The following is a 144,179-nucleotide window of genomic DNA, read 5'->3' as shown; positions in this document are numbered from 1 at the left end:
GGGATGGGGGGTGATATGGTTTCTGAGGGTGGTAGTGCTATTTCTGTAAGTGCTTTCTATGCATGGGCTGAGGCTTTCATTGTAGGAGAAAGAGCATTCGGTATAGTGATGCCTAAAGGGATCCCTAAAATCAAAGTTTGTAGGTCTAATCTGATGAGTGAAGAGGATTCTATTTGTCCCCGGTGGGTGTTAGGGGGAAGATTAAAGCATTCTCGTATTTGGGTTAGTATGGTGGCTTGGTAGTAATCTGCAAAATCTATATAGTCTGATCCTCCTCATAATCTATGTTTGATAAGTTTTGAGGGCAAATCTGGGTTTATTACCTTGCCAGATTAATTTGTTTAGGATGGTTTGTAGGGACTTAAAATAGGATTGAGGTATCGGGATGAGTATTGTTCTAAAAAGATAGAGAAATTGTGGGAGGTGGTTCACTTTGAATAATGCTAGCCTCCCTAACCATGATTGTTTGTGTTGCGCTAGTTTTTGTAGGTCACCCTGCAGCTTTATAGTGAATGATATATAGTTAGACGCAAAAAGATTTTTTACTGATTTGGTGCGTTGAATGCCTAAATATGAGATACTTTTTTCTGCCCAGGTGTAAGGGAACTGAGATTGTAGTAGGTGTCTAGTCATAGCATCTATATCTAAGTTCAGGAGGAATGATTTTGTTTCATTTTTGTTGTAGTATGATACCTTGCTGAACCATATGAGAGTGTCTTGAATTTTGAATTGCTACCAGGGAAGGGGATGGGTTGGGGACCATTAGGATGACATCATCAGCAAATAGGTTAATTTTATGTGGGGTCCTGTTGATTGTGAAGCTGGAAATGAGGGGGTTGGTTCTGATGTGTTCTGCTAAAGGTCCCATAAGTAGATTAAAGATCAGTGGGGATAATGGGCATCCTTGTTGTGTGCCGTTAGTTATTTGGAATAATTGGGATAGCATTTCTGAAGAGTATACGTTCGCAGAGGGTGTTGTGTACAGGGCTAGAATAGCTTGCAGAATGTTTCACTTGAAGCCAAATTTGAGAAGGACTCTGTGGAGATAAGTCCAGTGTATCCTGTCTAATGCCTTCTCTGCCTCCAGAGACAGAAGCAGAAAAAGCGCTCCGCTGGACTCAGCGTGGTGAATAATATCTATAAGTCTTCTGGTAGCGTCGGGCACTTGGCGACCCATGGTGAAGCCTGATTAAGTGTGGTGAACTAGGGTGGGCAATATATTATATAGTCGTGAGGCAATAGCTTTTGCGTATATTTTTAAGTCAAGATTTTGTAAAGAGTTTGGTCTAAAATTTTGGGGGGGGGGGGGGTAGTCGGTTCCTTCCCTGGCTTTGGGAGGGTGATTATCATTGCTTGTAACATTACATGAAAGAATGAAGAAGAGGAGGCAGTGGCACTGTAAAGGGTAGTCGTATGGTAAGTGAGTAGGGGAGAGAATTGTTTGTTTTCACTAGTCAGTCCGCCGGGACCCGGGGCTTTCCCTGTTGGGAGAGATTTGATGATAGATTGTTGCTCTGAGGTTGTGAAAGGTGCATTCAAGGATTCTAGTTGTGCTTCATTTAGGGTTGGATGGTTTACATGGTTTAGAAAGGCATCAATATCTTCAATAGAAGGTTGGTGAGTCAAAGTGTCTAGTTTAATGCTGAATAGGTCACTGCAATATGTACTGAAGGCATCAGCAATGTCTTGGGGATTTAGAAATGTTTCTTTCGTGTGAGTGTGAATTAGGTAGGCTATTTTGGTTTTTGCTTGATATTCCTTTAGGCATCTAGCTAGAGCTTCCTCGCTTTATTTGCTATAGCCTTCAATTCACATTGTGTTTTTTAAAAGGAGTTTAAGAGGAGGGTTCTGAGCTCTTGCCTTAGGCTGGATTCACACCTATGCATTTTTAGTGCTTTTTGCATTTTGCAGATTTGCACTACAGAAAGTGTTCCATAGGAAACCATGGTAAATGGACTGTAGTCCAAATCTGCAAAATGCAAAAAGCACTAAAACTGCACAGGTGTGAATCCAGCTTTAGAGATAGAAGCTTAGCAGAATGTATGGCCTGTGGATTGGCTTTGTTGATTTTTTCTAATTCTGTTATGTCAGTCTTAGGCTGGATTCACACCTATGCATTTTTTGTGCTTTTTGCATTTTGCAGATTTGCACTACAGTGCATTTAACATGGCTTCCTATGGAACACGTTCTGTAGTGTAAATCTGCAAAATGCAAAAAGCACAAAAAATGCAGAGGTGTGAATCAAGCCTTAAGGGAGTCTAGACACTGCGTTCTTTCTTTTTTCATACAAGAATTCATTTGCATTAATACACCTCTGATAAATACCTTGTGTGTATTCCATACCATGCTGTAGTCGGGTACCGAGCCCACATTGTTAATGAAGAATTCAGAGATTAGGGTGGTGATTTCTGCAGTATATGCTGGCTGTTGTAGTAGAAAGTTATTAGATCGCCAGAGATTGGTTGAATACGTTTTATGAAATGGAGAAAAATATGCGTAGTCTTTTTTAGACCCATCGTGGCATCGCCAAATGTCAAACATGTCTTGGTCAAGTAGAATTTTTTTTTTAGAGGGGATTCACGTCTTTTGGACATCGTAGATGAGTCCAGGTGAATATCTAGTACCAGGTTGAAGTCACCACACATAATCACATGGCCTCTTTGGATGGGTTTGAGGAAGTGCATTTGGTGGACATTGGGTGCGTTTATCGAGGTATAGGTGACATTGTTAATAGTGCATTGTAGTAAAATGTACTGATCATTGGGGTCTACAGTCACCTGATGGGGCTGGAAGGTTACTGTGTCTTTGGCTGTAATTAGGATTTCTCTTTTTTTGGAGGAAAAGGTGGCCTGGAAGATGTGTGGGAAGTGTTTTTTGGAGCATTTAGGTGTTGCGGATGATGAGAAGTAAGTCTCTTGGACACAGAATGTCGCAGTTGGTGTCTTGGGCAGTTTTCCATAGGGAGTAGCGCTTGGCAGGATGATTGAGCTTGTTTGCGTTTACAGATAGGATGTTGAGTGGCATAATTTTCTGGAAACATTTAGTGTTAGGTATGCAGGCACTTCAGTTAGTTGGATCTGGTGGAGGTGTTCCGGTTGATACTCCTAGTTATCTTGCTGTGGTAAGGGGGATCAAGATGAGAGATATCTGTGGAGCTTCACGGTGGTGCTGGAAAGCTAAACTGTGTACTGTACAAGTACAACAAAAATAGAAAGAAAAAAAAAGGAAAAGTCAGCGTAAAAGAGCAGGGTATCAATCGATGGTGGATTTATTGCGGTCTAACCTATGGCAGATCGAATAAGCTGAGGTTAGAGAATCTGCAATGTGGGGAGAACAGTCAGTTTCAACAATTGTTTAACAAATCTATAAGAGAGCTATAAGCCATGAACTGAAGAGAGAAAGGTGTACATGTGGAAGGCCCATCCACGGGTTAGAGGTCACAGGTGTCATTCATGTTGCTTCTGCTGGTTGCGACGTTTGTATGGAGATTTGCGTTGGTGGTAAAGGAAGGCTGGTTTCCTGTGGTTGCTCTAGAATGATGCCCCAAGTTTATAGGAGTTTCATTCCTCCTGTAAGGGTGGTTATAGCATGATCTGCCCCATTTTTTGTGATTAGCAGGGTAGCTGGGTATCGCCATTTGTATTGGATTCTATGATTGTGCAGCATCTTGGTGACAGAACTTAGTAGTCTGCGTTGTTGTAAGGTGAATTTAGAGAGATGTGGATAGATCTGTATTTCAGCGAAAGGTGCAGGAAGGGTTTAAGCTGATCTGGCAGTCGCCAGGAGCATTTTTTTAGCGCAAAAAAATGCACTCTCGTAAACATATCTCTGGGTACCGAAGTAGCTAGTTGAGGCTGTTGGAAAGTGGTGTTGGGAAGTATAGCATGCATGAGGTCACTTATATATATTTTTGAAAATCAGCACTCAGTATTGATTCTGGTATACCGCATATTTTCATATTATTGAGGCAAGAGCGATCTTCCAAATCTTCCAATTAAGCCTTAATCCAGGACTGCTCATCTTTCACTTCATCATATGCGTCCACAAGATTGTTCACAGTTGTGGTGCATTCCTCCATTTTATCTTCTATGTATGACCCTATCCCCCAAACTGTTAATGTCAGAGGAGAATGTGGTTATAAGGGAGGACAGATTTGACACCAATGATGTCTGCAGTGAGAGTAGCAGTGAGAGTAGCATGTCCTTTAACCACTTAAGAACCGCCTCATGTAAATATACATCATTTTTTTGAAGAGGGATATCTCGGTAACGGCAGCAGCTGCTGCCACAACCAAGGTATCCCTCTTTACAGGAGGCGGTCCTGTGTACGATAACGGTGGTCTCCGCGGCGGGTTCGCTGCAAGATCACCGTTATCGGCGGCGGGAGAGGTGCCACCGCCGCTCTCCTGTGCCCTCCGTTGCTTACTGGAGCCGTCGGTAGCGGCGGAGGCGATCGGGCCCTACCGATGGCTGGGTATGGAGACGAGTAAGGCTAAGATGGCCCCCACTCGTCTCTATACCATAGGAGGGTGGAAGTGATGTCAAAACGTCACTTCCGCCCATACCTCTTAAAGGTATATTTTTTTCAACGTATTTTTTTAAAATTACATTTTTTTTTTTTTAATTGCATTTAAGTCCAAATATGAGATTTGAGGACTTTTTGACCCCAGATCTCATATATAAGAGGACCTGTCATGCTTTTTTCTATGCCTTCCCTGTAATAGGAATAACAGTGATCCATTATTTATTTATTTTTTTTAAGTGTAAAAATAAATAAAATCAAGTAAAATAAATAAGAAAAAAAAAATAAAAATTTAAAAACCCCCCCGTCCCGACGAGCTCGCACACAGAAGCGAACGCATACGTGAGTAGCGCCCGCATATGAAAACGGGGGGCAAACCACAGATGTGAGGTATCGCCGGGATTGGTAGAGCGAGAGCAATAATTCTAGCTCTAGCTCCTCTATAACGCAAAACATGCATCCTGTAGAATTTTTTAAATGTCACTTATGGAGATTTTTGAGGGTAAAAGTTTGCCGCCATTCCACGAGCGGGTTCAATTTTGACGCGTGACATGTTGGGTATCAATTTACTCGGCGTAACATTATCTTTCACAATATAAAAAAATTGGGCTAATTTTACTGTTGTCTTATTTTTTTATTCAAAAAAGTGAATTAAAAAAAAAAAAAAAAGTGTGCTTGTAAGATCGCTGCGCAAATATGGTGTGAAAAAAAGCATTGCAACGACCGCCATTTTATTCTCTAGGGTGTTAGAAAAAAAATAAAAAAAATAAAAAAATTAAATATAATGTTTGGAGGTTCTAAGTAATTTTCTAGCAAAAAAAAACTGTTTTAAACATGTAAACGCCAAATCTGAAAAAGAGGCCTGATCCTTAAGTGGTTAAAGTTGTGTCTAGTACATGTTGTCCTGTAGTAGGAAAGGCAGCCACAGAGGGTTGAAGGGACTGGTTTGACTGGAAAGGGTTAAATGGGTAGGCCACATTGTGCTCTAGGGATGAGGGTTCATCAAGCCTCATACGGACTTAAGCAGGGCTCCCTGAATGTGGGCTTCCTCCAGAGTGAACGGGAAATAGGGACAGCAGTTGTGATTCTTGTAATTCATCAGGGAGATATGTGTATGATGATCATGCTGCAGGCGTGGTTGGGGCCACACCGGCGTAATTTTTGGCTGCACTAATCTTCGGCGATGCCTTGAGGAAAAAGGCCGTCAGCTTTTTCGGCTGATTATCTTCCTTCCTCTTTTGGGACATGCTGCAGGAGCGTGTCAGGGGTGTGAGGAAGCTGGATGGCTATAGATTTCCAGTGGATACGGGTCAGTAACACTCCGGAGCTTTCCCCAATGTACGGAGTTCTGTGTCTAAGCGGCCATCACGCTCGCTGGCAGTTCACAAACCCTTTTTTCACAGATTTTTACGTATATTGACGAGGTCCGACAATACATTACAGCCCCGTGCAGTTGTAAATTACATTTTTTCCTTTAGAAATGTAATTTTGCTGCTCTCATTTATTACAATATGTATGACCGCTATTTAGCAGCCTTACATAGTGTGGGATGTGGACTTAGCCCCCTGAGCCATGATTGGCCAAAGGCATCCTTCCTTTGGCCAATTATGGCTCTCATAGCAGTGCAAGCTGTGACTGGCCAAAGCATGCAGGTCAAGTGCATGCTTTGGCTGATCAGCAGCCTTCAATGTATTGCCCATTCCGCAGGCGCTCAAATTTTCCGTGAATGTCCCATAATGTTCTAAATTCGGCAAACATCGGGCTCATCCCTAGTAACAAGTGCAAGGACTCCAGGATGGGGGTAATATGACCACTTGTACCAGACCTACTCAGGATTCTGGCAGCAGAATTTTGAACACATTGAAATTGATTAATAGTTGATTTAGATACATCAGAGAGCATTGTAGTAGTCAAGTTTGGAGAACACAAATGTATGGATCAACTTTTCAGCTACAGTGTATGATAGCATAGGACGTAACCGAGCAATGTTTCTCAAGTGGAAAAAGATGTTCTGACACATGTTGTACATGTGGATCAAAGGTTGACCTAGCATCAAATATTACCCCTAGATTTTTTAGTTTGGACTGAAGCTTGAGTATAGTGCCATCTATAGATAAGCTTTTAGGACTAGCCTTACAAAATTGATGGGGGTGCCAATAAGCGTGACTTGAATCTTGTCACAGTTTAATTGAAGTAAATTGTGAGCCATCCAAGTTTTATATCACAAATACAGTTAGATAGGGGAGATGCAGCCAAAGAAGAATCTTGTTTAGTATGGATGTATATCTGTGTGTCATCAGCATTGTAGTGATAATTGAGCCCATGTGATTTAAGCAGTTGGCCAAGTGGAAACATGTAAATGCTAAAAAGTAAGTGACCCAAGATTGAGCCCTGAGGAACACAAATACACTTGGAGATAATGAAAAATGTGAGACTGTGATACCCATCCAAGAAATATTAATGCCTTCTATAGGGAGGGGCCGAACACCCCCCAGTTCGGTTTGCATCAGAACATGCGAACAGGCAAAAAACATTGTGCAAACATTCCTATTAAAAAGCCCTATTAAAAGCCTATGAGACACGAAAATTAAAAAATCAAAAGTGCTAATTTTAAAGGCTTATTTGCAAGTTGTTGCCATAAAAAATGTATGTATCAATGCAAAAAAAAAAAAAAAAAAGTTTTTAACCACTTGGGATCCGCGCTATTGCAAAATGACGGCAACAGCGTGGACCCACATTTCCGGGACTACGTCTATTGACGTCGTCCCGGATACGAGCGGCCTGCGCGCCCCCTGAGGGGCGCGCGCGGCGCGCTCTGTGATCGGCGAGTCCGTGAGACTCGCCTGATCACCGATCCGTGTAAGGGGTCGATCCCGACCCCTTATCACGTGATCAGCTGTCAGCCAATGACAGCTGATCATGTGATAAAACGGAGCCGGTAATCGGCTAGTATTCCTCCTCGCGCTGACAGCGCGAGGAGAAAAAAAAAAAGCAGATCGCCGGCGGCCGTGTTCGGGACATCAGTCCCGATCACGGCCAGCAATTTAAGCGGACACCTGCCCCCTGCCAGTGCCCACCTGCCACCCGCAGTGCCATCCTGAAATAAAGTAAGTGCCCCCCCTGTCAGTGCCACCCAGCAGTGCCCATAGTGCCCACAGTGCCACCCAGCAGTGCCCACAGTGCCACCCAGCAGTGCCCACAGTGCCACCCAGAGTGCCACCCAGCAGTGCCACCCACAGTGCCACCCAAAATCTGCCTCAAAGGTGCTGCACCCCAGTGCCGCCCATCAGTGCCCAGCAGTGCCGCCCATCAGTGCCCAGCAGTGCCGCCCATCAGTGCCCAGCAGTGCCACCTATCAGAGCCACCTATCAGTGCCACCTATCAGTGCCCATCAGTCCCATCTATCTGTGGTACCTATCAGTGCCCATCCGTGCCACCCATCCGTGCCACTTATCCGTGCCACCCATCCGTGCCATCTTATCTGTGCCCATCTTTGCCCATCAGTGCCGCCTTATCTGTGCCCATCGGTGCCGCCTTATCTGTGCCTATTAGTGCCGCCTTAACTATGCCTATCAGTGCCCACCAGTGCAGCCTATCAGTGCCCACCAATGCAGCCCATCAGTGCCCACCAATGCAGCCCATCAGTGCCCACCAATGCAGCCTATCAGTGCCGCCTAATCAGCGCACTTCAATGAAGGAGAAAAATGACCCGTTTGCAAAATTTTATAACAAACTATTAAAACATGATTTTTTTTTTGCATCTTTTTTTGTTTGTTTAGCAAAAAATAAAACTCCGAGCTGTAACTAAATACCACCAAAAGAAAGCTCTATTTGTGGGAAAAAAATGATAAAAATTTCATTTGGGTACAGTGTTGTATGACCGCGTAATTGTCACTCAAAGTGCATCAGCGCTGAAAGCTGAAAATTGGTCTGGGACTGAGGGGGGTTTAAGTGCCCAGTAAGCAAGTGGTTAAAACAACACTTTTTTTCAGGAGCAGTGATTTTAATAATGCTTAATGAAAGTTAAACAATAAAAATATAATATTATTTTAAATATCGTGCCTGGGGGATCCCCTTAGTCTGCCTGTGAAGTGGTGTACATGTGTGATATGTAGAACAGTGTTGCAGCAAAGTTACATTTCTAAAGGAAAAAACATAATCAAACTTGCTTGCTTGCTGTAATGTATTTCTGGCTCCCAGCAATATAGATAAAAAATCAAGGAAAAAAGAGGCATAGCCCCCCCCCCCCCCAGTCCATGTCAGGCCCTTCAGGTCTTATATGGATTTTAAGGGGAACTCAATGACAAAAAAAAACATGGGGTACTCCCCAAAATCCATATCAGGCCCCTTGGGGCTGGCATAGATTTTAAAGGGAACTCCATGCCAAAATGTAAAAAAAAAAATTGCCACCCCCCCAAAATCCATACCAGACCCTTATCCATGTTGAGGGCAAGCAGCCTGGTAGGCCAGGAAAGGGGGGATGAGTGAGTGCCTCCCCTTCTGAACCATACCAGGCTGCTTGCCCTCAACAACATGGGGACAAAGCACCTTGTCCCCATGTTGATGGGGACAAGGGCCTCATCCCCATAATCTTGGCCCGGTGGTTGTGAGGGGTCAGTGGGTGGAGTGCTTATTGCATCTGGAGGCCCCCCTTAACAAGAGGCCCCCTAGATCCTGGCCCTCCTCTATGTGAATGGGTATGGGGTACATTGTACTCCTTTCCATTAACCACAAAAAGGGTCCAAAAGTAAAAACAACAATAGACAGTTTTTGACAATTCCTTTATTAAAAATTTTAAAAATAATAAAAAGTGCCTGCAATGTACATCCATTAGCAATCACGCCGCCCGATGGACCCAAAAAATAGAAAAAATAAATAAAAAACTCCACCTCCATGGGAGGCCTCCCCAACGGCTGCTGTCTTTTTTCTGTGATAGCTATTATTTAGGCAAGGGTAGGGCCACCCGCTGACATAATCGGATGATCCCACTCCTTCTGACATCACATGATGTCACATGATGTCACTTGATGTCAGAAGGGGCAGGGTCACACTGTTGTGTCAATGAGTGGCCCCACCCTTGCCTATATAACAGCTGTCACAGGCAAGAAATACATATATAGATGTCACAAATTGATCCTAATATATAAATGTGTAATGACAAAAGTTTTCCACCACCTTTGGGAGGAGTTTGATTTACCATACGGTGGAGGAAAACTTTTGTCATTACACATTTGTATATTAGGATCAATTTGTGACATTTATATATTTATTATTTGGAGCACTGTGCAATATTAGGTTGATTTTAGCGCATTATTAATTTTATAATTAGCACTTTTTGTAATATCAGTACACATTTTAAAGATTGCAGCAATTATCATTTATTTATCTTTTAATATCTCACATTTTCTATTTTTATATTCACATCTTTAGTAACAACTTCACTATATGTCACAGGCAAGAGACAGCAGTCACCGGGAGGCCTCCCATGGAGGCGGAGCTATTTTTTCAATTTTTCTGGTCCGTCAGATGGCTTGATTGAGATGGATGGACACTTTTTTTTTCTTTTTTAATAAAGGAATTGTCACAAACTGTCTATTGTGGTTTATACTTTGACACTTTTTTTTGGTAAATGGGTAGGGGTACAATGTACCTAATACCCATTCACATGGAGGGGGGGGGTATCCAGGATCTGGGGGCCTTTTGTTAAAGGGGGCTTCCAGATTCTGATAAGACCCGGATCCACAGACCCCCACAACCACTGGGACAGGGTTGTGGGGATGAGGCCCTTTTTCCCATTAGGGGCCCCCCGAAGCACCTTTTCCCCCTGTTGAGAGCAAGCAGCCTGGTATTGTAAAGGAGGGGGGCGCTCGCTCATCCCCCCTTTCCTTACCTGCCAGGCTGCTTGCTCAGATAAGGGTCTGGTATGGTTTTTTTTTGGGGGGGGGGCATGCCATTTTTCTTTTTAATTCTGTCATAGGGTTCCTCGAAACCACTTTAATGCACTATTATATACTATGCATATATACATACATACATACATACATACATACATACATACATACATACAATGTAAATATTTTATTACATCTTTTCACGTGACAACACTGAAGAAATGACACATTGCTACAATGTAAAGTAGTGAGTGTACAGCTTGTATAACAGTGTAAATGTGCTGTCCCCTCAACTCAACACACAGCCATTAATGTCTAAACCGCTGGCATCAAAAGTGAATACACCCTCAGTGAAAATGTCCACATTGGGCTCAAACTATCAATATTTTGTGCGGCTGCCATTATTTTCCAGCACTGCCTTAACCCTCCTTGGCACGGAGTTCACCAGAGCTTCACAGGTTTCCACTGGAGTCCTCTTCCACTCCTCCATTACAACATCACGGAGCTGGTGGATGTTAGAGACCTTGCGCTCCTCCACCTTCCATTTGAGGATGCGCCACAGATGTTCAATAGGGTTTAGGTCTGGAAACATGCTTGGCCAGTCCATTACCTTTACCTTCATCTTCTTTAGCATGGCAGTGGTCATCTTGGAGGTGTTTTTGAGGTTGTTATCATAGTGTAAAACTGCCCTGTGACCCAGTCTCCAAAGGGAGGGGATCATGCTCTGCTTCAGTATGTCACAGTACATGTTGGCATTCATGGTTCCCTCAATGAACTGTAGCTCCCCAGTACCGGCAGCACTCACCCCAGACCATAACACTCCCATTGCCATGCTTGACTGTAGGCAAGACACACTTGTCTTTGTACTCCTCACCTGGTTGCCACCACACATGCTTGTCACCATCTAAACCAAATAAGTTTATCTTGATCTCATCAAACCACAGGACATGGTTCTAGTTTTACATGTCCTTAGTCTGCTTGTCTTCAGAAAACTGTTTGTGGGCTATCTTGTGCATCATCTTTAGAAGAGGCTTCTTTCTGAAACAACAACCATGCAGACCAATTTGATGCAGTGTGTGGCGTATGATCTGATCACTGACAGGCTGGCCCCCCACCCCTTCAACCTCTTCAGTAATGCTGGCAGCACTCATACATACATTTCCCAACCTGTCCTGTTAAACCGCTGTATGGTCTTGGCCACTGTGGTGCAGCTCAGTTTCAGGGTCTTGGCAATCTTCTTATAGCCTAGGCCACCTTTATGTAGAGCAGAAATTCTTTTTTCAGAAACTCAGAGAGTTCTTTGCCATGAGGTGCCATGTTGAACGTCCAGTGACCAGTATGAGAGAGTGAGAGCAATAACACCAAATTTAGCAAACCTGCTCCCCATTCCCACCTGAGCCCTTGTAACACTAATGAGTCACATGACACCGGGGAAGGAAAATGGCTAATTGGGCCCAATTTGGACATTTTCACTTAGGGGTGTATTCACTTTTGTTGCCAGTGGTTTAGACATTAATGGCTGTGTGTTGAGTTATTTTGAGGAGACAGAACATTTACACTGTTATACAAACTGTACACTCACTACTTTACATTGCAGAAAAGTGTTGTTTCTTCAGTGTTGTCACATGAAAAGATATAATAAAATATTTACAAAAATGTGAGGGGTGTACTCACTTTTGTGAGATACTGTATATACATATATATTAGACTGCCTGCGCTGTTCATATAGTCTACACTTATTATACAAGTATCACATAAAAGTGAGTATACACCTCACATTTTTTTAAATATTTTATTATATTTTTTTATGTGACAACACTGAAGAAATAACAGTGTAAATTCGCTGTCCCCTCAAAATAACTCAACACAGCCATTAATGTGGAAACCACTGGCAACAAAAGTGAATACACACCTAAGTGAAAATTAGGCCCGATTATGCCCCATACACACGGTCGGAAATTCCTATGGAAAAAAGTCAGATCGGATTATGTTGTCGGAAAATCCGATTGTGTGTGGGCTCTGAGTTTTTCCGTCGGAATTTCCAATCGTGTGTAGAAAATTCCGATGCAAGTGCCACGCATGCTCAGAAAAAATTTGGAGATGAAAGGCTACTGGCCTCTACGTAGTCCCTTCGTACGTTTTGATCAGATTTTCCGACAACTTTGTGTGACCGTGTGTATGCAACACAAGTTTTGGCCAAAATCCATCGGAAAAAATCTGATGGATTTTGTGGTCGGAATGTCTGACCGTGTGTATGGGGCATTAGACATTGGAAAATTGGAAGTGCAGTCACTCTAAATCTAGGGGTAGATCTGAAATGAGCATTAGCTCTGCTGATTTTATCATCCAATCATGTGCAAACTAAAATGCTGTTTTTTATTTTCCTTGCGTGTCTCCCTTGGATCTACAGCAACTTTACTTCCAAGTGCACTTTCAGTGCACTTTCAAGTGCACTTGCAGTGCAAAGTGGATTTTCCGTTAGAAAATAACTCCCATTGTTACAAAGTCCCAGGTGTGAATGGGCAGCAGGTGTGTTAAATTTAGTGTTACCACTCTCACTCTCTCATACTGGTCACTGGAACTTCAACATGGCACCTCATGGCAAAGAACTCCCTGAGGATCTGAAAGAAAAAGAATTGTTGCTCTACATGAAGATGGCCTAGGTTATAAATAGATTGCCAAGATCCTGAAACTTAGCTGCCGCACGCTAGCCATGACCATACAGCGGTTTATAAGGACAGGTTCTACTCAGAACAGGCCTCGCCATGGCTGACCAAAGAAGTTGAGTGCACATGCTCAGCGTCATGTCCAGAGGTTGTCTTTTGGAAATAGATGTATGAGTGCTTCCAGCATTACTGCAGAGGTTGAAGGGGTGGCGGTCAGCCTGTCAGTGGTCAGACCATACACTGCATCAAATTGGTCTGCGTGGCGGTCGGCCCAGAAGGAAGCCTCTTCCAAAGATGATGCACAAGAAAGCAAACAGTTTGCTGAAGACAAGCAGACTAAGGATATGGATTACTGGAACCATGTCCTGTGGTCTGATGAGACCAGGATAAACTTATTTGGTTCAGATGGTGTCAAGTGTGTGTGGCAGCAACCAGGTGAGGAGTGCCTAGAATCAAGCATGGTGGTGGGAGTGTCATGGTCTGGGGCTGCATGAGTGCTTCTGGCACTGGGGAGCTACAGTTCATTGAGAGAACCATGAATGCCTACATTTACCGTGACATACTGAAGCAGAGCATGATCCTATCCCTTTGGAAACTGGGCTGCAGGGCAGTATTCCAACATGATAACGTCCACAAACACACCTCCAAGATGACCACTGCCTTGCTAAAGAAGCTGAGGGTAAAGGTGATGGACTGGCCAAGCATGTCTCCAGACCTAAACGTTGTTATTGTATAATACTTATATTTATATACTTTTATATCCGTAAAACCAGGAAAACAGTTCCTAATTCCAAAGTTTCACTCTAGAAAGGTCACGTAAACTCACATGATAATTATCCAAGCATACATTCCTGCAGCCAATTTGGAAGTTTATCCACATTATGCTCAATCAGTATGAAGCCACACCAAAGACTCTTAAATAATTCAAGAGCATCATGGAGAAATGCTTTTTTTCCTCATAGAAGGTAATAATATTTCCTTGGATCCATATCACAGTCTCATATTCCTCATTCTCTCCAAGTGTATTTGTGTCAAATAAATGTATTTCTTTCTCATCACCCTCCCACCACTCTCAGCCCATCTCTTCACTTTCATAAGACAGGCTTTCTGGATGCAGCAAAACCGCAATGTGTGAGATTTTAGTCAGCTCACTGTAGTAATCCTGACAAGGACAATACAATCAGCTATGTTGACATTTATTAGATGCTCAATTGGTCAGAACTTTGAAGGTTCACCAACTCAGATCATGGATTGCAAGGGAAAAGGGAGCACTATATGGATTTCCTCCTTGTTTCATCTTATTTGTTTGGAAAATTTAAAAAAAAAATAGATTTTTATTCTCATTTTCTTGTCTTATGTAGTTATAAATGAGCCTTTTAAAGCTGAGTAGATAAAAAGATTGAGTAGATAAAAGTGTATATCCTGGCATTACTCAAATTGACCTCAAGCTTCCCTTTCCTTCTCTAGAGAATGTGGCCACTTTTTTAAAAATTGTATATTGCCCCTGTAATGAAAAACAGCTCTTAATGCTCTCTGTAAAATCATCACCAGGCTTGAAAGATTCTTGCAGGGCAGCTGCTGGGAGCTCAGTTATTACTGATGTAGGCACACTTCAAGAACTACATCTCCTAAGAACCCTTTACATATTCATGAATTGGAAAGATAAACTGGATATATTTATTTTTTTACCCCCTTTATGACAAGGCAATTTTTTTTGCTATTCAGCACTGAATAACCACCTCAATATAGGGCCTGGGCGAGAAGGGGGTATAAGTACACCCCCTTCCCGCCCAGTACATTTTTTAGCTTTCAGCGCTGTCACACTTTGAATGATAAATGCTCGGTCATGCTACACTGTAACCATGTGAAATTGTTATTTTCTTCACACAAATAGAGCTTTCTTTTTATGGTATTTAATCACTCTTGGGCCCCCTCCCCCAAAAAAGACCAAAAATGTTGAAAAAAAAAGGTTTTCTTAGTTTCTGTCAGTAAATTTTGTAAAAAAGTAATGTTTCTCCTTCACTGATGGGCACTGATGAGGCGGCTCTGATGGGCTCTGATAGGCTGTACTGATGAGGTGGCATTTATGGACACTGATTAAGTGGCATTGATGAGAAGGCACGAATATGCTGCACTTATGGGCACTGATAGGTGGCACTGATATGTGGCACTGATGAGCACTGATAGGCGGCACTGATGGGTGGCACTAGGCACAGATAGGTGACCCTGGTGGTTACAGATATGTGACACTGGTGGGCACAGATAGGCAGCACTGATGGGCTTCACTGATGGGCATTGATGGGTGGCATTGATGGGCAGCAGTGATGAGTATTGATGGCCACTGATTGCTGGCACTTGTAGGCACTGTTTGCTGGCACTTGTGGCCATTGATTGGTGGACTTGTGGGCACAGTTTGGTGGCAATTGTGGGCACTGATTGGCACCAATTGCTGGCACTGGTGGGCACTTAATTGTAATCAGGGCACTGATGATCAGTGCCCTAATTACATACCTAGAGGTCCCCTGTGAGGAGATGCCACTGATTGGCTGTCCTCTCCTCACGCTCTGTCAGTGTGAGGCGAGGAGCGCCGATTACTGGCATCTACGTGTTTACATGTGACTGACTGTGATATGGATCTGAGTATGCATCTGGCATAGAGCTCAGAAGGTAAGAGAGGAGGTGCCTGTGGAAGAATCTGCAATGGGGTTGAGGGGGACATTTAAGTCACCCCCTAAATTCAGGATCCCAGATTGAAAGGAAGATAGAAGAGAGACGATCTTACAGAAGAAGGGTACTTGTTTCACATTCGGGGCATAAATGTTGGCCAAGGTGACTGGGCTGTTCCCTAGATGTCCTTTGAGAAAGAGATAACGGCCTCAGGGATCCACCTGGGAGTCCATTATATCCAGGGGACAGTGTTTCACTATTAGAATAGAGACGGAAGGCTTTAGAGTAGTGTGCATTGCCAAGCTTAGGTATACAATTGGTTCTAAAGTGAGTTTCTTGGAAGTATATTACATCTGCTTTATGATTTTTCAGTGTAGGGAGTACCTGTGAATGTTTTTCATGGATGTTAAGTCCTTTAACATTTAGGTAAAGAAGTTTAACCATGAACGGAGCTTCAGTTGCTTTGGAAGGCATTGTGTTGTGTTGGATTCAATGCAAATTAATATTGCCTGGTGCGGGAGGCTTTGTGGCATGGCTGTAGGCTCTGTAAAGTGGCTATAGAGTTAGTAATGGATCTGGATCATAGGAAAGGAGCGGGGGGGGGGGGGTGAGTGGAGGAAAGTATATAAGGGGGAGGATGGAGAAGGGAACAGATAGTGTTGTGCATGTGGGTGAGATGTTGGGGAGGGGGAATCAGACCGAAGATGGAGATAGACCAGCTACCTTACCTGGAGAAACAAAAAACAGTCTGGATATAGTCAGCAGAAATTCAACAAATCTGCTGAATGGAGGATTAAGAGGACTTGACAAAAGTGACATAGTCCCGTTGTGGAGGACCAAGAGTCTTCTGTTAATTTTCTGAGAAGAACAATTATGGAGACAAAGCGCCATTTATTGTTACCACCATCCCAAACATAGCTTGTATATAAAGGCAAGTACTCCCCAGTACAAAAGGGACTTTGAGGACAAACTTTTTAGAAGACACCAAAGTCCAATTATCTTTCGGTATTGGCAGGGGGCAGGCCTAACATATAAGCTGGGGTCACATGCTGCCAGATAGGAGTCTGGAGTAAAAGAAAGACTGCATGGAGTAGTGAGGTGCTGTTCCAGGCGTCCCCCACGTGGGGAGGCGTTAAGCATGGAGGATGGATGGAGGAACCATAGAGAGATAGTTTCAGATAAAGATCTTAGTCTTTAAGAATATATCAAGCTGCTGTGACCGGGGAACACAGGATTTGGATGCTGGACAAGATCAAGATAGAAGTAGCAGTAAAGCGGAAGAGAGTAGAGCAGCGTTCTGAGACTGGGGACACAGATTGGTCCAGTAACCAAAAGGTCAGTGTAACAGAACAAGAGAAGTTATCAAGAGCAGTGTAGAATTCTGTGGCCGGGGAACACAGCATTGACAGCAAAGGACTGGCTGGGAGCAGTAGTTCACTCATTACCATGTGTCAGGCCAAGAGATACCGTGCTATCTCTGGTCTGGTTAGCACATTGGTAATATCTTCCAAAGACTTGGTGGCCATTTAACTCATCGATCCATTGGGGAGAGGCTGTGTTAGGCCTCTGGATCATCAACATGGGGACATGGTGCTTTGAGGGGTCACAGACCCTCAAAGCATCCTCCCAATGTTGAGGGCAAGGGGCCTGGTACGCTTCAGGGCACTCTCTCGTCCCCCCTCTTTTCCTGCGGCCTGCCAGGTTGCATGCTCGAATAAAGGGACTGGTATGGATTTTTGGGGGGAACACCACGCCATTTTTTTTTTAATTTGGCGTGGAGTTCCCCTTAAAATCCATACCAGACCTGAAGGGCCTGGTAATTGAATTTGGGGGGAACCCCATGCTTTTTTTTGTTTTATCCATGACTTTCAATGACTGTTCTCTGTATTATGAGGAGCCGACAATTCATTATAGCCGCGAGTGCTTTTAAATGACTTTTTTTCCTGCAGAAATGACACTTTGTGCAGGGACAGTTCTAAGCATGGGAAACATGCGCCCATTAAGATCAGTGCTCCCGAAAAAAATTCAGTTTTTAAAAGTTTTTTTGCATTGATACATGTCCCCTGGGGCAGGACCCAGGTCCCCAAAGACTTTTTATGACAACTTGCATATAAGCCTTTCAAATTAGCACTTTAGATTTCTCCCATAGACTTTTATAGGGTGTTCCGCAGCTTTTCGAATTTGACGCAAACACCCCAAATTGTTCGCTGTTCGGTGAACAGGCGAACAGGCAATTGTTCGAGAAGTCCATATAATACACAATTTGGTCTAGGACTCCCAGACATGAACAGCAGCAGTTGACATATGTCCCCAGGCTGTGGTACCACAACAGCCTGCGTCTTCTGTCAGACCAGGCTGAACCCAGGCCATCACTTTCTTGTCTTCCTTGCAGCCTTCCCTGCAGCCTTCCTTGCAGTGTTCCTTGGAGGCTGTGGCTCTGGAGGTGGACTTGTGGCAGTAGGAGAAAGAGGATGGGCGAGCATACATAAGTGCATGTTATCCACTCAACCCCTTCTGAATGGCCTTAAAAAAAAATCTCATACCTGAGGCATTGGCCCTCCTCCATTTGCTGCAATTTAGCAGCTACATAGCAGCCATAGGCCTCTTCGGCATTGGGGGGGGCTTTTCAGGGTCACATTAGCAACCTTAATGAGGCCCAGTGCTGCCTCCTCAACATTACCCCCCTTCCTGGCCCCTTTTGTTGGAAGGCGGAGGGGAGGCAGCTGGGATTGAGTGAGTATACAGGGCCCTGCCACCTCCTGACTGCCATTTACCCCCGCTTCCTCGTGGCTGACACATTCCAGAGCCTCGTCCTGGCCGAGGTCTTCCTGTGTATGAAAAAGGGACATACTTTTAGCTTTTGGTTCATAAATCACACCCAAATTTCAGCTCATGACTGTTGCAAATTAAATGTTAATAAATAGAAAAAACTATCATTCTGAGCCCAGCATTTTACATTCTTGTCACACTCATTTTTGGCCCCTACCGTCAATTGATATGTCGAACACTTTTTGTTAAATCATTAATTTGTTAGCAAGAATAACATCTAGTTAACAACAATCATTTTCAGACAATAAATATGTTAAAAAATACTATACGTAGCTCCAGCTGGGCTCCTCAACTTCTTCCAGGATGGAAGGCCCAGGTTGGTCCTCGGAAGACTCAGCTGTGGTTGAGGGAAGGGTGGATGGAAGTGTAGAAAGCAATTCCCTGGCTTCCATCTGGTCTTTCAGAAACTGCATCCTGCTGTAATACCACAGACTGGGTACATAGACATCCTCTGCTGCAACTCCTGATCTCATAGAAGCCTGGACCTTATTAAGTTCCTTCCTATATGTGCTTCTCAAGCTACCAATTTTCCTCTCCACATACTCAATGTCTGCATTGGGGACCTGTGTCATTCCAGCAGTTTCTCCAGCGATGCCTTCCTAGCTGGTTTATTTCAATATAAGGGGTTTTTACACCCCCATCAAATTTTGCATATCCCTGTATTTGTCTATGAAGTGGCCCATGAATTCAGGGTCTTTGAATTGTTTCCTATTTGCTGCAAGACAAAAACACTAAGTATCAGGCTAAATTCTCCTAATCTTATCCTAATATAGGCCTCAATCTAGAATCAGTATAGGCCACTGATGTACCAAAGTTACGATGTTACCTTCCTTAGAACGTTTGTCCTCCTTCCTCAGCACACCAAACGTGCGTACAACACACACACGTCTTAACTTTATGTAAACCGCCCGTGTCGCCCACCCCTTAAGTTCTTTCTCGAAGATTCCCCACCCCTTTTGTTGCAGTGGGAGAGAAACATGGCGGAGACACAGCATGTGATTACTACTAGTAGTAACGAGGAGGAAAGCCCGGAAGCCGAAACGCCCCGATCCAGGAGGAGGTTTAAGGCCTCCAATATGTCCTTTAAGGAGATGGTGGAGATGGTCCACATATTGAAGATGATCGACTATAATGGAAAGAATGGGCCTTACCCAAACCCCAATCTGTGAAAGGCCAAAATCATGCTGAAATTAGTGAAGAGTCTGCGGCAGAAATTTGGGATACAACGATCAAAGGAGCAATTAAGGAAACGCTGGTCAGACCTAAAATTAAGGGAGCAGGATCAGTACAGAAGGATAAAGAAAGTGCTTCAAAAAAGTAAGTACTTGTGTGTTTCTATTATGATTATTAACTTACTTTACTGTTGTACAGTTTTAAATGGCTACTTTCATGTTCGTGGGCACAGTAATCGTTCGTAGGAAACATTGTTCGTTTGCCAACTAAATATGGCAATGCTAATTTGTATTAAAATAAGTTTAGGACATTGCTGTCAAGATGTCTTTGAAACTAGAATGAATTGCAAACTTGATGTTTACTAGACATGTGCACACTGAAATATTTTGTTTCAGAATTTAGTTTTCGTCTGAAAAATACTTTTATTTAGTTACTCGCGAAATTCTTTTTTATTTATTTTGTTTCGTTAAAAAATGCATTCGTCGGAAAATCCCAAATGATTAAGGTTGAATCTGTCATTGAAGGTTTATGGTATTTGTCGAATGTTCTAAGAAGATTTGACGGAATAGCTTGTAGGCAGAGCAGCCAAACTGTATGACGCTGCAATCGTACATTTCCAGTCGAATGTTCCGCCTACAAGCTACAGTAGAATTCTAATGTTGTATGACACTATTAATAATTATATTTATTAATCAGTCAACCAACATTAGAATTCTTCTATAGCCTATGGGCGGAGCATTTGACCATAAATGTCCACTCGCAGCGACTGCTTAGTCGAATCTTCATGTCGGATCTTCATGTTGAATCTTTTCTCTCTATGTCGAATAATCTTGGACTAAGAGTTAGGTTAGGCACATTCAACCTTTTTTGCTATTGTCTCTATTATGTTGAATCTTTTCTCTCTATGTCAAATCTTTTCTCTCTATGTAGAATAATCTTGGATTAATACAGCTAAGGTTAGGCACATTCGACCACAGGTTTGATGGACACAGATTGCTATTGTCAGCGTCATGTCGAATCTCCTATCTATATCGAACTGTTGTCACAACAAAAACAAAAATAAAGCATTTGTTTAAGTCGGATCATTCGGTTTTCGGATTCTGTACGTTTGTTATCGTTTGTTAAAATGATACTGAAAATACCCAAAATTCGAACAAAAATGCATTTAGACAAAAACAAATGCACATGTCTAATGTTTACACATCTGGACTCAGGAGCACTAGTGTGGGACACCGGAGTACATTTTTAGGGTGACTGACACAGGTGCTCCAGTGGATACTTGGGGTGTCTCCATGTGTGAAACTTGTCCAAAAAAGGTAAGTATTCCAGCTTGGGTAGGGGAATTAATCATGTCTTCAACTTGGAACTCTGCCCAAACAGACAATTGTACACCACTTCCAAGCAATGTTTCCCATTCATATTCCTGGCCACAAATATCTGTGTGCTAAGTATACCTTTTGTTTCATTCTCATAGGGGAGAAAAGACTCGCACCATCGGAGGACAACATGAACCCCCACCTCCTCAAGAAGGGGAGCAGAGTAGTGTGGTACCTCACGATGTGGAGGAAGGAGAGGTGGAAGAAGTGCTGGAATTTGGTACCACAACAGGTTAGGGTCGGACAAATTCCAGTCATTTCACCAGTGACAGTGAACAGCGGCTTATCCAGGAAATCATGTTTTGTAGTCGGGATTTCGACCTTATCAAAGAAAAAAAAAACAAAGGAGACTGAACAACGACTGAAGAACATCTACTAGGGAGAATATAAATCCCAAAAAGATTCCTGTTTTTTTGTTTTGTTTTTTAACAAAAATGTTATCTAAAGTTTTAATACCATTTAACCACTTAAGCCCCGGACCAATTTGGAGCCAAAAGGACCAAGCCCCTTTTTGTGATTCGGCACTGTGTCAACTTAACCACTTAAGCCCCCTACCCCTTTGTCAGCCTAAGGACCAGAGGTCTTTTTACAATTTCGCACTGCACTGCTTTAACTGGTAATTGCACGGTCATGCAATGTTGTACCCAAACAAAATTTGCGTCCTTTTCTTCCCACAAATAGAGCTTTCTTTTGATGGTATTTGATTGCCTCTGCGATTTTTATTTTTTATGATATATAAAAGGAAAAATATATTTTCTACTTTTTGTTATAAGAAAAAAATCGAATAAACTAAATTTTAGTCATACATTTAGGCCAAAATGTATTCAGCCACATGTCTTTAGTAAAAAAAAAATGTCAATAAGCTTATATTTATTGGTTTTCGCAAAAGCTATAGCGTCTACAAACTAGAGTACATTTTCTGGAATTTACACAGCTTTTAATTTATGACTGCATATCTCATTTCTTGAGGTGCTAAAATGGCAGGGCAGTACACCCCCCCCCCCCCCGCCAAATTACTTTTGGAAAGTAGACACCCTAAGGAAATTGCTGAGGGGCATGTTGAGCCCATTGAATATTTTTTTTTGTCCCAAGTGATTGAATAATGACACAAAAAAAAGATGATTACAATCACAGGTTTCGAGGGCCATAAAATGCCAAAATAGCACAAAACCCCCCCAAATGACCCCATTTTGGAAAGTAGACACCCCAAGGAAATTGCTGAGGGGCATGTTGAGCCCACTGAATATTTTTTTTGTCCCAAGTGATTGAATAATGACACACAAAAAAAAAAGGTTTACAAAAAGTTGTCACTAAATGATATATTGCTCACACATGCCATAGTTATATGTGGAATTGCACCCCAAAATATATTCTACTGCTTCTCCTGAGTACGGGGATACCACATACGTGGGACTTTTTGGGAGCCTAGCTGCGTACGGCACCCCGAAAACCAATCACTGCATTCAGGATTTCTAAGGGTGCAAATTTTTGACTTCACTCCTCACTACCTATCACAGTTTCGAAGGCCATAAAATGCCAAAATAGCACAACCCCCCCCCCCCCCAAATGACCCCATTTTGGAAAGTAGACACCCCAAGCTATTTACTGAGAGGCATGTTGAGTCCATGAAATATTTTATATTTTGCCACAAGTTGCTGGAATATTACAAACTTTTTTTTTTTTGTACAAAGTTGTCACTAAATGATATATTGCTTACACATGCTATGGGCATAAGGGAAATGACACCCCAAAACAAATTCTGCTGCTTCTCCCGAGTACGGGGATACCACATGTGGGGGACTTTTTGGGAGCCGCATACGGGACCCCGAAAACCAAGCACCGCCTTCAGGATTTAAATATAAAACGCTACCAAAAAAAACTGTTAGCGATTGCAGGGATCAGGCCTGACTCTGCGAACGCTGCCGTTATGTGTTTAGTGTTTTGTAAGTAACAGTGATCGATACTGCACTTGGGTGAACTGGGCGGAGGGGCAAAACGCAGGTGTTAGCAGGTATCTGGGCTGATCCCGCTAACAATGCGTTTTTTTGGAACCCTAAACTGCTGGGGACACTAGTATAGATCTGATCAGATATTGATCTGTTCAGATACTATACCCCTACGGGAGGTGTATGTTTTGCGTGTGAGTGTTAGCGGTACTGGCACTAACCTAGCGCTGCCTGGGGCGACGCAGACCCTGACCCTAAAACCTAATTGATATCACCTGCCGGGTGATCAGGGGGTTAAACCTTTATTGGGTAATGATTGGTGGGTTCCCTGATGCTATAAAAAGCAAACTAACTAACCAGAGTCACCCGTAACACTTATACAGTGATCACTGGTGAAAGGGTTGACTAGGGGCAATCAGGGGGTTAAAATCTTTATTAGGTAGTATATGGGGGTTCCTGACGCTATATAAAAACCTGACAGGGAACCTAAATAACTAACTGGCTAACCAGCGTCCCCAGTGACACTTATACGGTGATCGCTGGTGAAAGGGTTAACTCTAGGGGCAATCAGGGGGTTAAAACCTTTATTGGGTAGTATATGGGGGTACCTAATGCTATAAAAACCTGGCGGTGAACCTAAACATATAACTAGCTACCTAGCAGCACCAGTGACACTAATGTAGCAATCAGAAAAACTATCGCTTAGTGACACTGGTAAAAGGGTTAACTCTAGGGGCAATCAGGGGGTTAAACCTTTATTGGGGGGGTAGGGGGCTACCCTGAACCTAATACTAATTGCCCTGACAGTTTTTACTGTCACAACTGACACTAAATGCAGTGATCAGTAAATAAATTATCACTGCAATCAGTGACACTGTGACTGGGGGGGGCTGAGGGGGATCGGGGGGTGATTTGTGTGCCTATGTGTACCTACGTGTCAGTGTAGATAATAGATAGCCTCTAAAGACACCGAGATACCATCGTCCCAATTAGTATGTGTGAAGAAAAACTGAGCATATAGCTCAGAAAAACTAAGAGGAAAAAACTCTAGAGTTGAATTTCCTATTAGTTCAGTGGGAACGGGGACTATTGCGGTATCAGATTAAATTGAAACAATCATTAAAATTCAATTACATTTTATTATAATTCGATCCATATAAAAGGTAATACATAGACATTAGTGTTACAGAACCACATTATATTCAATCCCATCAAAGGACTAAATAAGTTCAAAAACATGGTCTTAACATTTCTAGACACAAGGGTTTTTTTACGGAAGTACAGAGATGACGCATAAATCCGACCGGTTTCGCGGTACTAAGAACACCGCTTCCTCAGGGAACGTCACTTTATAAATCTAATACAGAAAAATAGATGTTTAATAATACCATACACAATATTAATAAAATTTTAAGAAAAAGAAAAATGAATAACAATACAATCTATAACCAAAATTAATAATCAGCACATCAAAATTCATTAGAAAAACAGTAGAGGATCATGACTCACCCCTGGAACTCCCGACCCACAGCAGACAAGCGACCTACTACGAGACACCCTCAAAACAGGGTGCCCCCCCTATAGGCGGACACGGGGGGCAGGGTGGAGAGACTCTAATCAACACATAAAAGGACTGAAAAAGAAAAGTAGGTGCAATGGTCCATTTAAACGATGTTCAATAGGTAAAAAATATATGTATCAGAGACCATGGGCTAATAGGATAGAGCAAGGTTGGTTAGTTAATGGATAGATGGACAGGTAAAGTCTCTCATACCATAGAAAGCACCCAGTGAACCATGGTCAATAAAAATGTGTGCACCTCAAAAAATTAAAGTTATTAAGCAAAAGACATACCACCAGTCTGTCAAGTAAGTAAGCCAAGACTTATAAAGTGTAGATCCCAAGAAATTTTCTGTAAGGGATATCCACAGCTTCACAAATAAGTTTTACTCTAGTTGAAAGTTTAAAAGGCAAACATAATCAGTCAATAAAAGACTGGTTCTGCAGTCAAGTATATATATAGATAGCATACAAAGTCTAGTGGGGGTATTACCTTTGGCTCAATAGTCCTGTGTGTAGATCATCTCCACGGAGGCATCGCTCTAAGGATTCAAATCCCGAGCGCGCCATTTAAATCCCCAACCCGGAAGTACTCAGGGCGCAATTGTGCGCTCCTTAATCCTGTCCCTCCGTCACAGCGCATGCGCGGAATTCGCTCGTGCGCATGAGTAACGGGTCCCCCATAGAAGGTGGACCAGGGGGAGGATGTCTGGGGGCGTGACTGGGCGGGGATTTGCATGTAATACCCCCACTAGACTTTGTATGCTATCTATATATATACTTGACTGCAGAACCAGTCTTTTATTGACTGATTATGTTTGTCTTTAAACTTTCAACTAGAGTAAAACTTATTTGTGAAGCTGTGGATATCCCTAAGGCCGCGTACACACGCGCGGACTGTTCGCCCAACCTTGTCCGCTGAACAGTGTTTGGGCGGACAGTCCGCTCGTGTGTGGGGCTTCAGCGGACAGTTTCAGCGGACAGTTGGCCGAACAAGGTCTTACGGAAATTCCGAAAAACTGTCCGCTGAAACAAGGTTTCAGCGGACTGTTCGCTCGTGTGTAGGCTTGTTCGGCCAACTAAGTCTCGCGCATGCTCAGAAAGGATTTCCACGTCGGAAGGTTGCATTGCAGTGTATAGGACGTCGTATTTTTCGTCCCGTCGTACGTGCCGTTCACGTCATCGCGCACGGTTTCAGCAAACTGTTCGTCCGTCGTGTGTGGCCATGTCCGTCCATGCTAAGTTTGAGCGGACTGTTCGCTCAAACTGTTGGACGGACAAAGTTGGGCCAACAGTCCGCGCGTGTGTACGCGGCCTTACAGAAAATTTCTTGGGATCTACACTTTATAAGTCTTGGCTTACTTACTTGACAGACTGGTGGTATGTCTTTTGCTTAATAACTTTAATTTTTTGAGGTGCACACATTTTTATTGACCATGGTTCACTGGGTGCTTTCTATGGTATGAGAGACTTTACCTGTCCATCTATCCATTAACTAACCAACCTTGCTCTATCCTATTAGCCCATGGTCTCTGATACATATATTTTTTACCTATTGAACATCGTTTAAATGGACCATTGCACCTACTTTTCTTTTTCAGTCCTTTTATGTGTTGATTAGAGTCTCTCCACCCTGCCCCCCGTGTCCGCCTATAGGGGGGGCACCCTGTTTTGAGGGTGTCTCGTAGTAGGTCGCTTGTCTGCTGTGGGTCAGGAGTTCCAGGGGTGAGTCATGATCCTCTACTGTTTTTCTAATGAATTTTGATGTGCTGATTATTAATTTTGGTTATAGATTGTATTGTTATTCATTTTTCTTTTTCTTTAAATTTTATTAATATTGTGTATGGTATTATTAAACATCTATTTTTCTGTATTAGATTTATAAAGTGACGTTACCTGAGGAAGCGGTGTTCTTAGTACCGCGAAACCGGTCGGATTTATGCGTCATCTCTGTACTTCCGTAAAAAAACCCTTGTGTCTAGAAATGTTAAGACCATGTTTTTGAACTTATTTAGTCCTTTGATGGGATTGAATATAATGTGGTTCTGTAACACTAATGTCTATGTATTACCTTTTATATGGATCGAATTATAATAAAATGTAATTGAATTTTAATGATTGTTTCAATTTAATCTGATACCGCAATAGTCCCCGTTCCCACTGAACTAATAGGAAATTCAACTCTAGAGTTTTTTCCTCTTAGTTTTTCTGAGCTATATGCTCAGTTTTTCTTCACACATACGTGTCAGTGTAGTGTTGGTGCACTTACTATCTCTGCTCTCCTCGCAGTCCGGTCAAAAAGACCGCCCCGAGGAGAGTGACATAACTTCCTCCCTGCCTGTGTTTAACTACACAGGCAGGGGAAGCTTCTCATTCGCCAGGAGCGATCGAGAGGAGATGGCCAGAAACCAACGGCCATCCCCTCATCCCGGATCGCTCCTGAAGCTAAACGGACTGCCGCAGCCAGCGGGAGGGGGTCCGTTCGGACCCCCCACCCACTGGAAGGCAAGCATGTACATGTACGTGCTTGTGCCTGTCGGTGCCGTTGTGCCGACGTATATCTACATGCGGCGGTCCTTAAGTGGTTAACTGACAATTGCACGGTCATGTGTGGCTCCCAAACAAAGTTGGCGTCATTTTTTCCTACAAATAGAGCTTTCTTTTGGTGGTATTTGATCACAACTGCGGTTTTTATTTTTTGCGCTATAAACAAAATAGAGCAACAATTTTGAAAAAAAAAAAAATGCAATATTTTTAACTTTTTGCTATAATAAATTTCCCCCCAAAATATATAAAAAAACTTTTTTTTCCTCAGTTTAGGCTGATATGTAGTCTTCTGCATATTTTTGGTAAAACAAAAATCACAATTAGCGATTATTGATTGGTTTGCGCAAAAGTTATAGCGTTTACAAAATATTGGATAGTTTTATAGCATTTTTATTATTTTTTTTTACTAGTGATGGTGGCAATCAGCGATTTTTATTGTGATTGCGACATTATTTTTGACACATTTTTGGGAGCATTGTCATTTATACAGCAATCAGTGCTATTTAAATGCACCGATTCCTGTGTAAATGATACTGGCAGTGTGTCAACGTGTGCGATCTGCCATCAGGGGATTTCAATGTACGCATTTTGTGGGTGCAACCCCTTCCTCCCAACTCTAGTATCTGAGAGGAAGTGGTTGCACCCCCAAAACACATCCATTGATCCCCCATGTTGACATTAGGTATGAGATCAGAAAGGACATCCCCAATTTGACTCACAATTTGTACACCTCTTCTAACGTTGGTCTTTACAGGGCTTCACCCCATCTCGTTCAAAAATTGCATTAGTCCGAAAATCCACATGAATTACGGTCGAATCTGTCTTTGAAGGCTTAGGCCGCGTACACACGGGCGGATTGTCTGCCCAACTTAGTCCGCTGAACCGTGTTTCAGCGGACAATCCGCTCGTGTGTGGGCTTCAGTGGACTTTTTCAGCGGACAGTCTGACGGACTTAGTCTTTCGGAATTTCCGTAATTTTGTCCGTCCAAACTTGGTTTTGTCTGTCCAAACTTGGTTTCAGCGGACAGTCCGCTCGTGTGTAGGCAAGTTGGACGGACTAAGTATGGCGCATGCTCAGAAAGGATTTACACGGCCGAAGGTTGCATTGCAGTGTATTGGACGTCGTTTTTCTAGTCCCGTCGTACGTGCTGTACACGTCATCGCGCAAGTTTTCAGCGGACTGTCTGTTCATCGTGTGTGGTCAAGTCCGTTCATTCAAAAGTTGAACGGACTGTCTGTCGGACTGTCTGTCGGATTGTCTGACGAACTTAGTTGGGCAGACAATCCGCCCGTGTGTACGCGGCCTTATGGTGTCTGTCAAATGTATAAAGAAGATTTGACGGAGCTAGTATATAGCATACTTTGTGTGAACTTTAGAACCCTATTAAAGTCTATGGGACTTCAACGTTCAAAATCTAAAGTGCTAATTTTAAAGGCTAATATGCAAGTTACTGCCCTAAAAAGTGTTTGGGGACCCGGGTCCTGCCCCAGGGGACATGTATCAATGCAAAAAAAAAAGTTTTAAAAACTGCAGTTTTTTTGGGAGCAGTAATTTTTATAATGATTAAAGTGAAACAATATTAGTGTAATATTTCCCGTGCTTAGAACTGTCCCTGCACAAAGTGTAATTTATGCAGGAAAAAAAGTCCTTTAAAATCACTCGCAGCTATTATGAATTGTCGGCTCCGTAATACAGAGAACACTCATTGAAAGTCATTGATAAAAAAATAAATACATAATAAAAAAAAAAAAAGCGTGGGGGTCCCTCAAATTCAATTACCAGGCCCTTCAGGTCTGGTATGGATATTAAGGGGAACCCTGCGTCAAATTAAAAAAAAAAGATTGACATGGGGTTTCCCCTAAATATCCATACCAGACTCTTTATGCGAGCACGCAACCTGGCAGGCCGCAGGAAAAGAGGGGGGGGTGAGAGAGAGGCCCCCCTCCCTCCTGAACCGTACCAGGCCACATGCCCTCAACATTGGGAGGATGCTTTGGGGTTTGTAACCCCTCAAAGCACCTTGTCCCCATGTTGATGAGGACAAGGGCCTCATCCCCACAACCCTGGCCGGTGGTTGTGGGGGTCTGCAGGCGGGGGGCTTATCAGAATCTGGAAGCCCCCTTTAACAAGGGGACCCCCAGATCCCGCCCCCCCCTGTTTAAAATGGTAAGGGGTACAAAAGTACCCCTACCATTTCACAAAGAAAATATAAAAAATAGTTAAATAAGACAAACACACTTTTGAAAAATTACTTTATTAAAAAAAAAAAAGAAGGATTCCAGCGGTGGTAATCCACTCTTGCTATCCAGCGACTGATGATCATCTCTCCAGCGCAGCGAATCCATCCATCTTCCGTCTCCACAGAGGAGATACTGCGGGGATCCCGGCGGCCTGAAGTTTGTTATATGCGGAGGGCGGGGCCACCCTTCACCTGACCCGCCCCCCTCTGACGCAAGGGGAAACCGGGGCTTCCCCGCGAGGTATGGGTGGCCCCGCCCCCCTCTGATGTAACACAGGCAGGTTTCCATTACATCAGAGGGGGGCGTGGTCACCCATACGTCCCTGGGGAAACCCGAGTTTGCCCTTGCGTCAGAGGGGGGCGGGGTCAGGTGACGGGTGGCCCCGCGCTCCGCATATAACAAACGTCAGGCCGCCGGGATCCCCGCAGTGTCTCCTCTGTGGAGACAGAAGATGGATGGATTCGCTATGCTGGATCAGATCAGCCATCGCTGGACCCTGGAGAGATGATCATCAGTCCCTGGATAGCAAGAGTGGATTACCACCGCTGGAATCCTATTAAAAAAAAAAAAGAATTTTTCAAAAGTGTGTTTGTCTTATTTAACTATTTTTAATATTTTCTTTGTGAAATGGTAGGGGTACTTTTGTACCCCTTACCATTTTAAACAGGGGGGGGGGGCGGGATCTGGGGGTCCCCTTGTTAAAGGGGGCTTCCAGATTCTGATAAGCCCCCCGCCTGTAGACCACCACAACCACCGGCCAGGGTTGTGGGGATGAGGCCCTTGTCCTCATCAACATGGGGACAAGGTGCTTTGAGGGGTTACAGACCCCCAAAGCATCCTCCCAATGTTGAGGGCATGTGGCCTGGTACAGTTCAGGAGGGAGGGGGGGCGCTCTCTTGCCCCCCCTCTTTTCCTGTGGTATGCCAGGCTGCGTGCTCGGATAAAGGGTCTGGTATGGATTTTTAGGGGGAACCCCGCGTCAATTTTTTAAAAAAATTTTACGCATTGTTCCCCTTAATATCCATACCAGACCTGAAGGGCCTAGTTATTGAATTTGGGGGAGCCCCACACTTTTTTTTATTTATTATCAATGACTTTCAATGAGTGATCTCTGTATTACGGAGCCGACAATTCATAATAGCTGCGAGTGATTTTAAAGGACTTTTTTTTCCTGCATAAATGACACTTTGTGCAGGGACAGTTCTAAGCGCCAGAAAAATGCGCCCCTTCACAGGCATACTATAGACACCCCCAGGTACGAAATTTAAAGGAATATTACACTTTTATTGTTTCACTTTATACACTTTGTTTCACTTTAATCATTATTAAAATCACTGCTCGTGAAAAAACTGCCATTTTTAAACCTTTTTTTTTGCATTGATACATGTCCCCTGGGGCAGGACCCAGGTCCCCAAACACTTTTTAGGACAGTAACTTGCAGAATCTTTTCTCTCTGTCAAATATTTTCTCTATATAATCTTGGACTAATAGAGGTAATGTTAGGCACATTCGACCACAGGTTCTATAGACACAGATTTTTATTGTCAGAGTCAAGTCGAATCTCCTATTCTATATCGAACTGTTGTAACAACGAAAACAAAGCATTTATTTATGTCCGATCTTTCGCTTTTCGGATTCTGTGCTTTTGTTATCGTTTGTCAAAACGAAAACGAAAATACCTGAAATTTGGACGAAAATGCATTTGGATGAAAACTAATGCACATGTCTACTTGGCATTACACGTGCACTAGGATAACCTAGGAGACAGTTAAAATAAACCCAAGCAGTAAATCCAAATCAAGATTTTATAAGATCAATTTTTTTTCATTTTAGAAATATTTACAAATTAGCTGGCATAGCAATGGCCCCCCTACCCATAAAATATTCCACATATTTTTGACGCAGTTCATGGGCGCTTTGAGGGGGCAAGCCAGGATGGACAGCTTCCAGGGCCGTCAGTGTTGGTTCCCGAAGTCCGGCCTCAGACCCAACTGAGGCTATATAAATTTGGAGCATTTCTTTTTAAAAAGTTGTGCAGGATGCAGCAGCATAAAACAATGTGGTTCAGTTTATACTCCGCCAGATTGATTGCCATTAGAAATAGGCAGAGTCGGCTGGCCATTATCCCAATGGTATTCTCCGCGACTCTTCGGGCTCTGGCCATCCGGTAATTAAATACCCTCTTCTCTGGGGTGAGGTCATATGGGGGTGTCAGGGAATGTTCTATCCGATGGGTCCACCAGCAGGTGTCTCCTGGCAGTCTGGAACTGCCAGGGGAGCTTTTCCATGTTGATAGGATTATGTCATCTTTGGGGCGCAGTACTGGCGTCCACCAGCAGATGAATCCTGGCAGTGTGGAGCAGTCAGCACCTCTTGCAATCAGGTGTCACTTGAGACCAATTATAGGCATATAAATACCCGGCAAACACTCACATGTCCTTACTCCATCTGCTGATCTCTTGTGTATGACCTTGGCCTGGCTTGCGTCTCTGATTCTGTAGCTGCCCTTTGTTTATCTGATGATCCTCTGTGCATGACCCTGGTCTGGCTATCGTTTATGATCCTGGTATTTCCCATTTATTGTACATATCTGTCTGTTGTTATTTGGGGATCTCTGTCTGTGGCTTCTGTTTTTTGCACTGTGTGGTTGTATTTATATTATTCACTTCCCTTAACAAATCTTCATATTTCACTTATACACGTTTGGGTTTTCTCTTTTGCAGTCCACACAGTTCTGGTCTTATGTGGTACGTGACAGGGGGAATGTCCTCATCACGTGATTTCCCAGACCAAATGCTTCATCAGCAAGAAAAACAAATGGAAGTCCTTCGACGTTCTCTTCCGAAGGTGGCAATCCAAAGCCACCACTCTAGAGACATCCGTAGAACTCAGTCTAGACAAAGACTCCACCATCGGACATCCGGCCATTCTTCCCCACATCCACATATAGAAACTCATATGTCGCCGACACCACCGACATCAACAGGATACTATGAAACCCCTTATATTTAAAATAGTATGACCCCGAATGGGGTGGTGGGACGATGAGGACATGCTCCCCATCTATTGCCCTGCCTCTGTTAGGAAAGTCCCAACGATGGGCAAAGTGGGATGCCACAGTCTGCCGTTCCTGTGGGGTTGAAGGAAACTGGAGTCAAAACAGAAAAAAAAAATTGTAATTTTGCACATAAACATTGCAAGCAGATTAGACACAAACATTCTTGGCCAACATCAGCATAACATTGATTTTAATGCGTATTTAAATGCAAAAAAATAAGGTCCGCTTATCAGATTCCTCACCCCCTCTGGCCAAATTTTAGGGAGGGGCTGTTCTAAATGAGTTTGTGAGCCCAAAAAAAGATGCTGACACTCTGCAGTAATTTAAGGACAACAATAACATCTGTACACATTATAGGTGATGTTTCAGTTAAAGCATGATGTTAAAGGATAAAACTTACCCTAATATAGTCCTTCTGCAAGACCTGAATGAGGGCAGAACAAGTCTCTGGAATAGGGATGAGCTTGATGTTCGACTCGAACACCGGCTGTTCGCCTGTTCGGCGAAGCCAGAACTCTGTAGGCTGTTCGTGCCAAATTCACGTGGTGCTCATGGCCCACAATGCGCTGCGTCATCGCAGTGCATTGCTGGCTCATGATTGGCCAAGCAGAAAGGAGAGCCATGATTGGCCACAGGCAGGATGCCTGTGGCCAATTATAGCTCAGGCTGTGTAGTACATGTCCCACACTATATAAGGCCACCAGCGCTGCGGCCTTATGTAGTGTTCCGGCGTCTGCAGGAGTTAGTGGATGTTGTCTGTGTGCCTTCACCACACAATACACCTGTATCTACCCTTCATTGATCTTCTCTAATTGAGCCATCTGCCATCTGCAGGAGTTAGTTGGTTTTGTGTGCCTCCAGCGCAGTATACACCTGTAGCTACCTATTTTGCTCTTCTCTAATTGAGCCATCTGCAGGAGTTAGTTGGTGTTGTGTGCCTCCAGCACAGCACAGTATACACCTATATCTACCCTTTATTGCTGGTGTTCTATAATAAAGGCATCTGCAGGAGTTAGTGGGTGTTTTGTGCCTCCAGCATAATATACACTACACAATTGCTGGCTTTCTCCATCTCCCTACAGCCATTACCATGTCTGGAAGACCAACAAGGAGAGGCAGACAGGCACGAGCCAATAAAAGAGGGCAAGCAGGCTCTGTGTCTAGAGACAACAGTGCTGGTCGTGGACGCAGTGTATCATCATCAGCACGTGGCCATGGAACACGCTTGTCCTTATTTTCGCAGCTGGATGTGTTGAGTCGCATCATGCCGAAGACTTGGTAGAGTGGATGACCAAGCCCTCTTCATCCACCTCATCCTCTCTCACCCAGGCTCAGGGTACTAGCAAAGCAGCTGCCAACGCATCCTCTTCCCTCCTCTCAATGTCATCATCAGTGACTCCTTCCCTAGACCCACCACGTCCTCCTGAGGAGTCCCCCAAAATGTTTGAGCACAGTGTTGGGTACATGCTCCAGGAGGATGCCGAGTGTTTTGTAGGCTCTGATGATGATACTCAGCTAGAGGAAGGCAGTAGCTTGTGAGCGGAGAGAGAGGATGCTCAAGAAGGACAGCAATATAGCAGTCATGTACCACAAGCTGCAGCATACTGCCATGTTTGCTCCAGTGATGAAGAGGTAGGGGATGATGAGGGCACTGACTCCACGTGGGTGCCTGGTAGAAGATAGGAGGAGGAGGTGGCACATCTCCAATGAGGCAGGATGCCCTCCGGGGGGCCAGCTTAGGGGCAGAACACCAACTGAATCACACTGCAGAGCTCCGCCTGTGCAGGGCGCTGCCTCTGCACAATATTCTTTAAAGTTCTTTGGTGTGGGCTTTTTTGAGACGAGTGAATCAGATCGCACTGCTGCTATTTGCAACATATGTCTCAAGCGTATCTCGCATGGCCAAAACATCAGCCGCTTGGGCACCACATGCTTGACCAGGCATATGTTGACCTGCCATGCAGCTCGTTGGAAAGCTTACCTCAAAGACCCACACCAAAGAACAATGCGGACCTCTCCTTGCTCCTCATCAGCTGGGATCTCCAACCCCACTAGACCTTCAGTCCTCTCTGAAACCTGCGCTTAGAGGAATAAAGGTGTAGAATTAGGTATGTCACAGCCAAGTACCTGCGGGCACTCTGCTAGCAGTGCACCCACGTCCGATTGTAGCAGGCAAATTTCCTTGCCCCAGCTGCTGGACCGTAGAAAGAAGTTCACTCCCAGCCATCCACATGCCCAACGGTTGAATGCTAGCTTGGCTAAATTGCTAGCACTTCAATTGCTGCCTTTTCAGTTGGTAGACTCGGCCCCCTTCCGTGAGTTTGTGCAATGTGCGGTTCCTCAGTGGCAGGTCCCCAAACGCCACTTTTTCTCATGGAAGGCGATGTGGAAGGCAATGTCCTTGCCTCGCTGGACAGGGTGGTCAGTGGTAAGGTGCATATTACCGCTGACTCATGGACCAGCAGGCATGGACAGGGACGTTACCTGTCTTTCACGGCCCATTGGGTCACTCTTCTGGCAGCTGGAAAGGATGCAGGACAAGGTGCAGCAGTGTTGGAGGTTGTTCCGCCACCACGCCTCCAAAATGCTACTACTGGTTGTGACACATCTCTCTCCTCCACCACACCCCCTTCTTCCTCCATGGCCTCTTCCAGTGCTCTGTCCTCAGAACCAGCGGTGCTCCATAGGCGTGCAAGGGGCTACGCAAGTACGCAGGCAAAACAATGCCATGCCATGTTTGCGCTGGTTTGTTTGGGGGAAAGGAGCCACACTGGGGCAGATATTTTGTCAGCTTTGCAGGGGCAGGCTGAGAGGTGGTTGACGCCATGCCAGCTTAAGCCAGGATTGGTGGATTGCGACAATGGCACCAACCTCTTCTCCACCCTCCGACAGGGACAACTGACCCATGTGTCCTGTGTGGCTCATGTCCTTAACCTGGTGGTGCAGCGGTTCTTGGGCAGGTACCCGGGCTTACAGGATGTCCTGAAGCAGGCCAGTAAAGTCTGTGTGCATTTCTGATGATCATTTAATGCCAGTGCTAGGCTGGCTGAGCTCCAAAAGGAGTTGAACCTGCCCAAGAACTGCCTTATGTGACATGCCCCCCAGGTGGAACTCAACTTTAGCTATGCTGCAGCGGCTGCACATGCAGCAGAGGGTCATCAATGAGTACTTGTGCAACTACGGCACCAGGACAGGGTCAGGGGAGCTCAGTTTTTTCCCACCGTGCCAGTGGGGCATGATCAGGGATGCATGCGCTGTCCTGTCACCGTTTGAGGGGGCCACAAGGATGGTGAGCAGTGACAGTACATGCATCAGTGACACTGTACCTCTTGTCCACCTGTTGGAGCATACGCTGCCTGAAATAATGGACAGGGCACTTGAGGCAGAAAAGGAGGTAGGAATAGGAGGACTTCCTTGCCTCTCAAGGCCCCCCTTTATCCAGACAGTGTTCTGCTGTCCCACCCATCACACAGGAAGAGGACGAGGATGAGGAGGAGGAGGATTGTGTCAGCATGGAGGTGGAGCCTGGCACTCAGCATCAGCAGTAGGGATGAGCTTCGAGTTAGAGTTGAACTCATGTGAACATTGCCTGTTCAGCGAACAGTGAACAATTTGGGCTGTTCGCGGCAAATTCGAAAAGCCGGAACACGCTGTACAAGTCTATGGGAGAAATCAAAAGTGCTAATTTTAAAGGCTAATATGCAAGATACTGTCCTAAAAAGTGTTTGGGGACCTGGGTCCTGCCCCAGGGGACATGGATCAATGCAAAAAAAAGTTTTAAAAATGGTCGTTTTTTCAGGAGCAGTGATTTTAATAATGATTAAAGTGAAACAATAAAAGTGTAATATTCCTTTAAATTTCGTACCGGGGGGGGGGGTGACTATAGTATGCCTGTGAAGGGGCGCATGTTTCCCGTGCTTAGAACTGTCCCTGCACAAAGTGTCATTTCGCAAGGAAAAAAAAAGTCTTTTAAAATCACTTTGAATTGTCGGCTCCCGTAATACAGAGAACACTCAATGAGTGGTCTCTGTATTACGGAGCCGACAATTCATTTATTGATAAAAAAAAAAAAAGCATGGGGTTCCCCTAAATTCAATTACCAGGCCCTTCAGGTCTGGATATTAACGGGAACCTCGCGTCAAATTAAAAAAAAAAATTACGTGTGGGTCCCCCTAAATATCCATACCAGACCCTTTAACCCAGCACGCAACCTGGCAGGCCGCAGGAAAAGAGGGGGGGACAAGAGAGCGCCCCCCTCCTGAACCGTACCAGGCCACATACCCTCAACATTGGGAGGATGCTTTGGGGGTCTGTGATCCCTCAAAGCACCATGTCCCCATGTTGATGGGGACAATGGCCTCATCCCCACAGCTCTGGCCGGTGGTTGTGGGGGTCTGCGGGCAGGGGGGCTTATCAGAATCTGGAAGCCCCCTTTAACAAGGGGACCCCCAGATCCTGCCCCCCTGTGTTTGAAATGGTAAGGGGGTACAAAAGTACCCCTACCATTTCACAAAGAAAGTGTAAAAAATGGTTAAATAAGACAAACACGCTTTTAAAAAATTCCTTTATTAAAAAAAAAAAAAAAAAAAAAAGATTCCAGCGGTGCTAATCCACTCTTGCTATCCAGCGATGGATGATCATCTCTCCGGGGTCCAGCGATGGCTGATCTGATCCAGCGATGGCTGATTTTCAGTCCAGCGCAGTCTATCCATCCGTCATCTGTCTCCACTGAGGAGACACTGCGGAGATCCCAGCGCTGACGTTTTATATTAGGAGGGCGGGGCCACCCGTCACCTGACCCTGCCCCCTCTGACGCTGGTGAGGGAAGCCAGAGGTTCACCAATGATGTATGGGTGACCCCGCCCCCCTCTGATGTAAGCACCTGAAGCTGATGTAACCAAATCATTTTTTTTAAAGACTGCCTATGGTGATGCTGAGTGACTGTCCTGTTATGTTGACTGTCTATCCTCTTCCTCCTCCGCTGATATCTTGGAAGAACATTTTTGGTTCTGGGTGATGCCACCAGCCCAATTTTTCAGCCCCTTTTTAACAGGGGCATGTAATTACAATTTTTGATGCAATGATTTGCTGCAGGGCTCATTCCTGCACTCCAACTAGAGTATCTGGGAGATGTTGCAGTGTTGTGGCACCAGCAAGCAGTGCCTTAGGCCCAATTTTTCAGCCCCTGTTTAACAGGGGCATGTAATTACAATTCTTGATATAATATTTCACAGCAGGGCCCGTTTCTGCGCCCACCGTGAGTAACTGTGAGGACTTACAGTGTTGTGGCACCAGCACCACTACCACCACCAGAACCACCAAAGGCCCTATTTTTCTACCACTGTTCAACAATGGCATGTAATTACAATTCTTGATATAATTGTTCACAGCAGGGCTCTCCAGCGCCTACCAAGAGTCATTTTGAGGGCTTGCAGTGTTGTGGCAACACCAACACCTTAGGCGCAAATTTCTGCAGAGCATATAGGGCAGGCCCCTACTTTCAAACATCCAACTTACAAGCGTCTCCTACTTGCAAGGGAGACAACAGGAAATGAGATGAAAAAAGATGGATGGCAAAACAAATTATACAGGGGTGATAACCCTTCCCTATGTTTTCCAAAAAGCTTAAAAATAGATTTTTTGACTGGAGCTACACAAAAGTGTACCAGCTCAAAATTACAAACAGATTCTACTTAACACAACAAACCTACACAGTCCCTGTCTTGTTTGCACAGCCTGTATACTCCTGTTCTGAGTATATAGGGTCTGGGGGCCCCACACCTTTCCTTTTTTTAATATGGGTATGGGGTTCCCCTTAATATCCACACAAGACCCAAAGGGGCTGGTAATGGGCGGGGGGGGGCTACCTATGCCATTTTTCTCAATGAGTTTCATCCATATTGCCGGAACCAGATATGACATTAAAACCGCAAGCAGTTTTAAGTGACTTTTTTTTCTGTTAAAGGTCATTTTGTGCAGGGACTGTTCTAAACACAGGAAATACGTGCCACTTCACAGGCATACTATAGACACCCCCCAGGCACGATATTTAAAGGAATATTTCACTTTTTTGAAAAAAAATGCTCACTTTAATCGTCATTAAAATCAGTTTTTAAAAACAATTTAGGAATTGACCCATGTCCCCTGGGGCAGGAGCCAGGTCCCCAAACCCTTTTTTTAGGACAATATCTTGCATATTAGCCATTACAATTAGCACTTTTTATTTTGAATGTTCGAGTCCCATAGACTTCAATGGGGTTCTCAAGTTCACACAAATTTTCAGTCCGTTCGAAAGTTCTGGTGCAAACGGAACCGGGGGGTGTTCGGCTCATCCCTACTCTGGAAAAAGGATCCCCAGAGCCTGGGGGGGAGATGCCTGTAGAGAACTTGAGGTCCTGTAGACTTCTCCCAGTCACCAAGTACCACAAGGTGGTGGCTCGCCTCTGCTCCAGAGTGATGGCTTGCCACATGCAGGTGTCCTGCCTGCTAATTTAATAGTGAGCAAAGCCAACGGTGAAAAATGGGGTCTGTCACCCAGAGAAAATATATATATATATATATATATATATATATATATATATATATTCTACTTTTTGTTATAAGAAAAATCGAATAAACGAAATTTTAGTCATACATTTAGGCCAAAATGTATTCAGCCCCATGTCTTTAGTAAAAAAAATTTCAATAAGCGTATATTTATTGGTTTGCGCAAAAGTTATAGCATCTACAAACTAGAGTACATTTTCTGGAATTTACACAGCTCATTTCTTGAGGTGCTAAAATGGCAGGGCAGTACAACCCCCCCCCCAATGACTCCATTTTGGAAAGTATACACCCCAAGAAAATTGCTGAGAGGCATGTTGAGCCCATTGAATATTTTTTTTTTGTCCCAAGTGATTGAATAATGACACAAAAAAAATAAAAAAAGTTTACAAAAAGTTGTCACTAAATGATATATTGCTCACACATGTCATAGTTATATGTGGAATTGCACCCCAAAATATATTCTGCTGCTTCTCCTGAGTACGGGGATACCACATATGTGGGACTTTTTGGGAGCCTAGCCGCGAACGGGACCCCGAAAACCAATCACTGCCTTCAGGATTTCTAAGAGTACAAATTTTTGATTTCACTCCTCACTACCTATCACAGTTTCGAAGGCCATAAAATGCCAAAATAGCACAAAATCCCCCCAAATGACCCCATTTTGGAAAGTAGACACCCCAAGCTATTTACTGAGAGGCATGTTGAGTCCATGAAATATTTTATATTTTGCAACAAGTTGCAGGAATATTACAAACTTATTTTTTTTTGCACAAAGTTGTCACTAAATGATATATTGCTCACACATGCTATGGGCATAAGTGAAATTACACCCCAAAATACATTCTGCTGCTTCTCCTGAGTACGGGGATACCACATGTGGGGGACTTTTTGGGAGCCTAGCCGCGTACGGGACCCCGAAAACCAAGCACCGCCTTCAGGATTTAAATATAAAACGCTACAAAAAAAACTGTTAGCGATCGCAGGGATCAGGCCTGACTCTGCGAACGCTGCAGTTATGCGTTTTAGTGTTTTGTAAGTAACAGTGATCAATCGATACTGCACTTGGGTGGGCTGGGCGGAGGGGCAAAACGCAGGTGCTAGCAGGTATCTGGGCTGATCCCGCTAACAATGCGTTTTTTGGAACCCTAAACTGCTGGGGACACTAGTATAGATCTGATCAGATCAGATATTGATCTGTTCAGATACTATACCACTACGGGAGGTGTATGCTTTGCGTGTGGGTGTTAGCGGTACTGGCACCAACCTAGCGCTGCCTGGGGCGACGCAGACCCTGACCCTAAAACCTAATTGATATCACCCGCTGGGTGATCAGGGAGTTAAACCTTTACTGGGTAATAAATGGTGGGTGCCCTGATGCTATAAAAAGCAAACTAACTAACCAGAGTCACCCGTAACACTTATACGGTGATCACTGGTGAAAGGGTTAACTAGGGGCAATCAGGGGGTTAAAATCTTTATTAGGTAGTATATGGGGGTTTCTGACGCTATATAAAAACCTGACGGGGAACCTAAATAACTAACTGGCTAACCAGCGTCACCAGTGTCACTTATACGGTGATCGCTGGTGAAAGGGTTAACTCTAGGGGCAATCAGGGGGTTAAAACCTTTATTGGGTAGTATATGGGGGTACCTAATGCTTTAAAAACCTGGCGGTGAACCAAATAACTAGCTACCTAGCGGCACCAGTGACACTAATGCAGCGATCAGAAAAAGGATCGCTTAGTGACACTGGCAAAAGGGGGTGAAAGGATTAACTCTAGGGGCAATCAGGGGGTTAAACCTTTATTAGGGGGGGTAGGGGGCTACCCTGCACCTAACACTAACTGCCCTGACACATTTACTGTCACAACTGACCCTAAATGCAGTGATCAGTAAATACATGATCACTGCAATCAGTGACACTGTGACTGGGAGGGGGGGCGATTTGTGTGCCTATGTGTACCTACATGTCAGTGTAGTGTTGGTGCACTTACTATCTCTGCTCTTCTCGCAGTCCAGTCAAAAAGACCGCCCCGAGGAGAGTGACATTACTTCCTCCCTGCCTTTGTTTACACTACACAGGCGGGGGAAGCTTCTCATTCGCCAGGAGTGATCGAGAGGGGATGGCCAGAAACCAATGGCCATCCCCTCATCCCGGATCGCTCCTGAAGCGAAACGGACCGCCGCAGTCAGCGGGAGGGGGTCCGATCGGACCCCCCACCCGCTGGAAGGCAAGCACGTACCGGTACGTGCTTGTGCCATTGTGCCAACGTATATTTACATGCGGCGGTCCTTAAGTGGTTAAAATATAAAACTAAAGAAAAATAATTGAAAAAAAAATTGAAAACAAATATAACCATAATGAGAAAGTAAAGACTTTACCATGTGAAAGGAGTGTATTTCTATCTGGCTTAGTACTATAATGTCTACTGCTGAGTTTATACATATTTAGGACATTTAGAAACCCAGGGTAACCATTGATTGTGGAAGGTGTGACTCATGTTTGATTGAATGGTGAAGAATTTTTCATAGGAGTAATGAGTTGATACTCTTTGGATGACTTCCCTAATGTTAATGGCTAGGGTGGATTTCCATTTTGCTGCGATAGTTATTCGAGCTGCAATAAGAATGTGACTTAATATGCTTCTAAATTGAGTTGGTATTGTTTTTATAGTAAGGTTGAGAAGGGCCAGTTGAGGGTTTGGTCTGATAAAAAAAAGCCATTTGCAGAGGATATTAACTTGAAAACTGAATTCCAAAAGCTACGTATGCCCTTGCAGTCCCAAAAAATGTGGCTTATACTTCCCTTGGCTCCACATTGTCTCCAACAAGATTTTGTTTCTGTAGGATAAATTGGAGATAGTCTAACCGTTGTGAGGTAAGATCTGTGTAGTAGTTTTAACACGTTGTCCCAGTGATTCGTACAGTGGGAGTATTTATAACATGCTTGGATTTCATCTTTCCATTCAGTGTGGGAATGAGTTGTAACCAAATCTTTTTCCCAACTGGACATGTGTGATGTTTTAGAGAACTTTGTTTTGTTCAGCAAAAGTGAGTAAAACCAAGATAACCCTTTAGGTTTATTATATTGAAATTGAAGTAAATCCCATACTTCCTTGGGTAAGTTATAAGTTGCTGTTGGGTGAGTTTGTTGGAGTTGAGTAAGGGAATATGCATGCGAAGATGTTTTTTTGGCGAGTACTTCTTGGATTGTTTTAATATTGTTCTGTAGCCAGGAAGTTATCTTAAACTCTGAGATTAGATGTTTATATATTTGGAGATTAGTTATGTTTTGGCATACTTTAGTATCTGGGGCAATATTTGTCTGAAGTTTTTCCCACACTGAAAGGGTCGCTGCTATTGATGGAAGTGTAGGGCATTGTATAGGTAGATTGGCAAGTTTAGCTAGGAACAGAGAGGGTAACTCCTTGTTTTTTTATAGTGGATTTTTCTATTTTTACCCAAAGTTTCGTGGCATCTGGATTGAACCTAGAATGGCTGCACTATAGTAATTGAAAAATTATTGGAAAACTTGTTCCACTTTTGAGACTATGCCTTTGAATAAAAATAGTATTGTATTTTGTGCATTTTCCCTTGCCATATACATTTTTTAAACAGTTTGTCGACAATATTAAAAAAGATTTCTGGTATGCAAATAGGGATAGTTCTGAAAAAGTAAATAATTTTCGGTAGGATAAGCATTTTTAGTGCAGCTATTCCTCCTAGCCAGGACAGCTCATAGGATGCAATGTGTGATAAATTATTTTTAATAGTATCCATTAAGGAAGAGAAATTTGCTTTGTATGTGGAAGTTGGGGAAGCTAATTTAATGCCTAAATATAGAATTGTTTTGGTCATCCATTGGAATGAGAATTGGCTTTTAAGTTGGGGTATATACTTTTTAGAGAGATTGATGGGCAATATACATGATTTAGTAATATTCAATTTATAGTAAGAGATTGCACCATATTCTTGCAACACATCATGAATTATTGTCAGAGAAGAAGCTGGACTGGTAATTGTTAATATTACATCGTTGGCAAATAGGCCGATTTTGTGGATATCTCCTGCTATATTGATTCCTGAGATACCATTGTCAGTCCTAATTGCCTCCACCAAAGGTTCCATCAGTAAGGTGAATATGATAGGGGATAATGGGCCCCCATTACCGTTAGTGATATAGAAACTCTCTGAGATGACATTAGATGAGAAAACTCTAGCTGAGGGTTTGGTGTACAGTGCAGATATCACTGAGAGGGCCAAGCCCTGAAGGCCAAATTTTTGTAGGACCCTATCAAAGGCTTTTTCTGTGTCCAATGCCAAAACTACTGCTGGGGCCTTCTTAGATTCTATTGTACGTAAGAGGTTGAACAGTCTCCTCATACCATCAGGGGCCTGTCTTCCCTTGACAAACCCGACTTGGTCTGCTTTGATCAAGTATGGGATGATATTAGCTAGTCAGTGTTCAGGAGAGAAATAGGCCTAAAATTCTGTGGGGTATCCGGCTTCTTCCCTGGTTTTGGTAGTGTGATAATAGTTGCTTGTAACATTTCTTCTGGAAAGGAAGAGGAGGAGACAGCACTGTTGAATAGTGTTCCCAAATATGGGACCAAAGTCTGAGCAAAGGCTTTGTAGTATTCTGAAGAAAAGCCATCAGTGCCTGGTGCTTTGTGTTTCGGTAATGCATGGATAGTGTCTAAGATTTCCTTATTTGATATTGGAGCATTGAGTGTTAGTTGTTTTGTAGTCAATGAGGGAAGGGTGAGTTTGCTAAGAAATAAATCAATGGCCTGAGCAGTGGGTTGAGGAGTGTCCTTATCAAGGTGGAGGTTGTATAAGTCTCAATAACACTTCATAAAAGGTATTGGCAATCTTTGTTGGGTGGTATTCTAATTCACCAGTATGTGGGTCTTTAATGTTAGTTCATTTTGCCTTTTGAGGTCTTTTGTTAATGTAATTTGCTAGGAGTTTACTTGCTTTGTTACCTTGAGCATAGTACATTGCCTTAGGTCTTCTGATGTATGATTGGTGGGTGGAAATCAGTAATAAACTGACCTTATGCCTACAGGAAAATAATTCATTCTCTAGCATAGGAGAGGGATTATTTGTATGCAGTGCTTCTACTTTTTCAAGATCTTTGAGTAAGGTGTTCAACATGCCCGCCTTCCTCCTCCTCTCCCGTGCAGCTGCTTATATAAGTAGACTCCTACAAAAAGCTTTGTCATTCAGCTGGAAGAATTCCTTAAGTTGTTCATGTATTTTGTTGGCAAATATAGGTTTTGTTAGGAGGTCTATATTATTGCTCCAGAGATATGTTGGGGGGGGGGGGGGGGGGGTCTGAATTGTGTTCTTTTAGAGCTATGGACACTGGGGCATATCCAACCACATCATGGAGTGGATCTTAACTGAAAGAGTTTTTTGTAGTAAGGTAAGGTCTGAGAGGATGAGGTCGATCCTTGAATATGCCTTGTGGGGGGGGGGTATGCATTGTGGGTATAGTCTTTTTCATTAGAGTTTATACATGTCTATGTGTCGTATAGGTTGTCATCCAACAAGAGGTATTGGATCTCATGACTCCTGGTTGATTTTGGGTTAGAACAGTCCATAGATTTGTTGACTACACTATTGAAATCCCCACTCAGAAGAAGTGAGCCTTTCTTGATCTTCTCAACCTTTTTGAGTAGAGCTTTCAAAAATCGTGTTTGTCTCTTATTTGGGGCATACAAGTTAACTAGGGTATAGGTTGTATTATTCAAATCACAAATTAATATTATAAACCTACCATAATGATCACATGTAACATTGTGTAATGTAAATGCAACAGATTGCTTAATAGCTATCAGTACCTCCCCTTTTTATTTACAGGTGCGGTAGCATTAAAAATATTGGGGAATGCTCTATGCGTGCATTTCGGCTGTTTGGTTGTCATAAAGTGGGTCTCCTGCACACAGAGAACAACCCCCTTGATTCTGTCCATCTCTCTCCACATAGCATTCCTATTGAAAGGGCTATTCAATCTATGAACATTCATAGAAACAATAGTCAATAGCATTGTATCATTTTGAAAGTGTGCTCCATGTATGTTGTTGAAATGGTAAAAAGCGGATGTAATAGTCTTTTGTTACCTGAAGGTGGTGTTGTTAAAGTAGAAATGGATGACCAGAACATTTTTAGGCAGTGGAAATTTTTTGAAGTAGCTAGCCAGGATAGAAGTAAGAAGTATCTTTCATAGTGCTCCTTGGGTACAGTTAAAACAAGAAAAACATATAAAGTCACAAATAAAAACATAAAAAGGTGAAAAACGTCACTAGGTGCGAATAGATTCACAATGGTTTAGGAGGGGTAATGAGCTCCCTTCACCCTAAACCATACATCCTTCAATAGAAGTATAACCGGTGCATCATGGCAAATGGCCTGAGGGCCTTAGTGACACCTTGGTTATGTTCTGTGCCACTCCAGATACACTCTTGGTTGTGATAAATTGTGCAGTGTGAGGTCGGTGCCTTCTGGTAGCAGGTTCTATTTCCAAACCAGGGTCAAGCCATCAGCCAAATTGGGGATCGCATGTGTGCTATTATCTCTTGTAATAAGAAGCTTGGTAGGAAAGCCCCAGGAATAAGCGATTTTATGGTTTTGAAGCAATTTTGTCATAGAGGACAAATTCTTGTGGGCTATCATAGTATGTTGGGATAAGTCTGCCAAGATAGAGATAACAGAGTATGGGCCTGGAAGGGGTTGATTATTCCTGGAAAAACACATGAAGTAATTCTTAACATGAAAGAAATGGATGCAGGCAATGACATGTCTTGGTGTCTTTTCAGGTAGGAACTTAGGCTTGGGAAGGCGGTGTGCTCTATCCACCATCACTTCCCTTTTAGGGGTGTCAGGCAAAATGTCCGCTATGAAGTGTTGAACATATTGTCTGAGTTCCGCTGGGGTTATTGTTTCTTCCACACCTCCCAGTTTAATATTGTGTCTTCTTGATCTGTCTTCTAAGTCTGCGATTTTTTCTTTCATTGCCTGCATGTCTCTGTCTGTGTCATTGTTTGCATCTACCAGTTCATTGTGTGCGACTGTAAACTCCCCCATCATATCTTCTATATGGCTTACTCTGTCCCCTATGCCTGAGATGTCACATTCAAGATGGGTTACACAGAGCATCATATCTTTGTGAAGTGATCCTCTGAGGGTTACTAACACATCCCTCATTACTGTATCACTTAAGGGTTGCCCTGTAGTTGGGAATTAATTAATTTGTTCAAAAAAGTCCTTTGTGCTGTTTTGGGAATCACACATGTCATCAGGCTCACCTGCATATCTGTGGTCGGACGATCGTTTTTGGGCTGATTTTTGTGGGCTGTTGATGGGAGATGTGTCCAGTGATTATCCACCGCTGGCACTTTGTTGAGGTGAGTCCACGTTGTGCTTAGCCGGGTCCGAGTGTTCGCCATTTCGGTTCGGGCCCTGCTGACACACCGAGGCCTCGGCACCATCTTGCAGCCTAGGATTGCTTGTCGACTGGTAAAAGCTGTCAGTTTCCTCGGGCCCTTGTTTTTTCTCTTCCCTTTGGTGGCTAGACAGGTCCCCGGGGCTCTGGATGGTGCTCCGGTTTGCTTTGTTAGTTGCTGGATGTCTGTGGGTTACACTGAGCTCCTCTTTCACACAGCCATCCACTCTGGCTGCTGGCCACACCCCCCGGTTGCTTGTTGTATCATTCTACCCCTAATGACATTTTTCTGGGCCTCCCATAGCGTAAGGGCAGAGATGTCACTTGTGTCATTACAAGATAGTCAGAGATTGATCTCTCAATCTCAATCCTAAGGCCGCGTACACACGGGCGGACTGTTCGCCCAACTTTGTTTGTCAAACAGTTTCGGCAAACAGTCCGCTCAAAATTAGCATGGACGGACATGGCCACACACGGCACTTTTTGAGCGGACTGTTTCAGCGAACTGTTTGCCAAACAGTTCGCTCAACTTTTGAAATGAACGGACTCGCCCACGTAAGGCGGAGGCAAATCCGCCCATTTCGAGCGCGTGTACAGGTAGGCGGGGCCCGCGAAGGAGACGTCGCGGGCTCCGCCGCCTGGAATGGACTTAAAGGGGAACCCCAACGCCTAAAAAAATCGGCGTGGGGTCCCCCCAAAGTCCACAACAGACCCTTGTCCGAGCACGCTACCCGGCCGGCCAGGAAAGGGGGGCGAGCGAGCGCGCCCCCCCTCCTGAGCCATACCAGGCCGCGTGCCCTCAACATGGGGGGGTGCCTTGGGGAAGGGGGGGCCGCGTGGCCCCCCCACCCCAAAGCACCTTGTCCCCATGTTGATGAGGACAAGGGCCTCTTCCCGACAACCCTGGCCGTTGGTTGTCGGGGTCTGCGGGCGGGGGGCTTATCGGAATCCGGGAGCCCCCTTTAAGAAGGGGGCCCCCGGATACCGGCCCCCCACCCTATGTGAATGAGTATGGGGTACAATGTACCCCTACCCATTCACCTGTGAAATAAAGTACAAAAAAAAACACAACACAGAGAAAAAATATTTTATTGCACAGCTCCGGGGGTGTTCCGTCTTTGGGGGTCTTCTCGCCGGACTCCTCCGCTATCTTCGTGTAGCTCTTTTACTAGCGGAGGAGCCCGGCTTTCTTCCTCCCCGCCGCCGGCCTCTTCTCCCGACTTCGGGGGTCTTGTCCCCCTCTTCGGTTCTTCTGCCGGGCCACCGCGCCTTCTTGTAGCTCTTTTGCAGGCGGTGGCCCGGTCTTCTGTCGCCGCTGCCTTCCGTTCTTCTGTCGCCGCCTTCGGTTCTTCTGCCGGGCCACCGCGCCTTCTTGTAGCTCTTTTACAGGCGGTGGCCCGGTCTTCTGTTGCCGCTGTCGCCGTCGCCGCCTTCCGTTCTTCTTCTTCTTCTTCTTCTTCCCCAGGAGATGTTGACACGTCGCTCTCTCCGGCCGGAATGCCAGAGCCGCGCTGTGCGGTCACTTATATAGTGACAATGGGGCGGTGTCACATGGTATATGTCACATGGGTTGGTCACATGGGTTGATGTCACATGGGGACTATGACATCGTAAGGGGGCGGGGTCACCATGTGACCAACCCATGTGACATATACCATGTGACACCGCCCCATTGTCACTATATAAGTGACCGCACAGCGCGGCTCTGGCATTCCGGCCGGAGAGAGCGACGTGTCAACATCTCCTGGGGAAGAAGAAGAAGAACAAGAAGAAGAAGAACGGAAGGCGGCGACGGCGGCGACAGAAGACCGGGCCACCGCCTGTAAAAGAGCTACAAGAAGGCGCGGTGGCCCGGCAGAAGAACCGAAGGCGGCGACAGAAGAACGGAAGGCAGCGGCGACAGAAGACCGGGCCACCGCCTGCAAAAGAGCTACAAGAAGGCGCGGTGGCCCGGCAGAAGAACCGAAGGCGGCGACAGAAGAACGGAAGGCAGCGGCGACAGAAGACCGGGCCACCGCCTGCAAAAGAGCTACAAGAAGGCGCGGTGGCCCGGCAGAAGAACCGAAGAGGGGGACAAGACCCCCGAAGTCGGGAGAAGAAAGCCGGGCTCCTCCGCTAGTAAAAGAGCTACACGAAGATAGCGGAGGAGTCCGGCGAGAAGACCCCCGAAGACGGAAGACCCCCAGAGCTGTGCAATAAAATATTTTTTCTCTGTGTTGTGTTTTTTTTTGTACTTTATTTCACAGGTGAATGGGTAGGGGTACATTGTACCCCATACTCATTCACATAGGGTGGGGGGCCGGTATCCGGGGGCCCCCTTCTTAAAGGGGGCTCCCGGATTCCGATAAGCCCCCCGCCCGCAGACCCCGACAACCAACGGCCAGGGTTGTCGGGAAGAGGCCCTTGTCCTCATCAACATGGGGACAAGGTGCTTTGGGGTGGGGGGGCCGCGCGGCCCCCCCTTCCCCAAGGCACCCCCCCATGTTGAGGGCACGCGGCCTGGTACGGCTCAGGAGGGGGGGCGCGCTCGCTCGCCCCCCTTTCCTGGCCGGCCGGGTAGCGTGCTCGGACAAGGGTCTGTTGTGGACATTGAGGGAACCCCCACGCCGATTTTTTTCGGCGTTGGGGTTCCCCTTTAAGCCCATTCCAGGCGGCGGAGCCCGCGACGTCACCGTCGCGGGCCCCGCCTACCTTCACACGCGCTCGAAATGAGCAGACTTTCCTCCGAGCGGGAACAGTTTGCTCATTTCGAAAGTAGCCTACACACGGGCGGACTGTTCGCTCAAACACAGTTTCAGCGGACAGTTTTTCGGAATTTCCGAAAGACTTTGTCCGTCAAACTGTCCGCTGAAACTGTCCGCTGAAAGCCCACACACGAGCGGACTGTCCGCCCAAACACTGTTCAGCGGACAAGGTTGGGCGAACAGTCCGCCCGTGTGTACGCGGCCTAAGAGATGGATGAGTCAAAATGGAATCCTTCATGCACCAAGTAGTGTCATGAGCTCTAGGAAGCGTGGAAGCAATATTAGTGAATACTGCACAATGATCAGTCCATGGGAAGGGAATGATTTTGGCTGAGATAATTTCTGGCATTATGCTAGATGGGATAAGGATATGATCTATCCGGGAAAAAAGATTTATGCAGGTAGAAATAATGAGTGAATCATCTACTGGTGGGATTAATTTCACGCCAATTATCACACCATGAGAAGTGAGTAAGGGATGAAAAGTTAGGTTTCTTGTGCCTGTTGTAGGCCCAGGAGGAGCATTTATTGGGAGCATAGTAGGATGAAATAATAATAATAATAGGTTTATCAGAAATAAAACCTGTTAGAAGTAAGCATCGTCCCTCCGGATCACTTGGGCTATAAGATAAGGGGGGGGAACGATGGAAACCAATAAGTGTACCACGCTGTTTGACCACAGCAGAGGCAGTATAAAATTGTGGGTATGAGGGTGAAAGAAATCTTGGTTGAGCTATATCTGTGAAATGGTTTCCTTTAAACATATAATATGAGCTTTTTTAGATGAAAAGGATAGTAATGCCTTTGTGCATTTATGTGGGATATTAAACCCCTGTACGTTCAAAGAGAGAACATTTATGGACGCCATAGACCAACTAGGATGATAATTCTATCAGAACAAAAACAGTACTTACTGAGAGCCAGAATCACCAATTGGAGAATCAAAAAATAAATAAAAATAAAACAATCGTATTAACCCATTACTTAACCAATGCATCTTAATTATGAAGCAGGATAGTAGAGTTTGGGAGCATCTCATAGGCGTTTTCAGAACTCCCTGAGAGGATCCAGGCCCACCAGCAGAGTCCACCCTAGTGATAGCAGGAGTCTACAGCTGGAAAAAAGGGGCATCAAGGTGTTCCTAAGGGAAGCACAGTGGAGAACTACAGGAACCAATTAAGAACCATCATGAAAATGTTTAACAATTTGCTATATTATTTTTTTATTTCCAAAAAGATGGAAACAAGAGAAAGAAAAAAAAAAAAGAGAAATCAAATAAATTTTATAATTTAAACAGAATCATGTTGCCAGAGCTCAATCTTAGTCAAGAATATGATTAACCTCCCTGGCGGTATGATTATTTCATATTTTAGGTGCTGAAAGCGGTACCATTATTTTGCAGGGAAATTTGGCTTTTTATATTGTAGGCCTGTAATTCTTAGAAATAATTGACTTAAATCTGTCCAAATAAGAGTCTAATAGACATCCCGGGTATGATAAAATTTGTATATATAATACAATAATAATAATAATATAATAAAAATTATTCAATAATGTAATCAAAAACACTGAAATATGCTGAGTTGCAGAATTGTCGCTGACATAACTTTTAGTGTTTGATGATGAATTTCCCCACAAATTACTATCGCTCAATTCTGCGAGTGATTCTAATTTATTATCGCTGTTTTCTAGCTGGTCTATAACCACTTTTGATGTAAACAGACACTTTTTGGTTGCTATGGACAATCTCCAGTCTCCAGGCATAAACAACAGTATGTATAATATAAAACTGTATGCAGGGCACTGGACAAACCACTAGGGACAAAGGGGATGTGTAATTATTTGATACAGTACTGTAATCTGTAATATTACAGTATACTGTATCTATACTGTGTATTTTACTTTTTGAATTTGACACCGAACTCCGTCCCCGTGTGTTGCAACGCTCGCAGGGAACGGAGACCGGTGATGTGACAGATCGAGCGGAGGATGGCTCGCAGATCACAGCAGGGGAACATGGTAAGTAAACTTCTCCATGGATCCAGCAATGCAGTCCCGAATCAGACTCAGGAATACTGCCAGGGAGGCTACGTTAGGAACTCAACCAGCACAAATAACTGGGAACCTGTAATAAGAGAAGGTAATTAAATGTAAGCTATTAGGTCAGTCCATTGAATCTTCATTTTTGGGTGGTGAATGCTCATAATGGCCGCGCTTGTGGAGATTTTGATGTGAGGATGAGGAAGAGGAAGAGCTGGATCCTGCGCCTTTATTATGCTGTGAAGAAGGAGTGGTTGAACGTCTGCCAGGCTGATCCTTAGGTAAAGCTGCATCCACTAAACCCATTTCCATTAGGGCTGACTGTAAGTCTTCTGGAGAGCGACAGACATATCTAGTTCCCAAGTGTGTAAATTGAAGACAGAAAGGAAACCCCCAAAAGGTAGGTAATTTGATTACTCTGAAGTGCCTGCAGTTGGGGTTTGAGTGCATGCCTTTTTTGCCACCGTAAGGGGGGGATAGATCCAAAAAAATCTGATAGGTATTACCCTGGAAGCTGAGAGATTATTTTCCTCTGGCTGCTGATAACAGTTGTTCTTTGGTTCTGTAATAGTGCAATTTAGTTATGTCCCTGGGGTCCATTCGATTTACGTGGTGCTAAGGCTCTATGCACTCTGTTCATTTCAAGCCTGTCAAAAGGGATACCAGGTAGTAAGTCTTGAAAAAGCTCATTTTTCTGTGATATGATCAGAAGTTTGCTTGAGAGCTTTCTGTAACATACATTCACATTTTGAAAACATGTCAGACTGCATTACCTGTTGTGAGGTATTAATATCATAGTCAGTCTCAACCTTGGCAACCTGTGCGTTTTTGTTGAGAGGCAGAAATTTCTTACACTGAGGAGTGCTGTGCTGTGAGGAGGATGACGGCGCCGCCAGCCTGAGAGCTGCTTCCGTTTTCTATCCCGGATTTGAATTGACTTTTTGGTCCTCTCAAGACCATATTTTCTGTACATTACATAATGACCAAAATTCCAATCGTGTATACGTGGCATAAGGGTAGTTTTTTAATCCATTGTGACCATCTCCCTCCTTCTGCATCTTAGGGCAGGGCTAGAGATACACAAAATAGCCCTCTTGCAGGCACCCACTGCAGAATGATGCACTCATGCCTAGAAAGATTTCTTGCAAACCTCAATGGGGTCCAATACCAGTGTGAGAAAAAAATATATAACACATCTCTTGAGTTTTGAAGTTATGTATGACAATTGAATAATTTTTTGCAGTTGGACTGGAGTAAATTCCAGACCTAGTTTTGTCTCCCATTCTTTCACGAAATACAGGATTTTCTGCGAGCAGGGAGACAGCAGAATTGTATACATCTGAGTGTGAGGGTTATGGCAAACATGGATTCCAATTCCATAACAGAAGTTTCTGTCTTCAACTTAGGGGTCGGAGTGTTTAGAAAGTCTGAAAGTTGTCTGTGACCCAAGTGGTTCATTGGAAACCCCCTGAATTGTTGACATAACTGCTCTAAAGAGAGCATTCAGCCCGAGGGGACCAGGTAAAAGCAGCTCACATTCCCTTTTCTGCCCCAAGTTCTCATAAAATCCTGCATCCTCTCTTAGTGGGACCCTTGGTTGAGAGGGACCAATGGTGATGTGTGTGAGGCTAAGTATTCATCTCAAAAACACTGCTGTGTTGCTAGTACCCACTAACTTGCGCTCTGATATCTGATAACTTACCATTCTGGTAAGTGGGGACACAAAGGAGGTGAGCACAGAGTGGTTGCATCTTGAAGCGTAGCTTTATCAATTGTTGAAGCACTGAGCACTTTTTACAGCACATGAACTTTATTTATGAATGAATGTTTAAGTACTTGATTACAGCACTACAAATCATGAATTAATGAATTGTTGAAGCACTGAAACACTTTCTTTTTTATTTATTTTAAATTTTTTGATTAAGTATAATTCTTTATTCAATTTTCAAACAATATATTTTTTTTTATTATGACAATAATAATAAAAGGAATAAACATAAGTTATAATGGAAAACAAATCTAACCTATAATCCTAAACAAATAATTCCGCAGCAACACGTATTCATTCATTAACTAACAGCTGCAAATAGATACAACAGCCTAATGGACATTAATGACCAAATCAAAATAAAATTACTTCAAAAAAGCATGCAGTCAAGTGCAATCATTATCACCGGTATCTCTCCCAATCTTACCAGTAATACACTACAAGGAGCATCGTTTGTGCTCACAATCCACCGATTTATGCCCGCTGACTGACTGGAGTAAAACAAATCCTCCAGAAGCAGACCCCCCAATGTCTCTCCCCAAAATGCACATCCGAAAAAAAAAATACCTCCCCACTACCAAAAATTAAACTAATCTAAAACTGACTAAACTCTTAATAAATTAGAGAGTGGTGGGGACAAGCTAAAGAGATAGACTGCTACAATACAATAGTCATGGCATCAGATGTCAGAAAGCCAGGCATCAACCAGAGACATGGAGCAGAGCACCACATAGTACAAGGCAGATCTCCACTCCCCATCTATTGCCATGCTAGTAAGTGAAACGAGAAAGTCTTTACTTCATATCACTGCTTAAAGTCTCTTTCTTACACCTTCCTGCCCTCTTGATAAGGTAAAAAAAAAAAAAAAAACCTCTCCTGACCCCAACACTTGGGGGTCTGGGAGGAAAATCTACAAAAAAATAAAATAAAAAAAAACTATACAACTATAAAAAGATATAAAAAGCTAGAATTTTTTTTACAGTGTCCACCCCTCCCCCCTCCCAGGAATCCTTCCTCCATCAAACTTGGCCTACCCTCATAAATCGTGGTTTGCTAAACCAAACAAGGGAGCAATCGGTATAGAGGGAGTAAAGGTCTTCCATGTCCACCAAATATCCCTACATTCCTTCTCTCTTCCATAAAGAGAGATGCTGTCATATTTTCCTTTGTCCTAATTTCATCTATTCTAGAGAACCAATGTTTCAGTGATGGCCTGGTAGAGCTCTTCCAGAGGTCAGATATACATGCCCGGGCAGCATTCAGCATGTGTGGTAACAACAGTTTTTTAAATTGATGGAGGGACATCACATTTAGATGTGAAAGATATCCCAAGAGGTCCAAACCTAGAACTAATGTCCGTTGTTTAATCACTTTCCCCACTTCCTTCCAAAATGGTGTAAGTAAGGGGCACAGCCAAAAAATGTAATAGTGCCCGAACTCTTTATTACAGTGCCAATATTGCTTAGAGATTTGTGGATATAGTTTATTAAGTAGGGCCAGAATCCTATACCACCTGACTAAAAAAACTTATATCCCTGTTCTTGAAAGCTACTTGCTATAGAGGATTTGTGAGCTAGTGAGATAACCCTGTTAATTTTCTGTCTTGAAAAAAAAAAAAGTAGGTCCATCTCCCATCAACGTATATATGAAGGGATAGGGCTGGAATCTTATACCACCTGACTAAAAAAAAAACTTACATCCCTGTTCTTGAAAGCCACTTGCTATTGACGATTTGTGAGCTAGTGAGATAATCCTGTTAATTTGTGGTCTTGAAAAATAAATTTGTAGGTCCATCTCCCATCGACGTATGTATGAAGGGATATGACCTTCTGAAGGCTCAATAATCTGTTTGTACAAAAGTGACAACAGATGTGGTACATATTTCCCTCAAAGAATGTCAGTGGCCTAGCATATAGTCCCGGATCTGGTATGGACTTTAAATAATGAGACAAATGAAGGGCCCGGAAAGGGCTCAAAGGGGACTGTGGAAGACCAGATGAATCTTGAGCAGACATCCAGCCCTGTGGGGTAACAAAGTGCATGCAACTAGTAATGCCTAGTCCTGCCAACCCCCAAAGTTGTTTGTCTACCCAGGTGTCACGGTCGTTCCACCACCCCGGTCACCCAAGTAAGACTTACCCGCAGGTTCCCGGTACGAGGGGATCGTCGGTGCCTTAGGACGCGGGTTGGCGCTAACGAACGCACGCGAGTGCACATAGTCCCCAACAGGCGCACGCGGGTGCGCGTTGACACGAGCGGGCGCACGCGGGTGCGCGACGAGCCGAACGGGCGTACGCGGGTACGCGGGGTCACGAACGGGAGCACGGTCACCCGCGGGGATACGTAGACGTACCGTGCGACCGTTCTTGGCGCCCAGTTGCCTACTTAAGGGACCTGCTCCTGCTCCTCTGTGCTGTCCCGTCTGCAGCTTTCCCGTGACTCCTGCTGTCTGTTCCTGTGTGTGTGTTCCTGATTCTGTACCCGGCCTGTTCCTGGACTTTGCCTGTTTGCCGCCTGCCTCCGACCCTTTGCCTGATTGACTACGCTTCTGCCTTCTGCCTTGTACCTCTGCTGCCCGATTGTTGCCGACCCAGCTCGTCCCTGACTACTCCTGCCAGTCTGCCTACGGACCTGCTCTGACTACTACTTCCGCAGCTCCTGCCTGCTCACCTGTGCCAGCCGTCCAGCGGTTCCTGTCCAGCATCCTGCGCTGGTTGCACCCTCTGCTCCGGTCCACCATCTGCTCCGGTCTTCTCTACCAGCTGACCAGTCTGGCACTTGTGCCCTCCGGACTCCTGAATCCCTGTTCCCATCTCCAGGGGCTCTCGAGCTGGGGCTTACGAGGCGCCGCTCCCTGCACGCTTGGGCTCTCCAACCAGGTACGTGACAGTACGGGACAGCCATGTCCGAGCCCTCGCAGGGAGCGTCTCCGATGGATGAACTGTGCCACCATCTAGCCGGCCTCACCCAGGCCGTGAAGAACCTGCAAGAGGGTTATGGTCGTCTGGAGGAACGGGTTCAAGCCCTATCTGCTGCAGCTCCAGTTGCCTCGGGATCTCCAGGTCCCCCTTCAGTGGTCATGTTGCCGCCAGAGCCAAGGGTCCCTACACCAGACCGTTTTTCCGGTAACCGGAATAAATTTAGGGCCTTCCGGAATTCCTGCGAGCTCTTCTTCGCTCTTCAGCCCCAGACCTTTTCTCTTGAGGCTACGAAAGTAGGGTTCGTTATCTCCTTACTTACCGACGAACCCCAGGCCTGGGCACATCGCCTCCTTGAACGAAAAGACCCCTGTCTGGACTCCTTAGATGTCTTCTTTCAAGCCATGTCTCGTCTTTATGAGGACCCCCAGCTCGCAGCCACCGCAGAAGCAGCTTTGCATGCACTCCAGCAAGGCCGCAGGCCAGTAGAGGACTATGTGTCTGAGTTCAGGCGCTGGAGCGCCGACACAGAGTGGAACAGCTCAGCTCTCCGTTACCAGTTCCGCATGGGACTCTCGGAGGCCTTGAAGGACGAACTGGCCCATGTAGGAACTCCTGAGACCCTGGAAGCGCTCATCGACCTCTCTGTCCAGATCGATAGGCGGTTAAGAGAGCGTCGTCTGGAGCGCTCTTCTTCCACCTCGCGCCCAGTCTGGATGATGCCACGGGTTCCAAGTGCCAATCCACCGGTTCTTCCTGATCCTTCTTCTCCGGATTCATCGGAACCCATGCAGCTGGGATTACTACGTTCACCTCTGACCCCCGAAGAGCGCCAACGCCGAAGATCTGGTAACCTGTGCCTCTACTGCGGAGGATCTGGACATTATGTTCGCACTTGCCCCGCCAAGTCGCGTAAGTGCCTGCTTATTCCTCCCGCCTCTCCTCTTACTACGCCTAGTACCAGTACCATCTCTCACCTGGCTGTGCCTCTTCTTTTACAGTTCTCCGGCCAGACTATCCGCGTCAACGCGATCATTGACTCTGGGGCCTGTAGCGGTTTTATGGACCTATCCTTCGCCCTGAAGAACAACATTCCCCTTCGGCCCAGGGCCAAGGAACTTCCTATCTATTTGGCCGATGGTTCCTCTCTGAGATCCGGACCTGTAACCCAGGAAACATCTCCCCTTCTTGCCACCATCACGGGGAACCACCAGGAGCACCTGTGTCTGGACATTATCGAGTCTCCCCTCTTTCCCATAATCCTTGGCATACCCTGGTTGAAGGCCCACAATCCCCTGATAAACTGGTTCACGGGAAAAATCGAGTTTCCATCGGCCTACTGTCATCAGAATTGCCTTCCAGCCATCAAGACGGACCCTCCTTCTCTGCTCTGTTTGGAGACAGACACCGAAACCCGACTGGCAGTGCCCGAAGTCTATCACCAATTTTTGGATGTTTTTAGTAAGAAGGGCGCAGAGACTCTACCTCCCCACAGACTATATGATTGCCCGATAGACTTGCTTCCGGGAGCGGAGATTCCCTTCGGGAGAATCTTTCCCCTATCTGAGACCGAGCTGGGAGCTCTAAAAACCTACCTGGACGATAATTTAAAGAAGGGCTTTATCCAACCTTCCACTTCCCCGGCAGGTGCAGGGATTTTCTTCGTCCAGAAGAAGGACCACTCCCTACGACCATGCGTAGACTACCGGGCACTCAACAAGGTTACTGTGAAAAACCGCTACCCTCTACCGTTGGTGCCTGAATTGTTCCAGAGACTGGGGTCGGCTAAGGTGTTCTCCAAACTGGATCTGCGGGGCGCCTACAACCTGGTCCGTATCCGCAAAGGCGATGAGTGGAAGACCGCCTTTCGTACCCGCTTCGGGCATTATGAGTATCTCGTCATGCCCTTTGGACTCTGTAATGCCCCTGCTACATTCCAGCATTTCGTCAATGATGTCTTCAGAGAGTACTTAGACCTGTTTGTTATATACCTTGACGATATACTAATCTTTTCTTCCTCCTTAGCCGAACACCGGGAGCATGTAAAGATTGTCCTGGCTCGTCTCCGTCTCCATGGCCTGTACGCCAAACCGGAGAAGTGCGTCTTCGAGCAACAGAGCATTCAATTCTTGGGCTTGATCATCTCCGTAGATGGAATAGAAATGGATCCCCAGAAAGTCTCAGCCATCCTAGACTGGCCCGCTCCCTCGGACCGGAAAGGGGTCCAACGGTTCGTGGGATTTGCCAATTTTTATAGAAAGTTTATCAGAGGATTTTCATCTATTATCTCCCCCATCACGGAGCTGACCAAACAGGGTCAAAAATTTCTATGGACTCCCAAGGCGCAAGAAGCCTTTGAAACCCTGAAGAAACTATTTGTTTCAGCTTCGATCCTGAGACACCCTGACGCTACGCTGCCCTATATCCTGGAGGTGGATGCCTCGGAAGTAGCCGTTGGGGCGGTATTATCCCAGAGACAGGGGCCTAAGTCACTTTTGTACCCAGTGGCCTTTTTCTCCCGCAAACTCTCAGAAGCTGAGCGGAACTATGACGTCGGAGACCGGGAATTACTGGCAATCAAGGCGGCGTTGGAGGAATGGCGCTACCTCCTTGAAGGTGCTTCCCACCCGATCCTGGTTTATACGGACCACAAGAACCTGGAGTATCTTAAATCTGCCAAACGACTGAAGCCAAGACAGGCCCGGTGGGCACTTTTCTTTTCCAGGTTCGTGTTCCATATCACGTACAGGCCCGGGTCGAAGAACGTGAAGCCTGATGCCCTTTCCCGGATGTACAATGAGCCAGTGTTATCTCCTACGCCAGACACCATTCTTCCCCCAGGAAACTTTCTCCTGCTCCATGAAGATCTCTTGTCCCGAATTAAACAGGCCTCCAGTGATCCGGCTCTATCTTCTGACACCTCTTTAACCCCCAAGGACGGTCTTCTCTGGCACCAGGATAGAATCTTTGTCCCCCAGGAGTTACGTACTGCGGTCCTCAGCTCCTGCCATGACCACCCATTGGCCGGTCACTTTGGAGCATTCAAAACCTTAGACTTACTTCAACGTACGTTTTGGTGGCCCCAGATGAAGAAACACTGCAGGGAATATGTGGAAGCGTGTACCACCTGCATTAGGAATAAGGGGAGTAAGTCGAAGGTTTGGGGCTTGCTGAGACCATTACCCATCCCGGATAGGCCGTGGAAAATGATATCCATGGATTTTATCGTGGAACTGCCCCCCTCTGAAGACTTTTCCTCGATCCTGGTGGTAGTGGACAGATTTACTAAAATGGCTCACTTCTTACCCATGAAGGGGACTCCATCGGCTACAGAGATGGCCAGGACTTTTATTAAAGAAGTAGTAAGGCTCCATGGCATTCCTGCTGACATCACCTCTGACAGGGGTGTTCAATTCACGTCCAGGTTTTGGAAGGCTCTCTGTGGGGCCCTGAAAATCGAGCTTCGCCTATCTTCGGCCTACCACCCTCAAACTAACGGCCAGACCGAGAGAACCAACCAAACGCTGGAGCAGTATCTGCGTTGCTTCTCTTCCTTCTCCCAGGACGATTGGGTATCGCTTCTACCTTTAGCGGAATTCGCATATAATAATTCCGTCCATTCGGCCACCAAGCAGTCCCCCTTCTTTGCAAACTTCGGTTTCCATCCACTTTTTCTGCCCAGTAATCTTCCTGAGTGTTCGGTACCGGCGGTCCAGGAGGACCTTAACTTCTTCAGGAATAATAACAGGATTCTTCAAGAAACGCTGGCTAAAACCCAGGAACACTATAAGGAAGTCTTCGATAGGAAGAGAAGGGGCGAGCTTAACCTCCAGGTCGGGGACCAGGTCTGGCTGTCTACGCTAAACTTGAAGTTGGCCTGTCCTTCCAGGAAGCTGGGCCCGAAGTTTGTGGGACCATTCCCCATTCTGAGGAAACTAAATGAAGTAGCCTTTGAGCTGAAACTCCCGGGGTCATTCCGGATCCACCCGGTTTTTCACGTTTCATTACTCAAGCCCGCGGTTCCGGACCCCTTTGCCGACCGGAGTACCAACCCCCCAGAACCCGTGATGATTGATGGGGAATTGGAATTCGAGGTTGAAGCTATCTTGGATTGCAGGAGGAGACGTAACCAGACCCAGTTTCTGGTTAAATGGAGGGGATATGGCCCTGAGGAGAATTCATGGGAACCAGAGTCCAACCTGCATGCTGAAAGACTAATCCAGGCCTTCAAAAGAACTCACCCGGATAAGATGGCACAGTTGGGCATCCGGAGGTTGCCCCTTGGGGGGGGGCAATGTCACGGTCGTTCCACCACCCCGGTCACCCAAGTAAGACTTACCCGCAGGTTCCCGGTACGAGGGGATCGTCGGTGCCTTCGGACGCGGGTTGGCGCTAACGAACGCACGCGAGTGCACATAGTCCCCAACAGGCGCACGCGGGTGCGCGTTGACACGAGCGGGCGCACGCGGGTGCGCGACGAGCCGAACGGGCGTACGCGGGTACGCGGGGTCACGAACGGGAGCACGGTCACCCGCGGGGATACGTAGACGTACCGTGCGACCGTTCTTGGCGCCCAGTTGCCTACTTAAGGGACCTGTTGTGTTATAAATCACCAGTGTTAATGGTGATGGATAGGGGGAAAGGCCTTTTATTGGGAGTATATGGATAAGGACTGCTCCAATTGCAGGATGCATCTTCAATCCACGATAGTGTTTATGGGCGACCCAAGGAAGAGCGGACAAAGCAATCGATGAAGCATGTTGTTCAATTTGCACCCAACGTTTGGTCTGCGGGGAGATACACCATGATGTCATTCTGGACACGTGTATAGCTCAATAATATGTGATCAGGTCAGGTAGAGCAATTCCCCCCAGGGGTTCGGGCAAGACCAACATCATGTGGCGAAGTCTGTCCACTTTTTACTCCAGATGAATTTGGTCAACATATGAGAAAAAAGACTTATGGTAAATTAATTGGTATCGCTTGCATTAGGTATACAATCTGGGGTGGCAATGTCATCCTAAATGCATTGCATCTCCCAAAGCATGTAAGAGTAAGGGTTTGCCAAAATTGAAGATGTAATCACATTTTAGATAATAATGGACAAAAATTCATTTTGTATAATGAGGCAGTATCCAGGGTCAGTTTGACCCCCGGGTATTTCCTAAAAGACTGAACCCATTTAAACCAATAGGCACCTTGTAGCTTAGTGATAAAGTCCGTGGGAAGAAGAATATTTATCGCTTCAAATTTAGCATAATGTATAGAGTTAGAAAGGTGCTCATACTGAGTAAAATGTTGGAGTAGGTGTGGTAAGAAAAAAAATAAAAAGTTGTCCCAATAAGCAGTAATCTTATTCTCTATGTTCAAGACCTGTAGTCCGCAGATCATAGGATCTAATCTAACTTTGCAAAAGGAAAGGTTCTAGGGTTAGGGCAAGCATTAATGGATAGATGGGGCAGCTGTGTCCTGTTAGACAGAGGGAAATACTCTGAACGAGCTTCATTAACTAGTACAGCTGCTGAAGGACTGATGTATAGTGCCTAAATCCAGGACTTCATTCATTCCCCCAAGCCAGTGTGTCTGAGGGTGAATCGTAGGAATTGCTAGTCCACCCGGACGAAGGCCTTCTCGGCATCTGTTGATAAAAGCATAAGAGGTCGGGCCTCTGAACGAGCAGAATAAATCAGATATATTGCCCTTATAATGTTATCCCTAGCTTCTCTGTGAGGGATAAAACCTGGCTTGTGTGAAATGTGGCAATAACCTAGTCGCTAGAATTTTTGAAAATAGTTTTAAGTTGGCATTTAAGAGGGCTATAGCCCAATAATTCCCACACTGAGTATGGTCTTTATCCGCCTTGGGGATAACAATGATGTGAGCCCTCAGGGCGCCATCTGTTAACTTACAGTCAGTTGAGGTCGAATTGTATGCACATAAAAATGTATAATAAGTGAGATTTAGCCCGTCTGGGCCAGGGGCCTTCCCTGGTTTAGAAGATTCTAGCACCGTTACCAATTCTTTATTTGCTATAGGAGCTTCAATTTCTTCAATTACCTGTATCGGAAAAGAGGGCTTGCAGAGGAAGACAAAAAGGTGAAAATCAGGTCAACGTGAGTAGGACATTGCTGAGTTTGGGAATTATGAAGGTTATAAAGTCTCAAGTAAAATTTCTGAAATTCTTGAGGGATAGCTGCAGGATCTGACAACTTAGTGCCAGACTCAGCTGTAATTTGGGTAATAAGCAGTTTCATTTGAGACCCTTTCAGTGCCCTAGCTAGGAGAACACCAGGTTTATTCCCATACTCATAAATAGACTGTTTATAACGATGCAAATTTTCCCTCACTTCAGAGTTCGCAATTTGATTTTACTGCCATCGCAAGGAAATGAATTCTTCACATGGTTTTCGTTGCCGATATGTTCTAGTCTATATCCATATGAGCTGGTCCATGATCAGAGATCAAAATTCGATCAATAGTAGTGACTCAGACTCTATCCAAATCTTTGTGTGTGAGGAAAAAAAGTACCAGTTACTTACCGGTAACTGTCTTTCTGGGAAATCTTCCAGGACGGCACACCTGAGAGATGAGAGGCTCCTCCCTACAGGAAACACAATCAATCGACAGCTGTTTTAAGTCCCCACCCTTCCCCTTGATCCTCAGTTTGTAGAGAAGTAACTCCTGAACCAGGTTCACAAGGGAAATCATTCCTCATAGGTACTCACCTTCTAGTGTTCTAGAATTTTCCCTCCTCCAACGGGCGGGAAGTAGGCCTGCCGTCCTGGAAGATTTCCCAGAAAGACAGTTACCGGTAAGTAACTGGTACTTTTCTCAAGTCATCTTCCAGGACGGCACACCTGAGAGGATAAACAAGTACCTCAGGCCTACCTTAGGGTGGGGCCACTGCAAAACCCTCTTGGCGAACCTTGGCTCTGCAGTGAGCTTTACCTCCACTCCATACGCTCATATGCTTGATGAAGGCATGTTAGCTGGATCATGCGGCTGATCTGCAGGTCTGCTCCACAGATGTTCCTGCCTTTTCCGCTTCAGATGCAGTATCTAGGTGAAATGGGCTCTTAAAAATGGAATCAGAAAACATGTTAAACTTGTAGGTTAGCAATGTTGCCTATCTCACACATCTAACAACCATGGCCTATTATGCCTGTAGGTGCTACTTAGAACCACTAAAAAGATAAATAAGAGACCTGTGTAAGACAAGGACACTACATTAATCAATAAGAGGGCCTGTCTTAACACTATCCTGTTGAGGGAAATAAAACTGCTTCCTTTTTATCTTTATGTCAGCAAAAGACTAAAGGGAAGCCTACTTAAGGGAAATAGATTAACAGAAGCTTGAACCCTGGGTTTAAGGCATGCCCAATCTATGTCCTTACTTACGCCTGAGAGCCTTCTTCAGGAGAATTAAAGTCCCTAGCAGGAGTAGACTACCCATATTGCTATGTCTAGTTTTGCTAAAAGGGCAAAATGAAGGCCATGCACCAAGCCGAAACCTATTCGATCGGGTATACATCTTTATACTTCATCCTCAGGCCCTAATACTCCTCTGAACAGAACTCTCCAAGTTCTTACTAAACAGGGCGATTCATTATCCCCTTCCTCCAGTGTCCCATAACCCTACAGGGCTTCAACCCTAGGAAATGGTTCTGGCATCCCTGAATGCAAGTGGTCAAGGTTTTCTGACATGTGGCAGCTGCAGCCCGAACTCCTGGCCCCTCCATGGAAAAGAAGGCTGAAATACAAAAGGTGATACATGCATTATTAATATCACAAATAAAATGATCATAGATTGTGGGCACGGCACAATAGATTTAGACAGAAAGGACACAAGCATAGACAACAATGTTGTGTGCCTGAGTGTGACTAGCTAAACCAATATATCAAATATGGGAAGAGACCCAAATCTGAACCTCAACGTAGACAAACAGTCCTCATAGTCTGGTTTTCTGATGTGCTGCCAAGACGTAAAAACATTAAGACTCAAGCAAACCCTAAATGCTGCGTATTTCTTTAGTGCAGCTAGCTAGGTCATAACTGATATATAAATACGGAAAGGACAGGAACCCCCTTTACTGTTGTGCTTTACCTATGTACAGCAAAACAAGGCTATAAAGACAGAAAGACCCAAACTTCCATGTTGTGTATTTCTGACAAACCACCACAGTTATAAGATTAATATGAACACCAACTCCCGTGTTGTGCATTTCTGCTATGCCACAGGGAAAAATATGGAACACAAGACAATCCTTTCTGTCATGCACTTCTGTAGTGTAGTTCAGATAGAAACAACACTGAGAAAGGACACGAGCAACCTGCAGCATTGTGTTTTTCTGAAACAGAAAGCACCAGCAAGCTTCAATCTTGAGTATTTCTGCTGTGCAACAACATAAAAGCAGACACTGAGGAAAAAGACAGACAGCCTTTACAGCTGCAATCTTTCTGGTCTGCTGCAAAATAAAACAATAACGCCATGATGAGTATTCCTGCTGTGTAGCAAAACCTCAATCAGAAGGGACAGATAAGTTTAGGGTTCCCACACCCGTGCGACCCAACCTGCGACTTGGGACTGCAAGACGCATGAGAAGTCATATACTATGGCTTCCAATGGGTACCATTTGTGTCTGTGCGACACCAGCAGTCCCTGATTCCTGGATCCACAGACCTCAAGATTACACAGGTCGCAGGGAAAAAAAAAAAAAAAACAAATAGCAATTTTCAGGTCGAACCAGTAAGGGGTCCCCAATGCTGTGACTCCCTGGAGGATTGCAGCCAACAAACCCCTGCTGTGTATCCCTAAGATGCAGAAAGGTAGATCCATGAGAAACACTGCTTAGCCTGATATACAAACGATAAGGCAGTAAATATAGGACATACAGGACACAAACATTCAATCTTTGTGTATGTCTGATGTGTAGTAATATACCAATACTGAGCAGAGAGGCCACCATCCTCAATGTGTCTCTCAGCTGAGCAGCAAAAACAAAATCAGAAAAAGACAAGCAACCTTCACTGCTGTGTCCTTTCTGATATGCAGCCAATAAGGCAGAATATGCAAGACATAAAAGGACAGACAACCTTCAATCTTGTATATGTCTGATGTGCAACAATATAACAATTCTGAATAGAGATAGCACATGCATATTGAAGCGATTTGGCCTTGCGACTCAACATGTCAAATCGCATGGCTAAAATCAGCACAACACCACTTTGTGGTGCTACATGGATTACCAAAGGCAGTATATGTACTACACCTGGCAGGGGTTCAATTTGTATTTCTACTATGTAGCCCAACAAATTCGAACCATCAATTTTCACTGCTGCCTTTCTGATAAGGCAGTAATACAGGACACAAAACCTCACAGACCTTAATGCTGTACAAATCTGATGTGCAACAATAAAACACTATGAATAGAGATAGCACATCCATATTGAAATGATTTGTCATGCGACTCAACATGTCAAATCGCATGTTTAAACTCGGCAGCCATTGCTGTTAATAGCACTGTCTGAATCAGCACAGCGCCCTGCAAATCAGGACCATCAGACTTCACTGCTGCCTTTCTGATAAGTAACCAACAAGGCAGTAAAACAGGACACAAAGCCCCACAGACAGACCTCAATCTTGTGTATGTCTGATGTGCAGCAATATAACCATTATGAGCAGAGATGTCACCAGACACAATGATGTGCATTTCTGCTGTGCAACACAAAACCAGAAAGTACAGACCACCTTCACTGTTGTATTTTTCTGATCTGTAGCCAAACAAAGCAGTACCTTTAGTATATAAAGGACAGCAAACAAGCTTCAGTGCAGTGCATTTCTGATGTACAGCAATATAGCCCTTATAAGCAGAGATGTCACAAATCTCAATGTGTATTTCTGCTGTGCCACAAAAACATCCCAGCAAGCACAAACCTTCACTACTGAGGTCTACTGGTGTGCAGCCAATGAGGAGTCATGGTCTATCCCTTTATGAAATAACCAACAGGCAATTTATTTCATAGGCATAGCCTGGGCTGTAGATACTAAACCTTCACCACCAGAGAAGGAACAGATCCTAAAATGGTTGGACACCCTACTATTAGTAGTAGTTGTTGTCCTACCTTACCTCCATAGACTGAGCAAACGCTAGCCAGCACATATCCAAGTGGTGCTGATTAGCAACTAAAGTCTCAATGAGCCCAGCCCTAGAGACCAATTTAAGACCTCTCTAGAAGAGGTGGTTACCAGTTTAGCCTGGGAGGTAAATAGCTATTTGCAGGCTTCAAACAATTAATTATGTAGCTCTTGCATAGGTTTGCACAGAAAATCCTCAATTAAAAGGATGTAGGGAGCGATCTATGGTGAATCGCCTTTAGATCTGCCACTGCGTGGATTGTAGCCCAAACCAATAAAAAATAAGTTTCTTCTTACCTCCTACACTATAATATAAACACAGTGTAAAGGTGGAGTGGGAGGTTGGAGCTTATGAAAGTTAACTATAGCAGGCAACCCCCAAAAGGAGGATCTGTGACAAGGGAACCCCTACTGTGCCACACAGTAGCTTGGTCTCTGCCCATCCTTGAATGTTAGGTCAGCTTTTAAACATTGTGAAGCAACTTCAGATTCCTAGCAGCTGGGCTAATAGGGCCGGTAACCTAGTGCACCTGCTGACCAGGGGAGCTTCTGAATCCACCAACCACTGCCCAATTAATAACCTGTTCAGTGGTATACCTGGCCTGTAAGTAACTTTGTATCTACCAGGTCCCCTCTGTACGCTATATTCATCCCTACTAAATGTACCACAACTGGGCATGTAGGGAGAGGCTGGCAACCTACTGCTGCGATAACCAGTGTCTCTGCTGTAAGAGGGAGCTGTGGCTGGTGGTTTTAGCAGTGGCGTCTGCGCTATTTGTATCCCGACCCCAGGTTCTGCACTGCACCAGTCAGTATATACACGGGGAAGGGGGAGCAATGGCCTACCTACCTCTTTCTCATCTGAAGTGGTTTAGGCACACTCGTTCCTCTGCACCACCTGTCCACCATACAGCTTCTCTGATGTAAGAGGGAGCTGCGGCTGGTGTTTTTAGCAGAAGCTTAAGGGCTATTTGAATCCAGACCCCAGGTGAGATCTCAAATGCCCAGGAACCCTCTGGCTGGAATTGGGGATTTTGCAGCTAAATTCCCACGGCAAAAGGAAAGTAAAGTACTCACCGTTGTCGTCTTCCTCTTTTTGCCACAGCCAGCGGGCTTGCTTTTCCATCCTTATGGTCCACACGCAAGGAGGATAGCCGCCAAAGTGCTCCCCCCCCCAACTGCTGTCCCCATAGGGAAGTCAGTCTATATACATGGGGGGGGGGGGGGGCAATGCCTTCCATTCCTCATTCCCATCTTCATATCTGAGGTGGTTAAGGCAGACATCCACCGTAGTAAACTGGTGCCTCCTCGCTCTAGAGAAAGGAGGATGTGGGCGCCTGCTCCTACTGACTCTCAGCCTTCCCTCCTGGGTAAGAACGCCGCTGCCATTTTCCCGAAGTTTGAAAATGACGCGGGTGCTTGTTGCCACGCCCTCTCCGGCAGCCCACGCGAGCTACCGGGGACCCAGGAGTCGGGGACAAGCCCCCTGGAAAGAACCGATGGCCAGCACCCCCGTCTGAACAGCCACCTGTACAGGTAAGGAGGGGGGAGACAGGATAATGGCCCCTGAAGTTCTGGGTACACCACTGTACCCAGGGTCCTTCAGCTCTCAGGGGGGCTCTTCCAATTTCTGCTGCCCGCCCTGAGGAAAAGATAGGGGAACCCCCCAGGAAGGACAAGAATATCCTACCAGACCCAGAGGCTTCCCAGGCTTGTGGTCCGGCTCCCAGGGGGAGACCACCAGCCCCAGGCTTCGGGTCATTTGGAAAAAAACAAACAGTTTCGCTGTGTAGGGAGAAACACAATCAAAAACTGAGGATCAAGGGGAAGGGTGGGGACTTAAAACAGCTGTCGATTGATTGTGTTTCCTGTAGGGAGGAGCCTCTCATCTCTCAGGTGTGCCGTCCTGGAAGATGACTTGAGAAAAAATAGTAAATTATGTAGTATGTTGAATGGACTGGAGAGAAAAAAGGTGCAATCCCTGTCCTTGGGGTGTTGTAAGCACCATAAGTCTACCAATTGAAGAAGATTAAAGTCTGTCTTCAGTTGCTTTAAGTTTGAAAATGATAAATGCGATACACCCCTTGAGGCATCTGACAGTGGACTGTATGCAAAGTTAAAATCACCCCCTAGAACCATTACACCATCAGTATGCTTCAAAATCAGTGGGACTAGCGACTTTATAAATAGCAACGGATTTGAATTTGTAAAATACACATTGATCAATGTCACCAAGGTAGCTCCAATTAGGTCCTTAACAATCAGTGATCTAGGTACCTAATGACCATGGAACAAACCTTGCAAGAAGGATACTAATTCCTTTAGCTTTAGAGATGGATGATGTACTATGGTATACTACTGGATAGGCTCTATTACTTAATTTCTGAATTTTCTCAACTTGAGAAAGTGTGTTTCCTGAAGGAAAACAATCTGGCTCTGCATTTTTGTCAAATCTCTCAGTAATCTGGTTATTTTTTCCGGGACGTTGAGGCCTTTCACATTAAGGGTAGTGAGCCTTACTGGGGATGTCAAATCTTCCCCTAAATGGTCTGACACCATGCTTTCCTCTTAAGGGAAGGGGGTGACTGGGAGAAGACTATTTTGGGGTGTGCCTATGCCCAGCTGTGCTGCTAATACTACAAGGGATGACCAATACTATAGAAGTAGAGGAAATACAGAGTTACCTCAATGCTTATGGAAGTGAGGGGGGGGACCCTGACTTCCAGCAAGCTTAAATAAAGTCCAACCAGGAACCCCAGAAATCCAAATAAATCTTGAATCTGGTCATGGGTAGGGGGGAGCCAAACACCCCCCGATTTGGTTTGCAGCAGAACATGCGAACAGGCAAAAAATTTGTGCAAAAATGTGAACACCGTTAAAGTCTATGGGACACGAACATGAAAAATCAAAAGTGCACATTTTACATTTTATATGCAAGTTATTGCCATACAAAGTGTTTGGGGACCTGGGTCCTGCCCCAGGGGACATCAATGCAAAAAAAGTTTTAAAACTACAGTTTTTTCAGGAGCAGTAATTTTAATAATGCTTAAAGTGAAAAAAAAAAAATTAAATATTACTTTAAATATTGTGCCTGGGAGTCTTAGTCTGCTTGTAAAGTAGCACATATTTCCTGTGTTTATAACAGTAACACAGAAAAACCATATTTCTAAAGGAAAAAAAATGTAATTTAAAACTGCTTGCGACTAATGTATTGTCGGATCCTGGCAATATAGATAAAAATCATTGACACAAACAGCGTGGGATACCGCCAGTCCATTACCAGGCCCTTTTAAGGGGAACCCCACACCATTTTTTTTAAACGTTGTGTGGGTCACAAGATGTTTTGGGGGGCCTCCAAGCACTCTCCCCATTATGAGGGCATGGGGTTATTCTAAATCTTGCCCTGTTCATTTTCTCTCCGGGTTGTTCTGAGCTATTGCAGTGAAAGAAGGTGCTTTTGCTGAAGAAGTGGAAGTGGTAAGAGCAGTAGACATATAATGATAGACAGTTTTGGCTGTTTAGATGCTCCTATAATTTGTTCCGCATGCTTAGGGCCCCTGGTCATGACCTAATAACATTTTGATCTCAATGAGAAAGGCAAAAGGTGGACCAGGATCACAGGATTGGGATTAGACTGGAGGGAAGTTAGGGGAGCCCGGGGGGGGGGGGGGGGGGGAGACAGGAAAGAGCTAGAAAAACAGAGATATGAGGCCAGTCAATGCTGTAAAGCCAGTAAATATTATATATAAGCAGAAGGCCGATCGTCTGTGATAACGGCTGTGGCTGTAGCTGAAATCTTCAGTAGTGCAATAGTAACATAATTATGTTCATACACATGTCCATGTATAGACACACAGAAATGGACCACAGTTCTCCCAAAATGTAAATTCTCTGAAGCAATAGCTCAGTAATCGCTCAACTAGTTCATCTGCAGTATTGCATCTATCAGGGAAGCCAACACTAGGAAGCTGTTGTATTGACAGAGGTTGCCTTTTAACCTGAACGAAAGCCTTAACAAAAGCTTGTAAGCAGCCTGAGCAGACCCAGATCAATGGGAAGGCAGTCTCTCTGAAGACCAACACTAACCTGCAAGATGATTCTCCCAAAGTTCGTACACTCCACATACTCGCACTCCTCAGCAGTTGTAGAAAAGAAGACAGGTAGGCAGAAGGTGAGGGGTCCCTTTGGCGGAGGCTCCACAAGCTGTCTTTGTTGGCCTGCCCTTGTTGATAACTGCTTCAGTGTAGCTGGCTGAGTGGCAGTGTGGCTGACTGTTCGCTCACTCACTCGCTTGAAGCAAGAGCCGACAGAGCAGAGAATGACGTATGAAGCACATTACTTTTTTTGTAATTAGATGCACACTTTAAGCACTAATTTTTAGTACATAGCACTTAATGAGATTTATTACTTTTCAATGTGATTTACTTAAATTAATTTATTTTAAATTTTTTCCTTTATTATGATTATTATTGATTTAAGCACTATATTGTATACATTGAAATGGCACCGCACATACATAGTTGTGTTAGCATTGAGATTATTCCATACAAGGTAATCATAGTGCAGGCAGCTAAAGGAAATATACACCATAGGGCAATGTTTTTAGTGCTCTTAATATCTTTTACTCTCGCCTCCTGGTTCCTACAGAGAGACAAACTGTGCATATATTTTATATTCTTTACCCCATAATATCCTGAGTGCCCTTTGTCCTACCAGTAAGACTATATCAGTGACAATTATAAAGAATAGGAATTTCCAGATAATGACTAATGATAATCTTAGTAAATATCCATTACTATTTATGTTCATGTTTCTTAACAATATAGTCATTTGTTAAGAATTTGCAGTCATTTTTCTACTCAAATGAGACATGCTGACTGAATGATAAAGATTCAATTACAACAATCAAGAATCATATAGAAAAACATTTAATTACCATTATAAAATAAAGCACACTTTGCATTCTAATGATGGTTTCTATTGAGGCATGAGAATGTGGAGTTAAGAAAAGAAGTCATGTAGGACTATTCAATAAAACAGTGACAAGTGCAAAGATTGCGAGCAAAATGCAGTAACCCATAGCTTTGAAACCACCCCTTTACGCCAAATTGATAATAAATAGCTAAATAGCTGCTCCCCAAAAAAGTACAAACTACTGTGCTAAAAAGAAAAAGTTATAAAGGGTGTTATATAGTGAACCCATTGTGTGAATGGGCCAGTAGTTAAGCTAAATATAACAATTAAGACCATATATAAAACATGCAAGACAAGTGGTTAAGTCATTTTGAAACAATAAAATCAAATCAAGTGTCTTTAAAAGTCCAAAAATCTTCAGTGAAATAACTTCAGTTAGTCAATAACGTGCAATATAAATCTTCCACCACTTGACAATGGATTAAAAAAAACACCCAATGTGCTCGATTAGAAATACCTGCTCACCAGATTGCCATGATCTATTTAATTAAAAGGAAGGTCTGGAAGCACTTGGTCAAGATATTCTGTGGTTTGTTTAAAATAGGGATGAATGAGAAGACTTGTTTAGCTGCATCCTCCTCACCACCATGGTGACACATTGGGTATGAAAGACAGAAATGGGGTAATAATGTGTCAGGGCTGGGCTCAGCCCTTCCTTCTCTGAGCTGGCAGCTCAGCTGTCGGCTAATTGCCAGCTCCTTTCTCTCCACAGTGACTCAGCTGTTGTTGATTAGACATGTGCAGGATGAAAAAATTTGTTTTGTTTTGATTCGTTATTTAACTAAATTTGTTTAGTTAAATTCGTTGCATTTGTTACATTCGTTTTCAGGATTCATTTTGTTTCGTATTCGAATTCTAAAAAATTTGCCCGCATCGAAAAAATTTGACTGCATTTGAAAAAAATCTACAGAATTCAAAAACCTATCTGATTCGAAAAAATTTGAATGCATTTGAAAATATCTGACCAAATTTGAAAAAGTAAACTATATATATATATATATATATATATATATATATATATATATATATATATATATATATATTAGACATGGGCACCGTCAAAAAATGTGTTTCGTTTCATTCCGTTTCATTCCGTACGAAGAAAAAAATGTATTTAATAATTCGGGTACGAAATACAAATTTTCGTTAGATTCGTAAACTTTTCGCAAAAATAACGAAAGTTATTTTTACCATCCCTGTGCTGTGCTGACTTCCTAGGTATTTAACTTTTAGGTTTGTTAAATTTTCGTAACAATTACGAATGTTCTTTATGATGAATTTATCATTATGAGGGGTTCCCACCATCCTTGTACTGTGCTGACTTCCTCTGAATGGTGAACAAAACATGATTCATGTTTCTGTGAATTTGGATCCAAAATTCGTTAATGAAATTTTGTATTTTGTATGAAATTCGTAAGCATAGAAATTCCCATAGGGTTCCCACCATCCCTGTGCTGAGTTCCTGGGGTTTTAACTTTTAGGTTCATTAACTTTTCGTAACACTTATGAATTTTCATTATAATGAATTTATCATTATGAGGGGTTCCCATCATCCCTGTGCTGTGCTGACTTCCTGGGTTTTTAGCTTTTAGGTTCGTTAACTGTTCATTAATTATGAATTTTCGTTATGAATTTGGATCTGAAATTCGTAAACGAAATTTCATTTTTCGCACGGAATTCGTATGCATAAAAAATAATATTTCGGATTCTTACAAATTTTGGGATATACATACATACATACGAAACTAATCACACATGTCTAATTTTATATATATATATATAACCATTTTCCAAAATTCGTAATTCGTATACAATGAAATTGAATTCCAATAGAAAAGATTAGTATAGAATAGAGAATAATAGAAAAGAATAACATAGAAAAACAATAGACCAGAAGAGAAAAACAATATAATATATTCTATTCTAATATAGATATTATGAATTTGAATAGAAAAGATTATATATATATATACACATATATAAAATCATCTTCTGAAATTGGAATTTTGTATAGAATGAAATAGAAAAGATTAGACTAGAATGGAAAATAATAGAAAAAAAACTGCATAGAAAAACAATAGAACAGGAAAAAATGTTATAGTCTATTCTTTATATATTCTCTATTATTTTCTAATCTAATCTTTTTTATTCAAATTCAAATTCATTCTACACGAAATTCGAATTTCAGAAGCCATCTCCCGAAATTCAAATTTCATTTAGAATAAATTTGAATAGAAAAAGTTTATATATATATATATATATATATATATATATATTTTATAAAACATCTTCCTAAATTTGAATTTCATATAAACTGAAATCAAATTTGAATAGAAAATATTAGACTACAATAGAAAAGAATAGCAAAGAGTAGCATAGAAAAACAATAGAACAGAGTAAAAAAATATATATATTATATTTTTTTCTATTCTGTTCTATTGTTTTTCTAGTCTATTCTTTTGCATTATTTTCTATTATTTTCTATTCTATTCTAATTCAATTTCATTCTATATGAAATTGGAGTTTCAAAAAATGGTTATATATATATATATATATATATATATATATATATATATATATATATATATAATATTTTGAATTTGAATATAAAATTAGAATAGAATAGAAAATAACAGAAAAGAATACCATGGAAAAATAATAGAACAGAATAGAAGGGAAAGTTGAGTATTTGTTGCTAGGGAGGTTACCGTTAAATAAAACTTGCAAATTTCACAGGTCTGCCTTATTATGAGATTTGAAAGGTCTCTCTGTTATTTTTTTTTGGCCAGAGCTTTGAGGCTCTATGCAGCTTTTGTTAATTTAACAAGATGATATGCAACTCACTATTTTCAATAACATATTCCCATATGAGCTCAGTTTGTAACAAACAACTTTCACTTAATCATATTGCAGGGACAAATTTACACCTGGGAAGCCTAAAGGGATGGAAAATACGGTGCCCAAAACCCTGCTCATGGATAGGCTGCTGCCCACATCCTTGATGCTGCTTAACAAAAGTTTTTTTTATCAATGTTACAGTCTGTGTCAATGAGCTTTGTTCACTTCAAATGGGGTTTTACAGTCACATAACCTTGAATGGAAATGCAAAACCCCATTTTGAAGTGAGCAAAAACCAATGAACATGAACTGTAATGCCCCGTACACACGATCGGAAATTCGGCCAGCAAAAGACCGATGAGAGCTTTAGGTCAGAAAATGCGACTGTGTGTATGCTCCATTGGACTTTTGCAGGCCGAATTCCCGCCAGCAAAAGATTGAGAGCAGGGTCTCAATTTTTCGGTCAGAAAAAGTTCCGATCGTGTGTATGTAAGACAAGCTTGAGCAGAATTCCGTTGGAAAAACCATCCAAGTTTTTCAGACGGAAAATCTGCTCGTGTGTACAGGGCATTACAGTGAAAAAAAAAACTGCTTAAATCTGATTAAATGCAGGCCAGAAGGAGATCAACTGCAGGTCAAATGCAATCGGAATGACACCAGAAGAGTTCCACACTGATTAAAATGATTGCATGAATATACAGTATGCCCATAAACACAAGCCCATACACAAAACAAAAAAAAATCCTTTTCAATGTAAAAATTGGTCCAGTGCTAGCAAGGCCTGGAGGCAAGCAGATTTCACTACTTTATTTCCTGCACCTGTATATCCCTTATGAAGTAGAGCAATTTTTAAGTTTCAATTGATTTGACAATAGCATTGGCAATGGCATTACTTAAGATAACCTAGTAACATCATATTATTATATATGGGAGATATATGGGAGATATATATATATATATATATATATATATATATATATATATATATATATATATATATAATTTTTTTTTTTTTTTTCAGGGCAAATATATAGACAAAACCTAAGAAATTTGACCAGTGTTTTAAAATATTACTGTACATATAAAAGTACAAATTATATTTGCTTCCACCACGAGACCACCTTTCTAATATTATTCTGTCAACAGCCCCCATTCCTCACATGCATCCATCATCAGTAATAATATAAATACTTCTACCATATTCATCCTAACATGTAAAAACAGTCCCCAATGCACAGCCATCCTCATACTCATTCACAGTCATGCAACGTTGTACCCAAACTAAATGTATATCCTTTTTTTCCCCATACAAATAGAGGTTTATTTTGGTCGTATTCGCTCTTTTTTTTATTATTTTGCGTTATAAATGGAAAAAGGTCGAAAAGTTTGAAAAAAAACAATATTTTTTACTTTCTGCTACAAAATATATCAATAACATTTTTTTTAAAATCTAAATTTCTTCATAAATGTTGGCCAGAATTGATTCTGCTACATATCTTTCATACAAAAATTCCCAATAGGTGTAGTACATTGATTGGTTTGCATGAAAGTTATAGCTCCTACACCTAACTATGGTATATATAATGACATTTTTTTCATACTATTAATGGCAGTGAGCAGCGACTTATGATGGGACTGCGATAGTGTGGCAGGGAATCTGTCACTAACTGATGCTGGGAGAAACTGGCTAACTGCCACTGACATCACCAGTGACATTAATTCAGTGATCAGTGATAATACTATCATTTGTCACTGTACTAATGACATTGGCTAGTAAGGGGTTAATATCTAGGGTGATCAGTAAGTTCAATGTGCACCTAACTATATGATATATGTGTAAAGTGTGCTGCTATTACTAATAGATCTCTTGGTTTCTCATCCCTGCTGAGAGATTGTTCCCTCTATACAGAGCCCTGTGTTTATTATCAACACAGGGCTCTGGGCTGTGATTGTACACAGCCGATCAGCAGATCCTGGTTGTGAATCATTAGCCGGACAGGCTCCACTGTGTACAATCACAGTGGGTGTCAGTAGGGGGCGCGCAATGCAACGTACATATATTGGCGACCAATCACATGTAGGAGAGATGGCTGAGATAGGATTGTAAAAGGGTATATAAATGCAAGCTCTACAATTGTTAGTCAGACAAGTCAGATAGGTGTCTATCAGGCTGACTGTTTGTCTATGTAGCTCTATTGCAAGGGTGGCAGACGGTCAGAACCAATAGGCAAATATCTGTCCGAAACTTGTCTCCTCGTACGAGTCAGAGAAGACTTCTTAACTTGTTCCAGAGTGTGGTATCAGGTGAATTTCCCCCACGAACTTGGTCGAGCTGGAACCCAGAACTCTGTGAGGGGACCAGACCACTGGTCGATCGACTGGTGACGGGTTTGCAAGAATTGGCAGAAAAGACCCATTCTGGTTCAAGGTGAGAACAATTCACAATTGTTTCAATTTGGTTAGGGAATAAGAATACCTATATCTAATATGCTTGCATTGTAAGAAACTATAAATTATACCTGTATGTTGTAATACTTTCAACATAAACCTGTATGGTATCAGCTGTTAATAAACCTGCATTGCTTAAGTTCTGCCTGGTTCGATACTTTACAATTCTACTTCAAACCAATCACAGTTAACAGCCCCATCCTGACCTCTGGCACCCCCAAAGATTCCTGTGTTGGTTCTGTTTTTACAAGTGACCATGGGGTACATCTAAAACATATGTAGGTCCAATCTAATAGAGTTCTCAACATGTCAGCTGCAAGAGGCTGCTGTCACCGATGTGGATTCTCCTGATATGACACCTGACAAATATTTAGACAAAGTTGGCCTTATTTATGAATAACAGCAGGTAGCTGCTGTTATCAGGGGCGTAACTATAGGGGGTGCAGCAGTCGCGACTGCAACTGGGCCCTGTGCTGCAGGGGGCCCATGCAGCCCCCTCTACATATGGCTGGCAGCAGCATAGGCAGCTAGGGGTACCAGTGCACCATGCACACGGGTGGGTGGAGGGTGACAAGCAGAGCTCAGACTATCACACTGGCTGCTCTTTAGTTGTGCATTCCCCGCATGACCTGTGTCCTCGGCCGGCTCCTCAGAGTACCCCTCTTCTGCTCCATGCATTGCTGCTCAGTCCGATGTCTGTTCTCCCAAGCCATCTCCCCTGGGGACAGGGACCTCTTCTCACCTGGGGGCAGTAACTTCATCTGCCCTGGAGAAAAGGACCTCATCTCTTCTGGGGACGGGGACCCCATCCTGCCTAGGGACAGTCCCCCAATGGGGCACCTAAAAATAAAAAAAAAAATAAAAAAAAATACTGATGCCAGTGGTGGAACTACAGGGCTCACAGAGGTCATACCTGTGACCACGCCCTGGAGTTTCACCACCGGACTCGGAGGGAAGGGCCCTGGCTTGGGTTCAGGGGGGACCTTCATGGTTTCTTGCATCGGGGCCCTGAAGGTTCTAGTTACGCCACTGGCTGTTATATCTACAAGTCCTGGTCTGAATGAGATGGCCCTGAATGGCCCTGAATGTGGGAAAGTAGGTGCACCTATCGAATAGTGATACTTATAGGCATGTGCCTTGGGTGCTTATTAAAAAAATCAAATCCTAATATGAAATACCCAATTAGCTTCTAGGCAATTTTTTTGTTGGAACAAGAAAAATATTTTTTTTCTGCCAAAATTAGTTTAACCACTTTGGTACTTCATGTTAATTATTTAAACTTTCCATACTCTAAGCTTAGCATAGCAAGCAATCCTTACTGAAGACTCTAACCAAACTATAATAAATCAGTGTGAGGATGTCAGGTTGTCATTTAATAAAAATTTTTTTTTTAAATTCAAATATTTAGATAACACACACCAAATCCAATATAACTATATGTTGCATCAATTAATAATCTAAATACTGTACCTGCTCAACTTTAAATGCATAGTTTTCTACAACCCGCAGCTCATGTTGTCTGTCTTTCATGGATTCCGGTATTGAGAGGTTTCTATTGAATATATTGGATCTTCCAAACAAATTCCACAGCTATTAGAAGGCCACATGATGCTGAAACAATCCTGAAAAGTATCATCTCTAAAAAAACAAACAAAAAAAAACTGAATTATCAGGGAATACAAAATTAAAAATTACACCTACATTTTGGGAAGTAGCAGAGCCAAAACTGCTGCGTGATCATCTTGTTGCTGGAAACACTAAAAGCAGAAGAAACTACTTGGTGATGTAGTTCACATGGATCCATCCATAACTGAAAAAAACTGTCTAGGTTGTTCTGTGTTCTTAAGTCAAGCTAATACATTTTCACTGGAAATGAAAACAATGTTCAGTTTTGTGTATGTGACTAAAGTGAAAAGAAAATCTAGAAATGTAAGTTTAAGAAATAGCATATAAAGAGATGATTACACTGTATGAGAGCAAATTAATGACTATCATAGAGACAAGGTGTTATTGGATCTGTAAAAAAAACAACTGGCAAAATGAAGGCTACCTAGTATTTCTATATTTTATAATCAAAGCAGCAGGTACCATGTAGAAACTTGTTTTGAACAAGATCTTTACCCAAGCTGAAGGCTTGAATACACTCTTATTTATTTAATGTATTTGATGTACATATAGCACTGGCAATATATGCAGTGCTTTACAGTTTAACCGTTTAACCTGCTATAAGGGAACAGGATCCCTTTTTTTTTTTTTAGGCTTACAACCTCTTTAACTTCTGTGTCTTATTGAAGAATTAAGCTATCTGTGATTTCTGTCATGTGAGAAAGTGGCCATACTGTCCCACACAGACTATTCTGTGTCTAGGATATGTCCCATTGTACATATAAGCATTTGAAACAGAACACTCCCAAAACGTATATACAGTATTATAAGTTCCTACCAGTGACCAATCACTTTGGATGGCTTTGTCATTCCTTGCTTTTTAAATCAGTTGCTTGGCAAAGGATCCTTCAATTTTATTTATATTGGAGCTAGAGACTGCAATGCAGAGATTAGGCAGTACAAATTAGAGTCTTTATATACACCAGTGAGAACATCCTATTTTTTTTATTTCTTAATCACCCTTACCTCCTTCCCTTATTGGAAAACAAAAACTGCCTTCTCTGTACTTTAGCCCTGTCCCCGGCGTCCTGTTTCCTCCAGCACTGCCAGTCTTCTTGGGAAGAATGACAGCTATGCAATTTTGCCCATTTCCTCTGACCCTAGCCTGTTATTTATACCTCCATCCTGGGAGCCAGTCACCAAGCAGGCTGTATTCACAATACTCTATAACTGAATGGGATTCACACATCATTATATGAATGCCTCCCAGTCCTCCAAACTTCCACAGCTATTACAAATGACGGTGAAACAATCCTGTAAAGGATCATCTCTACTATAAAAAGAAAAAAATATCAGGGAATCCAGAATTAAAAGTGACACCTGGCCTTTGGGAAGTAGCAGAGACAAAACTACTGTGTGATCATCTTGTCACTGAAGTCACTAAAATCAGAAGAAACTAGTTGGTGATGCAATCATAGATATGGTTATGGATCATCCATAACTAAAAAATCAGTGTAGGTTGTACTTTGTTCTCAAGCCAAGCTAGTACATTTACACTGGAAAAAAAATGCCCCATTTTCTGTATGCGACTAAAGTGAAGATAAAATCTAGCAATGTAGGGTTACAAGATGTTGGCGCAAATGTATGAAGAAATTATATTTTATTGGATATGTTTTATAACAGAAATTATATATATTTTTTAAATGTTCTGTCTTTTTTTGCATACATATAATAAAAACAAACAGTAGTGAACAAATACCACCAACAGAAAGCTCTATTTGTGTGATAAAAAAATGATATAAATTGAATTTGCATACAGTGTTGCATGAAAGAGCAATTGCCAGTTAAAGTAGCACAGTGCTTCCGGTGGTCAAGTGGTTAATAAAATACCAGAGGGGGGTCTTTTGGAGGGGGAACAATGATAAAGTTAGAGGGGGGCTGAAGTTCCACTTTAAGTTTATTCTTTTAGAACTTGTTACAGAAATGTTATTTACAACTTTCTCACAGTAGAACATTCAGTAATGCCGCGTACACCGGACTTTCCGGCAGACTAGGTCCGACTGAGTTAGTCCTTCGGACAATACGATCGTGTGTGGGCAAATCCTATTTTTTTCATAAAAAATATCCAACGGACCTAGAAATAGAACATGTTTCAAATCTGTCCGACGGACTCAATACCTATTCGGAAAACTGTATGCTGGTTGACGGACCAAATACGACGCAAGGGAAGCTATTGGCTACTGGCTATTGAACTTCCTTTTTTAGTCTTATTTTATGTCATCACGTTCAAGATGAACAGACTTTCGAATGACTTAGTCTGTTTGTGTGTGGGCAAGTCTGTTCGTTCAGAAGGTCCGTCGGAGCTCCACCAAAAGGCTGTTGGGAAGACCATCGGACCTAGTCTGCCGGAAAGTCCGGTCATGTGTACATGGCATTACAATCTTTACTTGCCACTGCAGACACTTTTTATCTATCTGTACTCCAATCAGAGCAATAAAGTCTTTACTAATATTACTCATTGTCAGAACCCAATATTTTATCAACTGCTTTCCTTCTAGAGGTGATGTTTAATATGCAGTACATAACAGGATCCCAGATCTATGTCCTTCTTCATCTTTGGTATAACTGTAGAAAACTATAGTTGTGTGAGGGAAATCTTTGCCCCATTCCTACAGGTGGTTCTTACCAGTTTATGTAACTCAATAGTTATTCTTCTGCTGGATTTTTTTTTGTCATCAGCAGGCAACCTGCCCTTATTCTATACAGAGTGCATGTTTGCCTCTAAATGCCACATTGCTTTAAAACCACCCTCATCAGGGAAAAATCTGCCCGTGGCAATGTGCAATAAATATTACATCCATTACAGTTCTTGGTTGCATGTGTATGTGCACTCTCTGGCAACTGGTGCTAATGTAATTGGTCTTCCAAGCAGAATTGCAGCTTTTGGCTCCTAACAGCCCACACAAGCTAATACCACTATACCTGTTAGCTTTGGGCACCAGGAGTCAAATTCTGTTGATTTTCATTGTGGGGCTCCTGACAGTGAAAAAGAGGTTTGACAATGTATTTGTACACCTCCTACTCTCAAGCTCTCTCTCGTCTCCTCCTCTCATGCTCATCTCCAGGATTTCTCCAGAGCCTCTCCCATCCTCTGGAACTTACTATCTCCACCTGTCTCCCCTACTCTTGCTACCTTCAGGCGATCCCTGAAAACGAATTTCTTCAGGAAAGCCTATCATGTCTCTAACTAATCTTTTAACACTTCCACCAGCTCATTCCACACAGTTACAACCTTTTGTACCACCTGCCCCACCCTATTAGATTTTAAGCTCTTCTGAGCAGGGCCCTCTTACTCTTGTATTTTATTGTATTATAACGGTATTGTCTCCCTTTTATATTGTAAAGCGCTGCGTAAACTGTTGGCGCTATATAAATCCTGTATAATAATAATAATAATAATAATAATAACACTCATCTTGGATATTCCTGAAACTCCAACCTTGACCTTAACTCTTTCATAATTTTGACTTAACCCCTTCTTTCTCTTCTTTGCTGGGTGTCTTTGTTCAGAAGCTAAACATTCTTTGACTGAAAGAAACCATGTTGGTCTCCAGATACTGAAAGCTGATGATTTACATAAAGCATAGAAATAAAAAGTCCACAGACCAGAGCCAGATCCCTTGATAAACATTATATTACATGGCCTAGGGTGCCAGGGGAGTCACTTAGCCAAAGCACGCTGTGAATTTTATTATACTTTTTGCTTATTGCCACTCGTTATTTTTATACTTATACTTACTTATATACACCTATCCTTATCACTCAGTTAACATAAACATCAGTTTGGAATAGTCTTGCCTTTTAATGCAATTTCAGAAGTAATTTTCATCCATTTCACTAACATGCTTTTACTAAAATAAAACCTGATTATCCTTCCATAAAGGTTCCCCTCACTGTCTCCCAGTTGTACTCCTGCATTCTTGTCCGGCCACATGAGCTTCCAGACAAGTCTGCAATTGGCCATTTTAATGCACATTGCACATTATACAACTTACAGAAAAGTCCCTTTAATTAGGGATTTAGCAGCAAAGAAGTAAATATATAGTATTTATAAAAATCTTTTTTTTTTGTAGATAGTTTGTAAAACTAGACAGATTTTTTTGCTTCAGTATTATAGGCTATTGTGTGCAGATCTGGGACTTAAAATCCCAATTAATCCATTTTAATTCCAGGCTGTGACATTCAAAAATGTGGAAACATCCACAGTATGCATGATGCTCTCAATAGCATGATTTGCTTTGGGCAGCTACTAGCAGATTTCCCTTTATATGCCAAATCTTTAGAGTGAACTGTCCATTCACTGGTTATCTACAGGTACATTTTACATGCTAAGCTTCTTCTACTTTTTGCATCTAAGCCTTAAGGATGAGACATTTTCCCATAATCAAAAATAAATCCAGGCTGAATGCCATTGTACAATATTTGGATTATAAGACAATCTTTCTGAAAACTAAAGAAAGATGCAAATATTTTATCTAGAGGAAAAAAAAGTTGCTTTTCTCTGCAGTTCTGGCAGTGAAACACCTTTCCCAGCTATTGTTGTAAATAACTTGAGCATTATTCATGAGGCTGTATTATGTGTTATCATTCTCATTTCAGCTGTAACACCCATGTTACTCAACTGGAGTTATGGCCACAATGGTTTTTGCCTTCTCTTTTTAATTATTCCCCCTTGGATCTGATTATGCAGAATTTTGCTAGAATGAGAAAATAAAGCATGCTGTAAACCATTGGTGATGTATCTTCGAGGAGTGCAGATGCATTATCACTGAGACGCAGCTTCATGTACGTTAAGAAGATTAAGTGAAATTCATTTTAAAATGTGACATTATTACCTAAAGGATAACACACTGATGGTCTTAGCAGTTACAGTGCAGTTTTTGAGAAAATCAAACTAATACAGTACAATCCACCATGTTTATCTAATTAGATTTGTGAAAATATATATGTGAAACCATCACATATTTCAAGTAACTATTGAATGTCCTAAGCTAAGTGAAAGGGGTAAGGTATTTTTTTTTGTTTTTGTTTTTTTATCCTAGTGTTTGCAGACTATTTTCCATGACATTTTGACACCTAGTGCAAGGATAAGTGCCTTTGCTACCAAGAGTGAAAAATCTTCACTAGAATACTGTAGGTAATGTGTTCCAGACTCCCTCTTAGGATAACATTCTCCTACAGAATACTTAATGACAAAACTGCACTGGATCACTGGATGTGAAGGGCAGAGAAACCCTTCAAATAGAAAGTAGTACAATCATTAAGCTAAGTTGTGACATGCAACATGACTCAATTAAAATGTAATCATTTACAGCCTGAATTTAAAAGTTAAAAGCTTGTTAGCCCTTTCCAGGAGACCCCTAGTTTAGCAATCTACATATTTTGCCATATTCCTATTGCTTCCTTGATTCTAACTATTGCCTTTATTTTAAAAAACGCAGGCAAAAATTACTAATTTAGGTACCAATGAGGTACCAATGATGTCATAGCTGGACTTGCACTGCATGTAATTTTCTAATTTTTTCACATAAAAAGGAACTCATTCCATCATGTATTGGGATGTTAGCTCCTGTGTGTGCATTACTTGTTCGGGTCTGCATAAGATGTCAGGGAAGTGATTTTGCTCCCAATGGGGGGGACCAATGGCAATGAGGGCACCAGTCATATGGGAAAGGAGCCACTGATGTTTGCTCCACTTTAGATACAACTGCACAAAACTTATGAGCAATGATTCTACAAGAAAATAACTCCTGTGAGATAAATACAGCAAAGATTACTACTCTGTACACATGTGCCTACCAGACTCTTGAAAATGGATTTGGACTAGAGCGAGGCCTTAGAACTATTGAACTGTTTGGTAGCTTAATATTTTAGGTAGTGCCTGTTCTATAAACCAGGTCTAGTGGCTGCAGAGTTGTCCAAAAAGTTTTAAAGACATGATATTTATATCTTCACCCCCAAATCAAGAGTATATACTTATTTGGATTTTTGATAAAAATATTGCCTTCAATTTTAAGAAGTCAGTCATGTACTTCCCAATATTAAATTAAAAATGTTTGGTTTCTTTTGGCATTCTTACCACAACATGAGTAGCTATGCTGTTTTGATGTTCCCCAAAGCTATAACACAGAAGTGATGAATTACTGATTTTAATTTTTTAAACAAACAGCTCTATAATTTCAGACTGTACCTGTGCTGTAAACCAGCAAATTTGTATCCACAGTTGGCTAAAAGACCATAAATAAAGCTACATTAAAACCTGCTTTTTTTTTACATTAAAGGTAAAGTTTATTTGCAAATTAGAAAACAAATAACATGGGTATATAACCAATGACAAATTAATCATTTCAAGTCAAAACACAACAAAATACATTCCAACATTGTCTTTTTAAACAGCAACAGAGGTGGTACATATTGAAAGCCAGCAGCCTCCAGTGTAGGCCTATTTGGCCCCCGGAGGTTAAATCATCGTCCGACACCTCAACTCCATATAGTCCCATTTGTTCCCATTAGGTGGAAGGGAAATGAGATTGGGAAAAAGCAAAGATTTATATGAGAATCAGGGCAAGAAGAGATAGATGGAGAAAGGAAAGGAAAAGAGAGAGAGTGCCTATACCAGACAACCAAAAAGTGTAGCACAAAAACTGGCAATGTAATACTGAGTTTTAGGGACAACGGCCCCCACATCCAAATTCAAAAGCTTAAATGTCTCATCCGAGACACATACCCAGGACTAATTGCCGACCACTGGACTCACACTCCAACCTGGTTCAGCAGATCCCTATAGGTCTGGGAATATCTGAAAGCAAACCACAGAGACCAGATCTTATGGTAGCGATCCACTCGCTCATTTGATTGGGCCGCCATGTCTTCCATCTTGCAGATAAAGGAAACTTTATGTAACCAATCCTTCAGAGTGGGAGTTATTTTAGATTTCCAGATAAGTGGAATAAGGGAGTTGGCTGCATTTAACATGTGTCTTGAGAGTGAATTTTTGTACTTTCTGAAAGAAGTATTTGATATATGTAGCAAACAGCATGCAGCATCCATCCTGAGTCTGGTCAGGGTGGGAAATTTTGATCAAACATCGATGAAAGTCTGGGGGTCAGTCAAATTCCTAAATATTTAATAGCAGTGTCAACCCATTTGAAGGGACTATTAACTTGGGCCGTGGTCAATTGAGCTGTGGGAAGTGAAATATTCATAGCCTTGGATTTAGAATAGTTTATTTAGAGGTTAGATAAATAGCCAAAGTTAGCTAATTCTTTCAAAAGAGAGGGGGTGGAGACATGGGGTTCTGTCAAAAAGAACAAGAGGTCGTTGGCGTAAGCCACTACTTTGAAGACCTTCCCATTGAGTTGGAAGCCTTTGATTGATTGGTTTGCGAGGATATGTCTTATAAATGCTGCGAGGGAGATGATAAAGAGCAGGGGCGACAAAGGGCACCCCTGTCTAGTACCATTTCTAATATGAACTATGTCCGAGAGTGTCCCATTCACCTTGAGCCTGGCTGAAGGATTTTGGTATAATGCCGAGATCCATGCCATCATGTTAGAACCCAGACCAGCATGTCTGCACTTCTCCAACATATAATCCCAAGCTACTCGATCGAAGGCCTTCTCTGCATCGGTCGACAAGAGAAAGCCCTCGATCTTTCGCTGGTGTGCCAAATGGATCAAGTTCAGGGACTTTGTAACATTGTCCTTGGCCTCCCTACCAGGCATGAATCTGGCCTGAACAGTTCCTATCAAATCATGAAGTAAGGGTCTCAGCCTGTTGGCTAAAATTTTTGCCATAAGTTTGACGTCTATATTCAGGAGGGATATCGGCCTATAGCTGGAGCAATTCAGCGGATCCTTTCCGTCCTTAGGTAAGACCATGATATGCTGACAGAAAGTCGTTAGAAGTCAGTCCCTGAGTTGTTAGTGAGTTCATAGCATCTTTGAAAGGGGTAAGTAAAATGTCTGTGAATGTCTTATAACATATGGCGCTAAGCCCGTTGGGTCCTGGGCTTTTGCCCGTTTTCAAATTCCTAATAGCCTCCTTGATTTCAGCATCGTCTATGGGCCTTTCTAGCTGGATACAGTCCCCCTCATCTAATGTGGGGAGGTTAGCTGCTACCAGGTAATCTTGTATCGCCTGAGCTCGATTACTCTGCATGTCTGGCGGTTTGTGCAGTGTTGGGAGATTATAAAGAGACGTGTAATAATTTTTGAAGTGTTGAGCTATCGTCCCGGTATCACTGTCAATTCTACAGTCCTTGCCTTTGATACCCTTTATGTGGTTATAAGTTGTCTGAGTTTTCAGGGCCCTTGCTAATGTCTTGCCCGTTTTATCACCGTGTTCATAATATATCTTCTTCTTAAAAAATAAGAACCTCCTGGTTTTATTATCTAGGATCTGTTTCAGGGCCTTTCTGGCTTCCAGTAATGCCCCTGCTGAGTCAATGGTGAGGGAGTGTTTGTGGAGCGATTCTAGAGTACGAATTTTAGTGGTCAAGTCTGTAATCTCTTTGTCCCTCTCCCTTTTCTTACGGGTGCCCAGGCGAATCAGCTCATCCCTGATATGACATTTGTGAGCCTCCCATATCACTAGGGAGTTCATCCCAGGTGTATTATTAAGCTTGAAGAATTCAGTCAGTGAGGAAACTAAGTCAGGGAGTAGCTTTGGATCCATCAATAGTGATGTGTTTAGTCTCCACGTATTTTGTTTGATAGGGGGGTCTGTCATATCCAGTGAGATGGAAGTTGGAGCATGGTCCAAAATAGTTTGTAATCCAATGTGAGCATCTCTCAGCAGTGGAAGATCCCTCTGTGTGATAAAAATGTAATCGATTCTTGAGTGGCGGTTGTGGGGGATGGAGAAAAAGGAATAAACCCTCCCCTCTGGGTTTAAATAACGCCAGGTGTCAACCAGGCTCAATGATTGTAAAAGCTTCTTAATGCTCTTAACCACTTAAGGACCGCCGTATTGCCATTATACGTCATCAGAATGGCACAGGCAGGCACAAGCACGTAGATGTACATGCCTGCCTTCCAGTGGGTGGGGGGTCCGATCGGACCCCCTCCCACTGGATACGGCGGTCCGTTTCCCTCCGGGAGCGATCCGTGATGAGGGGATGGCCGTTGGTTTCTGGCCACCCCCTCTCGATCGCTCCTGGCCAATGACGAACTTCCTCCCACTGTGTATTGTTTACACAGGAAGGAGGAAGTGATGTCATTCTCCTCGGGGCGGTCTTTTTGACCGGACTACGAGGAGAAGACTAAAAGTAAGTGCACCAAAACACTACACTGACACATAGGTACACATAGGTACACAAACCCCCCCCCGATCCCCCCCCGACCGCCCCCCCCCCCCCCCCTGTCACAGTGTCACTGATTGCATTGATCATTTCTTTACTGATCAATGCATTCAGTGTCAGTTGTAAAAGTAAAAACTGTCAGGGCAGTTAGTGTTAGGTCCAGGGTAGCCTCCTATCACCCCCCAATAAAGATTTAACCCCCTGATTTCCCCTAGAGTTAACCCTTTCACCCCCTTTTGCCAGTGTCACTAAGCGATAATTTTTCTGATCGCTGCATCAGTGTCGCTACTGTCGCTAGGTAGCTAGTTATTTTTTTAGGTTCACCGCCGGGTTTTTATATCACTAGGTACCCCAATATACTACCCAATTATGGTTTTAACATCCTGATTGCCCCTAGTTAACCCTTTCACCCCCTTTTGCCAGTGTCACTAAGCGATAATTTTTCTGATCGCTGCATCAGTGTCGCTACTGTCGCTAGGTAGCTAGTTATTTTTTTAGGTTCACCGCCAGGTTTTTATAGCGCTAGGTACCCCGATATACTACCCAATAATGGTTTTAACCCCCTGATTGCCCCTAGTTAACCCTTTCACCAGCGATCACAGTATAAGTGTCACTGGTGACGCTGGTTAGCCAGTTAGTTATTTAGGTTCCCCGTCAGGTTTTTATATAGCGCCAGGGACCCCCATATACTACCTAATAAAAATTTGAACCCCCTGATTGCCCCTAGTTAACCCTTTCACCACTGATCACCGTATAAGTGTTACGGGTCACTCTGGTTAGTTTGCTTTTTATAGCATCAGGGCACCCACCATTTATTACCCAATAAAGGTTTAACCCCCTGATCACCCGGCGGGTGATATCAATTAGGTTTTAGGGTCAGGTTCTGCGTCGCCCCAGGCAGCGCTAGGTTAGTGCCAGTACCGCTAACACCCACGCGCAAAGCATACACCTCCCGTAGTGGTATAGAATCTAAACAGATCAATATCTGATCTGATCAGATCTATACTAGCGTCCCCAGCAGTTCAGGGTTCCAAAAAACCGCATTGTTATCAAGCCCAGATACCTGCTAGCACCTGCGTTTTGCCCCTCTGCCCAGCCCACCCAAGTGCAGTATCGATCGATCACTGTCACTTTCAAAACACTAAACACATAACTGCAGCGATCGCAGAGTCAGGTCTGATCCCTGCGATCGCTAACAGTTTTTTTGGTAGCATTTTATATTTAAATCCGGAAGGAAGTGCTTGGTTTTCGGGGTCCCGTACGTGGCTAGGCTCCCAAAAAGTCCCCCAGATGTGGTATCCCCGTACTCAGGAGAAGCAGCAGAATGTATTTTGGGGTGTCATTTCACATATGCCCATAGCATGTGTGAGCAATATATCATTTAGTGACAACTTTGTGCAAAAAAAAAAAGTTTGTAATATTCCCGCAACTTGTGGCAAAATATAAAATATTCCATGGACTCAGCATGCCTCTCAGTAAATAGCTTGGGGTGTCTTCTTTCCAAAATGGGGTCATTTTGGGGGGTTTTGTGCTATTTTGGCATTTTACGGCCTTCGAAACTGTGATAGGTAGTGAGGAGTTAAATCAAAAATTTGCCCCCTTAGAAATCCTGAAGGTGGTGATTGGTTTTCGGGGTGCCGTGCGCGACTAGACTCCCAAAAAGTCCCACACATGTGGTATCCCCATACTCGGGAGAAGTAGCGGAATATATTTTGGGGTGCAATTCCACATATAACCATGGCATGTGTGAGCAATATATCATTTAGTGACAACTTTTTGTAAACATTTTTTTTTTTTTGTCATTATTCAATCCCTTAGGACAAAAAAAATAAATATTCAATGGGCTCAACATACCCATCAGCAATTTCCTTGGGGTGTCTACTTTCCAAAATGGGGTCATTTGGGGGGGGGTTGTACTGCCCTACCATTTTAGCACCTCAAGAAATGAGATAGGCAGTCATAAATTAAAAGCTGTGTAAATTCCAGAAAATGTACTCTAGTTTGTAGACGCTATAACTTTTGCGCAAACCAAAAAATATACGCTTATTGACATTTTTTTTACTAAAGACATGTGGCTGAATAAATTTTGCCCTCAATGTATGACTAAAATTTAGTTTATTCGATTTTTCTTATAACAAAAAGAAGAAAATATCTTTTTTTTTCAAAATTTTCGCTCTTTTTCCATTTATATCGCAAAAAAAAAAAATCGCAGAGGCAATCAAATACCATCAAAAGAAAGCTCTGTGTGGGAAGAAAAGGACGCAAATTTCGTTTGGGTGCAATATTGCATGACCGCGCAATTACCAGTTAAAGCAGCGCAGTGCAAAATTGGAAAAAGACCTCTGGTCCTTAAGGTGTTTATTGGTCCGGAGCTGAAGTGGTTAAGGACTCTATATGTGACTGTAGTCTTACCAGTGGAGGTGTCCTCAGTCGGAATAAGGGCAACATTAAAATCCCCACCCAAAACCAATCTGCCTCAGCTAAAGCTCAGCAGTTCGTTAATTAGCTTCCGGCAAAAAGTGAGCTGGGCTGAAAGTGGGAAAGTATACGTTCGCTAGTGTCAGGGGGACCCCATGGCAAGGCCCTTTGAGGAAGATAAATCTCCCATCTGGGTCAACTAGTTTGTCCGTTACCTCAAAAGCAGCATCTCTGCTCACCAATATCGAGACCCCTTTAGATTTGGCCCCGGCATTGGTAGTATGGTGTGCCTCAGTGAAGTACGAGTCAGTAAGCCTAGGTATGTGGTTGGTCTTAAAATGGGTCTCCTGGAGGAAAACAAAACTAGGCCTACCTTTTTTAAGTTCTCTCATTAGAGTAGTTCTCTTCTCAGGAATGTTGAGCCCCTTAACATTGTGGGAGATCACAGTTGGGTTACGGCCTAGGTCAGAGTAAGCCATGGCTCAGACTCAGGGAGACGCAGAAACCAGAACCTGCAATTATAGCTCAAAGATTGTTAGTTGCAGTCGTAAAGAATCAATAAGCCTTTACTTGTTTTAAATCTGTGGTAAGGCAAAAGAAAGAGTGAAAGAACAGCAGAGAGGAGGAAATGAATGAGAGAAAGAGAGGAGAGTGTAAGTTACACCCCCTTTAGATGGGCAGACCATCCCGGGGGGGTTGTGTACGGACGGGCCCTAAACAAACCCGTCCGAGACACTATTGTGGGGTCCGGGGAGGCCCTCCCCGGAAACAGCAGCACTCACCGCGTAAAGCACACCAGGTTATCCACCCAGGTACTCACACAGTGCAGAGGAGAAACACGCTATACCAATCTATCACCAAAAAAAAAGTGGGGACTCCACTTTCCATATGGGAGTCGTCGAGTGCGGCCCATTCTAAGCATATTAGAAGTGCTAAATGGTCTGTTGTGTACTAACGACCAAATAAAGTGAAATAAAATTAACGATGAACAGTAATCAAACGCAACATAAAGCAAGCATAGCATCCTGTCATGCCTAACCTCTGAAAATGTTTGGCATGTGGTCCTTCTGGAACGTGTCCAGCAGAAGAGCGCCTCAATAGAAACACTCCCTGTTCAGCCACATCTCGGCCGAAGGGGTCTGCCAGTCACGTAGCCAGGTTGGAATCCACACCCCCCGGGCTAGTCCATACGATCATAACCACATAGGATCGTGACCAGGGAGGCTAGTAAGCCTTGAGCTGCAATATCTATTGACACTAGTAGTAACTACTGAGCTAGTTGACCAGAAGCTCCGGGGAATAGCTCACATATCATCGAGAACCCCAAATAGCTCTGTAGAACAGGAGTGCAAACAATTATGTAGGGGTCCCTCAGCCAGGTACTTTCGGCAGTCCTGCAGATATATGTTAGGCAAGTGTGATTCAATCGACCACCTGATCCCAAAATTTGTAAGAGCTAGCAAGACCCAATGTGGATTCTCAAAAGGGGAGAGGGGAATTAAGAGAGGGAGATAAAAAAAAGGGGGACATCCCCCCTCCTCTAGGCAGTGGAAACGTCTCAACTTCTCAGTTATCGTGACTGTAGTCATTCAAAAAATCAAACAAATTTAGGCAATCTGTACCGTCTAGTCCTCCATCAGGTTCCTGGAGGAATGTGGACGGTTTCGAGGGGTTCCCATTGGTGGTGTTTCATTGTGTCCGTGTCTCTGTCTCTTGGTGAGGTGTTTCTCTGGAGACGTCAGCGGGGAGAAAGGTGGGCTTCGTTCCTTGGGTGGCAATGAAAACTCCTGGTACCAGTCGGGTAAGGATATCAGCTCAATCTGGAGAGCAGCACAAAACTCCAGAAGGTCTGCGGGTGTACGCAGAATGTGTTGTTTGCCACCGTGGGTGACCAGCAGGGCGAAAGGGAAACGCCATGAGTAACGTAGGTCTTTCTCTCTTAGTTTGTCCAAAAGGGGTCGCAGAGCCCTGCGGTTTTTCAGAGTAATTTGAGAAAGATCCTGAAACAGTTTAATGTTCTCCCCGTTAAAAATAATCTGTTCATTCCTGCGTGCTCTTGACTAGGGATGAGCCGAACACCCCCCGGTTCGGTTCGCACCAGAACTTGCGAACGACCCCCGCGTTCGAAACAAACGTTAGAACCCCATTGAAGTCTATGGGACTCGAACGTTCGAAATGGAAAGTGCTAATTTTAACGGCTAATATGCAAGATAGTGTCCTAAAAAGGGTTTGGGGACCTGCCTCCTGCCTCAGGGGACATGGGTCACTGCAAAAAAAAGTTTTAAAAACTGCCGTTTTGGCGGGAGCACTGATTTTAATGACGATTAAAGTGAAAAAAAAAAGGTGAAATATTCCTTTAAATATGGTGCCTGGGGGGTGTCTGTAGTATGCCTGTGAAGTGCCACGTGTTTCCCGTGTTTGGAACAGTCCCTGCACAAAATGACATTAAACGGAAATAACACCATTTAAAACTGCTTGCGGTTTTAATGTTATATCTGGTTCCTGCAATATGGTTGAAAATCATTCAGAAAAATGGCATGGGTAGCCCTCCCTGCCCATTACCAGCCTATTTGGGTCTTGTACGCATATTAAGGGGAACCCCGTACCCATATTAAAAAAAGGAAATGCGTGTGGCCCCCAGGCCCTATATACTCAGAACAGCAGTATACAGGCGGTGCAAACAAGACAGGGACTGTGTAGGTTTGTTGTGTTAAGTTGAATCTGTTTGTAATTTTCAACCGGTACATTTTTAAAGTGTAGCTCCAGTCAAACAAACTATTTTTAAGCTTTTTGGAAAACATAGGGAACGGTTATCACCCCTGTATAATTTGTTTTGTCGTCCATCTTTTTTCATCTCACTTGCTGCTGTCTCCTTGCGTTTGCAAGTAGGAGATGTTTGTAAGTTGGATGTTTGAAAGTAGGGGCCTGCCCTATATTATAGCGGTATGTACTGGGTACAGAGCACGCAGACAGCACGCACTATCTCCTAACACTACTGACTGCAAGCTCTATTATTAACCACTTGACCACTGGGCACTTAAACACCCTTAATAACCAGACCAATTTTCAGCTTTCGGTGCCCTCACATTTTGAATGACAATTACTCAGTCATGCAACACTGGACCTATAGGAAATGTTTGTCCTTTTTTTCACACAAATAGAGCTTTCTTTTGGTGGTATTTAATCACCTCTCAGTTTTTTATTTTTTGTGCTATAAAAGAAAAAAGACCGAAAATTCTGCGAAAAAATGAATTTTTCTTCGTTTCTGTTATAAAATTTAGCAGATTAGTAATTTTTTCTTCATAAATTTTGGCCAAAATTCATACTACTACATATCTTTGGTAAAAATAAGTACAAATTGGTGGATATTATTTGGTCTTTGTGAAAGTTATAGAGTCCACAAGCTATGGTGCCAATATCTGAAAATTGATCACACCTGAAGTACTGACGGCCTATTTCCTTTTTTTTTTTTTTTTTTCCACAAAATTGTCATATTATCAGGTTATTTCACACACACAGCATATGCATACCAAAAGACCCTGGAGAATACAATGGTGGTCGTTGCAAATTTTTATCTCACACGGTATTTGCACAGCAATTTTTCAAACGCGTTTTTTGGGGGGAAAAAACAGTTTTGTGCTTAAAAAACAAACAAAAAAAACAGTAAAGTTAGCCCAATGTTTGCATAAAGTGAAAGATGAAGTTATGCTGAGTAAATAGATATCAAACATGTCACTCTTCAAAATTGCACATGCCCGTGGAATGGCGCCAAACGTCGCTACTTAAAAAATCCCCATAGGCGACGCTTAAATTTTTCTTTACTGGTTACATGTTTTGAGTTGCAGAGGAGGTCTAGGACTAGAATTATTGCTCTCGCTCTAACGTTCTCGGCGATACCTCACATGTGTGGTTTGAACACCGTTTTCATATTTTTTTTTATTGTTCATTTTACTTTATTTATTTTAGTTTGACATTTTTTTCTCCAAAAATATATTTTTGATCACTTTTATTCCTATTACAAGGAATGTAAACATCCCTTGTAATAGGAATATGGGGTGACAGGTCCTCTTTACAGTGAAATCTGGGGGTCAATATGACCCCACATCTCACCTCTAGGCTGGGAAGCCTGAAATAAAAAATAAAAAAAAGATTCTGGCTTTGATCGTACTGGCGAGTTGGTAGAAGCACCGGAGGGCGGTGAGGGGTGGGGTGGCGTCTATGGCTGGGTATTTCAGGGTATCACCGAGTATGGCTGGGTATCTCCGAGTATGGCTGGGTATGGCAATTTATGGCAGGGTATTGCAGAGTATTGGCGGGGTATTGGCGGGGTAATACAGAGTAATAGCAGGGTACTGCAGAGTATTGGGGGGTACTCCAGAGTAATGGTAGGGTACTGCAGAGTAATGGGGGTTACTGCAGAGTAATGGGGGGTACTGCAGAGTAATGGCAGGGTACTCCAGAGTAATGGCAGGGTACTGCACTGCAGAGTAATGGCGGGGTACTGCAGAGTATTGGGGGGTACTGCAGAGTATTGGGGGGTACTGCAGAGTAATGGGGGGTACTGCAGAGTAATGGCAGGGTACTGTAGAGTATTGGGGGGTACTGCAGAGTATTGGGGGGTACTGCAGAGTAATGGCGGGGTACTGCAGAGTAATGGCGGGTACTGCAGAGTATTGGGGGGTACTGCAGAGTAATGGGGGGTACTGCAGAGTAATGGCAGGGTACTGCAGAGTAATGGCAGGGTACTGCAGAGTAATGGCAGGGTACTGCACTGCAGAGTAATGGCGGGGTACTGCAGAGTAATGGCGGGGTACTGCAGAGTAATGGCAGGGTACTGCAGAGTATGCACTGGTATTGCAGAGTATTGGCAGGGAATTGAGGGGTTAAATTCGGTGAGCAGCGATGTGGGCACTGCAGATGCAGCCCACATCGCTGCTGACACCGATCTCTTTCCCCTCCGCTGTACCGATCGGTACAGAGAGGGGAGGGAGGAACCGGCGTCATAACATGACGCCGGTTTGTTTACAAGTGATCACTCCGTCATTTGATGGAGCGATCACGTGGTAAACGGCCCCAGGGGGCGCGCGAGAGCAGAATTCTGGGAGGCCGTTAATTAACGGCCTCTCAGAGTTAAACAGCCGCCCTGAAGCCGTTAATCGGCAATGGGCAGTTGTTAAGTGGTTAAAGCTAGATCACTAGCTATATAGGTGAGGTGAATATAGTGGTGTATACTGCGGTCAGGGCACAGACAACAACCACTACACAGCAGCAAGATAGGAAATCAGCCAAAAACGATTGGTGTGTACTGTGTTGAAGGTACACAGAACACCCACTGCTTCAGATGCTAACACACTACACGAGGCCGCCTCAAAGGCGGCCTTATATAGTGTGGGGCGTGCACTACACAGCCTGAGCTATGATTGGCCACAGGCAGGATGCCTGTGGCCAATCATGGCTCTCCTCGCTGCTGGCGCTACGATTGGCCAAGCATGTGGGGTCACAGTGCATGCTTGGCCAATCATGAGCCAGCAATGCACTGCGCCACCGCAGTGCATTGTGGTCCGCGCGCGCCACTCGAATTTTGACGCGAACGGCCCAAACGTTCGGAATTCGCCGAACGGCCGAACAGCCAATGTTCGAGTCGAACGTACGTTCGACTCGAACACGAAGCTCATCCCTACTCTTGACATAATGTCCTCTTTAAGGGCAAAGTTCTGCAAGCAGCAGATAATATCTCGGGGAGGTAGTGTGTCCGGTCCTCTTGCCCTAAGCGCCCTGTGTGCTCTAACAAATTCTATAGCAGTGTCCTCCGGCCGGTCTAGGAGAGTATTAAAGACCCTCTGCAAGACTGAGGTGATCTGCTCCGCCATAACTGATTCTGGTATGCCGCGTACCCTGATATTGTTGCCCCTCCCCCTATTGTCCAAATCTTCTAAATGCCGGTTCATTTCAATAAAATGGAGGGAGTGCGCGGTGACCGCTTCGTCTAGTCTAATAATGGACTTGTCCCTTAGTTTCCCCGCTGTCTCTGCGGCCGCCATTTTCTCCTGCAGGACTAGGAAGCTGGTCTTAAGGTCCGTGATGGCAGCGGAGAACGAGACTTTGATGTCGGCTGCAAAGCCAGACATATCCTCATAAGTAAGGGGGTGAGCAGTACGGGTACCTCTCCTGTCGTTATCCTCCGCGGACGACTGTGAGTCTTCACTGTAATCCTCGTCCGCATGGACCTGCGCCATCTTGCCTCCCGCAGTTACCTTCAGCACTGAGGCCTGGGTTTTAAAGATATCCGAGATGTTTCTCCTGGTGCTGGCAGCCTGAGAGCGGCGGGAACGAGTTTGGTGCAGATGTCTGTTCTGTTTTTTCAACTTCGCTTATTCGTTAGCGTGTACAGACGGGCTTGGGCCGCTTATCCGACGGAGCTCCTCTGTTAAGCTGCCATCTCTGCCGCGTGCCAAGCCACGCCCCTCAAAACCTGTTTTTTTTTAATTAACCACCTCAATACTGGGCACTTTTACCCCTTCCTTCTTTTACCTGTTTATTTTATTTAAAGCGGAGGTCCACCCTAAAATGGACCTCCGCTCATCGGAATCCCCCCCCCTCCGGCGCCACAATCGGCACCTTTCAGGGGGGAGGGGGGTGCAGTTACCTGGATAATCCAGGTAACTGCACCCACTTCCGGGCTAGCTCTCTGCGGAACGGGGCGTACGTTACGCCCCCGTTCCGCAAGCGCCCGCCCCCTTCAGCAAGTGCCCCGCTGCCTGCTGGGAAACACACAGCTCCCAGAGGCAGCGGGGACCGTCCGGATTGCGCCGCGCGGCTCGCGCATGCGCAGTAGGGAACCGGGAAATGAAGCCGAAAGGCTCCATTTCCTGATTCCCATACCCAAGATGGCGGCGGGACCCGGCAGCCGAGCGAGCGATCGGCTTCGGGTGCCGACATCGCGGGCGCGCTGGACAGGTAAGTGTCACTATTTAAAAGTCAGCAGCTGCAGTATTTGTAGCTGCTGGCTTTTAAAAAAAAAAAAAAAAACGCGGAGTCCCGGTGGACTCCCGCTTTAAGATGTAGTATCTTAAAGATATGATGTGGGTTATATGAGAGTTATTTGACCAAGAGTGAAAGCTTTAACTCAATAACAACATTTATTAGTAAGTAGTTGAAAGTCTAATACACAATCATCTATCTATAGTCTATACCAAGGAAGTAATATATTCCTTAAAACATTAATCTATAAACATATTTAGTTACAAGGAAAGGGCCGACCTTTCCCATAATTACCCGTTTCTCACCAGGGTTCCATTCTGATGGCTTCTCTCCCATAAAAGAGAGATATTTGCCATCTAGTCTGTGTATATCAATACAGGCTGATGCCTCATTGGTTGGCATAGCGTGGCAATTGATTGGTGAGCTTCCTTATTGCTGGTTAAGGATTGGCTGCATCTCCAATCCCTATAATTTGCATAAATCAGCCCCCTTTAATGCAAATCCTTGTGATGATTTTGAGCAGGAGACTGACTTGAATTTTCCCAGGAATTTAAGTATTGATCACGAGTTGGCCTCCCTTCATTGCATATCCCAGCATGGGATCCTTTGAAGTGAGTATGTGTAAAACAATGAGGTTTGAATCCCATTGTTTTTACACAAAAGCCTGGGCACCAACTTGTCTGGAGATATATGTGAAGATTAATATGTTCTGGCCTACATAGATACAAGCTAAATTAAATATATTCCTAATTACAATATTTTACAGCTATTCATGGAGATTTCACATAAACTCAGAAGGCAACACTTCCCACACCAATTTTTAGCTTTCCATGAGCTTGCATTTTGAATGACAATTACTCAGTCATGCTAGACTGTACCGAAAATGAACTTTTTTCATTGTGTTCACACAAATAGAGCTTTTTTTGGTGGTATTTAATCACCACTGGGTTTTTTATTTTTTGTGATAAAAGTGAAAAAAAGAGAGTGAACAAAAAAAAACAACACATCTTCTACTTTCTGTAAATCTAAGTTATAGCGTCTACAAGCTATGCTATGTATCACTGCAAATTGATCAGTCCCGATGTACTGACTGCCTAATCTAATTTGTTAAAATGGTCAGCTACAAATACTGCATCTGCTGACTTTTAAAATAAGGACAATTACTTGTCCAGGGCGCCTACGGTTTCCTTACCTGAAGCTGACCTGTTCCTCGGCTCCCGGGTGGAGGCACCAGAATCTTTAGTAAGGGAATTGGGAAGTGAAATTCACAGCCTGATCCCCTACTGCGCATGCGCGAGTTGTGCTGCGCGTCCTGACTGGTCCCTGCTGTTTTTTGGGACCTGCATGTTTCCCAGAAGACAGCAGGGGGGGTGGAGGAAGGGTTGGACATGGTTTAGATCGCTGTGGATTCTGAGGCAAGCTATCGCTGAAAGTGGGAGCAATTACCTGTATTAGACAGGTATTTACTCCCCCCTGAAAGGTGCCAAATGTGACACCGGAGGGCGTGGGGGAACCAGATAAGCTCAGTTTTTGAGTAGAACTCCGCTTTAAGGCCCTAAAATGTCAGGACAGTGCAAATACTTCCCAAATTACCTATTTTTGTAAAGATGACAGTCTAAGGCCGCGTACACACGGGTGGACTGTATGGCCTACTTAGTCCGCGGAAACACATTTCAGTGGACAGTCCGCTCGTGTGTGGGCTTCAGCTGACTTTTTCAGCGTGCAGTCTGGCATACTAAGTATTTCGGAATTTCCGTAATTCTGTCCGTCATACTTTGGTTTCAGCGGACAATCCGCTCGTAAGTAGGCTAGTTCGACGGACTAAGAATGGCGCATGCTCAGAAAGGATTTACATGGCGGAAGGGTGCATTGCTGTGTATTGGACTTCCTATTTCTAGTGCCGTCGTACGTGCTGTACACGTCATCGCGCAAGCTTTCGACGGACTGTTTGTGCATCTGTGTGTGGTCAAGTCCGTTCATTCAAAAGTATGACGGACTGTCCGTCGGATTGTATGACGGACTAAGTAGGCCATACAGTCCGCCCGTGTGTACGCGGCCTAAGGTATTTAGTAAGAGGCATAGTGAGTTTTTTGAAGTTGCAATTTTTTGCCCACGATTGTTTGGAAAATTAATCATTTTTTTCTACATAATTGTCATATTAAAAAGTAATTTTTCACACATGACTTGGGAAACTTGCAATTACACCCCAAAATATATTCTGCTACTCCTGAGTATGGTAATACCATGTATGTGAGACTTTTCCACAGCATGGCCACATACAGAGGCCCAACATGGAGGGAACACCGTAAGGTGTTCTAGGAGCATAAATTACACATTTAGTTTCCCGACTACCTATCAATTATCCACAAAATTACCCCCTTATGCCAAGCAAATACCCCAATCTATTATCTATGAGGCATAATGAATACAATTTTCCACAGCCTGCCCACATACAGAGGCAAAACATTCAAGTAGCACCGTCAGACCTTCTAAAGAAAAAAATTACACATTTCATTTCCTGACTACCTATCACAGTTTTAAAGGCTCCTGAACCTCTTTGTTAAGATTCTGTTCTCCTCAGTTTTCATTTCAGAGCCACTGCTTTCTACTGGTTAATACTTGCTATCCAAGTTCCCCGCTACTCTCGTACGACATACTCTGGAGTATATGGAAAGCTTCCTTGATGCTGAATATTTTTTTTAGCAATGTTGACAGATTACTGGAACAGATGTGACAGTTGTTGATCACTCGGACAGATGTGCCAGATGATCATGGACAGATGTGCGCAGATGCATAAAAAGAGGGGGACAAATGTAGGACTTTATATGAGGTGTATATCCACTGGTAGAAATTATACTATACAATATAACTGGTAAAAACTGTAACAGACTAAAATAGAATTAGCTAATGAACATGTTTAAATTGATGAACAATAGTAGTAGGTAATTAATAAATTTCATAAAAACTTTCGAGATTGCATGCTCTACGCATTTCCATTCACCATTCACTTCCTCAGGACTGGGTGCAATCCGTGTTTCTATAAAAAAAATTATATATGTATAAGCAACAGTATAGCTGAGTGGTCACCAATTATAATATAAAGTATTATATATATATATATATATATATATATATATATATATATATATATATATATATATATATATATATATACATACATACATACATACATACATACATACATATATATATATATATATATATATATATATATATATATATATATATATATATATATATATATATATATATATATATATATATATATATATATATGTATATATATATATATATATGTGTGTATATATTAGAAAAAGAAACAAAAAACATTCATATGTTTACAAAATGTACTCACTGATCAACTAGGGCTGTCCACATGGTGTGGATGGCCAGGAATGGACTAGGAGCATCTCACCCGGGAACTGTGGGAGCTATACTCATGTAGGGCATATGGTATATGGCAAACTGCAATGGGAGTGCAAGTCCTCAAAGGGGGGTCCTTGATGGCCCATAGATTTTAAAAAGTGTAAATAATATTTATATATATTAATTTGTTCCAGGTAGGGAAATAAATATCTAGAGTAACCTATGTGTATACAGACTACCAGTCAGTCCCAGAACCAAGAGAAAGACACTGAATAGTGACTGTGATAGTGGTATAATAGAAGGACGACCAAGGCAGGTGCAGTGAGTACTGATATTAAGTAACAGTGTGTGTTCTACAAGGCGAGGTGAAAGGAGCAGGTGTAAAAAGAAATGGATTAAAAGGTGAAGCCCAAGAGCTAGAGAAAATATTATGATGAAATAAAATAGAAATATCAATTATGAAGGTAAACCAATAAAGTGAATGTAAAAAAGATTAGGAGCAGAGGATCTAGTTGTGTATACCTTGTGTACTTGATTGTATCCATAATCTGTAATGTGAACATCCACCAGGAGAATCTCAAAATCCCAAGCTGGTTATGGGAAGTATATATACACATACTCATCCTACCAGCCCGACCAATGGGCAGCCCCCAACGTCATGCAGGTGATCCGCATAGGGAAGTGCGTCATCATCTGCTCGGTGAAGCCGTTCAGATGTATGGCACCAAGCAAGCTCCCTCTGATTGGACACCGATGGCAACTCACGCGTCAGCACGCCATATGGATATATTTCATTGCCAATCTCTTTATTTAGGAAACATCACAATGATGTCACCTGATGTGGTACTACTGACCTAATAAGAATTTACTATACTAGCTTATTAACGAGGAAATAAACCTCAAGCGTGTACTTGTACCTATAGGTAAGCCTAGAATAAGGCTTACCTATAGGTACTGTAAATAACTCCTAAACATGCACCGTTTAGGGGATATTTACTATATACTGTGCCAATGATGTAATTGGTGCATGTGCTCTGAAGGAATGGCTGCCTGTGCCATTTCTTCAGAAGCCTGTTCCATGACCGGCGGCTCCAGTGCACATGCATGGGAGTGACGTCACGTGGCTCTGGACAGTCACACAGCCAGAGTCTGCCGCCCTATAAGAAGATGGATGCGGCCTCCAGCGGGGACGATGTGTGTTTCGCGTGCAGATGAGGGTCACATAATGTGCTAGTATGGGATGCACATAAATTAGTTTATTAGTGGTCGTTGGTCATTGTTTTAAACATACATTTGTGGTTTAATAAAATTGTTTGCTATCTTTGATACATGCAGTGGGCTATTTCTATTTTTTGGCTGGTTGAGCCGAGACATGTTTTTTTTTATTCTCAGTTCTCACTAGTATAGTATACAGATCTATTTTCTGATCGCTGTATTAGTGTCACGTGTGACGCTAGATAGCTAGTCTGTATCAGTGTTAGTATTGTATAGCATCAGGGTACCTGCCATATATTTCATAATAAAGGTTTAACCCCTTGATCACCCCCCCCCCCCCCGTTAACTCTTTCACTCCCTGTCACTGTGTCATTCGTATAGTGTACAGATCTCTTTTCTGATCACTGTATTAGTGTCACAGGGGACATCAGTTAGGTGTTAGGGTCAGTAAGTGTCAGCGTCAGATTTTAACCCTTTGATTGCCAGTAACGCTAACGTACATGCACACACCATACAACTCCCTTACTAGTATAATGTCTGAACGGATTAATATCTTTGATCAGATATATACTAGCGTCCCCAGTAGTACAGTATAGTGTTCCAAAAAACGCAGCTTTAGCAGGATCAGCCCACACAAATTGCTGTATTAGAAGACCACTGTCACTTTACAAAACACAGCACACAAAGCTGCAGCATTAACAGCAGTGGGTGCATGGGCGCCGCCCGCTCTATCGCGCCATACCCCCATATGAGTAATGGATAGATTCATGCATAGCATGAGCACCCCCCTATTCATGCTTCCGGCCCCTTTCAGGAGGCAGGGTGCGTGAATTAAAGTGGCAGGGTGTTTTTTTAAGCACCTGATTAGAGCCATGGGCTCTAATATACTTCAAAATAGGGTGAACTCAAAGCACAGAGCATTGCGCTCGGAGCCCACAAAGGTGTGTTAGAAAAGAAAATGAATATTTGCTTTTCTAACACTGAACCACCTCTCCACCAATCAGAAAGAGTGGGTCTGGTACCTGTCACCTGATTGTCTAAAAGGACAGGCAATCCTATTGGATGCCTAACAGGAGGAAAGAAGAGACGCACAGCGGAAACATGGAGGACACAGGAGCTTCCACCTGACCCACAGCTCACCACTGCCTGACTCACTGCCTGACCCGCTGCCCGTCCCACAGCTCGTCACCATCACTCACTACCTGACCACCAAGATGGGGTTATTGCCAGGCAGACAAAGAGCTGGCAGGCGGGGGTGCTGGTTAAATGCCACGGGGGGTCAAAGTGGCTGCAATTAATGGGCACAGGGGCTGCATTTGATAGGCACAGTGGCTGCATTTGATGTTTCCAGTCACTTTCAAAATCCCATTTCCAAGGGGGCTTTTTTCTTTCTATACAACTGGGATGTGGTGACTGCTAACAGCTGTTTTCTGTGAATATTGGATTTCTTTTCCATTTGATGGGCACAGTGTCTGCAATTGATGGGCACAGTGGATGTATTTTATGGGCACAGTGGCTGCATTTGATGAGCACAGTGGCTGCATTTGATGGGCACAGTGGCTGCAATTGATGAGCACAGTGGCTGCAATTGATGAGCACAGTGGCTGCAATTGATGAGCACAGTGTCTGCATTTGATGGCCCAGTGGCTGCATTTGATGGCACAGTGGCTGCATTTGATGACACAGTGGCTGCATTTGATGGCATAGTGGGTGCATTTGATGGCCACAGTGAGGCTGCAATTGATGTTTTTTTTCTGTATTTTTCAGACTTTTTCAGTTTGTTTGCACCCCTCCAAATATTCTGAGCACCAGCTGCCACTGGTTAGCAGAGTCAAGCCCGATCCCTGTTAGCACAACAGTTAATTTTTTTTGTAGCAATTCGAGCAGTCTCTGATAAACAGGTTAATTTTTACCTGTGAGTCACACTAGCTGTACCTGTAATTTTAGTGACCAAAATGTCAAATGAAAGGTACATGAGTGAAGAGGCCTACAGGATACTGAGCATGACAGATGAGAGTGCAAGGGAAGCCTCACTCTCAGAATCACAATCTGATTCAGGTTCACTATACAAACCTATAGAGAGCAGGGTCACCCTGCTAAGATCAGGCATACCAGATCCTGTTCTTCTGTTGCTGAGGTGCAACAACTGCATGGTTCTCGTATGCAGCAGAGAGCCAGTACCAGTGCCACTCAACCTTCTGGTGAACTGGCAAGCAACGGTGGCCTAGTATGTCCTGGTGGTAGGCAAACCAGCACTGCAGTAACACTTGGTGATGTGGTGAGTCCCATACGTGCAGTTCAAGCTGGTGCGGTGGCTAGCACAAGTGGTGCCCCATAGCCAGCAAGAATTTGAACGCAGGCCAATAGAGACCATAGTGCCCTTCCTAATGTGTTTGCAGATCCTGATTGGCAGCCCACCACTTCTGCAGTGCCCGTACTTCCCACATTCACTGACCAACCCAGAATTCAGGTGGAAACAGTGAATTCTACTTCCCTTGACTCTTAGAGGCAGTTTTTTCCCAGAATATATGTACAGATCTATTTTGGACAAAGGCAATTTATATGCTGGTCAATTTGTCACTGAAAATCCAAATTTGACACTTGGCTGTAAACCTATAATGGTTCCCAAATTTAAGACCTTTCTTGGCCTATTCAACCTCATGGGCATTACTAAAAAGAGTGAGTTGCGGTCATATTGGTCCACTGATCCAATTCACCATTTGCCCGTGTTCTCTGCTGCCATATTCAGGACTCGATACGAGCAAATCTTGCAGTTCATGCACTTGACAAGGAATTGTCATCCTGGGGGTTACCCCGAATATGATTGGCTCCACAAAATTCGACCCCTCACAAACCACTTCACCAACAAAACCAACAATTTGCAGCCTTGTTTCCTGATCAAGATGTCTGCTTTGACAAGTCCCTGATTACATTTTCTGGTCACCTTGTGTTCAAACAGTTTCTCCCCAACAAGCATGCCAGATATGGGGTCAAGATGTATAAGCTCTGGGACAGGGCAACATGCTATACATATAGTTTCCTGGTTTGCGAGGGAAAAGATAGGAGTGTGAAGCCCCCCAACAGCCCAGACTACATAGAGTGCAGCAACAAGATTGTTTGGGACTTGGTGTCACCCTTGTTCAGAACGGAGTACCATTTATACGTGCCCAATTTTTATACAAGCGTGCCACTTTTCAGACACCTCTTTTGATTAGGGTTCGGAGCATGTGGCACCATGCAATCTAATTGTTAGGGCTTCCCCCAACGGCTTGTCAATGCCCGACTTAGTCTGGGGGAGAGAGAGCCTTCTTGAGGTCCAATAAATAAATTGCTTGCCGTGAGGTTCAAGGATAAATGGAACGTTTTCTTTCTGTCTTCCATTCACGCAGACATGGCAGTCCAAATTAATACGGCAACTGGTGTTGTTGAGAAGCCCTCTGTGTCCAACCTTTAAAATGAGAGGGGTGGACTGCAATGACCATCTGATGCAAATAAGGGGAGATCAATGCGCAAACCAATAGGAGAAAAAATCAACAGGCAGATTAGAGATTGGTAAGCGCCACATTCATACCTAAAAATAATGACCATCTGATGGGGCCATACTTAATTGCCTGTAAGGCCAGACTCTGGTACAAAAAAGTGTCTGTATACCTATTCTAATTGGCTCTGTACAATGCTTATGTGCTATACAAAGCATCTGGACGAACTGGATCCTTCCTAAAATTCCAGGAAGAGATCATCACAGCCCTTCTGTATCCAGGAGGTGCTGTGCCCCAATTTCCCAATCCATATGCAGTGAGCCGGCTGCATGAGAGGCCTTTTCTGGATGTCCTCCTTGGTACCTCTACCCAACAATCACCAAAAAAAATATGTTATGTCTGGGGAAAACACAGACATAGGCATGACACCTGCTATTTTTATCCCTCCTGTCCTGGCCAATCTGGTCTCTGTATCGGGGACTGTTTCCATCGCTACTACATACTAGTGAAGTATTAGCATAGGGTACAGCCCTAGGGCACACTATCACATAGGGTCTTGAAAGATGAGATGGCCATCGCATTTTGAGAGACCCTAACTTGGAACATTTACAGTTACAAATAAAAGTGTAAAAAATTAAGAAAAAAAAATATATAAAATAAAAAAGCCAAAAATAGTTTTTGTTTTCTTGTTCTTCTCTCTCGCTCTATTGTTCTGCTCTGTTTTACCGATTTATTTTTTGCTTTAATGTAATGTTTTATTGTTACTGTGTTTTATTGAGTTTGCTGTGCAGGTATGTCCTACTGTTATAGTTTACTGTAATGCCACATACACATCGGACTATCCAGCGGTCTTAGTCTGGCGAACTGTCCGCCGGACTTTGCAGCTGAGGTCTGCCGAACTTTCAAGTGAACGGACTTGGCCACACACGATCATTCCAAAAGTCCAGTGGATTCGAAAGTGATGACATGGAATAAGGAAGTTCATAGCTAGTAGCCAATAGCTGCCCTAGCATCAGTTTTAGTCTGCCAGACTAGCACACAGGCGAACGGATTGTCTGCTAAAAGCCGATTTTTGGTAGAAAAAGTCAGCTGGAGCCCACACATGATCGAATTTGTCCGGCGGACTCTGGTCCGATCGTGTGAACGCGGCATTACTGTGTTTTATAGTTAACCATTATTTGCTCCCGTCCTTATCCCAGCTAGCTGAGCCAAGTTTGACCCCATTCCACCCCACCGGGCACGACATGTACCCAAGAGGAGGAAGACCAAGGGGGAAACTAAAGTGCGGATGGCGAGCAACAGCGGTGGCAATATCACACAATTTCTCACACAGCCCCAGCCTGTGTCCACAGCTGCCAAGATGGCGGACCCACGCGCAGCAGCGGAATCATCCCGAAGTCTGGATAATCTCCCAGTGTCCCCCGCAACATCGATGGAGTCAGACTCCTTCACAGACACTCCAGCGGCCCTGCAAACAGGAATGAAAACTCAGATAGCCTCGCTGCGAGACACTAGCATCAATGCAGAACTGTGGACATTGTTAAAAGCCCTTCCAACCAAAAAAGACATTGAATCCCTTATAACACGGGTTAAGACACAGCGTCGCAAGGAGATGCACGAGGTAGGAGGGGAACTACAGATGATATCCACTAGAATGTCAGAAGTGGAGACCACAGTGTCAGACCTGGAACAAAGAGTTGCAGATTTGGAATGTTTACAGGGGTCACATGTGGATGCAGCAACTATGCTTCAGTTACATATGGAGGAACAACATTTGAAGGACTCTGCACGACGGAGGATACCCTTCCGAAGGTACTGTCACTAATGTATAGCCTCTTGATCTCTCCAGCGAAGGACATGACGTTGAACTTTATCACTAAATGGGAAAAGGACCTGGGCCGTACTTTTACGTCAGCCCAGGTTCAACACATAATTATGTTCGCCTTAAAATCCTCCATCTGTACCAAAGTACAGGAAACAAATTACAAGCTCCTAACAAGGTAATATCTCACCCCACATGCTTTACATATCCGATACCCAGAGACGTTGGAAATCTGCTGGAGTTGTCTAAACACAGAGGCACGTTGCTGCATATGTTTTGGTCCTGCCCTAAGCTTACGTCTTTCTGGGCTAAAATTAGAGAAATCATTCAGAAATTTACAGAGTACAATGTCCCTAATGACCCAGCTTTTTTCCTACTACACGTCTCTACCATGGCGGCAAAATTATATAAGAAGTCGATTGTGCGTCACCTATTAAATGCTGCCAAAGCATGTATTCCACTCTACTGGAAAAGCCAAACACTGCCAACAGTGGCAAGCTGGATTCAGAGAGTGGACGATATCAGTAAGCTAGAAGACCTGGAGCTCTCTGTGAGATACCAACAGGAAAAATGTAACAAGACATGGGCAATGTGGAAACAATTAATTCTCTCCCCAGAAGGAACTGCCCTTAGAGCTTCCTAGTGGGGCACACACCCGAATGCACTTAAACCCCCAGGCCGACTTGAGTCAACCAGGGCCCTAACCTGTCCCACCCTAATAATTTGCCCCTGCTCTCCCTTCTCACCTTATCCCCCCCCCCCCTTCCACTTTGTCCTCCCCCTTCGTATTTTTCTTCTTCTTTTCTTTCTCCTTTTTTTTTCTCTCTCCTCTTTCCTTTCCGTGGTTAATGCAAGCACACAAATAGTTCACTGGTTGAGGCTAGAGATGGAAAGGGGAAGAAGAAACAGGAAAGCAAAATGTGTACTGTGTAAGCAGATGAAAGGACCCTAGGGCTTCTTAACTTATCCCTTTAGACTGCTAAAGATAAATATGAAACACTCACAATGTATACTTCATCATTTTATTTCATTTCAGCCTAACAAAATGCATTCTCTGTAATGAAACAATACGATCAAATGAGCATATGTAACCAGCTATTTTTCCTTTTCACAATGTTGTATATTATAGGGACGTTGTGTGCTTGTATTGTATTATCTTTGCCCACGTTGGGCGTTAATAAAAAACATTTATACTTGAAAAAAAAAAAGAACATATATGCTGAAGCCTAGGGGCAGGGGTGGACATTAAGGGCAGATTGCCCCTATGCTTTGGCATATATTTTTATATTTATTGTATGCCCATCATTAGAATTGGGTGGATGCAGGGCGGTATTCTAATAGTGGGCATAACACCAATCAATCAAGGTGAATGGAGAAATCTGATAGGTTCTCTTTTTTCATTCAGCCCACAGGCTGCATGAAAAAAAAAGAACATTACAATATATGCCCAATCAGCACCAGCTGACTACAGAGCTGATTGGAGACCAGAGTGGCTCCAATCATCTCTATGGCCTAAGAAACCGTAAGCTACGAGCATTTCATGACTTCCGTTTCACCGGATATAAACAGTGCCATTGGGAAATTGGCAAAGCATCTTATCACACCAATCTTGGTTTGGTCAGATGCCTTAAGGGCTGAGGAGTAGAGATGGCCTTGCGGTTCGCCCGGCGGTTGGTTCGCGGTGAACTTTGCTCGTTCATGATTCGCCAAACCGGCGGACTTCTGGCGCTGTTCGCGGCGGATATATTCATTTAGATTGTGAAGAACTTTGACCCATGACACATCCATCATGGGGTACAGGACAGCCAATTGAGACATTTCAGCACATGCACATACCCCCTACCTTATAAATAGACCTGATCTGGTGGCCATTTTACATTCTGTCTTTTGTCAGTGTAGGGAAAGGACTCTGTGTGGAGCAGGGACAGTCAGTTTGTTACTATTAGGTCCACAAAAGTCCTTTTAAGTCCTTTTATACACTTATAATATACTTTCTTTCAAATATAGAAAGCATATTATAGTGCACTGCATGCAGTGCTGCTGACAGATTCTGCAGCTGTAGTTAGGGAGGGACAGTTTGGTGTTTGGAGCAGGGACAGTCTGCAATTCACTAGCTACTAGCTAGCTACTATTGGGTCCACAAAAGTCCTTTAAGGACTGGTATAGGTGTACAGTATATAGGGTTGTAATACACGTATAATATACTTTCTTTCAAATATAGAAAGGATATTATAGTGCACTGCATGCAGTGCTGCTGACCGATTCTGCAGCTGTCATTAGGGAGGGACAGTTTGGTGTTTGGAGCAGGGAAAGTCTGCAATTCATTAGCTACTAGCTAGCTACTATTAGGTCCACAAAGGTCCTTTTAAGGACTGGTATAGGAATACATTATATAGCAGGGATATGCAATTAGTGGACCTCCAGCTGTTGCAAAACTACAAATCCCATCATGCCTCTGCCTCTGAGTGTCATGCTTGTGGCTGTCAGAGTCTTGCAATGCCTTAATGGGAATTGTAGTTCTGCAACAGCTGGAGGTCCGCTAATTGCATATCCCTGTTATATAGGGTTGTAATACACGTATAATATACTTTCTTTCACATATAGAAAGGATATTATAGTGCACTGCATGCAGTGCTGCTGACCGATTCTGCAGCTGTCATTAGGGAGGGACAGTTTGGTGTTTGGAGCAGGGAAAGTCTGCAATTCATTACCTACTAGCTAGCTACTATTAGGTCCACAAAGGTCCTTTTAAGGACTGGTATAGGTATACATTATATAGCAGGGATATGCAATTAGTGGACCTCCAGCTGTTGCAAAACTACAAATCCCATCATGCCTCTGCCTCTGAGTGTCATGCTTGTGGCTGTCAGAGTCTTGCAATGCCTTAATGGGAATTGTAGTTCTGCAACAGCTGGAGGTCCGCTAATTGCATATCCCTGTTATATAGGGTTGTAATACACGTATAATATACTTTCTTTCAAATATAGAAAGCATATTATAGTGCACTGCATGCAGTGCTGCTGACCGATTATGCAGTTGTCGTTAGGTAGGGACAGTATGGTATTTGGAGCAGGGACAGTCTGCAATTCACTAGCTACTAGCTAGCTACTATTAGGTCCACAAAGGTCCTTTTAAGGACTGGTATAGGTGTACATTATATAGGGTTGTAATACACGTATAATATACTTTCTTTCAAATATAGAAAGCATATTATAGTGCACTGCATGCAGTGCTGCTGACCGATTCTGCAGCTGTCATTTCTCAGTGTAGAGAGGCACAGTTTGGTGTTTGGAGCAGGGACAGTCTGCAATTCACTAGCTACTAGCTAGCTAATATTAGGTCCACAAAGGTCCTTTTAAGGACTGGTATAGGTGTACTAGTTGGTGTGCAGTATATAGGGGTGTAATACACATATAAAATACTTTCAAATATAGAAAGCATAGTATAGTGCATTTCCACTGTGCAGCATTTTGACTGCTGAGCGGTTCTGCAGCGATACTACAAAGAGTGACAAACGTAATTAGAAAAAAGTATTATAACTGGTGTGATAGACCAGTGGCCCCCCAAAACGACAGATTGAAGCGGGGTGTTATATACCTTCTTCCACATATACTGCACTTCTCTAGAGGCTTTTCTCACTGGTCATTAAAAAAATGACAGGCAGAGGAAGAGGCAGGCCCTTCCCCAGGGGTGATAGGGGTAGGGCAGGAGAAACAGGCTTGAGCCAATGTGGCAAATTATAGAAGGTGCGTTCGATTACTTCAAAGGATGCACCAGACTTGGTTGAGTGGCTCACTCAGCCTTACTCTTCTGCACCCTCCTCATCCTCTCAGTCTGCACCCTCTTCTTCACTCAATGCTGTGTGTACCCCCAAAGACACTACCACCAACACCACCACCACCATATACCCTCCACTTGAGTCACAGGAATTATTTTCAGATAAATCCCAAGACATTGCCGATGCGCAGCCATTCTTGGCATTGGATCAGGAAGAGGTGGTAGCAACAACCACCAATCAGCAGTCTGACGACAGTACCCAGATCAGCCCAAGGAGGTTGGTCCCGGTGTTGCTGCCTACTCCGAAATCTCTAATTATAGCGGTGGGGAAGTTGACTTTGATGATGACGTGTCTAGTGATGTCAAGTGGGTCCCCACAAGAGAGGAAGAGGAGGGGAGTTCAGAGGGAGATATCGACCAGCAGATAAGGAGGAGAAGCAGGCGGAACTTACATTGCACAGGAGGGACAAACCAGACTGCTAATGTATCAGGAGCGAGGCATCAACCATTTACGGTCACATCTGGCGCTCCCAGGACGCTGGCACATGGCTCCACAGTGTGGGCTTTTTTAACGTGTCCGCTGCTGACAATAGTGTTGCCATTTGCAGCCTTTGCAGTCAATGCATAAGTCGTGGTAAGCCCAACACTCACCTAGGGACGACCGCCTTAAGAAGGCACATGAGCTGTCATCACAAGCCCAGTGGGAGCAACGGAAACCCACAAAGCCACACTCCAGGCTCTCACCGTCCAGCCTCTTCTACTTCTCCTTCTCCTCTCTCCTCAGAATTTTCCTCCACTCCACCTTCCATCATGCCGTTCTCACGTTTTTCTGGAAAAAGGCAAGCTTCCTAGGCCAAATCTTTGGAAAAAAATGATGACACTGGATAACCCTCTTGCCCAACAGTTGGTCGCTGGCTTGTCAGAACTGTTAGCCCGCAAACTACTGCCATATAAACTGGTGGACTCGGAGGCCTTTCAAAAATGTGTGGCCATTGGAACACCACAATGGAAGGTCCCAGGAAGGAAGTGTTGCTCACAGAAGGGCATCCCAGAGCTATATGGCCATGTTCAGTGGCAAGTGAATGTATCTATGGCACACAGTGTCGGTGCCAAGATACATCTGACCACAGACACGTGGTCTAGTAAGCACGGGCTGGGAAGGTATATAACGTTTACTGCCCACTGGGTGAACCTTCTGACAGCCGTCAAGCATGTAACCTGTGGCACCCATGTAGATTTGGTTTTACCGCCATGGATTGCATGCAGGCCTGGCTCTTCCTCTTCTCCTTCTACTCCATCCTCCCTCTCCTCCTCGGTTGACTCCTCCTTTTCCGCTGCTAGCGTCTCTTCCGCTGTGCCGCCCAAAATCCCCAGAACCTATTCGACATGCCAGGTGAGACCTTGCCATGCTATGCTGCGTCTTTTGTGCCTGGAAGCCAAGAGCCACACTGGCCCTGCACTCCTTTCAGCTAACACTGCTCAATTTGACAGTTGGTAAAATGTTGTGTGACAACGGTGCCAATCTGCTTAGCGCATTGAAACAGGGCAAAATTACACACGTGTCATGCATGGCACACTTCTTAAACTTGGTTGTGCAGCAATTCGTTGTCAAATACACTGGGGTCCAGGACATCTTGCGGCAGGCAAGGAAAATCTCAGCCCATTTCAGAAGATCTTACATGGCTATGGCTTGCCGTGCTGACATTCAGCGGTGACACAATCTGCCGGTCAGGCATCTTATTTGCGATTTCCCAACGCAATGGAACTCAACCTTCTATATGCTTGATAGGCTGCTCCAGCAGAAAGGTGCAGTTAACGACTACCTGTACGAACTCTGCAGCAGAATAGGTTCTGAGGAGCTTGTTTTTTTTTCACCGTGCCAGTGGCTGCTTATGCAGACTTCTGCGGCCAAGTCAACAACAGGAGTCTGAAGAGGAGTCAGAGGAGGATAGTTCCGGGGCGGATTAGGAGGAACAAGAAGTGCATGCTTTAAACCTTTCTGGAAACCCTGTTGTCCGTGGATGGGGAGAGGAGAACGAGGAGGATGACATTATCCTGGATGATGGCCACCACACCGCTTCCAGTTTAGTGCAAATGTGGGCCTTCATGCTCCAGTGTTTTAACAGGGACCCCTTATAAAAAGCATAAAGGTCAAGGACCAGTACTGGGTGGCAACGTACTTAGACCCCCGGTACAAACACAAAATGGTGGAAATTTTACCACCATCACAGAGGGCTGTCATAATGGAGCACTTCCAGGCCTTGCTTAGAGAAATGCTGCATTCTGCTTTTGCGTGCGCTGGCAGAGGAATTCCCACTCCCAGAGAAAGAGTTGCGGGTACCAATTCAACAGCGCTTGCAAGAAGAGGGTGGTTTGAAGATGTGTTGGTCGCTTCTGATATGGGATCATTCTTTCAGCCGACCCATCGACAGGTGTCATCCAGATCCAGCATCATTGAACACCTAGACCGACAGGTGTCCGACTACATCAGGTTAACTGCCGATGTGGACGCTCTGAGTGATGAACCTCTGGACTACTGGGTGGGCAGGCTTGACCTCTGGCCAGAGCTTGCACAATTTGCAATGGAACTGTTGGGGATCGTGACCAATAAGCGCACTTGCCTAGTTCACAAGAGTGTTGACTACCTCACATTTATAAAATGAATGAGGCATGGATTTCAGAGGAATTCAACACATGTGATATGCTTAACTTTATAAACAATTTATATAATCTAGCACACAGACCTTTTTTCTACCTTTGGCTCACTTGTACAAAAAAAGCACACTGTACTATATGCCCGTACCCTCCTGTTTGAAGAGGTTGAGCGGTGTCATATTTTTGGGTCCCGCAGCGAGTTGCTGGTATCAGTGCTGGTGTCAGTGCTCTCTATCACGGTGCTGGTGTGGTATCAGGGCTCTCTATCTCAGTGCTGGTGTCAGTGCTCTCTATCATGGTGCTGGTGTAGTGTCAGTGCTCTCTATCTCGGTGCTGGTGTCAATGCTCTCTATCACGGTGCTGGCGTGGTGTCAGTGCACTCTATCACAGTGCTGGTGTCAGTGCTCTCTATCATGGTGCTGGTGTCAGTGCTCTCTATCTCGGTGCTGGTGGGGTGTCAGTGCTCTCTATCACGGTGCTGGTGTCAATGCTCTCTATCATGGTGCTGGTGTCAGTGCCCTCTATCTCAGTGCTAGTGTCAGTGCTCAGTCTCTATCACCGTGCTGGTGTCAGTGCACAGTCTCTATCGCGGTGCTGGTTTCAGACAGTGAGGGAGATAGCAGCGGAGAAGCCAATCAGCAGGCAGTGCCAGCACCATGGCACCTCCAGACCACTGCAGTGGAGCCCTGCATAGGTGGGGGTAAGGGCCGGGCAGAGGGAGGGGTCAGGGGCTCAAGCACAGGTTGGCACACTGGGACACTGGCACAGAACTGCGCTGCGCTGCCCTGACTGTGGCACTGATCATCTCCTGCACCCCCTTCATAGCCTGGCCTGACCTTGCCTCTCCTCAATGGCCTTCATGCGCTCCTGAATTGACAAAGTTTCACAGATAAAAAAAGAATGCTTGTCGTTGTCGATCCCAGATTCACTTAATACTTCTGGTATGTCAGTGTCCATGTTGTGGGACTATGTGTGCACAGCTAGTAAGTATTTTGTTGCTGAAAATATGACCGGAGGTTTTTAATGTTTGTAAATAAGTAAATGGGGTCCACCGCGAACCTTGCGGTTCACAAACTTTTGGGCACGTTCGCGGATCGCATTCGTGAAACGCCCCGTTGGAAGATCGTCCATCACTACTGAGGAGAGATCTATGGTCTAATAGACCCACATTTTTCAAAGAAGAGTACCTGTCACTACCTATTGCTATCATAAGGGATATTTACTTCATAACAATACAACTGATAAAAAATAAAAATAAATGAAAAGGACAGTGCAAAAATTAAAATAAAAAGGCAAAATAAACAATTAAAATAAATTAAAGCACCCTGTCATTTTTGTTTCTAAATTTTCGGTCTTTTCTTCATTTATATTGCAAAAAATAAAAATTCCATAGGTGATCAAATATTACCAAAAGAAAGCTCAATTTGTGGGAAAAAAAGGACATACATTTAGTTTGGGTACAACATTTGCATGACTGCGCAATTAACAATTAAAGCAGCGCAGTGCCAAATTGCAAAAAGTGCTCTGGCCATGAAGGAGGTAAAACCTTCTGGGGCTTAAGTGGTTAAGCTAACTGTGTCACAGGTATGGAGACTCATAATGCCTACGGCAATCCTTAGTAATTAAGGATGAGCTCCTAGTTCAGTCTGAACACAGGTTTGGACCAGGCTTTTCTTGTTTGGACATTCATTCAAACACCAGATTTTCAGCATGTTTGTCAGGAACCAAACATTGTGTATAGTAGCAGGTTTTTCTCTTGCTACTTTATATGACAGCCTTCTTTTTCCACTGTTAATGTTGTTAAAGGGTAAACTCCTTACCCTTACACAGAACTTACACGGGACCCCCTCCTCACCCCCCCCCCCCCATCTGGCTGACCTACAGTGCAGCATTTCCCGATCTGAGCCATGCTATAGCCGCCTCATGGATCTGGGGCTTAGAAATCCTCTGAGCTTAATCTCCTAAATGTACCCCATGAAGAGGGATTTTTAGGAGCATCCTAATTGGTCGGCCCTGTCACATGGGTGTCACCGACCAATCAGAAACCGTGCAGTTCATCCTCTCAGCAGGGAAGGGGGACGCGTGAATGGAGAGGGGATTTCTAAGCCCATGAAGCAGGTATAGCAGGGCTCAGAACGTGAGATTGTCACACTTCAGGGATGGCTGGAGAGTGAGGAGGGGGTCCTGTGTAAGTTCACCTTCACAGATTTTTCTGTAAAGGTGAACTTACACTTTATGGAGGTGATTGGTATAAGCACCCACTGCGTCCTTAGCAACCAGTCACATCAACCAGCCCCATAAATTGACTGCCTTGAAATCCTCGGGCATGTAAACATAACAGCCTGGATCATTAATAAAAACAGTGCGGGGTTCCTGCATACCTGACACCAGGCCCCTGGGGTCTGGTATAGATTCTAATGCCGTGTACACACAAGCGGTTTTTCCATTGGAATAAACTCTGAAAGTTTCTCAGACGGAATTCCGCTCAAGCTGTCTTGCATACACACGACCGTCAAGAACGTGGTGACGTACAACACGTATGACAAGACTAGAAAAAGGAGGTTTAATAGCCAGTAGCTAATAGCTTCTGTCTCGTACTTGTTTCAGAGCATGCGTCGTTTTTGGAACAGCATACGGACAGCATACAGACGAGTGATTTTCCCGATAGAAATTGGTTCCATCTGAAAAATTTTGAACACGTTCTATCTCTAGATCCGTCAGAATTTTCAGCGTAAAAAGTCTGATGGGGCATACACACGATTGGAATATATGATGAAAAGCTCCCGTTTGACTTTTTCTGTCAGAAATTCCACTCGTTTGTACATGGCATTAGAGGAAAACCATGCCAAAAAAATTGAAGAGTAAATACATACACTAGACCCAGGATATACTGTGTAAGGCATACGGGAGCCTTCAATGTAGCACCACTTATTGCACATAGATATCAAGTCTGGCCAGGTTGAGCACAATGAGTTATTTTTATTTGTCCCCCCCCCCCCCCAAAAAAAAAATTGGCACAGGGTCATCCCCAACCCCCTGATAAAGCACATTGTTCCCATGCTGAGGAGGACAAGGGCATCTTGCCCATAACCCTGGCCCTGTGGTTGTGGGAGTCTATGCATCAGAAGCTTATTGAAATCTGTGCCCTCTTTAATGATAAGGGGGCACCCAAATACTACCCCCTATGTGAATGACTAATGAATAGAAGACTGTATTTCAGATGCTGACAACTGCTGACCTGTGAATGTATGAAAGTATAAACAAGTAACATTGTCTCCAGGGTGATGTTATTGACCACATAGGGACATGACCATTATACGGTACTTAGCTGTCATCTGCCGGAGTTTTGACTTGGGGACAAGCAGCTGTCTGGAACAAAAATGTCAGCATTTGGAAGAATACCTGAGCAGGCAAAAATCAGTTTGATCAGTTTGGACCTCTAATCTATACCTATCAGATTATTTTCCTAGATGGAGGTTTGGTATGGATTGTAAGGGGGGCCCCACACAAAAATTCATAACGTCCCCCAAAGAATCCATATTGGATCCTTATTTTTGATGAGAGTCCGGTATGGATTTTATGAAGGAGCCCAGACTATAAAAAAAATTAAAAATTGCCTGGGTTCCCCCTGATGAGTAAAAAATGGTTGAAAGTGAAAACCCCATACAAAAACAGAAAAAAAGCATTAGATCTTCCAAAAAATCAACATCAGACCTTTATTTGAGCATGAAACCTGAGTGGGATAGATAGACAAGAGCCTTTCCCACAACCTTGGTCTGGTGATTATGGGAGCCTTCAGGGAATCTGGAAGCACCCTAAAAGAATATCAGGTTGCCAGATATTGGTTCCCATCCAATGTGAATGAGTGAGGGATACATAGTACTTCTGGGATACATGGTATCTCTGGTTACCTGTTAAAGGCATGTTACCTGGTATGGTTCAAGAAGTGCAGGTTACATGCTTGTTGCTCATCTCCTTTTCTGGCCAGTGAGACTGCACATTTGAATAAGGATCTGATGTGGCTTGGGGGGGGGGGGGGGGGCTTTTTTTTACTTGTTTTTTGTATGTGGTCCTCCCTAAAATATTTACAAGATCATGGATTAGGGTCTGGTATTCATTTTGAGGAATGTATTCTTTTTTTTTTATACTAACAGAGGTTGTTCCTGCCAGGTTGATCAAGAAGCTTGCAGAAGAAAAGGAGGGGGGAACCATCAACTCACTATAATATAGACGATGCACCACCATTTGTATGTGCACGGCAGGTGCAGCATTCCTAGGTGGCTCATTCACCAAATATGGTGTGGTCTCCAAGCCTGAAAACAATCATGTGAAAAAGGGAGTAAGAGAGGAAAGAGACCCCCTTAAAAGAAGTCCCAGATTTATTACAAAAATTATAAAAACTGGGTACCCACCACCAACACCTAGACTAAATGTTAAAATAAGACAACGTTGTCTATGTAAAAGCAGCCATGTCACATTATACTAGACATGTGCATTCGTTTTCGTCCGAATGCATTTTCATCCGAATTTCAGCTATTTTCGTTTTCGTTTTGACAAACGATAACGAAAGCACAGAATCCGAAAAATGAAAGATCGGACATAAATAAATGCTTTATTTTCGTTTTCATTGTTACAACAGTTCTGTATAGAATAGGAGATTCGATGTGACTCTGACAATAACAATCTGTCTATAGAACCTGTGGTCGAATGTGCCTAACCTTACCTCTATTAGTCCAAGATTATATAGAGAAAATATTTGACAGAGAAAAAAGATTTGACAGAGAGAAAAGATTCTGCAAGTTACTGTCCTAAAAAAGTGTTTGGGGACCCGGGTCCTGCCCCAGGGGACATGGATCAATGCAAAAAAAAGTTTTAAAAACGTCCGTTTTTTCGGGAGCAGTGATTTTAATAATGATTAAAGTGAAACAATAAAAGTGTAATATTCCTTTAAATTTCGTAGGGGGGGGGTGTCTATAGTATGCCTGTGAAGGGGCTCATGTTTCTGGTGCTTAGAACTGTCCCTGCACAAAGTGTCATTTATAAAAATAAAAATAAAAAAAATAAAAAAAAAGTGTGGGGGTCCCCCAAATTCAATTACCAGGCCCTTCAGGTCTGGTATGGATATTAAGGGGAACCCTGCCTCAAATTTAAGAAAAAATTTGACATGGGGTTTCCCCTAAATATCCATAACCAAACCCTTCAGGTCTGGTATGGATATTAAGGGGTACCCCGCGTCAAATTAAAAATCTATACCAGACCCTTTATCCGAGCACGCAACCTGGCAGCCTGCAGGAAAAGAGGGGGGGACGAGAGATCGGCCCCCCTCCCTCCTGAACTGTACCAGGCCACATGCCCTCAACATTGGGAGGATGCTTTGGGGGTCTGTGACCCCTCAAAGCACCTTGTCCCCATGTTGATGAGGACAAGGGCCTCATCCCCACAACCCTGGCCGGTGGTTGTGGAGGTCTGAGGGCGGGGGGCTTATCAGAATCTGGAAGCCCCCTTTAACAAGGGGACCCCCAGATACCGGCCCCCCCGTTTGAAATGGTAAGGGGGTACAAAAGTACCCCTACCATTTCACAAAGAAAGTGTAAAAAATAGTTAAATAAGACAAACACACTTTTGAAAAATTCCTTTATTAAAAATAAAAAAATAAAAAAAAGATTCCAGCGGTGGTAATCCACTCTTGCTATCCAGCGACGGACGGTCATCTCTCCAGCGATGGCTCATCTGAATCAGCGCAGCAAATCCAACCCGGGGTTCCCTGTGACGTATGGGTGACCCCGCACCCCTCTGATGTAACACAGGCAGGTTTCCGTTACATCAGAGGGGGGCGGGGTCACTCATACGTCACGGGGAACCCCAGGTTTTCCCTTGCGTCAGAGGGGGCGGGGTCAGGTGACGGGTGGCCCCGCCCTCCGTATATAAGAAACGTCAGGCCGCCGGAATCCCTGCAGTGTCTCCTCCTTGGAGACAGAAGAAGGATGGATTCGCTGAGCTGATTCAGATGAGCCATCGCTGGACAGATGATCGTCCGTTGCTGGATAGCAAGAGTGGATTACCACCGCTGGAATCTTTTTTTTATTTTTTTTTATTTTTAATAAAGGAATTTTTCAAAAGTGTGTTTGTCTTATTTAACTATTTTTTACACTTTCTTTGTGAAATGGCAGGGGTACTTTTGTACCCCCTTACCATTTCAAACAGGGGGGGGGGATCTGGGGGTCCCCTTGTTAAAGGGGGCTTCCAGATTCTGATAAGCCCCCCGCCCGCAGACCCCCACAACCACCGGCCAGGGTTGTGGGGATGAGGCCCTTGTCCTCATCAACATGGGGACAATGTGCTTTGAGGGGTCACAGACCCCCAAAGCATCCTCCCAATGTTGAGGGCATGTGGCCTGGTACGGTTCAGGAGGGAGGGGGGGCGCTCTCTCGTCCCCCCCTCTTTTCCTGCGGCCTGCCAGGTTGCGTGCTCGGATAAAGGGTCTGGTATGGATTTTTAGGGGGACCCTCACGTCAATTTTTTTTTAAAATTTGATGCGGGGTTCCCCTTAATATCCATACCAGACCTAAAGGGTCTGGTTATGGATATTTAGGGGGAACCCCACGTCAAATTTTTTTCTTAAATTTGAGGCAGGGTTCCCCTTAATATCCATACCAGACCTGAAAGGCCTGGTAATTGAATTTGGGTGACCCCCAGGTCCCAAACACTTTTTAGGACAGTAACTTGCAAATTAGTCTTTAAAATTAGCACTTTAGATTTTGAATGTTGGAGTCCCATAGACTTTAATAGGGTTCTAAATTCACACGAAGTATGCAATATACTAGCTCCGTCAAATCTTCTTTATACATTCGACAGACACCATAAGCCTTCAAAGACAGATTCGACCGTAATTCATGTGGATTTTCGGACGAATGCAATTTTTGAACGAAAAACAAAATAAATAAAAACGAATTTCTGGAGTAACTAAATAAATTAATTTTTCGGACGAAAACTAAATTCCGAAACAAAATATTTTACTCTGCACATGTCTACATTATACAGCAAACACACACCATGTAAACAAAAAGTTGAATATCAATATATGGTGCAAAAAGTGGCAGTTAAAGTGGCACAGAAGTCCCGGTAACAAGCACCATCAGGACACATGCATATCCAGCCACCATTGACCATCAAGCCCCAGCCTAGGGGGTATGGAGTGTATTTGTTAAAGACCTGAATACTGAGTAGTAAACCCTATGAAGCCAGTGCTGCTGGATAGACAGAATAAACTTAATGTCCAGCTAATCTTAACACTGTACAAGGTGGCATGTATAGCCACAACAGTTATTCAAACCTGCAGCCTCAGGCCAAATCCTATATAGGGGTTGATCAGTGGGTAGAAGGTATCTGCAGGACAAGGCTTGTATATTAAAATCTGATGTTCTATTAACCCGCCCACAATGAACACCCCCTCCACGCTTTATGGACAACCGCCTGTTAGTTTTTATAAACACAATATAATATCAGAGATATAATCCCATATGAAGCTGCTGCTCCTTTTAAAACAACATGTAAACTGGCAATATCTTAAAAAAAACGACAAGTCCTTTTATAATACTGCAGCAGCGCTTCCCATACACTGCCCAATATAAATTGACAGTAGTTGATAAAAGACGTGAACTGATAAGAAAGATGCGTTTTATCGCTGTGCAGAAAAACTTCCACCAAGGATCACCCTGTGTGATGGAATCTCCCCTTTGGGGATGCACTCACCAAAACGCCAAGAAATCTGCGCCTTTAAGAGAATAATAATTCCACCTTTCATCAGCTCCTCTATCACCATCCACCAGATGTCAGTATACCATTTCAATAGGGCTCCTTTCTGCTGAGTCTGTTGTAATTGCTGATGGATTATAGTGGGCAAAAATCACGTTTACCAAACAAACTCCAACAGCAGTATTTTGCCAGAGTCCAGCCAAGCTGCTCATTCTAGTCTTAGCTCTCCAAAACAGGTGTATTGTGGGGAAGCACTGCTGCAGTATTATAAAAGGACTTGTAGTTTTTTTAAGATATTGCCAGTTTACAAGGATTGTATATTGTACAGCGATTATAAAAGTTAAAGGACCAATGGTCCACTCACCCGACCGTATCATATGGGTCTCTGATGGCTTAAAAAAGATTCCGGGTAACCCTGTGAAGATCCGCCTAGTAGGAGGTCTCTCACCCCCCAGTCCGGACACTCAGGGTGCTTGATTCCCATAGGAGATCTGAGAGGCATCACAATTGGATGTGCCTGCTGTTGCTGTAGCACTATGGTGCTGTTGAGTCATCTAGGCTCCTTGCAGAAAGATCAGTCCCACTGTCCTCATGGTGTGTAGTGCACTTTCACTGACGTGACGAGGTGCGTCATCCATGTCAAAGGTATCACTGTCGTGGTATCATTACGATGTGATGCAGCTGCTTTTACTTAGACAACGTTGTCTTATTTTAACATGTAGTCTAAGTGTTGGTGGTGGGTACCCAGTTTTTGTATTTTTTTAATAAATCTGTGCAATAAAAAATATCCTTATGCCCCGTATACATGATCGGAAATTCCGCCAGCAAACGTCCGATGTGAGGTTTTGGTCGGAAATTGACTCCATCTGACTTTTGCTGGTGGAATTCCAGCCAGCAAAAGATTGAGAGCAGGTTCTCTATTTTTCAGATCGTCTGTACCAATTCCGACGTGCAAAATTCCTACGCATGCTCGGAAACAATTTGATGCATGCTCAGAAGCATTGAACTTAATTTTCTCGGCTCATCATAATGTTGTACGTCACTGCGTTCTTGACGGTTGTAAGCTCAGAGAACTTTTGTGGAACCGTGTGTATGCAAGCCAAGCTTGAGCAGAATTCCATCGGAAAACCATCCAAGATTTTTCCAACGAAAACCCAGATTGTGTGTATGCGGCATTAGTTAAGCTGCTTGGTCGGCCCATGACTTCTTTTTAAGCGGGTCTCTTTCCCCTTATTCCCTTTTTCATATGATCAAGATACTTCTATCCCTCGTCAGTATAGATCAAACCAGTTTTATGCCAGGAAAATCAACTGACATAAACCTACACAGGGTTCTTATCCATTTTTGGATTCCTTTTTGAGTCAACAAAATTGGGTCCTGGTGGCCTTAGATATAGAAAAGACATTTGATACAGTAAACTGGACATATATGGCCGAAGTCCAGGATATTTTTGGCTTCAGCCCTACTTTCTGTAAACTGTTTGACATCCTTTATGATTCCCCATATGGCACAAATTAAACTGAGCGGTAATCTCTTGTCAGCTTTCACTGTGGAGAAGGGCATGAGGCAGGGTTGCCCCCTGTCCCCAGCATTGGGGCAGCGGTGGAGGCAGGTAACTTCACACATATCTTCTGAATCTGCTCAAAAATTTAAACATTCTGGTATGACATTACCCATTTTATTGCTTCTAACTACTATTGAAGTCCCATTGAGTATTGAGGTGTGTTTACTTGGCCGGGGGGGAGGGGCTTTGGCCTTTTGTCGGGTGCTCAGGACTCTCATTGGCTTGTTGCTCTTTTATGTCCTCAAGGTCATTACCCTTAAAAGGAAGTCCAAAGAAGCTCCCACATTAGACCTACGAAAATCCTTGATTAACAAGGTGATTTACTTAAATATAGCAATATATACCTCTCATGGGTGTCCTCAAAAGTTCTACAAAGTCTGGGATCTTTGGCTTAACTCTTCCTCTACAGTCACATCGTAAAGCTATGGGTTTTCCATAATTCCCTAAGCATTTTACCCCACTTATTGTTTTAATTAGGAATGGGCCAAACCCCCCCCCCCCCCCCCCTCCCCAAAATGATATAACCCAAATGGCAAACCCCATTGAAGTCAATGGGAGCCAAACAGGAAAAATCAAAACTATCCATTTTAAAGGCTTATATGCAAGTAATTGAGCATAAAAGGGGTGTGGGGGTCTGGTTATTGCCCTGGGGGATATGTATCAATCTTTCTTTTTTTAAATAATATTTTTTTCAGGAGCAGTGATTGTAATTATGCTTAAAATGCAACAATAAAAATTAAAAATTCCTTTAAATATAGTGCCTGAGGGTCCCCTTAATGTGCCTGTAAAGTGGTGCATATGTAACAGGCATAATACAATAACATAAAAATTACATTTCTAAAGAAAAAAAAACAAGTCAAATCCCATTTAAAATTACCCCCGGTTACAATTGCCAGGACCTGGCTATTAAAAAAAGAAAGAAAGAAAGAAAGAAAGAAATGGTGCAGGGTTCTCCCAGTCCATACCAGGCCCTTCGGGTCTGGTATGGATTTGTAGGGGGAAGCCCACACCAACATTTAAAAAAAAAAGGGTGTGGGTCCCCCCCCAAAAATCCATACCAGACCCTTATCCGAGCATGCAGCCTGGCAGGTCCGGAAGGGAGGGGGGGGGGGAACAAGCTTTTTGCTTTTTTGGTTCAATAGACTTCAATGGAGAAGTTGCAGAAAAAAACATGCAGTGCACCTTTGTCACAATTTTACCTTAATTTTGCCATGATTTGCGTTTGGCATCATTTAATCTGGCCAACAAATTGGCCAAAAAAAAAAAAGCATTAGAAATGCAAAACTTAAATCGCTGCAAAGCTGCACCTGCAAAAAAGCAAACCGCACTGTAGAAATGATCAAAAGCAAACTACATGGGTGTTTAGTTCAACATCAAGCATTTTATTGAGGTAGATGTGATAAATAGCTGCTTTGACATCAGTAATGTTAGGAGCATAGAAGGAAGTCCATTTGTTGGTAGCGCCCAGCAGCAGGTTGACACAAGTGCCCCTATTTGGTAGTTGTAGGAGTAGGATGAATTTGTAATGGATGGCTTTCATAACCAAACAAAAGAGTGAGAGGGTCATGTGGCAGTATGATTTGGGTAAGCGACAGAATGTACACTCTCACTTGGTTCCAGAAATTGAAAATGGGTGGAAAAGTCAAGAAGCAGTGAGCCAGTGACATTTTTGGCTGACCACACTTCATTTTTTTAACTGAGTTTCTTTCCAGGATTCAGTGCAAACTACTGAGGTAGAGTTTCGATAGCCTTTAAGAGTTTGTCCATTATATGATTGTCAGGAAAGTCCTTGGCACAATTAGTGATATTAGACCATCTAAAACATTGATGTATTTATGGAAAAGAAAGGGATATATGTCTGGGACAGAGGTATAGCCCACAAAGTAGCAGGCTATCCACAAAATTGTGTTGCAAGCCCTTTATATTTCGAGCAAGGGATTTCCAGTAACTGGTGACTTGATGGAAATTAAGTACTTGGCTTGTTGGAAGGTCATACTTTTAGAATAGAGTTTAAAAAGTCTTTGGGTGGAATGTGTTCTCATCGAACAAGCTGAGTAAACAGTTAAAACCTGCATAGTGCCAGGAAACATTAGGCTCTGTCAGATTTAAGTAAAACAAGAGATGTAGGGGGAGAAGCCCAGTGTTTTTCTGACCTCCCTCCATTAGATGAATGTGTTCCTTAGCAGGACATTGTTGCTTATCTCAGGTGACAGAGCACTAAAGCCCAGTACACACTATAAGAAAATTGGATGTGCGATTGTCCCATTTTTCTTAATGTTTCACAGCAGGTCAAAACGAGGATGATACTAAATGTACAAAAAGTCTCATATGACAAAAGTCTCTTTTTGTTTATTTATTTTATTCAATGTTTATTTAATAAAATGTATTTAATTTTTATTTAATTTTGTTATTTTTTTATTTATTTTTTTGATCATGCACAGTCTTTCATATCAGATTTTGGGATTATGAATGCACTTTGCAAAATGTGTAGATCATTGTAGGAGAATCTGATTTGTTCATTATTTTCTAACCAGAGGTCTAAATTATGTTTAGCCTTTTAGCAAGCTTGTTTGTGCATTGGTGTTGTGAAGCTGTTAAGGTCTAGCTGTGTTCAGCACTAGCATATATATATATATATATATATATTGGTTTATCTTTCTTTTTTTTTTTTTTTAAAGATAGGTAAAAGATATAATTCTGTCTCTCGGGTATGCTTTTCCAGGTTCCCAAAACAAAGTGGGATTGGTAGTGTACTCATCGTCCTTTTCCTGAAAGGCTGGCCAAGTTCGCTTTAGCATGCCCTGAAAAGCGTCTTTCTGGTGATAGCTAGGAAAGAACAGAAATGTATTGACCCTATAAGGAGAGTCCTGTAATCTCAGAGACATGGGGGAATGGTCAGATATTGTGGATAACCACATTAGCAATAAGCGGTAGCTCAGGGGTGCAGAATCGATAATCTATTCTTGATAAAGAGCTGTAGACCAGTGAAAAAGGGTATATTCCCTATCTAGGGGATGGGTTATTTTCCATGGATCTATTAGAATCAGGATCAGAAAAATTTATTATCATTAAAACATAAAACACTATCTTCATGAAAACAACACATACATACATACATACTGCACCTTTAATTTATCACTAAAAAGCTTCAAGCATTCAAAAACCATGCTGACAGCTGAAAGAAGCTGTTTTAAAGTCTGGTGGTAGAAGAGAACATACTCCTAAATTGCCTGCCAGAGGGCAACATTGTATACAAGGTATTTGCAGGATGGGAGCTATCTTTCAGGATATTAACAGCTCTCTGAAGGCACTTTCCCTACCCAAGTTCCTTAATATTCTGTAAATAAGCCCCTTTATTAATCTTCTGCGCTGTTTTTATCACCCTCTGCAAGGCATTTCTGTCATGAATTGTGCATATCGCTTGCCACAGAGAGATTTGATAGGTCAGCACACTCTCAATAAAAGCATTATAAAAGCTGAGGAGGACAGCCTGCCCTCCACAGCAGTAGCAGCTGGTGCTCAAAATTTTTGAGGGGCGTAAACAAACTGAAAAATATTAAACCCCCCCATCAATTGCAGGCTCACTGTGCCCATCAAATGAAGCCATTGTGCCCATCAAATGCAACCATTGTGCCCATAATATGCAGCCACTTGTGCCCATCATATGCAGCCACTGTGCCCATCATATGCAGCCACTATGTCCATTATATGCAGCCACTTGTGCCCATCATATGCAGCTCCTTGTGACCATCGTATGCAGCCATTTGTGCCTATCATATGCAGCCATTGTGCCCATCAAACACAGCCACTTGTGCCCATCATATGCAGCCACTGTGCCTGTCAAATGCTACCACTTGTGCCCCATCAAATGCAGCCACTTGTGCCCCATTAAATGTAGCCATTTGTGCCAATAAAATTAAACCATTTGTGCCTGTCAAATGCAGCCACTTGTTGTGCCCAGTATATGCAGCCATTTGTGCCCAGTATATGTAGCCACATGTACCCAGTATATGCAGCCACTAGTGCCCATCAAATGCAGCCACTAGTGCCCATCAAATGCAGCCACTTGTGCCCATCAAATGCAGCCACTTGTGTCCAGTATATGCAGTCACTTGTGCCCTTCAAATGCAGCCACTTGTGCCCTTCAAATGCAGCCACTTGTGCCTGTCAAATGCAGCCACTTGTGCCCATCAAATGCAGCCACTTTTGCGCAGTATATGCAGCCACTTGTGCACAGTATATGCAGCCACTTGTGCCCATCAAATGTAGCCAGGCACGTCCCCCAGCTGTCACTTCACTAACCCTTCCTTGTGGCCAGTCTGGCAGCACTTACCATTCATGTGGTGGGGCTCTGCTCCTCTCTTAGCCCCCGTACACATGGTCGGACATTCCGGCAACCATATCCGTCGGATTAATTCCGACGGATTTAGTCCGGAAGAGGTCCGGAAGTGATGTTGCATACACACGGTCGGACTAATGCCGCGTACACACGAGCGGATTGTATGGCGTACGTAGTCCGTCATACAATCCGACGGACAATCCGTCGTAGTTTCCACTGAACGGACTTGACCACACACGGATACACAAACAGTCCGTCGAAAGCTTGCGCGATGACGTGTACAGCACGTACGATGGGACTAGAAATAGGAAGTCCAAGACACAGCAAAGCACCCTTCTGCCGTGTAAATCCTTTCTGGGCATGCGCCATTCTTAGTCCGTCGAACTAGCATACTGACGACCGTATTGTCCGCTGAAACCAAAGTACGACGGACAGATTTTTGGAAAAACCAAAATTCTTAGTACTCCGGACTGCACGCTGAAAAAGTCCGCTGAAGCCCACACACGAGCGCATTGTCCGCTGAAATGTGTTTCAACGGACTAAGTACGTCAAACAGTTCGACCGTGTGTACGCGGCATAAGTTGTCAGAAGTTTTGGTTGCCAAGAACGCGGTGATGTAAGCCGCATGAAAAAGGAAAAGGAAGTTCAGCACCACATCCGGCACCCTTTGGGCTCCTTCTGCTGATCTCGCGTTTATCGCGTGTTAGTAGAAGTTTGGTGAGAGACGATTCGCGCTTTTCAGATTTGTGCTTGTCTTTGCGTATCTGATTATCAGTGCGTGTAGTCAGTAAGCATTTGTTTCTCATTGTGGACTATATCTTGGTATAGTACGCTTTGATTTGCATTGCTTATTGTCTGCTTGCTTCTGCTTTTCAGGTCGTTCTTTCAGGCATTCCTGTTTATCGGTGCTTTCTGTTGTCCGTTCTGACCAGCCGACCGTTTTAAACCATGTTTCGTGTACATACTCGTCGTTAGACATGTGCAGAGTAAAATATTTTGTTTCGGAATTTCGTTTTCGTCTGAAAACTTAAAGTGGAGGTCCACCCTAAAGTGGACCTTCCGCTCATCGGAACCCTCCCCCCCTCCGGCGCCACAATTGGCACCTTTCAGGGGGAGGGGGGTGCAGATACCTGTACAGTACAGGTATCTGCACCCACTTCCGGGATAGCTCTCTGTGGAAAGGGGCGTACATTACGCCCCTTTCCGAAAGTCCCCCGCTGCCTGCTGGGAAACACACAGATCCCAGAGGCAGCGGGTCCATTCTTATTGCGCAGCGCGACTCGCGCATGCGCAGTAGGGAACCGGGAAATGAAGCCGAAAGGCTCCACTTCCTGATTCCCATACCCAACATGGCGGCGGCAGCACCCGAGAGACGATCGAGAGATCGGCTTCGGGTGCCGACATCACGGGCGCGCTGGACAGGTAAGTGTCACTATTTTAAAAGTCAGCAGCTGCAGTATTTGTAGCTGCTGGCTTTTAAAAAAAAAAAAAAAAAAACGCGGACTCCCGGCGGACTCCCGCTTTAATTTATTTAGTTACTCCCGAAATTCGTTTTTATTTATTTCGTTTTTCGTTCAAAAATTGCATTCGTCCGAAAATCCACATGAATTACGGTCGAATCTGTCTTTGAAGGCTTATGGTGTCTGTCGAATGTATAAAGAAGATTCGACAGAGCTAGTATATAGCATACTTTAGAACCCTATTAAAGTCTATGGGACTCCAACGTTCAAAATCTAAAGTGCTAATTTTAAAGATTAATTTGCAAGTTACTGTCCTAAAAAGTGTTTGGGGACCCGGGTCCTGCCCCAGGGGACATGGATCAATGCAAAAAAAAGTTTTAAAAACTACCGTTTTTTCGGGAGCAGTGATTTTAATAATGATTAAAGTGAAACAATAAAAGTGTAATATTCCTTTAAATTTTGTAGTGGGGGGGTGTCTATAGTATGCCTGTGAAGGGGCGCATGTTTCTGGTGCTTAGAACTGTCCCTGCACAAAGTGTAATTTATGCAGGAAAAAAAGTCCTTTAAAATCACTCGCAGCTATTATGAATTGTCGGCTCCGTAATACAGAGAACACTCATTGAAAGTCATTGATAAAAAAATAAATAAATAAAAAAGCGTGGCGGTCTCATCCACAAGGGCCTCATCCCCACAACCCTGGCCGGTGGTTGTGGGGGTCTGCGGGCGGGGGGCTTATCAGAATCTGGAAGCCTCCTTTAACAAGGGGACCCCCAGATCCCGGCCCCCCCTGTTTGAAATGGTAAGGGGGTACAAAAGTACCCCTACCATTTCACAAAGAAAGTGTAAAAAATAGTTAAATAAGACAAACACACTTTTGAAAAATTCCTTTATTAAAAATAAAAAAAGATTCCTGCGGTGGTAATCCACTCTTGCTATCCAGCGATGGACGATCATCTCTCCAGGGTCCAGCGATGGCTCATCTGAATCAGCGCAGCATCCTTCTTCTGTCTCCACAAGAGGAGACACTGCAGGGATTCCGGCGGCCTGACGTTTCTTATATACGGAGGGCGGGGCCTCCCGTCACCTGACCCCGCCCCCTCTGACGCAAGGGGAAACCCGGGGTTCCCCGTGACGTATGGGTGACCCCGCCCCCCCTCTGATGTAACGGAAACCTGCCTGTGTTACATCAGAGGGGTGCGGTGTCACCCATATGTCACAGGGAACCCCGGGTTTCCCTCTGCGTCAGGGGGGGGCGGGGTCAGGTGACGGGTGGCCCCGCCCCCGGTATATAAGAAACGTCAGGCCGCCGGAATCCTTGCAGTGTCTCCTCCGTGGAGACAGAAGAAGGATGGATTCGCTGCGCTGATTCAGATGAGCCATCGCTGGAGAGATGACCGTCCGTCGCTGGATAGCAAGAGTGGATTACCACCGCTGGAATCTTTTTTTTATTTTTTTTTATTTTTAATAAAGGAATTTTTCAAAAGTGTGTTTGTCTTATTTAACTATTTTTACACTTTCTTTGTGAAATGGTAGGGATACTTTTGTACCCCCTTACCATTTCAAACAGGGGGGGCAGGGATCTGGGGGTCCCCTTGTTAAAGGGGGCTTCCAGATTCTGATAAGCCCCCCGCCCGCAGACCCCCACAACCACCGGCCAGGGTTGTGGGAATGAGGCCCTTGTCCTCATCAACATGGGGACAAGGTGCTTTGAGGGGTCACAGACCCCCAAAGCATCCTCCCAATGTTGAGGGCATGTGGCCTGGTACGGTTCAGGAGGGAGGAGGAGGGAGGGGGGCCGCTCTCTCGTCCCCCCTCTTTTCCTGCGACCTGCCAGGTTGCGTGCTCGGATAAAGGGTCTGGTATGGATTTTTAGGGGGACCCCCACGTCAATTTTTTTTTTTAATTTGATGCGGGGGTTCCCCTTAATATCCATACCAGACCTGAAGGGTCTGGTTATGGATATTTAGGGGGAACCCCACGTCAAATTTTTTCTTAAATTTGAGGCAGCGTTCCCCTTAATATCCATACCAGACCTGAAGGGCCTGGTAATTGAATTTGGGGGACCCCCACGCTTTTTTATTTATTTATTTTTTATTTTTTTTTATCAATGACTTTCAATGAGTGTTCTCTGTATTACGGAGCCGACAATTCATAATAGCTGCGAGTGATTTTAAAGGACTTTGTTTCCTGCATAAATGACACTTTGTGCAGGGACAGTTCTAAGCAAGGGAAACATGCGCCCCTTGACAGGCATACTCCCCCCCCCCCCTACGAAATTTAAAGGAATATTACACTTTTATTGTTTCACTTTAATCATTATTAAAATCACTGCTCCCGAAAAAACTGACGTTTTTAAAACTTTTTTTTGCATTGATCCATGTCCCCTGGGGCAGGACCCGGGTCCCCAAACACTTTTTAGGACAGTAACTTGCAGAATCTTTTCTCTCTGTCAAATCTTTTTTCTCTGTCGAATATTTTCTCTAGATAATCTTGGACTAATAGAGGTAAGGTTAGGCACATTCGACCACAGGTTCTATAGACAGATTGTTATTGTCAGAGTCACATCGAATCTCCTATTCTATATCGAACTGTTGTAACAATGAAAATGAAAATAAAGCATTTATTTATGTCGGATCTTTCGTTTTTCGGATTCTGTGCTTTCGTTATCGTTTGTCAAAACGAAAACGAAAATAGCTGAAATTCGGACAAAAATGCATTTGGACGAAAATGAATGCACATATCTACTCGTCGTAGAGTTTGTGCTGTGCAGGGGCTTGGTGTTGGTCTTTTAGCTTTCATACAAGCCCGGTCCATGAACAGGGAAAGGAGGCGTTTGTGGACCAAGGATTGGTTGCGCCAGCGTGACCAGTTCTCGCAAATGCCTTTGCTCCGTGAGATCTGGGAGAATAATCCTGATGATTTCAGGAATTATCTCTGGATGATGGACCCCGTTTTTCACCGTCTGCTGGCTTTGCTGTCCCCTTATATCACCATGCAGGATACCTGCATGCGGCAAGCCATCACTCTAGAGCAGAGGCTCATCGCCACGTTGCGCTACTTGGTGACAGGGAGAAGCCTTCAGGACCTGAAGTTCTCCACAGGCATCTCCCCCCAGGCTCTGGGGATCATTATTCCAGAGACCTGTTCTGACATCATTCAGGTTCTGCAGAAGGACTATATGAAGGTAAGTTTTCTCCTTTAACATCACATTCTATGTATTTAAAGTTTGCTAATGTCTCGGATTTCTTTCCTCATTCCCTAATTACCATGATTGCCATATGCTCTAAATGATATGCTGTGCCCCTTTCTCCTCATGCATGCTAGAAGCTTTTCAAGTTCTTTTTTTGTCCTTCATGCATATTTGCCTTCACTAACTTCCCCACCATGCTCTTCTGGGTCCATAAAACTATAGTCCAGTCACTTAGCAATGTCTTTTGTCAGCTCCATAGTATTGCTTTCCCCTAAACACCCACTAAATGTCTACAAATGTTATGTGTGTGCTTCAATTCATGCAGAGTGACTTTTTTTTTTTGGTTGGGCCAAACTCATTAGGAACCCCCCCCCCCCCCAACTGCTTGGTCAGCTGATAGCAATCCTCTATCTGCTGACTTTGTCATACCCAATACACACTCTACCTACCTTTGTTATGGTCACATTTATGGATGAATTCACCAAAGCATGTAGTGCAAGGGCCTGCCTCAATACTTTCAAATGCTATATTTTTTTATCCTATTATTATCTTGATAGGTAATAGCAGAATATCAAAATGTGCTTCCATTTTTTTTATTTTTGGTATTATGACACTTCTTACCTGTCCGGTGGGCTGCCAATAGTGTAAGTAAGGAGGGGCTTCCAAAGTATCACACATTATTTAGGCATTCAGCTCTCAATCAAGTGGAGAGGGTTACCTGTCCAAAACATCCCCCCACCTAATTTTTTGCAAGGGCCCATCAGATGGGGGGGATGGGGGGATGATGACTCTGATAAGGGGCCCTTATACTTTAAGATTTAAATACTCATTTCCCAAAATGTTATACTGATCTTGGTCAAAAATGTTGGTGTCTAATCTGCTTGCAATGTTGATGTGCAAAATTACTAATTTGTTTGTCTTGTTTCACTCCCCAGTCTCCTTCAATGCCACAGGAATGGCAGACTGTGGCCTTCCACTTTGCTAGCCGTTGGGGCTTTCCCAATTGTGGAGGTGCAATTGATGGGAAACACGTCCGCATCGTCCCACCCCCCAACTCGGGGTCGTACTAATATAATTACAAGGGGTTTAATAGTATCGTGATGTTGGCGGTGGTGTCAGTGACCTATGACTTCCTGTATGTGGACATGGGGCAAAATGGCCGGATGTCGGATGGTGGAGTGTTCTTACGGACGGAATTCTACTGGCGTCTTCAGAGTGGTAGTCTGGGCTTGCCACCCTCAGAGGAGAATCAGGAAGGACTCCCGTTTGTATTCATCGCGGATGAGGCATTTGTCCTGGCAAACCATCTGATGGGGCCTTTCCCAATGAGGACCCTCACCCCAGATCAGAGGATCTTTAATTTCCAGTCGGCCCAGAGCCAGAAGAGTCGTGGAGAACACTTTTGGAATACTGGCCAGCCGGTTCCGCCTTTTTTTAACGCCAATCCACATGACTGAATATAAACTCAATCACATAGTGCTTGCCTGCTGTGTTCTGCACAATTTCTTGAAAAGACATTCAGCGAACTATGTGGTCTCAGTTGGCCCAGATGCAGACTTGCCAGAAAATTAGAATCTCACGGCCCTTGAAGCTGCTCGTCCTGACTTGCCTCCCCCAAAGCGCCCGCGAGGTCCGAACCCAACACATGGAGTACTTTGTGGGTAGGGGGGCCATTGATATGCCAGACAATGTCTGAGAGGCATTTTTGTAATACATTTTTCTTTGAAACTACAATAATCTTTGATTTCATTTACTGCTTGGCTTGGTTTTTAGGTGTATTTTTTTTTGGGCCTTTTTCTACAACAGTGCAAACCCAAGTTCTGAGCGAGATGAGGGGACAGTCTCTTCTTCAGATAATCTTATTATGTTGTGGGTCTGCTACACACACACCTTGTTTTTGTTACTAATGTATGTACAGTAGTGCATTACTGACCAAAATCTTGCTCATTTTCAGCACCATGGCAGAAATATGTGGGGTCAGCAAAATGGCATAATTGGGAAAATTTACACATCACTGTGGGTGTTATTTACTAAAGGCACATCCACTATGCATTACAAGTGCACTGCAAAAGTGCACCTGAAACTGCACTTGGAGTGCAAAGTGGAGTTGCCTTTAGTAAATAACACCCATTGTCAACGAAAACAACAATTTTACTCCAAATACTGCTTTTGCGCATTGAAAAAGGAAGCCACACATTGTTGATAATTTAACTTTTTAATCAAAGCACATTCACATGTGCGTTTAGAAAAGGGTTTTACAACAAACCAACATATTGGGTGTATCAAAAACATTCTTTTAGGTAACTTTTTTGTAACTTGCCGTTTTTGTGTAAACAGGCATGTATCAAAGCATAACATACAGAACACAGGAACTTACAAAAGTTCAACTTTGAAAAGTGAAGACAATATCAGACATGAGTATGTACAAACTCTGCTGATATTACCTTCATCAGATGGGGTGTCACCCCTGGAAAAGCCAAAATTGGAAGATGCACACAGTGTGTCAACATCATTTTGGGGGTGCAATCCCTTAATCTCAGCCACTTTCCACAAAACACGTACATTGATCCCCCATGATGGGAGATAGGGCATGTTGACACACTGTGTGCATCTTCCAATTTTGGAATTTTGTAAAATACAAAAGTTGTTTTTTAAAAACACAAAAATAAAACCCTAGCTAGTTTGGGGTGTTTCAGACTCTCCCCAAAACATCAATGATGTTCTTCATTTTATTTTGAACATCATTGATGTTTTTCTGTATATTTTCTAAATCGCGATTGCACCCCATTATCTCCCCAATCAGGATCTGGGCACTTTCACTGGTAAAATGTGATTCTTCTTCCACATCACCTAAAAAAAGCAAAAAAAACACCATGTATTATAAATATGAGGACATACATTGATTAGCTTACCGGAAGCTGTGGTCTCCGACACTCACCTGTTGTGGTGACAATTTGTCCAACTTCAACGATCTCTCCTTCCTCCTCCTCTGCTTCTGATGTTGGAATTTCGCCTTCTTTGGGAGGTGTGGGGTCCCTGGTGTCCTCAGACTTCCCGAGTCTCTCTCCCCTAGGAGAATGTAAAAAAGGAAGGAATACTTAGCACACACATGGCAGAAATAGGAATATGAAACATTGCTTGGAAGTGTTGTACAATTGTGTTTTTTGGCCGAGTTCAAAGGTGAGAACATTATTTTGGACACTTTCTAAAGCTGGAATACTTACCTGCAGTGTGAAGAAATGTAGTGAAGTGTAATTTGTGAAAACATTGTGTTGGGAGTGGACTAACGAACGATGTTTCTTACGAATGATTGAAACCATGAACTTGAAAGTGGCTATTTTAAACTGTACAACATTAAATCAAAGCACATGGAGCAGTATGCAAGTAAGAATAATCATATGAACACATGACAACTACTTACTTTTTTGAAGAACACGCTTGATCCTTCTGTACTGATCATGCTTCCTCAGTTTCAGGTCTGACCAGCGTTTTCTCAGTTGATCCTTGGATTGTCTTACCCCAAAATTCTTCTGAAGACTCTTCACAACTTTAGTCATGGCCTTTCTGATATTTGGGTTTGGGTAAGGTCAATACTTCCCATCATAGTCGGTCCTCTTCAAAATGTCCACCATCTCCAACATCTCTCCAAAAGACATATTTGAGGCCTTAAATCTTCTCCTCCAGGATTGTGACATTTCAGGCTCCGGGCTTTCCTCGCCCTCCTCCTGGTTAGTGGAACTCTGATTGCGCACCTGTGTTCTCTCCGCCATCTGCTCTCCCCACTGCACCAAAAGAGAAGGGGTGAGGAATAGTCTAGAAAGAACGTCAGGGGCAGGCGGAGTTTCACGCATGCGCACTGTATATAAAACGCAACACGCGTGTGTCATACATACGATCTGGAAACAGAGTGAGGAGCTGACGCGCCGATCGTGCAAACGAAGGTACAATTTTTAACTTGGTACATCACTAGCCTAGACTGCTTCTATATAGGCCTATGTTGGGACAAGATTAGGAGGGTTTAGCATGGCATTATTAGTATTTTAGGGTTTGTCTTGTGTTGTGTCTTGCAGACAAGATGGATCCCTTCAAGAAAACCAATTTTATGGGGCTATTCCTTGATCTGCTGAGGGAGCTGCCCTGCCTGTGGCAGAAGAACAACCCCTTTTATAATGACCAAAGAAAGAGGAAGGCAGCGCTGGAGAAACTTCTTGCTTTGGTACGGATCATGGTCCCCACAGCAGACATGACCTATGTGAAGGGCAAAGTTGGTGCCCTGAGGTGTATATATCTCAGGGAGCGAAAGAAGCACCAGAATTCCCTGAGATCAGGAGATCCAGATGCCATTTATTACCCCAGGATGTTGTACTACGAGAGGCTGAATTTTATGGCAGACCAGGGGGAACCCACGCCACCACTCTCCAGTCTTCCTTCAAGGCTTCCTTCACCCCCAGGTGAGGCTTCCAATGTCCAACCTGGGCCTTCCAGACAACAACATGTGGAGGGGCCCAGCTTGACACAGGTATAGCATTGTTGAACATATTTCTTGTCGTACATTTAATGATGTTGACTAGATGTTATTATTGATCAGTAAGTTGTGATTTAACAAAGTGGTTTACATCTCAATAGACAGTAGTGACCAAAAATGTTTGGGACAAGAATAAAAAATGCTGGGCTCAGAATGATAGTCTGTTCTATTTGGCAACATTCAATTTGCAACAGTCATGAGCACAAAATTGTGTGATTGATGAGCAAGAAACTAAAACTATATCCCATTTTCATACACAGGAAGACCTCAGCTGGGGGGAGGCTGTGGCAAGTGGCAGCCAGGAGGTCGACCATCGCCCTCCTTCTCCTCCTCCTGCCACAACTACAGGAGCCAAGACACAGCCTCGAAGGATGCCTGGCGGGAAGTGCCTAAGGAAGACTAGAGAGTGATGGCCTGGGTTCAGTCTGGTCTGACAGAAGATGTAGCCTCTTGTAGAACCACATCCTGGGGACATAGATGGCATCTGCTCTTCCTGTGAGTAGGCAGGTACATTTCAAACATACAAAGTGAAATGAATAACAAGGGGCCCCAACACCAAACAACCTCCTGTAGATTAAAAAAGAAAAAAAAATACAAAAAAGACAATAATGGTGTTGTGGTAAGTTGACACACAAAACACAAAAAATGCAAAGATGAGCAAACTGTCAAAAAAGGAGATGTTGTTTAAAAAAACCAACCACAAAATAAAAAAAATAAAAAAACAACAAAAAAAGATTGTGTAGATGTGACCATTTTAAATATTGTATTGCTGAAATTAGTAAAAAGAACAAAGAAATAAGTTTGGGAGAAGTGTGTGTGAATATGAGCATCAAAACAAGTTCATTCTTGCAGCATTGTAAAGAACAAGAGAATGCGCTGCATGAAAGAATTTTTAACATTGCAGCGTGACGAATGTGCTAGATATCGATTACGAGCGGTAGTTTTACCTGAGTGAGCGCTTCCGTGTCCGAATTTGATTGTAAGCATGTGTGGCACCTTGTCCATCGGAGTAGGCTACACATGATCGGATCATGTTGTCGGAAAATTTGATAGACAAGTTAGAAAACTTGGTCCGTCGGATACTCCTATGGAAACAGTCCGATGGAGACCACACACTGTTGGATTATCCGACAACACGGTCCTATCGGACATTATCCATCGGAATATCCAACCGTGTGTACAAGGGCTTAGAGTGATGGGGCTCTCCTCCTCTTCTTATGTAGTGGCAGGAAGCGGTGGCTGCAACTCCTGTGTCGGCTCGACTCCTGAAGCTTCTTCCTCCATGTCTCCTCTTCCGCCAAAACGTTAGGCATCCAATATGATCACCTAATGCTTTGGCCAATCGGGAGGCCAATCTCACTGACCTGCCTGCTGATTGGCAGGGAGGAATGTTAGTGTGAAAATAGAAAAAATTATTTTGCTATGCCCCTCAACAGGGTGGTATCGGGATGCAGTGCACTGCGCCACCCTCTGGCTCTAATCACGTGTTTCAAAATACACCCCCCCGCCTATCCCCACCATAGTATTTCATATGTTCGGCATCCTGAAAGGGGCGGGCACATGAATAGGGAGGGTGGCAGAGGTGGCAGCCCATGTGCCCACAATGCATGGGGCACCACTGCTCCACAGCTTCCTCAAGAAGTACAATCTCAGATAAACCTTGCCCACCAGGCAGAATATGTGCCCTGTCCATGACAGATCATCCCTAACTATTGTTCCCAAAAACGGAACTGCTGTACCCTCTTGACCTCCACCCCATCAATCACAACTGATTACATTAGGAGCCATAAGCTAAAGCATAGACATGTGCAAAAGGAAAAAATTTGTTTAGTTTCGTTTCGTTTTAATTCGTTAATTAATTAATTCCGTTTAGTTATATTCGTTAAATTCTTTAAATTCGTTTTCGTATTTCGTTTAGTTTTCTGCCGAATTCGAAAAATCGGTCACATTCGAATATATTTCAACCAAATTCTAAAATATTTCTACCGAATTTGAAATGATTTCAACATGATTCGAAATTATTTCAACCGCATTCGAAACTATTTCAACCGGATTCAAAAATATTTTGCGACCCGAATTTAGGGTCATGTATCTCAAGGTCACTTGGTGCTTGAAAGCCCAACTATACTATACTATAAGTGACCCCGAGATATGTGGCCCCAAATTCGGGTCGCAAAATGTAATTCTCTGCTGCACAAAAGTGCTTTCATATTGCCCATATCTGGGGTCGCTTGGTTGCAGGTGACGTGGCAAGTGGACAATCCACAACTTGGTCACATGGCACTCGTGGCCGATCACATGGCACTCGTGGCCGATCACATGGCACTCGTGTTAAGTCATGTGGCACTCGTGTCAGGTCATGTGGCACTCGTGTCAGGTCACGTGGCACTCGTGGCCGGTCACGTGGCACTCGTGGCCGGTCACGTGGCACTCGTGTTAAGTCACGTGGCACTCGTGGCAGGTCACGTGGCACTCATGGCAGGTCACGTGGCACTCGTGGCAGGTGTCGTGGCAAGTGGACAATACACAACTTGTGCCAGGTGACGTGGCAAGTGGACAATACACAACTTGTGGCAGGTGACGTGGCAAGTGGACAATGCACGACTTTTGGCAAGTGGACATGACATACAGAATATGCACTTGCCTTGCGATCGACATCCGTGACTTCTTCAATCAGGCATGCTGACAACTTCATTACCATACCATACCATATTCATATCATAAATATAAATGAAATAAGATGTGTGTGTTTTTTTGCACTGGTACACTGCAAGTAAGAAAAGTTGATGTGACAGATATATATATAAGTAAGTATAAGTAACTAACCATCTTCCAACATTTCTAATTCAAATCAAAAAGATTAGAACAGAATATAATTTTTTTTTTATAGAATAAAAATAGAAAGAATATACAACCATCTTATGAAATTCAAATTTAAATAGAATACATTTGAATTGTGAATAGTATGAATTCAAATTTTTAAATTAATTAATTTTAAATTTGGATAGAAAAGATTATAATAAAATAGAAAATAGACTAGAAAAACGATAGAACAGAATATAATATAATATATTTTATTCTGTTCTATTGTTTTTCTAGTCTATTCTTTTATATTCTATTAAAATCGAAATCATTATATACTAAATTCGAATTTCAGAAGATGGTTATATATATATATATATATATATATTTCCAACATTTGAATTTCGGATAGAATGAATTTGAATTTGAATAGAAAAGATTAGAATAGAAATAGAGAATAGACTAGAACAATAGAACAGAATGGAATATAGATACTATCTATTTCATTTTAATTTTTTTTGCAGATTACCATTTGTTTTAATAAGATCTCCTGCAGACTATTAGTATCTATTTCGTTTTTTCACCAGATCTCCTGTAGACTATTAGCATCTATTTCCTTTTTTTTTTGCAGAACTCCTGCAGACTATTAGCATCTATTCTTTTTTAGCAGGTCTCATGTAGACTATTAACAGCCATTTAACTTATTTTTTTGCAGATCTCCTGCAGACTGTTAGAATCAATTTAATTTTTTCCTTTTTTTTGCAGATTACTATTTATTTCCATCAGATCTCAATCAGATCTCCTGCCGTATATTAACATCTATTTCATTTTTTGCAGATCTCCTGCAGACTATTAGCATCTATTTATTTCATTTTTATTTTACTTTTTTGCATTAGAACAGCCATTTCCTTTAGATATAGATGCTAATAGTCTGCAGGAGATCTGCAAACAATGAAATATATGTTATTATACTGCAGGAAATCTGATGGAAATAAATAGTAATCTCCAAAAAAAAATTAATTGATTTTAACAGTCTGCAGGACATCTGCAAAAAAAAAAAAAGAAGTGAAATGGCTGTTAATAGTCTACAGGAGATCTGCAAAAAAATAGATGCTAATGGTCTACAGGAGATCTGGTTAGAAAACAAAATAGATACTAATAGTCTGCAGGAGATCTGCAAACAATGTAAATAGATGCTAATAGTCTGCAGGAGATCGTATGGAAACAAATAGTAATCTGCAAAAGAAATTAAAAATTAAATAGATAGTATCTATATTCTATTCTGTTCTATTGTTTTTCTAGTCTATTCTCTATTTCTATTCTAATCTTTTCTACTCAAATTCGAATTCATTCTATACGAAATCCGAATGTCGGAAAGAAATATAAATATATATATATATATATATATATATATATATATATATATATATATATATATATATATATATATATATATATTATAAAACCACCATCTTCCAAAATTCGAATTTAGTATATAATGATTTAGATTTTAATAGAAAAGGTTTTAATAGAATATAAAAGAATAGACTAGAAAAACAATAGAACAGAACAGAATAAAATATAATATATTCTATTTTGTTCTGTTCTATAATTTTTCTAGTCTATTTTCTATTTTATTATAATCTTTTCTATCCAAATTTAAAATTAATTAATTAAACATTTTGAATTCATACTATTCGAAATTCAAATTTATTCTATTTGAAATTTGAATTTCAGAAGATGGTTGTATACTCTTTTTATTTTATTCTGTTAAATTATATTTTTTTCCAATCTTTTCTATTTGAATTATACATTTTGGAAGATGGTTAGTTATTTATATACATCTGTCACATCAACTTCTCATACTTGCAGTGTACCAGTGCAAAAAAAACACACATCTTATTTAATTTATATTACTTTTCTGCAGAAGAGAATGACATTTTGCGATCCGACATTGGGGCCACGTATCTCGGGGCCACTTATATCTATCTGGATATGTTGTAGTGCTAGTTCTGCTGTGTTTTCATACCAAATTTGGGGTTTCTAGCTCCAAGTGATCCCCGAGTTATGGGGCCCCAAAGTCGGGTCGCAAAATGTCAAGCACTTTTCTGAAGCAGAGAATGATATTTTGCGACCCAACTTTGGGGCCACGTATCTCGGGCCACTTATAGCTAGCAACCCCAAATTGGATATGTTGTAGTGCTAGTTCTACTGTGTTTGCATACCAAATTTGGGGTTCCTAGCTATAAGCGGCCCAGAGACACATGGCCCCAAAGTCAGGTCGCAAAATGTAATTTTTCAAATTTGATTAGAATTTCGTTTGAATTCGTTAGCATTGCAATTTGGTAATTCGGATGCATCCGAATGTCCGAATAATGAAAATTCGTCCGAATTTCAATTCGTAGCGAAACGAAATGCACATGTCCACTAAAGCAGTGCCAAAGGGGAATTTTCGGGGAGGCAGTACACTGAGTAGAGTTTTTTGTGGGCATCTATCTTTTTCTCTCATTGTGGAGTTTTTTGTGATAGTGACCTCCTCGATATAAACCTCTGTGCAGACTGTGACTTTTTGACTGTTTTGGTTATGTATATGTGAGTTTAAAACCATAGATTTTATTTTTTTTGTTAAATAAGTTGATTGCCCCTGCCCTTCTACCATCTGATGTGGATCCACTACTTCGCCTACCCATAACTAGCACATATGACAGTCATTAGCTGTGAGATGGGTTTCTTGTAAGAGAGCTACATCGGTGTGGAGCCTTTTTCTTTTTATTAGGCGACCTAAGGCTTTTAGGATTCCAAGATATTATACACAAAATGGTGTGTTATGCTGTTTTATAGCCATGAACCATTTAAAGCATATAGGATGTACAGGCACAGATGTAAGATTGCCTGGTAGATATGATAGGTTGTAGCTGATAATAGGGACCAGAGCATGAACATCTTCCATAAAGTACACAAAGCAGGTCTCAATGGGTATGTAAAAAGGGAAGGTAAGCAATACCTGTCGTGTTCTCATGGCCAACCTTAAAGAGGAAGTAAAAATGCAGCTATGCATAGTAGCATATGCATAGTAGCCCATTATGTGTCACTTAGCTGACACAGGAGCTAGCAATGTCACCTCTGTCCCCTGTAGCATGGAGCATCCATCTTCTTCCGGGTATCACCGCTCTGGCCACTCACAGTGCCGGAGCAGCGATGACATCACTCCCACACATGCACACGGGAGCCGCCACTAACGGTGTATCGCCATTAGCAGTGGCATGCCCAGTGCACCTGCTCACCGCTGTCTAGGTGTAGGTTTAGGAGATATTTCTTGGACCTACAGGTAAGCCTTAATCTAGGCTTACCTGTAGGTTAAAGTGGTTTGTAATGGTTTACAACCACTTTAAACAAGCAAAAATAAACAAGTAACATTGAAATAAATAAAGGGAAAGAACTTGGTCCCTAAACAATAAATAAATAAATAACATGGCTATAGACAAAGTTCCTGAAGGGGCTTCACTGTCTTCCAAAGTAGGTGAACAGCAAGAGATTGTGTCCCAAAAGCTGGTGAAAGACCTGATATTTATGTTGGGGAGAAGAAGCTTTGCAGGCAGCTTTTTTAAAAAAAGTTATAGGAGGGACACGACCTGACATCTGCTCACATAACCAAGAAGGGGAAGTCCAACATTGCTGGGGAAGTGATAAAAGATAAAAACAAAAGAGGTGGATTTAATGATAAACCCCTTTTAAAATGTAACAAGAGGTGTATCATACCCATCTAGGATTCATCATTTAGTACATATCATCAAGAGTAGACTGTACCGATCCTGATAATGTTATTCAAATGAAATTAGTAGGGAGGAACTTATGTGTAGGTTCCTCTCTACGTGTTTCATCTGTATGAAGTTATCAAGATTGGTTCAGCCTACTCTGGATGATATGCACTAAACAAGGAACCCCTAGATCCCCAGTTCATCTATGTAACTTCTTGTACATCATTTGAATTTCCTGGCATTGGTTTGGATGAATAGGAGAATTTGTAAGTGTTTTGTTTTTTATATTTTTAAGAAACTAAATTACCCTGTAATGTCATTCTCTGTCTTTAGTGGTTGAAGTAGGTACACAAAGCTGTAACACTGCTTGGACTGGGTTTTAGGGAGGGATATTAAAGCCCAAATAATATTTTCTCTTTTTAAGCCAAGAAAAAGGGCACTATTTTAACACTGCTGGTGAATACTGTGGCATAGTTATTATTATTATTATTATTATTATTTTATTAATATTACAGGAGTATTTCTTACTTTTGACTTGAGATCACTGGTTCAAGTGCTGCACAGTGCTTTGGTTGTATATAACAACCAAAAATGCTCCACCTGAACAGCAGAACCTTGTCACTCGCTGGAGACAGTAATACTGCCATCAAATTAATGACTTCCAACTGTAGCCGAAGGATTGCTTTTGCTTTATTGGGCAGATTAACACCCTATTTAGCTAGCCTGTTTACTAAACTGCTAACACCAAATGTTCTTGCAAATCCGGTGCAGTGGGGCTCAAACCTCACCCCTAGTCATTGCACCATTATGTAAAATGTTTAAAACTTTGGTGTAAGCTAGTGTTTCCTAAAGTATTGGCTGGGACCCAAAGTAACTCACAGACATGTTTGGGATGGGTAGCCACTTGACTATATGTCCAAGTGTGACATCAGAGCAATGGTAAGTGGAAGCACACTGACTAGGAATGTATGACAGCACAGACACCTATAAGGATCTAGAATGCATGAAAGGTATAGATGGAGGCAATTACTCAATTACACAATTGTGCCGTGAGGAGCTTAATTTTAATAATGCCTAAAGAAAACAAATGTAGCTAGGAACCTGTAAATTATATCCAAAATAATTTTCCCACATAGTGATAGAAAAAGATTATGTAGAAAAAGTATGTCAGAGCCATTACCTTGTGCACAGACCCTTCCTGTGACAAACACAGCAGTAACTATAGCAAATCATCTTCAGCCGGATAAAGAAGATAATACCCTTAGAAATCGTCTAAATGGCAGTTAAAATTCTTGCTATTCAGCAACCTTATTTTGGCACAACATAGTAACATATTTTCAGCTTTGCATGTAATAAAAATTCCCCACATAGCTACAAGAAAAGAGCGTTGGTTTTAAGTTTCTGAGCATTAGAAATAGACAAACAAACCTTTAATGAAAAAGGCATATTAAGGGTATTTTAGATGGTTCCTATTTTCCTTACTGCTAGGCCTCCCGACCCAACCAAAACAACTTCAATTCTTAATGCTGGGTACACACAGGCTGAAAGTCAATGAGCGTGTACAGCTGCCTGTCTGACAGAAGCTGGTCTACTGACAGGCTTTTGTGTAAGTGATATGTTGGAAAACCAGCATCCAATCAGTGCTTGCAGTCAATGGCTGTATGCACTAACCAGTGTATTCTAGTAAGTCTCAAATCAGAATGCACTAGCACAGGGAGTGAGATCACTGTATCAACATCGCTTGTGTTGGTAC

This window comes from Lithobates pipiens, unplaced genomic scaffold (assembly GCF_037356315.1).
Source record: "Lithobates pipiens isolate NorthernLeopardFrog02 unplaced genomic scaffold, aLitPip1_a1.2 Scaffold_13, whole genome shotgun sequence".
NCBI lineage: Eukaryota > Metazoa > Chordata > Amphibia > Anura > Ranidae > Lithobates > Lithobates pipiens.
The sequence above is the reverse complement of the archived record's forward strand: the minus strand, read 5'-3'. Positions refer to the sequence as shown.